General features: G+C 42.8%; 2 protein-coding genes across 3 annotated transcripts; both read right to left on the bottom strand.

Moving 5' to 3' along the window:
- Positions 1–7,467: 7,467 nt before the first annotated feature.
- Positions 7,468–16,373, bottom strand: LOC149436918 (volume-regulated anion channel subunit LRRC8D-like). The gene is made up of 2 exons (XM_089661233.1): positions 14,781–16,373; positions 7,468–12,472 (listed from the first exon to the last, which is right to left on the bottom strand). Exon 2 carries the CDS (start codon positions 12,468–12,470, stop codon positions 10,131–10,133), a length of 2,340 nt encoding a protein of 779 aa, XP_089517359.1. The 5' UTR covers positions 12,471–12,472; positions 14,781–16,373; the 3' UTR covers positions 7,468–10,130.
- Positions 16,374–69,633: 53,260 nt separating this feature from the next.
- LRRC8E (leucine rich repeat containing 8 VRAC subunit E) lies at positions 69,634–131,421 on the bottom strand. Of its 2 annotated transcripts, XM_089661230.1 has the most exons (4): positions 131,246–131,421; positions 89,114–89,191; positions 80,437–80,591; positions 69,634–74,479 (listed from the first exon to the last, which is right to left on the bottom strand). In XM_089661230.1, the coding sequence occupies exons 3-4, from the start codon at positions 80,572–80,574 to the stop codon at positions 72,206–72,208; spliced, it is 2,412 nt and encodes an 803-aa protein (XP_089517356.1). In that variant the 5' UTR covers positions 80,575–80,591; positions 89,114–89,191; positions 131,246–131,421; the 3' UTR covers positions 69,634–72,205. The 2 variants fall into 2 exon arrangements, with proteins under 2 accessions (XP_089517356.1, XP_089517357.1); XM_089661231.1 differs by lacking the exons at positions 89,114–89,191; positions 131,246–131,421 and adding an exon at positions 80,684–80,758.
- Between the last annotated feature and the right edge of the window lie 5,540 nt (positions 131,422–136,961).

The raw sequence follows: 136,961 nt of genomic DNA, 5'->3' as shown, positions 1-136,961 counted from the left end.
AGCAACAATACAGTTCAGTACAAGAGGGTTAGGAGGGCCCAGGGGCGGACTGACCATTTGGAAACTCAGGCACTGTCCGAGGGCCCGGGGTTAGTAGGGGGCCCCATGAGATGCCTCTGGTACCTTTTTCATAGGCTTTTTTGAGTTTCGGCAAGGACACAGTGGCCCCATGACCCCCTATTGCCCGGGGGCCCTATGAGTTGTCAGTCCGCCCCTGGGAGGGCCCTGCTCCTTGGAGCTTACAATCTAAGATATTTGGCACCTTTTGGGGGGGAGCGGATACCTCTTTTTGACAGGTTACCCACTCCCATGTCCGGCTCAGTTCACCGAGGAGAAGTGAGCTGGAAGTTCAGCCCCCTCCTCCCTCCCACAGTCTCCTGGGATTTTTCACAGATCCCATGAGACTGCTGGACCAATTAGTAGGAGTCACGCATGCGCAGTGGGCACCAGGCTGTGAAGCCGCAAGCTGTCACAGCCTGGTGCTCACAGTTGACATGCCGGCGCCATGGAGGGGAGAAGGGACGGCACAGATGAGAACATTGCTGGACTCTGGGATAGGTAACTGTCAAGGTCCTACCTTTTCCCTGAGGTTATGTTACTCCATGTGCTGGCGTCCATCTTGGATTCTGCTGTGCATAATGGGAATCCTTTTATGCCTTCAGGTTTCTGTGGTCCATCCCCCAGAGGGGCGTGGCTGATGACATATAAGCCTGTGGCCCGCACATGCTCTTTGCACTTGTGTCTTGGTGTTACTATTACTCTGTTCTGGCTCTTGTGACTCTCCTGGTATTCTGATTCGGCTTGTGACTTGACTATTCTTTGTATTCTCCTTTGATCTGACCCGCTGTTGCTGAACCCGGCTCGTGACCTGTGATTCTCGTCTGCTGTCCTGTACTGTTTTGTCCTGTTGTTGTTGACCCTGGCCTGTCTGACTACTCTTTTGTTTCTTCCCCCAGCTACACGCCATTGGCGGCGGCGGCCATTACCGCAGCTGAGGTGTCTCGGGGGCCGCGACCTGGTTCCTGGCTGCGCCAAATCCATCCCCACCATCAGGGGCCCTGGTGAAGGGCAGCCTGGGACTTAGACTCCGCGCCCTGAGGGACTTCGGTCTGTGGGTGGTGGTTGTCGTCAGCCAGTGCGTTACATTGTTAGGCCTGCCTGTCCGTTCCTCGGCTCCTGCCCTAACAGTAAGTGTGTGTTTATTAAAAGTCAGTAACTACGGTTTTTGTAGCTGCTGACTTTTAATAAACACAAAAATGACTGGAACTCCGCTTTAAACGATCAGTTCACCTTTAGGAACGTGTTACATGCTTCACCTGTTTTTAGGGTGGAGCATGTTCCCAATGCTAAAACGCATGTTGCTCTGGGAGTAACGCTCTGTAATGACGTAATCTTGCTATCTCAGATTTCTCCAGATGATAATATCTTTCAGTCACTCAAGAGGAAAAAAAGAAGGGAACTTCCATAGCGTAAAAGCATCAACTTCCATAGCGTAAAACCATCCTTCTGCTCCCAGAGGACATCAAGTGACGAAACACGTAGGGCGGGGCTTTGGAGGTGACGTCGACACGCATGGGGGTTGATCTCGCGTCCGGGGCCGGAGACAATTCAACACAGGATTATGCTTGTAAACTTGTGTCTGCCGAAACCTGTAAATGTGATTTTACCTGTTTTTACCTAATAAATCAATTGATGGTTTTACGCTATGGAAGTTCCCCTTTTTTTTTCCTCTGGAGTGACAGAGATATTATCATCTGAAGAAGTCTGAGATAGCAAGATTACGGCACTGCAGAGCGTCACTCCCAGAGCAACATGCGTTTTAGCTGGTTTATGATCTGACCAGCATATCGCTCTGGTGAATTTATTCAATTCATGTTCCCAATGCTGCAGCCACTGCCCAACCCCCTCCCTGTGACAGCAGTATAGGGAGAAGTTCCCTGTACTAGCTGTCACCTTTAAAAAACAGCACAACCATGAGGCCACATCATTCATTGACAAAGTTCTGTGAATGAACTACAAGTCCTGACAGTCTTTGGGGTTGTTGGTTTGTAGTTCTCAGTGAACTACCACAGCACTGTGGAGCGTTGTGGTAATTCATTGATTCTTCCTGTCAGTATATCTGCTTGCCCATACATCTCGTACAGGCAAGCAGATATACTGACAGGTCTGCAGGAGACTTGCATGGCACCAGCAATCCTCTGATCTCTGGTGAAATGCTTTACAGGCTCCTGCAACAACAAAATGCAGGTAAAAAAAGGGCAGTTATTATTTTTTGTTCCCTTTGTTACATTTCTGGATTCGTCTCCCAATTTCAGCAAAATAGCTGCAGGGACATGATGGAATCGCAGTGTACCTAAGCAATAGCATAGCGCCCCTGCTAGGGAAGTGCTCCTCTGGCATTCTGTGCTATTTAATGTGGTTGTAAACCTCAGACATGAAATATGAATAAACATATCCCTCTGTACTGTGTACTTGTCTCAATCCAGAGTAATTTTTGTCTGCTGCTTCCTTCCTCTGCTATCATTTTGAGTCACTTCTGACAAGTTTTCCTGACACCAAGAGAAAGATGGTGACAGGGGAGGGACCTCCAGCAGATTGACAGCTTCAATGCTGTTCCTGTGAGCTCTGGAGGGAGTGTCTCTTCCCTCCAAACAGCTCTCCTCACTGAGCTCTGCAGAATGTAACTTCAGCTCTCTGCTTTCTGAAAGCTCAGACAGGCTTTACAAAATCTGGACTTTGAATGGATGCAAAGAGAGACTGCAGATAAACAGGTACAACTTATGTAGGAGGATTTCTTTCATCTTTGTGTATCATCTGAAGCCAGTCACTTCCCTGTTTATATGTAAGGGTTTACAACCACTTTGGGTGCTTGATATATTACTGCTGGAAAGTGGCTTGTGTATAAATAATGCATTCTTCCTAGGGGCGGACTGACCATTTGGAAACTCGGGCACTGCTCGAGAGCCCGGGGTCAGTAGGGGGCCCCATGAGATGCCCCTGGTACCTTTTTCATAGGCTTTTTTGAGTATGGGCAAGGACACAGGGGCCCCATGATCCCCTATTGCCCGGGGGCCCCATGAGTTGTCAGTCCGCCCCTGATTCTGCCTGTAGAAGTGGATGACCTGCATTACACTTAGTGGCATTGCTAGAAATTGCCTTATTCCTGTGAACATTCAATTTCTACAATATACCAAAGTTTAAAGAGTAACTCCACTTTTGTTGAGAAAAAAAACATTCCCCTCTGGGTGATCTATGTACATTGCAAGGATTTTATCAAACTTTGTTGCAAATTTCTACCTGCTTCTACACTTGCAGAGTTCTAATGAAATATGCAGGGTCTGCATCCCTTTGGACTAGATTAATCCTTTCAGAGTATCTCATGAAGACATTTTTGTTGCAGAGGATGCCTAAAATCTGATTGTATCTTAGTGCAGACTTGTGAGAAAATCAGTGAGCCAATCACACAAACAAGAAATGGAATTACTCGGGAGTGTTCTGTACATTCTTTGTACAGAATACCTCCAGGTTGCCATATTGCAATGTAAATATGTACAGAAAATTGCAGCGCTGCAGGGTGAAAAGGTTATTTTTAACACCATTCAATTACAATATGGCTCGTGGAGTAGTATATGCTATATAAATATTTTCATTGATATTTTGTTTTCCCAGAAAAGTGAAGTTACTCTTTAAGTATCCACATGTGTTTATTTGATTCTCAGGTACACTGGGTAGACCCCACCTGCTCCCTGGTGATCCTGCCATGAAGGTTCTTGTTCAGATACTTCCTGTTATAGGTTGACAATGTTCTGACTACACATTTCAACACAACTATATAGAGGCATGATCCACTGTTGTCACTATCAGAAGACCCACCCTGGGAAATACCATGCAGCCATCACTGGAGTCCATTTAGACAAGAAGTGGCTGCAGGAGATCAGCATATATATGTCAACTGTCCTGGATGTGCTGGGACACATCTTAGCTTCTGTTCCATTGACACAATGAGGTGTATTTACTAAAGCTGGAGAGTGCAAAATCAGGCTCACTTCTGCATATAAACCAATCAGCTTCCAGGTTGTATTGCCAAAGCCTAATTGAACAAGCTGAGGTTAAAAGCTGATTGGGATTTTATTCTGAAGTGAGCCTGATTTTGCACTCTCTAGCTTTAGGAAATAGACCCCTATGTCTTAGGATCACAGTATCAGCATTGTTGGAGGTACTGCACATGAACTGTAACTCAAAAAGGAATTAATTGTGGGGTTCGAGGTGCTAGTGGGTAGTCCCTGCTCACTCACGGGTCTGGATGGTACCAACACATAAAGTTGTGTGATGGGTGGTCGCTGCATATTTAGGGACAGGGTTTGGGCAGGACCAACCTGTAAAGTGAACATGATTTGGGTGCAGGGGCGGACTGACCATTTGGAAACTCGGGCACTGCCCGAGGGCCCGGGGTCAGTAGGGGGCCCCATGAGATGCCTCTGGTACCTTTTTCATAGGCTTTTTTTGAGTTTGGGCAAGGACACAGGGGCCCCATGATCCCCTATTGCCCAGGGGCCCCATGAGTTGTCAGTCCACCCCTGTTTGGGTGCACTCATCAGACAAGAGGGGGGATAAAATACGGGGTTAACAGTGTCCCAGGATTCAGGACCATAATGTTGGTAAGTATGGAGCAGCAGAACAAAAGGTGAAAAATTGTCACCATGGCAGATATTAATATTACATAGTTCTTGAAGCAAATCTCCACCCATTGAATTAAATTCTTCGTTTCTTCCCCCCTCTCTTACACATTTGTAGACAGTTTCCTGTTTTTTTTAATTAAATTATCATTTCTGTAAATACGTTTTTTGTGTAGCCCAAGACCACCCCTTCCCAATTCCTCACCTAGGTGAGGATGACGTAGGATCAGCAAACTGCAGCCTCCTGGGATGTCCATGTCACACCTGCCAGGAGGCAGTGTTGAACAAAGGATCCTCATGCACATATGCAGGATCTAAGAAGTCTAGGAGCATATAAAACCCACATGAAGCAGGTCAAAGGGAGGTCAGCGGAAAGTCAAATGCACCTACGAATAAAATCTGAATGACCGTCTCAAACTGATGCCTTCAACACAAACCCAAAGCCCATTGACACAGGCCCTTAAAAATATGCTTAGCACTCTGCTGGCTTCAGAACTCCAAGGCCAGTGGAGAACCATTAAAATGAGTGCATTACGCAGAAAGAAATCCATGGTACTGTAGGCTCACCACACCAACTTGACTTTAATAAATAGGTCACAGAATGCAGGCCACGGAGTGGAGTAATTTAGTAGTGTAGAACACATAGTGTTATAATTGAGCCCTCAAATGTAATTTCTTTAGGGTATACATCTGTTGTATATTGCCCAAAGTGTCAGCTGCTGGCTCTCAAAGGGTAGATGTTTATTTATTTATCCCCAACATTGTGCCCCTTTTATATACAAGCTGCGAGTGGCCATCATAATGGGCAACGCTGCAATGATTCCAAGTGTGGCACCCTCTAGGGATGCTAGAGTGTCAAATTTAGTTTGGCCCACAGTAGTGACGTAAGCATGTCTGGTTGAGTTACTTTAGGTCAGGCTGGAGAGCTCTACAAGTCAGGACTCTAGTACCTCCCCCTGGTTCTGGTGTCTTCAAGAAGAGTCTAGAAGCTAGTGGACAGAGGGTGTAGACTAAAACCTGTATATTCATGGGAGTCTAAACAATCCCAGGCAGGAGGCCTGGCAGTGTGGAAGACAGGCCCATAAATATGAGAGCCTAGCCAGCAAAAGGAGTCTGGTGATTGGGTGAACGATGGAGTGGTGAGGACCGCGGGCCCTGGGAGGGAATCCAAGGGAAGAGGGGCCCTGCCTCTAGGCTGGAGTTGAGGAGGAGGAGAAGGAAGAAGAGGTTTGACACAGGGAACTGCACCATAAGTCCTATTCCGAGGGTACCCTGTTCAGCATGGAAGACTAGCACAGCTAAAATGCCTGAACAAGCAGTCTTATGCAAAACCGCAGGATACAAGGGACTGAGCAAGTACCTCTACACCCCCAGGGCCTACAAGGGAGAGGGCTGCCAGGTGCAATACCCAGCAAGTTCTCCCTGGGACATTGCTAAGGCCTATTCTGGAATCCCATGCTCTGGGATACTCTTCGAGGCAGCCAGGTGGGTGGGTAGTATACATCTGGAGTCTGAAGGGATTCACTTAGAAGGGACCGAGTGTTCCTTAAGAGACTTTGTAACTAATCTGTTAAGAGACAGAAGCCACTCTGGAGGGAGTAGAGTCCAGGATCCATCGTTTTTTGTACAGAAAATAGTAAGTTTGTCCTCAGAGTTACTGTTTCCAAGTCAGGTTGGGCTTCCCATATACCCCTAGAACAGGGGTGGGAAAACTTTTTGACTTGAGGGCCGCAATGGGTTCATATATTGGACCCGGGGGCCGGACCAAGAGTAGATGAATGATGTGTATGTGTCATCCATAGTAAGTATAGTAATATTCCCCCATAGTAAGCATAGTAATTAATCCCCCATATAGTAATTCATCCCCCATATAGTAATTCATCCCCCATAGTAATTCATCCCCCATATAGTAATTCATCCCCCATAGTAATTCATCCCCCATAGTAATTTATACCCCATAGTAATTAATCCCCCATATAGTAATTCATCCCCCATAGTAATTCATCCCCCATAGTAATTCATCCCCCATAGTAATTCATCCCCCCTATAGTAATTCATCCCCCTTTTTAGTAATTTATTCCCCATATTAATTCATCCCCCATATTAAGTCCCCAAGTCCCCCCTGTGTCAATTTACTTACCTTTGCTCCGCGCGTTCCTCTCGCCGTGTTCCCGCGCCGTTCCGGTCTTCAGGGCGGACTGTGAGAGGAGCCTAGCTCCCCTCACGTTCGTCACGCTGCCCCGCCTACACACATCCTGACAGCCATCCTGACAGTATCACGCTCCGCGGGCCGGATTAAAAGGTCCGCCGGGCCGTAGTTTGCCCATTGCTGCCCTAGACCCTATCCAAGTTTTTTTTACCCCGAATAAAACAAGAAAAACAAGCCCACAGACTGGTTACTGAGTCTAAATGGAAGTTGGAAAATGCATGTTGCCAGGCCATGCAGTTATAAGGGGACCCAAAACTCAATGTCTCCTCAGGGGGTTGCGCTACACAAGTAGTGTCAGAATTTACCTGGTTGTCCTCACTCCTGTACTTATTGGCCTACCACTATGATTGGCAGCCTCATTAGCCAATAGGATTATAGCATTTTGTTGATTGGGAATGTATAAAAGAGAAAGATACTACTCCAAATGATGTACAAATTACATAACGATTAAAAACAATAATATTTTAACCCCAGTGGTTTTTTTTTTTTAAATTGTACCTATTGATAAAAACGCATGTATATATACCACTATACATAAAAAATTATACTCCACACAAATAATATGAATAACAAACACATAAGTGAGCTGTGTGAAAACAACTTTTATTAACAAAAGTGCATCTGGTAATAAACAAATGAATCAATATTTTTTTCATTTCTGTTAGTGTCCATGTACAACAAACATCTGAACATTTATGTATTGGGAGCCAATCTGGCACTCCAGGACATATTTAGGCACTGGAAGCTGCTGGTGAAGGTATTGGACAGGTTAAAGTAGGAGCAAAGCATAGGGAGGACCTCAGCAAGAGGAGGCGAGTGTAGGAAGGGCCTCAGTAGGTGGAAGTCAGAGCAGGCAGGACCTCAGCAGGAGAAGAGCACAGAGAGGACCATGGCAGGAGGAGAAGGAGAGTGCAGGTAGGACTTCAGCAGGAAGACAGCATAGAGAGGGCCCTGGCAGAAGGCGGAGAAGCAGGAAGGACCTCAGCAGGTGAAAGAGAGAGTAGGGAGGACTTTAAGAAGGAGAGCACAAAGAGGGCCTCAGCAGGAGTTGAAGGAGAGTGCAAGAAGGCTTTCCACATGAGGAGGAGAGAGCAGGAAGTACTTTGGTAGGTGGGGAGCATAGACAGGACCCTGGCAAGAGGAGGAGGAGAGTACAGAGTGGGCCCTAGCAGGATGGGGAAGAGAGTGCATGAAGGACCTCAGCTGGAAAAGAGCACAGAGAGGACCTCGGCAGTAGGTGAAGGAGAGTGCAGAAAAGACCTCCAGAGGAGGAGAGCGTAGAAAGGACCTCCGCAGGAGGAGAGTGCAGGAAGGACCTCTGCAGGAGGAGAGTGCAGGAAGGGCCTCCGCAGGAAGAGAGTGCAGGAAGGACCTTCTCAGGAGGAGAGTGCGGGAAGGACCTTCTAAGGAGGAATGTGCAGGAAGGACCTTCTCAGGCGGAGAGTGCAGGAAGGGCCTCCGCAGGAGGAGAGTGCAGAAAGCACCTCTGTAGGAGAAGAGAGCAGGGAGGGCCTCAGCAGGAGGAGAACACAGAGAAGGAGGAGGAAAGTGTGGGAAATTCCTCAGCAAAAGCCCGAGAGAGAGCAACGAGGACCTCAGCAGAGGGAGGAAAGAGCAGGGAGAACCTCAGCAGTAGGAGAGCACAGAAATGGAGAGTGCACAAAGGCCCTTCACAGAAGATAAGGAAGCAGGAAGGACCTCAATAGAATTGAGCAGGAAGAACCTCGACAGGAGGAGAGAGCGGGGTGAACATCAGCAGAAGGAGGAGAGAGCAGGATGAACCTCAGCAGGTGGAAAGCACAGAGGTTCACAAAGCACAGCAAGAGAACTGAGCAAGGAGGAACTGAGCGGAAAGCGGGCACAGAGTGGACCTCAGCAGGAAAAGGTGGAAAATGTAAGGAGGACCTCCACATGAACAAAAGTTCAAGAACCACGATGCTAAAAAATATTGCAATCTGTTCATTTAATTCAGCGAACACATATGATAACCGTAATCTGTATTCAGTATTTTTCTTTTTTCATTTTACATGACTTATATTTATATTTGTCATCACATTTATCTGCAGACCAAGCTATCCAGCAAAAGTGACAGTGATAGGGATATTGACAATCTAGAACATTTCCAGGGTTTCCTACGCTCACCATTTATTCACATGGTTTACATATTTAGAAATTTAAAAAACTGTTGATGTGACTATACCAGTACCCCTGATAGTTGTCCAACAAGTCAGTTGGACTTTTGCTGGACAGCTTGGGCTGCGGGTACATTTTTAGAAATAGTACGACATGCCAAATACCCCCCAAAGATGTAATCAATAAAATATTATAAATGCATGTATTAACCCCTTACAGTTAAGGTAGAATACAATCCTAAATGGATGGCATTTAGTTTGCTAAGGCACTGTGTATCATAAAAAAATGGCTTTTTTCATAAAATACTGTGTTCATCTTTATAGTTTTTGGCATTTCAGCACTGTTGATTTCCCCAAGCCACTCTCTGTTTGAATATCATTTGTTAGAAAAGCATTGTGAATAGTGACAACAGTGGACCGTGGTTGTGCAATTTGTGTCCGCACAGCCAATTGTATTTTTCTTCTGTGTGACAACACAGGAGCACAATGAAGTGACAGCTGTCGCCCTATAACAGGAATTGCCTAAACAAGGACCTTCATGGCAGGATCAGCAGGTATTATTTTAATGAAAGCTGCATATTTAAAAACTTTGAAAGCCACTATAGATATTATATCAACATGTTACAGCCTAATATTAACATTTAATGACTGGGCTGAAATAAACTTTAAAGTACAACTCTGATAAGTTCAAATCGGTCACTAGTAGGACAGGATTTCTCATAGAAAAGAACTGAGCAGCGATATGAGCGCATAGTACAAAGCAGCTGTTTTCAGAAAAAAAGTCTGGGAGGCTACAAGCAGGTCCACACATTGAAAATTGCTTGATTGGGCCTGAAGGTACGTATTTGACACAGTTGTGGGGTAGGGGAATTAAAAATGTTCATTAACAGAATATATTTGCTGTAATAGTGGATAAACAGAAGAAACTTGGTTGTGCCAAAGTGAGCCATATCATAAAATATATTTGGCTAGGAAACCAGATGGGATACCATAGAGCCTAAGTGTGAGATTAAATATATGCAGATCAGTAATATCAAGCGTACATTGTGATATTGACCATCATCAGAATACAAGCAGATTAGACTTTCAAACTGGTCCAATCAGGATAACCATTTACATATACTTGGCCCTCAGTTCCTTAGGTAAGCTTGCCAGCACATGTTCCTCCACATCCAGTCCCCCTTTCTTCATTTGTAAGCAGTCGCAGATCTCCTTTGGTAGGGTTGCTAGATTGTTACCTGTAATATCCAAGCTAGACAGCAAAGGCAGCTGTCCAATCTCAGAAGGTATACTGGACAGTTTGTTAGAACCTGCATATAGAGACTTGAGCCTAGAGCAGCGGAACAACTCATGTGGCAAGTAAGAGATTTGATTAGCTGTAACCGCCAGCGTCTCTAGGCGTGTGAGGTGAACAACTTCTGGAGGGATAACTCTGATAAGGTTATAGCTAAAATCTAAATACCTCAATCTAACCAGGTTAAAGAGAGGAACTGGCAAGTTATCAAGCTTATTATGGGAAATGGAAAGTTCCTCCAAATTGCGCAAAAGTTCAATAGATGGTGGAAGCCGTAATATGGCATTGTGACATAATTTCAATACGGTGAGACTTCGAAGACGTTGAAGAGTACCAAGTTCATCAACATTCTGGATGAGGTTGGATGTCAGATCTATGTGCTGCATACTTGTTAAGCCAGAAACTACACCAGGAATTTTTGAGATCTTGCAATGGAGGAGCCTGAGTGTCACCAAACAGTTCATCTTTCTGAGCTGCCCTAGTGAGCCAAGCTCAGTGTCTCCATTTTGTATACTTAACTTAGACAGCTGGCCAGCCACATCCATTACAGCTGATGGTATGTGGGATAAGTTGCTTGTCAAAGAAAGAGATTGAAGACCACGAAGTCCATGCAGGGAATGCAGACGAATGGTTTTATTGCTAGAACAGTTGAGGTTCCCAGATAGGTACAGTTCCTGTAAGTTCTTTAAACAGTACAACCAAGATGGGAGTTCCTCCAAGTCTGTGAACCTGATATGAAGGGTTTTCACACTCTGCTGAAGAAAACTAAGTGCATCAGGGTCCACTTTTACAGAACAATGGCTGATGTGGAGCTCGGAGAGAGATTTCAGCTGGGACACTGCTCCTAGAAGCCTTGCAGATGAGATCAGTTCCAACTTAAGAACTTCAACCTCATTCAGTTCATAAACAGATTTTGGTATTGCAGGCAACATTGAAAGTTGCAGTTCATACTGTCCTTTGGCATTCTTGCCAATTGTATCTTTCAACTTGTCCCTTGACCATTCAGAGTTCAGTGCAAGCTCTCTGAGCCGTCCTTCACTCACGGCTGACAGAAATACTGAAAATCTTTTGGAGTACAATGAGTCGTAGCGGTCTACCATGTGCAACAAAAAGGCAAAGTCATTTTTGACTTCAGGAATATCTCCAAAACCAGTCCCATCACTGTGTTTTTGAAAAGAGTACGTCCTGAGTGAACTTCTGAAAAGCCAAAATAAGGCATAAAAAGACAAAAATGCATAGAGGCAGAGAAACAGAACATAAGTCAACAGAATTTTTTCAAGTATGAATGCCAAGTTGTGTGTGCAGGTGAACAGAGAATATCCCATAAGATTATGTATTCCAGGTATGCAGGTATGCTGGAAACTGAATGATCCTATTAAGCTAAGTGCATACCCAAGCACCAGCATTACTGTCATAACTTTAAACACAATCTGCCCTACATAAACTTTGTATACAGCATCTGAGTTTTCAGCATGGCAACGGAAATGACGTATCTTCTCAAACAAAGCTTTAGCCTGTTCTTCCTCTTTTTTATCTAATATTGTGGAGACAGGGGCTTGAATGGCAGAAAATCTAACCTCACTGAGCAGTGGTGTTTTAGGTGAATAGTCCATAGAGCGTGTGCTGCTGGATTTCATACGGTTATTCTCTGGTGGAGGTTGGTCACTAGTTTCCTCAAGTGCCTTAGTAGTCCATGGAGATTCAAAGCATTTGGCCAAAATGGAAAGAAAGTGCTCAACTTTAGAAGAGGTTTTGGGGTACTTAAACCAAACATTACTGCTGACAAGCAAAACCAAAGTGTTGATAAGTGCCATATAAGGGAAATATTTGGAATGCCAAGGTACCACCTTGTGGTAACACACAACACTCACATACATGTACTGCTGATAGTCCAAGCTCGTCGGATGGCCAATCTTTCTTGGAGATAATGAAGGAGTAATTCTTGCTTCATTTAACTCATTTGATAAATACTTGTCAGGCTCTTTTGTTTTTGGCATGCACACAACCTTATCCGTTGTTATAAGGAGAGTGGCAGAAAAGAAGGATGCCATAAGCATGAGAACAAGAAGATAATCCATGAGAACATCCCACCATGGTTTCAGGGCCTTGAAATGGGCCTGGGATTCGGACAAGCTGGAGGCCTCGCTCACAGTTATCATTCCTGAAATTAGACACACAGGATTTATCATGGAGAAACACACAAAAAAAAATGAATAGTTTGGTTGTAAGGTGGTTTGTAAAACTGCATATGGAGATATTAAATGGACCAAAAATTGAGTTTGGCCTAGTGGATGGGGAGAGGTAGCATTGCAGTGGAGATGGAGGGAACAGTAACAAATGAGAAACGTTCTCTAACCATTCTGATTCCTAATTTCTTTTGACAGAGGCCAGCCAATAGACTCTACCCACAGTGAGAACAGGTAACCATCATTTCTTGTCCATGAGTAAACATAAGAGCCTTCACACATGTTTGCTTTCCCAAAAACATGTTTCTTATACAGCTACTTTTCTAAAGTTCAAAGGAAAACAGATGCAACTAACATACACTCTTCTCTTCCTGTTCATAACGACTCTCTACAGACTTTGAATTAGAGAGAGAGAGACAGTCGGAAACCATCACTGTATTTTCTTTCTAGAAAAACCCAATGTTGTATTACACCATCCTATATACCTCTGGGGGACATAAAAATGATTGTTCTTGCCTAGGGTACCAGGTTAAATGCTCATTTTTGCCTAGAGTGGCAGTAAAAATCACTTTTTACTTACCTTATACCTTGCGCCTACAAGCTCCTTCTGCCTTGTGAGGGTCCGCTGAAGACTTTTTTTCTTCTGCATTCCATCTGGCAGACTCACATGTGATGTCATCACGTACAACGCAGGACCGACAGTTCTGCATTAAAAGTGAGGACACCAATAACCCACCTACAACCCAAAGCTTTGGCAAGAAAGGAAGTGGGGAATAAGGTAAGTAAAAGTTCTTTTTCCTGGCAGCCTGGGTAAAAAGGAGCATTTAACTATTGCAATCTGGAGGGGAGCCCTACTGCAAGGGTGTTTTTTTTCAGTTCCTCGAACTTTAAACATTTGTTTGTACAATACTGCATTTATGTAAATACTAAAATGAGAAAATATCAGTTTAAAGCTTTACAAAAGAAATTTAAAATTTTAAAAACTGACCACGAACCATTAGTTTCCCCTTAAAATCATGTTGTATCTACGAAGTATCTGTACAGTTTGATTGCTATGTCTCTGGCGTCCATTACCACGAAGACAGAAAGTGAGGGAAAATCCAAACCGACACCATTGCTACCAGAGCTAGAAGTAGAGATAAATCTTCCAATGTAGACACCCCTCACAGTGCAGAATACCCCTCAGTTTGTAGAGATTTCCAATTACTTTTTGTTGTGTTTATAGGGACAGGAAATTAAAGAAAATCCCCCCAACAGATTGCAGACAGGACAAAATAATCTGATGGGTGTTTTACTCTTGCTATCAGTGCCCATCAGTGATGCCTGTCAGTGCCCATTAGCGCCGCATATTGGTGCAGCCTCATCAGTGTCCATTAGTGCAGCCTTCTGGTGCTCATCAATGCAGTATCATCAGCACACAGTGAAGGAGAAATATCACTTATTTCCAAAACTTTAAAACAGAAACTAAGAAAAACTATTTTCAAAATTGTTTTTTTTTTGGTTTGTTTAACAAAAAATAAAAACCCCAGTTGTGATTAACTACCACCAAAAGAAAGCTCTATTTGTCTCGAAATAATGATAAAACATTTAATTTGGGTACAGTGTTGCATGACCGCGCAATTGTCATCCAAAGTGCAACAACACTGTAAGCTTAAAATTGGCCTGGGCAGAAAATAATAAAAGTGCCCAGTTAGCAAGTGGTTAATCAGCATGATAATTCAGAACAACATAGACAAAATTCAGTAAAACAAAGAAATATAATTCCAAATAAACTTAAGTCCCCCTTTACATCATAGTCCCCCTTACATCAAAGTTACCCTTACATAAGTGTCCCAGAAAAAAATCTTGCAGTGGGCTGTATTTGGCCCAGGGCCTTAGTTTGGAGAACCCTGTTATAGATCAAGCTGCTTTCATGCACAGATAGTCATAGTGCTTGCTGGTGCAGCATACTCAGCAGCCAGCAGGTGGCAGAGTTCTGAAATACAGACCTAGATAAGTAGAGCCAATACCTTTGAATTGCCCTCCTATCCCACCCAGATTAGGTCTTTTCCTATTCTCTGTTTCTTGTAGTGGTGTATCTTGTATCATTCAATTAATTATAAAGTACATGTGTGCTTTTTCTTAATAGTCTTGTAAATTTCTAGCGATGATCAGTATCAGTTTTTCTTCCCCATGCTAGTATTTGCTCTGCACATGTGGTTGCCCTCCAATTTCCATAAACTGTGCTGCAGTCAGCATTCCCTATCCTTGGTGTCATTGTATGACTTTTGCAGTCTTGCTTACCTTGGTCGAGTGCTGATGAACTGACAGTCCTTACCTCTTCTGGCGAGCATTTTGTAAACCAGGAAGAAACAGCAGATGTTGATCTTTCTCAATCCAAGACAAGTCTCAGCGTGAATCTTTTGCAATCTCTGTAGAACAGTCAAAAGGATGTGTAGCCCCTTCACCTCGTTCCCCACGGCAAATATTTCTTAAAACATAAGGCACAGTTTTTCAATCTGAAGATACAACTGCAATACTTTCCACAGTGTAACTATGTCTGTGCCTTGGCCTCACCCTGTGAAAGTCTTTAGTTTACACCCACGCCAGTCATATGTAGCCTAACAACTCATACAAGCCAATTAAAGGCTTATTGTGTATTATGCAGAACTCCACTGCAAATATTCTTTGTAAGTTTTGGATAGGATGGGAAGGGTTTGATACCCAGTCGTGTCTTTAGTGATGTTCATGTCCAGGATAAGGAAATGTTCCCCTTCTCCAGATCTACCATGGTAACTGATGCTTAGCTTTGAGCAAAGCATTCTCCTTTCCTCTCTTTGCAGTGCATTCTTTGGAAGACCTCTAAGGTGGCAAGAATAGAGCCAAGAACAGTTTCATGGTGATCACACTGCTGGATAAAACTTTTGCATGGATTGTTCTTTATATTCTTTTAACCCTCTGCACACTGCACCCAAATGTTCTTTTAAGTTTTGGATAGGGTGGGAGAGATTTGATATCCCACCAGGTTTTTAATGATGTCAATGTCCAGAATGAGGAAATGCTTCACATCAGTTGATCTACCATGGTAACTGCTCCCAGCCTTGAGCAGAGTGTCCTGCTTTCCCCTTCTTAACTTTGCATTCTCAATAAATAATAATTCCTAAAACACTATGGAGACACAAGTCTCATGGAAGACCTCCAAGGTGACAGAAACAGAGCCAGATACAGCTTCAGGGACATTACACTGCTGGATTGATCTGTATATTCCCAAAACCTTGTACACACTCCACCCAAATGTTCTTTTTAGTTTTGGATAGGGTGGGAAGGGTTTGCTACACCTTTGGGTCTTTAGTAATGTCCAGGATGATTAAATGTCCCCCATCTCTGAATCTACTATGGTAACTCTCGTGATTCCGATACTCTGCACACCAAAATTTAGTCTGAAAGCATGAATGCCAGCATTTATTGCATCGTATAACACCATTTACTGCTTCACCTTCACTGTACAGTCAGAAGGATGAGGTAGAAATAGGACAGCACGGTATGCTTTAATTGTAAGTAGCGTTATTCATCTGCATGCGTGGTGGGGCTGTTTAAATCCCAGGACTAGATGGACAAAAATACATTGTTATCAGGTAAAAGATTTCCCTTATTATGTGTATTTCACCTGTATTTAGCCATTTGCCAGGAGTTCAGCTAACCCTGTCAGATTCCATTTGTTGGTCCCTACTATAAAAAAGCCTTTCAGACAGCCTAGACCTCCAAATTCCCTCCATGTCAGCAATGTATTCAACTCTTTGGCTATTGACACTTCCAGGAGTGCCAGATGCTGGTGTCTCATTTTCATCCCACAAAATCCTCCATTACCATAGGACTTAGCAGTTTGATGGCATCTACTCATAGTCCAATAAGCAGGTTGATGGTGGCAAGGTGGCATGGAAAGCTGCAGAACTGCAGTTCATCAGGGGGCACCACCCTTGCTACCCCCACCTTCCCTTTTATGAAGTCTTCAGGCTGGTCAGTGTGACTCCACAGGGTCCCCTTCTCCAGGCTGGTAATCTTTACTGAGACAGATGCATACTTCCCAGCTTTCTAAAATGATAAAGAGGGACATCTTTTAGCGCACAGTATGTAGGCAGTGGACACATCCTTGCTAAGGCCCTGGTTACATAGACCACAGAGATTTATCATGCAGAAAATTATTGGCTAAACCACACAAGTGCTTTTTTGACCTCTATTTTCCTTTATATTGTTTTATCTAAATAATAAATGTGGTAATATAGAGGCTGGATAAAAAATGGAGTGCAGTGTAACACATTTTGTAGTAAAATGGTACATTTTGGGGATGATTCATTAAAACTGGAGAGTGCAAAGTCTGGTGAAGCTCTACATAGAAACCAATCAGCCTACTGTTTTGTTTTTTTTTTGTCAAAGCTTAATTGAACAAGCTGAAGGTAGAAGCTGATTGGCTACCATACACAGCTGCACCAGATTTTGCACTCTTGCACAGTATTAGTAAATCAACTCCATTGCATAGAGATGTACACACTGGACTAAATAGAGGGACAACTGAGGCTGCACAGCAGACAGTGGGATTTGGTCACAAAAGAGGGATAGTCCCTCCAAGTAAGTGACAGGAGCTATGCAGATGCCTGATGACCTCAGCACCACTCTCACCCCGAGGGGGTCGGGTCATGACACTCTGGATTTACACAACAGGCCAACTTAGAAGACCGAACAAATCTTGAATTAAATAAAAGTGGTACTGCAGTGTGTTTTACTACTTTTTAAGCCAAATTAGGAAAAAAACCTATTTCATTTTTGTTACATGTTCCCATTGACATAGCATAATTTAAAAAAACGGATATGCTAAGGGGGGAGCTGATGAAATATGATAAGGAGGGGGCTGGGAAGTTATGTGTATTATAAATAACCCTGTCTGTACTGTGCTGGCAGATCCCAATATCAGTTGTATCTAGATTTACACACTGTCCCAACAAGAGGTTGAAGAGGCGTGGGTAGCTCATTGTGTGTTAATGCACTTAAAAAACTGCCCCTACATCTGTTCCCTAAGTGCACATTGTAAGCAATTGTGAACAATTCAAGCTACCTACAGTCAGGTCCATAAATATTGGGACATTGATACAATTCTAACATTTTTGGTTCTATACACCACTACAATGGATTTGAAATGAAACGAACAAGCTGTGCTTTAACTGCAGACTGTCAGCTTTAATTTGAGGGTATTTACATCCACATCAGGTGAACGGTGTAGGAATTACAACAGTTTGCATATGTGCCTCCCACTTGTTAAGGGACAAAAAGTAATGGGTCCAGGTCCAGAGTTCATTTCAAGTGTGCTATTTGCATTTGGAATCTGTTGCTGTCAACTCTCAAGATGAGATCCAAAGAGCTGTCACTATCAGTGAAGCAAGCCATCATTAGGCTGAAAAAACAAACCCATCAGAGAGATAGCAAAAACATTAGGCGTGGCCAAAACAACTGTTTGGAACATTCTTAAAAAGAAGGAATGCACCGGTGAGCTCAGCAACACCAAAAGACCTGGAAGACCACGGAAAATAACTGTGGTGGATGACCGAAGAATTCCTTCCCTGGTGAAGAAAACACCCTTCACAACAGTTGGCCAGATCAAGAACACTCTCCAGGAGGTAGGTGTATGTGTGTTAAAGTCAACAATCAAGAGAAGACTTCACCAGAGTGAATACAGAGGGTTCACCACAAGATGGAAACCATTGGTTAGCCTCAAAAACAGGAAGGCCAGATTAGAGTTTGCCAAATGACATCTAATAAAGCCTTCACAGTTCTGGAACAACATCCTATGGACAGATGAGACTAAGATCAACTTGTACCAGAGTGATGGGAAGAGAAGAGTATGGAGAAGGAAAGGAACTGCTCATGATCCTAAGCATACCACCTCATCAGTGAAGCATGGTGGTGGTAGTGTCATGGCGTGGGCATGTATGGCTACCAATGGAACTGGTTCTCTTGTATTTATTGATGATGTGACTGCTGACAAAAGCAGCAGGATGAATTCTGAAGTGTTTCAGGCAATATTATCTGCTGATATTCAGCCAAATGCTTCAGAACTCATTGGACGCCGCTTCACAGTGCAGATGGACAATGACCCAAAGCATACTGCAAAAGCAACCAAAGAGTTTTTTAAGGGAAAGAAGTGGAATGTTCTGCAATGGCCAAGTGAATCACCTGACCTGAATCCCATTCAGCATGCATTTCACTTGCTGAAGACAAAACTGAAGGGAAAATGCCCCAAGAACAAGCAGGAACTGAAGACAGTTGCAGTAGAGGTCTGGCAGAGCATCCCCAGGGATGAAACCCAGCGTCTGGTGATGTCTATGTGTTCCAGACTTAAGGCTGTAATTGACTGCAAAGGATTTGCAACCAAGTATTAAAAAGTGAGTTTGATTAATGATTATTATTCTGTCCTATTACTTTTGGTCCCTTAACAAGTAGGAGGCACATATGCAAACTGTTGTAATTCCTACACCGTTCACCTGATTTGGATGTAAATACCCTCAAATTAAAGCTGACAGTCTGCAGTTAAAGCACATCTTGTTTGTTTCATTTCAAATCCATTGCAGTGGTGTATAGAGCCAAAAATGTTAGAATTGTGTCCATGTCCCAATATTTATGGACCTGACTGTATATATTCTTATGTGTAAATCTGCTCCAAAGACAGGCTAGAAAGTTAAAACATTTTTTAAAAATGACTTTTTAGTTTTGAAATGAGAACACAAAACAAACATATATTAGGATTCTCAAACATGACGGCAAAAGTGGTAATACACTGTAGCCTCCCTAGCTGTCTGATTATGTCAGTATTTCTGTGCTCAAAGCGGTACATTTTTTTGAATGGAAATATGTATTTTTTTATTGTAGGCCTGTAATTTTTAGGAATAACTCACTGAAATCTGTTTGAACAAGAGTCTAGTAAACATCCCGGGTATGATAAAATTTCAAACACGAAATCATAAATTATAATTTAATAAATAATCATAAAAAATAATAATATAATAATAATACATTTATTTCAATAATATAATCAAACCAAAAACACTGAAATTTGAAATAGAGCGCCAAGTTCGCACATCACTGAGCAAAGTCGCAAAATCGTTTTCAGTTTCTGATGATGAATTTCCCCACAAATCATTATCACTCAATTCTGCAAGTAGTTCTGATTTACTATCGCTGTTCTCTAGCTGGTCTAAAACCGCTTTTGACCTAAAGGGACACTTTTTGGACGCCATGGACATTTCTCAGTTTCCAGGCAGAAAGAACAGTAAAAATGCAGGTAGGGCACAGGAAAAAGCACTCGGGACAAAATGAATGTGAAATGGTTTGATACAGTAATGTTTTACTATGTGATTTTAGTGTATTTACTGAAAGTCACTTTTTGACATTTTTAAATTTCCCGCCAGTTCCGTCCCCGTACGTCCCGACGTCGCAGGGAACAGAATCCGGAAGACGGATGCTGGCATCAGCTGGAGGACATTGCTGGGGACACTGCAGGAGGGACATCGCGGGAGCGCAGGACAAGGTAAGTGAAGAACAGATCCCGGAGCAACGCTGCATGGTATTCCCGAGTGTAGCTCGGGGTTACCGCTTGTGGTGCTGAAACTTTACCCCGAGCTACACTCGGGAATACCTCCAGGGAGGTTAAGGTGAGTATTTAGCCCAGAACTAGGCTTTAAACTGCAATCACCAACATGCCATTGGTTAAAAGTGTAATGATTAACTATCATTAATTTGTTTTTATCTGCGTGGGAGCACAGCCATCACATAGCCCCGTTCCACAGTAAGCTGGGACATCTGTCTCCATTGTGAATGAACAAGCAGCACTTGTGTTTGTACATTCATATGGGTAAAAGATCCTTAGTACTGTGGCTCTGTGCATTGTATCTGCCCGTGTCTTGTGTGTACTGTACAATTAGTTGCAGATACATTCCACAGAGCCACAGCTCTGAATAATCTGTTACTATTATGAATGAACAAGCAATTCTGATCGTTCATTTATAACGGTGACAGATCACCCTGAGAGCTGCGGCACTGTGTGTGTCTATCAGGGTCGCTTGTACACATACACAGCCTGGCCCATGTGAGCATTTAGAAATCAGTAATGTGGGGCTGGTGCCATATATAACACAGCCTGACATTGTTGATTGCCCATTCATAAAACTGACAGCTCACACAGTGCTGTGTCATCCATTGGCCGGGCTGTGTATATGTAAAAGTAGTCCTGATAGGCACACAGCACCACCAAACATTTTTTTTTTCTTTTTTGTGAATGAACAGTCTTCACAGTGACCCCTGCTGCCAAAGACCAGATCTGTCAATAACAAATCTGTCTCCTTTCTAGCAATGTTGTCAGATGGGGGAAGGGGGGTGAATTCGCTGCTGAGGCCTATACACTGCACAAGTGTAAGGCACATACACTTGTGCAGAAGGACTGTCTTCATCCATGCGAGATGCACAGGTGCTCCATGCAGACCTGTGCAGGTAACCTGTTCAGTTCAAGGACAGACGGCCAACTGCACAGACCAGCACAGATGTATGCACAAGCAGTCCCCTGTCACTGATTTGAACAGGCTGTCTGCACAGGTCTGCATGGAGTACCTGTAGGTCAGTGGTCTCTGAATGTGGCCCTTTGCTTTTTTTTTTATCCAGCCCTTAGGCCATAAACAGCAACAGTGGGGCCGCTGACAATGAGGCACTATTCCTCCCCATGACAACAATGATGGGGCACTATTCCTCCCAAAGACTCCAATGATAGGGCACTGTTAACTCCCACTGACACCAAGACATGTCCTACTCCTGCTGCCACAGTCCAGCCTTCCTAAAGTTTGAAGGACAGTAAACTGGCCCTTTGTTTGGAAAGTTTGAAGACCCTGCTGTAGGTGAATATGGCCTTTTCAAGCTGGTATATGAATCAATACTCCTGTGTGAATGAGGCATAGAAAGTAAGGGACACATCTGAATGGGACCAAGTGCTATATGTGTAAGAGTAAAAAAACAATAAAAAATGTGTAATGATAGATTTTCTCTAAAGCTTTCAGAACATAGTAAAAGAGTATCTAACTTTGATTGGGAACAGAAAATATATATCACATTTCTTGTATATACCAAAGCACACACACCAACCATATAAACTGTTTCTCATGAAAACAAAGATACTGTAAATGGTCGCCAGATATCACTGGCATTCCTTCCAAACACATATCCAAGGAAAAATAAATTGCAAGTCTACTTTGTGTCACCAAGGAAACACGTCTGCCAATTTTACTGCCGTATATCACATCCAGTTCTTCAATTATGTTCGCCCTAATATTTCCTCAATATGCTCTTTAAGTTTGGAAAGTTTCCTATCAAAAGAATGTGTGGAGCAACCATTTTCATCTGCATTAATGACGAGTTGACTGGTTTCAGAGGGCAACAACATTTTCCTGTTGGCTTGCTTTCCGTACATGTGGTCACCACCTGGTTGGTATTTTAGTGGCCTGGCTAGTGAAGAGTGGACTTACGGTCAATGTTATTAATAGGAAAGAGATTCTAAGACCCACATTTTTGCTCAAAAAAGATCACCCATGCACCTCTAGCACTTGTCAGACAGATTCGGGTTGACCGCATGAAGCACTACAGGGGTCTTGTACCAATGCATCAATATTTTATATATACGTTTTCTTTATATACAACACAACGAGAGAGAGGTCTTAGCAACAGAATCCCAAATCACCTGCCAACATTTCAAAAAAATTGAGCATTGGAGTTCATCCTCCCATCTCTGCATATAATGGTGAGGATTATCAATAAGAGAACCTTTATTGAGAAGTAGTTTATATAAAGAGGTGATAAGATGTTATTAGGAGGAGCCTTTAATAGCTATTCTCTTGAAATCTGTGGGGCGATCTAGCGTTAAAAAGGAATTCAAAGAATGGAAGAAATGACGGAACTGTAGCTAGGTACAGTATATCTGGCTATTGAGGCTTTCCACACCCTAATCTCCTCAAATGACCTCAAATGACCGAATCCTGTGTGAGACCGGATTGATCAGATGATAGAGTTGAAATATTAATTGCCCAAGGGTTCGTCTGTGGGTAGTACAGACTATCTGGGAGCTCCGGATTATATAAAACATTTAACAACGGAGAGCACACGGATAACTGCTGTGATTTCACAAAAGTTGACTTGTGTCAAACTTTGAGGGTAAATTTCATAGATTGAGCAAAGGGGGAGAGGAGACAGAGGTGATGTATAATGAGAAGGGCGTAGCAATGAACATGTGTGGATCCGATAAACATAGCCTAATTCAATCTCCGCCCATCTATTCTGAGGTTTTTGAGTGAACCATGATAGCGTTTGTCTCAGATGAGTGGCTAAATAGTAATTTAAATTTAATTTAATTTAAATAATAAAACTGCCCTACTAAAACTCACTAATGATCTACTAACTGCTAAAACCAATGACCACTACTCCGTACTGTTACTACTTGACCTCTCTGTGGCTTTTGATACTGTTGACCATCCCCACAACTCCACTCTCTTGACCTCTGAGACTCTGCTCTCTCCTGGTTCTCCTCCTACTTATCGCAGCACTCCTTCAGCGTTGCCTATAACACTGCCTCCTCCTCTTCACTCCCTCTTTCTGTAGGGGTCCCTCAAGGTTCTGTCCTTGGACCCCTTCTCTTCTCCATCTACACTTCCTCACTTGGTTACTTGATAAGTACCATCTCTAAGCTGATGACACACAAATCTATCTTTCTACTCCTCACTTCACCCCTTCAGTCTCCTCTCACATTACTAACCTACTAAGCAACATATCAGTATGGATGTCACTCCACTTCCTCAAACTCAATATTTCCAAAACTGAGCTCTTAGTATTCCCTCCAGACTGTGCCCCCTCCCCCGACTTCTCCATCAAGATCAATAACACAACCATTAGTTCCTCCCCTCATGCCAGGGTACTAGGTGTAATCCTAGACTCCCATCTGTCCTTTCAGCCCCAAATCCAATCACTGTCCAAATCTTGTAGACTTCACCTCCGCAAAATCTCCACGATACGCCCGTTCTTAACCTCGGAAACTACTAAGCAACTTATTCACTCCCTTGTTATCTCTCGCCTTGACTATTGTAACTCCCTTCTCATTAGCCGACCTCATCGCAGGCTATCCCCTCTTCAGTATATTATGAATGCTGCTGCCAGACTCATCCACCTTACTAAACGTTCCATATCTGCCACCCCTCTCTGCCAATCCCTCCACTGGCTTCCATTCAGTGTCCTCCACCCCTCTCTGCCAATCCCTCTACTGGCTTCCCATTGAAAAACAGGTTTAAATTCAAAACATTAACAATAACATATAAAGCCATTTATAACTCTGCCCCAAATTACATCACCAATCGTGTCTCCAAATATCACCCAAACCATACTCTTCGCTCCTCGCACGACCTCCTGCTCTCTAGCTCCCTTGTCTCCTCCTCCCATGCTCGTCTCCAGGACTTCTCCAGAGCTTCCCCCATCCTCTGGAACTCTCTATCCCAATTTATCAGACTATTGCCTACTCTGCTCACTTTTAGGCAATCTCTGAAAACCTATCTCTTCAGGGAAGCCTATCCTGCCGTCAGCTAATAATGGAATTTTCTACTCCTCCTACCAGTCCATCCCCCACAGTTACTACCTTTTGTACCACTAGCCCCTCCCTCCTAGATTGTAAGCTCCAAGGAGAAGGGCCCTCTTAACCCTCTTGTATTGAACTCTATTGTTGCTGTATTGTCTCCCGTTATATTGTAAAGCACTGAGCAAACTGTTGGCGCTATATAAATCCTGTATAATAATAATAATAATTTGTGATATCTGGTACCCCTAAGCCTCCGTTATTTCTAGATGACAAAAGAAACGTTCTCACTATTCTGGGCTTTCTGGCATGCCAAATAAATCTAAGAAATGCTCGCTGTAGAGTTTGCAGTTGAGCATGAGGGATCGCGATTGGTAGAGTCTCAAAAAGGTAAAGTAGCTTTGGCAACACTGACATCTTTAACACATTTACTCTACTCTGCAAAGATATCTTATAAGCATCCCACTGATTTAGGAGAACATAAATTTCCTGAAACAGTGGGGAATATTTAGCCTCAAGCAACTGAGCATAAGTTGGGGTTATATGAGTGCCAAGGTATTTAATAGATGACATACACCAGTGGTATGAGTAATTTTGTTGGAGCAGTGAAAGATCTTGGGATGGGATATTAACCATTAGCCGCCCGGCCAATGGCCGTTTGGCGGCTTGAAAAGCGCTGCAGCCTTCCGGGTGCACGCCATTTGGCGTGCTCCCGCACATGCGCGGTTTGCGCGGTTGCAGAGCGACGCAGCAGTGCGATCTGTCACCGCCCGTGCACCTCGGACACGGCCGATGACAGATCCGAGTACCGGCTCCCGTTGCCGGTACCATGTGACCTGCTGTGACCAATCACAGCAGGTCACATGACAGTTGTATACAATGGATGGCTTCATTCATGATGCCATCCATTGTATACTAGTGCCTAGCTGTGAATGGTCACAGCTAATCACATGCACATGTCATGTGATTAGCTGTGACCAAATCACAGCTAAGCACAAAAAAAAAAAAAAAAGCTGAATGAATCGATTTCATTCAGGTAAATGCTTGCTTATAGCAAAGTAATTCTTTGCTATAAGCAAATTGTGTAAAAAAAAAAAAAAAAAAAAAAATACTGATCACTTCCCCAAAGTAGTACAGTGTTACTATGGTAACATTGTACTATTTTGGTCATAGTGAAATATGAAAAAAAATCTTTAAAAAAATAAAAAAAAATGTAATAAAAAATTAAATATAATTAAAAAAAAAAAAATTAAAAAAAAAAAATATATATATTTTTTTCATACTGTCACCAGTCAGTGTCCTTGATCACCGCCATGCCAGTTATATGATGACACTGTACTGCACTGGTGACAGTATGTAAAAAAAAAATAGTGAAAATAATTTTTTTAATTTTTTCATTTTCCGAAAAATTATGACAAAAAATACAACTTCAAAAAACTCGCCATTCCTCTTATGAAGTACGTCGGACTGCCTACTCTGCAAAAAGGGGTCATTTGGGGGATATCTGTACTGTTCTGACATTCTTGGACCTCAAGAAATTAGATTGGCTGTCAGTACTTCAGGATTGATCAACATTCAGATCTATACCATAGTTTGTGAACTCTATAACTTTCCTACAAACTAAAAAATACATCCTAATTTGGGTTATTTTCACCAAAGACATGTAGCAGAATACATCTCGGCCTAAATTTATGAAGAACAATTATTTATTTGTAAACTTATATAACAGAAACAAAGAAAAATGTGGTTTTTTTTCAAAATTTTTGGTCTTTTTTTGTTAATTTAGCAAAAAATAAAAACCCCAGCGGTGATTAAATACCACCAAAAGAAAGCTCTAGTTGTGTGAAGAAAATGATCAAATTTTAGTTTGGGTACAATGTTGTATGACTGCGCAATTGTCATTCAAAGTGTGAGAGCGCTGAAACCTGAAAACTGGCCTGGGCAGGAAGGTGTAAAATTGCACGGTATTGAAACGGTTAAGGGGCATAGCTTCTGTCTTTGTAGTCTTTATTTCATAGCCAGATAAATCACTAAAGGTTTGTCAAAGTTTATGCAATGCAGGTAATGACAAGTGAGGCTTAGTTATAGTCAACAGAACGTCATCTGCAAAAAGTGAGAGTTTATATTCCTTCCCCGTCACAGTCACTCCCGCCATATCAGGGTGTGCTCTGATCGCTACTGATAATGGTTGAAGACATAACACAAATAGGAGCGGGAACTAATGTCTTTTTTTAAAGAACAGAGAACTGCACACAGTCACTAGGTCTCTGAATTCAGGTTGGTACTCACAATGCCACAGGATCATTGGTTGCTTCCCATGATATCCACCAGGTACTCTTCAGTGAGGGAGAAACAAATTCACAATACCACAGGACAGCTGGACACCCTCCTGCAACTTTTCTTTACTTTTCAGCGAGCTCTCCAGACCAAAATCCCAGACCAGACTTTGAAATAAGCTCTCAGCTATGCTACAGCTTGGACCTTGATGACCCTCTAACAGCATTCCATCAGACTACCCTTAGGGGGCAGAGCCCCTGTAGTCTGGGGTCTCCTCTTACAGGACTGGATGCAGGACTGGACCCAGGACCCCCTCATTCCTGCTCCAGGCCTCCGACTATTTATGAGCTCTCCAGCCACCTACTGGGCACACCTCCACATGGATTGGCCCCATAAATATTCAAACTGCTCTTCTGTCTTTCTCCCAACTATGATTCCAGAACCATCTAGAATGCAGGGGGAAGTAATCAGACCTGTGAAACACTGAGCAGACTAAAGCAATCCACAACTGCTCCACTGGCTACAGAGGAGCTAGACTAAATTTCTCTAGCACCCTTAACTAGGAGGGTGCTACATTATATTTTCGTCCTAGGGTTTAAAAACTAACAACTGCAATCCGTTATTAACCACAAATTATTTTATCTCATGAATTGTTATTTTATCTAAACCTGGAATGCCTCCTCTTCCAGCTTTCATTAACTGGTTCTGCACTGCCCTATAGCAGATATACTGCTACAGGGTGGCACAGGTGCGTAAAATTACTTATATACGTGATTTTGCGGTTCCGGATAGGGGGCCCTACCTGCACCACCATTAGTGGCCTCAGCTGTCAATCACCGGGTCCTGGCTGGTGATTTCTCGCCGGCACCCTGTGATCACGGTGTATCTCCGACGGGGGAAAGACCTGTGTATAAACAACATAGATATCTCCCCTATCAGCTCCTGCACACTGCTTTGTATGGCTCTGCATAGCAGAGCCATACAAAGCAGTGTGCTTACAGTGAAACACAGCACACAGCCTTATATTAAAACAGCACACATTTATCCCTTTGATCGCCCCACGTTAACCCCTTCTTGCCCAGTGCCGTTAGTAAAGTGTCAGTGCTTTTTATTAACACTGATCACTGTATTGGTGTCACTGGGGATGTCAGTTCCTTCCAGTGTTAGAATGCCTGCCCCAGTCCTGCAGTCCCGCAATCACGCTATAAGTCGCTGATTGTCGCCATTACTAGTAGAAAGAAAAAAAAAATTCCAGTATAGATACCGCCATTTGTAAATGCTATAACTTCCACATAAACCAATTAATTTACACGTATTGGGATTTTCTTTTAGCAAAGACATACAAAGACGTAGCAGAATACATTTTGGCCTTAATTTGTGGCGAAATTAGATTTTTTAAATTTTTTTACTGGACATGTTTTATAGCAAAAAGTAAAAAATATAGGTTTTTTTCACAATTGTCAGTCTTTTTTTGTTTATAGCGCTAAAAATAAAATACGCACAGGGAATCAAATACCACCAAAAGAAAGCTCTATTTGTTGGAAAAAAAGGCCATAAATTCTATTTGGGTGCAGCGTTGCATGACCGTGCAATTGTTAGTTAAAGTAACACAGCGGCGTATCGCAAAAAATGGCCTGGTCAGGAAGGGGGGAAAATCCTCAGGAGGGCAAGTGGTTAATAGACTCTTCATAGACCCTCACAGAATGGCTGAAATGAAGACCACTTTGCTAATACTGTCTAATTCGTCTCACCCAACATATAGATGATGGAATCATTAAAATGTTGATATTTAAATGCTGTCAATGTGTTGTGTTGGTGACTGTACAGTTCATGCTCTGGTTTCCCTCCCCTAGGATCTTTACGTGATCCCAGACCATAAAGGTCATACATCTGGGGGCAGCCCCAATGTAAAAGGCTCATACTGTATGTCTTACTGGGCTGGAGAAGGGGGAGTAGGACTCCCAGTGCCATTTCTAATGTTGTAAACCTGGTCATAAACCCAGTCCCCAGGAGGGACATTTTTTCCTAATGGAAAATAAAAATACAAAGGCCGTAAAATGAATAACCAGTCACATATGCTCCGTAATTCACATACCTGCCCCTTCAATGCTGGAACAATGTACACATTGGAGGGTATGGCAGCTACAGTGTGGATGTTTCATTATAAGCTGCATTCTACAGAATGTCCTATAGCCTCATTACTGCCATAAGCGTTTTCAAGGATCAGTCACTCACCGACTCACTAAATAGTAAACCAAGGATTCGGATAATGGACCTGGAGCACCCAGCTACTTGGTAAATGACAATGTCAGCATGCCAATGGCATCTCTAATGTTCATCAATCAGCATGTCCTGCTGATCAAAGATTTAAAATACTCCTACAGCCTACTGTTCTTGTAGAATGGTGGACCTACCACAAGAGGTCATCACCTACTGAGCATGCAGGCATCTACAGTTTTATTTCTTTCCACAAGGTGTCGCTCTATTAATAAAAGAAAAGAATCTACAAGGCAGGGTGCATTGGCTGAATCAGTGTATCTGTCTTTGCCTTTCAACAGTATGATAGATCCATGACCTACTAGAGCAGACAGTAATTACAGACGCTGGAATAGAGAGGTGTGTACCTGTGTAATACTGCAGGCAGGCGAACAGCTCTGGCTGCAAGGATCCACGGTGCCCTAATGCTCCAAATTATACTTTTCCACGACACGGTTATTATTATATGTGTTGTAAGGGGGGACAGGCTCAACTGGTATTGGCAGAGGTAAACCATGCATGAGACCGGGACACCCAGGAACAGTCCAAGCAGGTTTGTTCTGTACTGCTATGCTACAAGGCAGCGAAAACACAGTGCACAGCAAGTTCATAACATAAAACGAACAAAACATCTGCTTGTATAAAAACTATTAACTAAACTCAGGATGGTTCCTGCCCCCTAATAGGTCCCCCCACCCAAATAGGCAGCACTTGTATATCTTTTAGTATTATATCAGCACTCAGTCTTTTCACTCACCAGCAATCTCAGCAGTGAAAGCGAGAGAGAGACCTGAGGATCAGTCAGCTTATATACATATACATACACATACATACACACACACTACATTTTCAAAAGTATTGGTCGGCCTGCCTTTACATGCACATGAACTTTAATGGCATCCCAGTCTTTGTCCATAGGGTTCAATATTGAGTTGGCCCACCCTTTGCCGCTATACATATATATATTTCGCCAAAATCCGCACGTTCCTAACCCCAGAAACCACTAAACAGCTCATCCACTCCCTCATCATATCACGACTCGACTACTGCAACTCCCTCCTCACTGGCCTGCCTCGCCGCTGGCTATCCCCGCTTCAGTTGATCCTGAATATGGCTGACAGACTCATTCACCTTTCCAACCGCTCCATCTCCGCCACCCCCCTCTGCCAATCCCTCCACTGGCTTCCGATTGCGCAACGGATCAAATTCAAAATCCTAACACTGACGTACAAAGCTGTCCACCATACTGCCCCAAACTACATCACTGACCTAATATCCAAGTACCGCCCAACACGCACACTCCGCTCCTCACAAGACCTCCTTCTCTCTAGTTCCCTGGTCTCCTCCTCCCATGCCCGCCTCCAGGACTTCTCCAGGGTGTCACCCATCCTCTGGAACTCCCTGCCCCAACCCATCAGATTATCACCTACTCTCCTCTCCTTTAGGCGCACCCTGAAAACCCATCTCTTCAGGGAAGCCTACCCCACCCCCTGCTAACCTGCCAACCTCCTCCACTCTTCCTACCACTCCATCCCCCACAGCTATCTCCTCCTCTACCACTATCCCCTCCCCCCTAGATTGTAAGCTCAAAAGAGCAGGGCCCTCAATCCCCTCATGTTTTGCATTGTATTGGCATTGTTCTGTCACATGTTCTGTCCCCCTTTGTAATGTACAGCGCTGAGCGAACCATTGGCGCTTTATAAATACTGTATAATAATAATAATAATAACAGCTTCAACTCTTCTGGGAAGGCTGTCCACGAGGTTTAAGAGGGTGTCTATGGGAATGTTTGACCATTCTTCCAGAAACACATTTGTGAGGTCAGGCACTGATGTCGGACGAGAAGGCTTGGCTCTCAGTCTCCGCTCTAATTCATCCCAAAGGTGTTCTATCGGGTTGAGGTCTGGACTCTGTGCAGGCCAGTCAAGATTCGCCATCCCAAACTTGCTCATCCATGTCTTTATGGACCTTTCTTTGTACACTAGTGTGCAGTCATGTTGGAACCGGAAGGGGCCATCCCCAAACTGTTCCCACAAAATTGGGAGCATGAAATTGTCCAAAATATCTTGGTATGCTGACGCCTTAAGAGTTTCCTTCACTGGAACTAAGGGGCCAAGCCCAACCCCTGAAAAACATCCTCACACCATAATCCCCCCTCCACCAAACTTTACCCTTGGCACAATGCAGTCAGGAAAGTACCGTTCTCCTGGCAACTGCCAAACCCAGACATGTCCATCGGATTGCCAGACAGAAGCATAATTTGTCACTCCAGAGAACACGTCTCCACTGCTCTAGAGTCCAGTGGCACTTGGTGCGTTGCACTTGGTGATGTAAGGCTTGGATGCAGCTTGGCCATGGAAACCCATTCCATGAAGCTCTCTATGCACTGTTGTTGTGCTAACACACAAGAAGTTTGGAGATCTTTAGCTATTGACTCTGCAGACAGTTAGCGACTTCTGTGCACCGTGCGCCTGAGCATGTGCTGATCCTGCTCTGTCATTTTACGTGGCCTACCACTTGGTGGCTGAGTTGCTGTTGTTCCCAGTTGCTTCCACTTCATTATAATACCTCTAACAGGTGAGCGTGGAATATTTAGTTGCCAGGAAATGTCACGGATGGACTTATTGCACAGGTGACAACCTATCACGGGACCACGCTTGAATTCACTAAGCTCCTGACAGCGACCCATTCTTTCACAAATGTTTGTAGAAGCAGTCTGCATGCCTAGGTGATTGATTTTATACACCTGTGGCCATGGATCTGATTGGAACACCTGAATCCAATGATTTGGAGGGCTTGCCCAATACTTTTGGCAATATAGTGTATATAATGTCTGGCTACCAAATAAGATATGGACCTGGGAGTGGAGGCTTTATCCAGTCTAAATTTCTACAAAGCCTCCAGGCATCCAGAACAGAACTTAAAATTTAAAAAAAGACTCTGGAGCTCTCTCCATGCATATGTGAGAAACCTAAGTGGTACATATACACATCTTTAATCCTGCCAACCAATTTCTTTGCATTACTTAACAGAACTTCGGGCAATTTTTTTTCCCCATGCATAGGTTAATGGCTTGTTTTTTTTTTGAGCGGATTGGAGAGTGGAGATATACCCACCTAATTCACTGATCCTCCCAGTGCAAGACCGGTCTCTGCTGTTCCTACCCCCTGCGGTCTCCTAACGGGTTTGTGTGGTGGACTGTTCTGGATGTCATCACGCCCTTGGCTGTGTGTTCAACCCTAGATAAAATGAGCAGGAGTGCGGGCACAGCCTCACTGCATGGGGTAAAAAAATTGCCCAGAGTTCTGCTTTAAAGTTTAAGTAAAGGCAAGACTTTTTTTAGTTTTGAGCAGAGAAGTATTAGAACACCTGTCAGGTTTTTATTCCTGTCTGTGTCTCAGGGAGATTCACCCTCTCTATTTTTCCTGTTTGCCATTATCATTGAAAGTGAAAGAAAATACCAAATATTGGGTTGTCCCTAGAAAAGTAATAGCCGGGAACTCTTCCAATAGAGACACTAATTCTGGTGACCTAGGGGGCTCAAGGGATTCCCTTAATGTGCAGGGATATCCTCCCACTTCCTGTTTGGCTTTGGGACAGGAAATGAAGGGAAATCTCCCCATTGGGTCACAGATGGCAAAAAGAAATCTGGCAGGGGATATAACCCTCCCTTATTCTATTCAAAATGAAAAAAGGTTTTGCCTATTGTTCTACTTTAATAATGCACATAACACACACAGTCAGGGTACAGCCAACCTGATTTTCTATTTTTTCTTTCGTGTTTCCAATAAAAAGTTTTCCAATAAACACTATAAAAATACAACATTGAGTGCTAACGAAGAACTTGGCTTCAATGTCTGAATTGCAATATTCCCAAAGAACTTTGCATCTGGCACGATTGGACGGAGGGTGCTGGCACGAAATTGAGTTGCCCTAAACACTGACATTCTTTCAATGTCATGTTTTAGCTAAAGTATAATTTTAGTGTCATTTTTATAATAGGACAAATTATAGAAAAAAATATATACTTCTTATTTACAGTAAAATGACATTTTTAATCAAACACTGGTCAAACTTGAGATGAAAAAAATGAATTCTTGTGGGGGAAAAAACAGGCCCAAAATGGAAATGCTGAAGTGGTTAACCTTGTTAAAGATCTCTATACTTACCTATTCTGAAGCCTCTCCAGTCTGGTCTCCAGCAGTGGCTTCTGTAGATTAGAGATTGCTGTCAATGGCTGGTAAATGAAGAGGAGATGACATCACCTATAGACTAGTGTAGCACCCTCCTAGTTAGGTGCTAGGATCTGTATAGTTAGGTCAGGCATAGCTGTGTTTCTCTGCTCACTAGAGAGGCTGTCAGGGTTATTCAGTGTGGTATTCTGCTTAACAGAGTGCTGTGTTAGGTCTGCTCATGATGCTCTGGCGATTTTGGGTTTGTCTGAGTTCTGCCCACCTTCAGGAAGTGATGAGAGCCTTCCAGAAAAGTGGTGAGGGCTAGGCAAATGACCAGCATAAATATGGATACAGCCCTGGCCAACTGCAGGGGAGGGTGACCCCATTACATGCTGGGAGTGTTATTTATGTTCTGGGAACACATGGGTTCTGGGTCTTTCCCAGGAGTGGATTGCACCAATCCAGGCAGGAGGAAGGCTGCCCCACCTGGTACTTGTTGCCATGCAGCCTTAGGTGGGTCGACCTGAGGGCCTGAAGTTAGAGAGCGTGACCCTGGTTCTACAGTACACTGACTGAGGGGAGCTGTCTGCCAAAGCTCTGTCTGGTATCACTAGAGAGAGAGTTGCTTGGAAGATTGAAAGGAGGCAACCATTCTGTCCTTGGGGTTGTGAGTACAGGCACTGAGAGATCTTGGGGACTCTGTGTGCTTTGCTACCCTTCTGGTGCTTGATAGTCAGTGTGGTCTGAGAAAAGGGAACACTGGTTGGTGTTCTGAAGCCTTTGGGCTGTCATAGTCTGTTATAACTGGCTTGTACCTGAGGAGTTCAGCCCTGCAACTACTACTAACGCTAAAGGGATTTTGCTCACTCCTAAACAGGGGTGGACTGACAACTCATGGGCCCCCGGGCAATAAGAAATCATTGGGCCCGTGTCCTCACCCCCACTCAAACCACACCCAAAAAAGCCTATGAAAGGTACCAGGGGCATCTCATGGGGCCCCCTTATGACCCCAGGACCTCGGGCAGTGCCCGAGTGGCTAAATGGTCAGTCCCCCCCTCCTCCTAAACTACCTGTTGCTACACTTTAACCATTTCAATACCGGGCAATTTTACACCTTCCTGCCCAGGCCAGTTTTCAGGTTTCAGCGCTCTCACACTTTGAATGACAATTGCGCGGTCATACAACATTGTACCCAAACTAAAATTTTATAATTTTCTTCACACAACTAGAGCTTTCTTTTGGTGGTATTTAATCACCGCCAGGGTTTTTATTTTTTGCTAAATTAACAAAAAAAGACCAAACATTTTGAAAAAAAACACGTTTTTCTTTGATTCTGTTATAAACGTTTGCAAATAAATAATTGTTCTTCATAAATTTAGGCCGATATGTATTCTGCTACATGTCTTTGGTGAAAATAACCCAAATTAGGATGTATTTTTTAGTTTGTAGGAAAATTACAGAGTTCACAAACTATGGTATAGATCTGAATATTGATCAATCCTGAAGTACTGACGGACAATCTAATTTGTTGAGGTCCAAGAATGTCAGAACAGTACAGATATCCCCCAAATAACCCCTTTTTGCAGAGTAGACAGTCCGACGTACTTCATAAGAGGCATGGCGAGTTTTTTGAAGTTGTATTTTTTTTGTCATAATTTTTCGGAAAATGAATCAGGGACACTGACTGGTGACAGTATGAAAAAAAAAATATTTTATTTTTAAATTTTTTTATTATTTTTAATTTATTACTTTTTTTTTCTTTTTTTTAAGATTTTTTTTTCATATTTCACTATGTCCAAAGTAGTACAATGTTACCATAGTAACATTGTACTACTTTGGGGAAGTGATCAGTATTTTTTTTTTTTTACACAATTTGCTTATAGCAAAGAATTACTTTGCTATAAGCAAGCACTTACCTGAATGACATCGATTCATTCAGGGTTTTTTTTTGTGCTTAGCTGTGATTTGGCCACTGCTAATCACATGACATGTGCATGTGATTACCTGTGACCATTCACAGCTAGGCAGTAGTATACAATGGATGGCATGAATGAAGCCATCCATTGTATACAACTGTCATGTGACCTGCTGTGATTGGTCACAGCAGGTCACATGATACCAGCAACGGGGCCGATACTCAGATCTGTCATCGGCCGTGTCCGAGGTACACGGCTGGTGACAGATTGCGCCGCTGTGCGGCTCTGGAAGCATGAAAAGTGCGCATGTGCAGGAGGACGCCATTTGTCATCCAACCCGGAAATCCAATGCATTTTTCCGGCCGCCTTTTGGCTATTGGCCGGGCATGTATTGGTTAAAGAGAAGTCTGCTATCTGCTTTCAGTCGGGACTTCAATACTGCTAAGTTCAGATGTCCTCAGTGTGAATAGTTCTAATTTTGGAGTATTCTAATACAATTCCCTATCCCCACTTCTACAATGAAACTCCAAAAACAAACATTCCCTAGACTGGTCATTGAAGTCAACGAGCAATAGTGTGTGTGTGTATTAGGCTGAAGAAATACACTGTGTCTGGCTGCGGGGTGAAGCAAGGGGAAACCAGGGCAGACATGCAAGCGGCCATCACGAGGGTAGCACTACATTTACTATGGGGCATTTGTTGTTGGCTTCCTCTGCTCCACGCAGAAGCTGCCACAGGCCGGAGCGGCTTCCGAATAGGTAAGTATACAGATCTTTTCCTTACAGGGTTTTATAGATTAGGCTTAGAATGGGGCTGAGAGTAGGGTTAGCGTTAGTTCGGTTTTGGGTGGAATCACACTTTAAATATTCCTCTACTCCTCCTCCTTCTTCCACTCTCAGTCTCCTGTCTAAGGTTGACCATTTGCTTTGCCATCTGATTGTACAATCTCCTTTAGATCTTTTATGGATTGTATAGGTATGTCCTCCTCTCACATAGTTTTTGTACAGCTAAAGCAGATTGTAAAAGCCCAGTACCTTATCGCACAAGGACCCTTCCTTTTCTTTGTCTCTTTCACCGAATCTTCTTTGAAAACCTCTACTCTCTTGGATTCATCTCATAGAGCATTCCTCAGGATACTTCCTCCACTAGTCGTCATGGGGCAAATTCCAGTTATCTTCGCGGCTTCCATCATACGACGTCTTCTCCATCCGCTGACACAGACTGTATGGTAGGTCACAGAGCCACTCCTTTCATGTGATTGTTATAAAAATAACTTTATTGAAACAAAGTAATTCATTTACACTTTTCAAACTGGAAAAACAAGTTTATCATATGTCATCCTTCATATTAGCTGCTTTCTCTGCATTTTTTAGATGCCAATATGCAGAACAATGAAATGTAACAATTTTTTTGAAAAAATCTTCAACACATTTTAAATTCATTCCATTCTTCTTAATAGGGATGTTGTGGTGGGATTTCTGGAGACTTCTGAGAACTAAAAAAGGGCATTATTGTTGTGTATTATTTTGATTTTTTTTTACAGTTGACATTATGAGAGATCAGCGCAGGTAGCGCTGACAATAAGGACAAACAGAGTCAGACAAAAAGGTAAAAAGACAAATAAAAAAAACAATATCAGAAAAAGAAGGCTGACACAATGGACCACTTGGTCTTTCTGCCCTCCCCTTCAACATTATGTTTTTATTGTTCAAGTAGTGTGTGTGTAGCGAAGCAAAAGCAATGGCATCTGTGTGTTCACAAGAGATTCAGCCAGGACATCTAATATTCTTTATGTTTCTAATTGTATTAACCTCCTTAGCGGTATTCCCGAGTGTAGCTCGGGGTAAAATTTCAGTACCAAGAGCGGTAACCCCAAGCTACACTCGGGCTTACCATGCGGCGTTGCTCAGGGGGTCCCTGCAGCACTTACCTTGTCCTTCGCTCCCGCGATGTGTCCCCTGCAGCATCCCCGGCCATCTCCTCCGGCCAATGCCGGCATCCGGCTTCCGTATTCCGGTCCCTGTGACGTCGGGACGTACGGGTGCCGGAACCGGCGGCAAATTTGAAATTTTTAAAAAATGTCATTTTTTTTAAAATGATTATTACATAGTAAAACATTGCTGTTTCAATGCATTTCACATACAGCTGCAAGAAAAAGTATGTGAACCCCTTGGGATTACGTGGAGTTTTGCATGAATTGGGCATAAAATGTGTTCTGAACGTCATTTAAGTCACAACAATAGAAGAACACAGTCTGCTGAACATAATACTACACAAACATTAGATGTTGTCATGGTTTAATTGCACATAACATGTAAACACTCACAGTGCAGGGAGGATAAAGTATGTGAACCTTTGGACTTAATAACTGGTTGACCCTCCTTTGGCAGCAATAACCTCAACCAAACATTTCCTGTAGTTGCAGATCAGACCTGCACAATGATCTGGAGTAATTTTGGACCACTCCTCTTCACAAAACTGTTTCAGTGTAGCAATATTCTTGGGATGTCTGGTGTGAATCGCTCTCTTAAGGTCATGCCACAGCATTTTAATCGGGTTGAGGTCAGGACTCTGACTGGGCCACTCCAGAAGGCGTATTCTGTGCTGTTGCAGCCATTGTTTTGTTGAATTACTTGTATGCTTTGGGTCATTGTCCTGTTGCATCACCCATCCTCTGCGGAGCTTCAGTTGGCGGACAGATGGTCGTACGTTTTCCTGCAAAATGTCTTGATAAACTCTGGAATTCATTTTTCCATCAATGACAACAATCCGTCCAGGCCCTGAGGCAGCAAAGCAGCCCCAAACCATGATGCTCCCTCCGCCATGTTTTACAGTGAGGATGAGGTTTTGATGTTGGTGTGCTGTGCCTTTTTTTCTCCACACATAGTGTTGTGTGTTCTTCCCAAACAACTCAATCTTGGTTTCATCTGTCCACAGTATATTTTGCCAGTAGTGCTGTGGAACATCCAAGTGCTCTTTTGCAAACTTCAAACGTTCTGCAATATTCTTTTTGGACAGCAATGGCTTCCTCCGTGGTGTCCTCCCATGTACTCCATTCTTGTTTAATGTTTTTCTTATTGTAGATTTGTCAACAAAAATGTTAGCATGTGCCAGAGATTTCTGTAGGTCTTTAGCTGACACTCTGGGATTCTTCTTTACCTTATGCAGCATTCTGCACTGTGCTTTTGCATTCATTTTTAAAGGACGACTACGCCTAGGGAGAGTAGCAACAGTGCTAAACTTTCTCCATTTGTAGACAGTCTGTCTTACCGTGGACACATGAACATCAAGGCTTTTGGAGATACTTTTGTAACCCTTTCCAGCTTCATGCAAGTCAACAGTTCTTTATCGTAGGTCTTCTGAGAGTTCTTTTCTGCGAGGCATGGTTCACATCAGACAGTGCTTCTTGAAACCAGTAAACCCAAAACAGGTGTGTGTTTTTTAAGGGCAGGACAGCTGTCAGCAACACATCCAATATCATCACACTGATTAGAGTCAAGGTTGGCTCACTCCTGGCTCCAATTAGCTCTGGGAGAAGTCATTAAGCTAGGGCTTCACATACTTTTTCCTCCCTGCACTGTGAATGTTTACATGTTATGTGCAATTAAACCATGGCAACATCTAATGTTTGTGTAGTATTATGTTCAGCAGACTGTGTTCTTCTATTGTTGTGATTTAGATGATGTTCAGAGCACATTTTATGCCCAATTCATGCAAAACTCCACGTAATCCCAAGGGGTTCACATACTTTTTCTTGCAACTGTATATTTTGTCCCGAGTGCTTTGTCCTGTGCCCTGCCTGCATTTTGACTGTTCTTTCTGCCTGGAAACTTAGAAAAGTCCATGGCGTCCAAAAAGCGTCCCTTTATGTCAAAAGCGGTTTTAGACCAGCTAGAGAACAGCGATAGTAAATCAAAACCACTTTCAGAATTGAGTGATAATGATTCGTGGGGAAATTTGTCATCAGACACTGAAAACGATTTTGCGACTTTGCTCAGCGATGTGCGAATTTGCCTCTGTATTTCAAATTTCAGTGTTTTTGGTTTGATTATATTATTGAATTAAATATATTATTATTATATTATTATTTTTTATGATCATTTATTAAATTATAATTTATGATTTCGTGTTTCCAGTTTTATCATATCCGGAATGTTTACTAGACTCTTGTTCGGACAGATTTCAGTGAGTTATTCCTAAAAATTACAGCCTACAATAAAAAACTACATATTTCCATGCAAAAAAATGTACCGCTTTGAGCACAAAAAAATCGGAAATAATCATACCGCCAGGGAGGTTAATTTATTTTATTTCTATACGGCTTTTTTACCTGGGGACTCAAAGAGCTGTATCTGTTGTGGGGCAGAGAGTAAGGCAGGCTTCGTGGGTACGCTCTGCAGAATATCATGCTAGGGATAATTTTAGACAGGAGCCAATAAACCTACCAGCATGTCTTTCGAATACAGAGGTACCTGAAGGAAACCCCCCCAAACTCTGAGTAGATAATGTCACTGTCTGAGATTCAAACCAAGGATTCCAGTGCTGCAAGGCAGAAATGCTACCCACAGAGCAAATTTTATATGCAACTAATTACCAAGCAAAACACTGTCTCAGCAAGGACCAAATTTATAAATTGGGGCAGCACAGTGGCTAAATGGTTAGCACTTGCGCCTGGCAGCACTAGGGCCATTGGTTAAAACCCCAACCAAGGCAGTACCTGCCTTGAGTTTTCATGTTCTCCCTGTGCCTGTGTGGGTTTCCTCCCACACTCCAAAGACATGCTGGTAGGTTAATTGGCTCCTGTCTAAATTGGCCCTAGTATGTGTATGTATGTATGAAAGGGAGTTAAGGACCTTAGAGTTACAGACTGATGTGAATGTACAATATATATGTAAAGTGCTGCGTAAATTGATGGCGCTATATAAGTACCTGTAATAAATAAATAATAAACTTTCAGTAATTTATCACAATGCATTGTATTGTGAAAGATTCATGCCCTTAATGGCATTTAAAGAGCAAACTAAACCCACACTGTGGAGACCCATCATCGATCTACCCCAGGGGAAAAGGTAATATCTATCTACTGCATCATTAAAGTGTTACTAAACCCCGGACCCTGCATTCACTATATCTGCTCTCCCCGGACCCTGCATTCACTATATCTGGTCTCCTAGGACCCTGCATTCACTATATCTGCTCTCCCCGGACCCTGCATTCACTATATCTGCTCTCCCCGGACCCTGCATTCACTATATCTGCTCTCCCCGGACCCTGCATTCACTATATCTGGTCTCCCCGGACCCTGCATTCACTATATCTGGTCCCCCCGGACCCTGCATTCACTATATCTGGTCCCCCCGGACCCTGCATTCACTATATCTGGTCCCCCCGGACCCTGCATTCACTATATCTGGTCCCCCCGGACCCTGCATTCACTATATCTGGTCTCCCCGAACCCTGCATTCACTATATCTGCTCTCCCCGGACCCTGCATTCACTATATCTGGTCTCCCCGGACCCTGCATTCACTATATCTGGTCTCCCCGGACCCTGCATTCACTATATCTGGTCTCCCCGAACCCTGCATTCACTATATCTGGTCTCCCACAGTACACATAACATGGAAATTCAATTATTTTAGTAAATATAAATTGCTAAATAACTTTTCTCATCAGCAGTTAGAGTAGTCTTGTGACTTCAGTAGAGCACTGGTTAAAGATTGTAGGAAGAGTTTTCTTTCTGCTCTAGGAGGATGTGAAAACCCTGACCCTCTGTCTGGACAGTGCTTATTGGCCCTGTACTGATCACATGCACTCTCCCAAGAAAAAAAAAAACCTCTCTAGCAATACACACTAAACTGAGCCTGAGCATGTGCATAAGGGATATGGATTCATTCTGACTTATCAATGTGAACATTTGAACAAGAGGAGGGGCAGAGAAGTCAGGATTAAACAGCCTTTTTACACAATGCAGAGGATTAACCCCTTAGGTTCCACAGTGAGTATAACAAGCATGCTTTACTGCATCTACAGACTGATTTTACTGTTGTGGGTTTAGTAACATTTTACATTTTTAGTAAACCCACAACAGTAAAATCAGTCTGTAGATGCAGTAAAGCATGCTTGTTATACTCACTGTGGAACCTAAGGGGTTAATCCTCAGCATTGTGTAAAAAGGCTGTTTGATCCTGTCTTCTCAAATTCTCCCCTTCTACTGTCCCCAATCCATCTGCTAATAGTACAGAGACTTGGGGGCAAGCTGCACATGGTCATTTTATTGTGTATTGCTAGAGAGGTTTTTTTTTCTTGGGAAAGTGCATGTGACCAGCACAGGGCCAATCAGCACTGTCCAGAGAGAGAGTCAGGGGTTATGCAGCCTCATAGGACAATCAGGGGAGAATGAAAACTCCTCCTACAAGCTTTAACCAGTGCTCTGCTGGACACTGATAGAAGTCACAAGACTGCTGTAACTTCTGATGAGAAAAAGTATGTATGCAGAGTCCTGGGTTTAGTAAAAAGGCTGTGTGATCCTGTCCTCTCTGATCCTCCCCTTCTTTTGCTGTCTCCAAATCATCTGCCATAGTACAGAGCACCAGTGGCAAAATTTTACATGCTCTGTTTGGTGTGTATTGCTTAGAGTTACACAGGATACCTGGCGCCAGAATTATTGCTCTCACTCAGACGTTTGGTATGGTACCTCACATGTTTGGTGCAATCACCGTTTACATATGTATGTGGGACTCATGCATGTATTTACATTTGCACATGAGCATGGGGGACAGGGACACTATTTTTTTTATTTAAATCTTTTTTAAACACTATCCCTTTTTTAAATCAAATTTATTGCTATCAAAAGGGATAAACAATATCCCTTGTGATAGCACGGGCCTTGACAGGTCCTCTTTCTGTAGAGAACTGGGTTCTTTTAGACCCCAGATCTCTTTTCTGGACTCCAAAGCAGGTGGCCATATACAGATCGGTCTGATTGGCCACCTCACTGGCCATTAACAGGCCAGTAAACAAAGAACCGATCACAGAGAAGGAGGAACAACATCAGTTCCTCTCTCTCTCTGTTCACTGCCGGAGATACCACCGGTTGGAGCAGTCCCAGGCTCCTTGATCAGACATGAGAGCCCAGGATAGTCGGCATTGTCATCAAGAAGGAGGGCACCCCTTTCAGCCACCTGTAGAAGTGGCTGTAAAGCGACTCAAATCACTTATACAATAAGGAGCATTGTCCCATGGGTCCACCCCCTACCCTCCTCCGAGCACCGTCCCTTGGTTCCACCCCCTACCCTCCTCAGAGCACCGTTCCTTGGTTCCACCCCGTACCCACCTCCTAGCACCATCCCTTGGTTCCACCCCCTACCCTCCTCTGAGCACCGTCCCTTGGTTCCACCCCCTACCCACATCCAAGCACCATCCCTTGGTTCCACCTCCTACCCACCTCCGAGCACCGTCCTTTGGTTGTACCCCCTACCCATCTCCGAGCACCGTCCCTTGGTTCCACCCCCTACCCACCTCCGAGCACCGTCCCTTGGTTCCACCACCACCTACCTCCGAGCATCGTCCCTTGGTTCCACCCCCACCCACCTCCGAGCACCGTCCCTTGGTTCCACCCCCACCCACCTCCGAGCACCGTCCCTTGGTTCCACCCCCACCCACCTCCGAGCACCGTCCCTTGGTTCCACCCCCACCCACCTCCGAGCACCGTCCCTTGGTTCCACCCCCACCCACCTCTGAGCACCGTCCCTTGATTCCACCTCCTACCCACCTCCCAGTATGGCCCTTTTAGAGAATACAGAGCCAGGTAACATTTTGTGATGCTATGTAAGTTGTATTGAACTTGTTATTGGTAGCAAAAAAAGAAATAAAATAGATCACCTGCAGCCAACAACAGTAGGTCCACCTACAGCAACAATATCCCCCCCCCCAACAAAATACCTCCCAGTAACAATCGATCCACCCCAGAAACACTATATCTCCCAGCAACCATCAGCAATAGACCCCCCCCCCTCAACAGTAGATCTGCCCAGCAACAATAGACCCCCACCAGCAACAATAGACCTTTCTAACAACAATAGGCCCCCTGCAACAATAGATCCCCCATCAACAATAAATTCCCTAGCAGCTAGCTACAACAGAACCTCCAGCATACCCCATCACCCATTGCCATTACATACGTTCAGTGCTGGAGGTGCCAGAACTGCATTCCCCATGCGTTCACGCTGAAAAAAAGCCTTGCCCACAATTATTATTATTATTATACAGTATTTATAAAGCGCCAATAGTTTGCTCAGCGCTGTACATTACAATGGGAGACAATACATGAGACAGTACAATAACAATACAATGCGATACACGGGGGGTTCAAGGGCCCTGCTCCTTAGAGCTTACAATCTAGGAGGGAGGGGATAGTGGTACAGGAGGAAAAGCTGGGGGGGATGGAGTGGTAGGAAGAGTGGAGGAGATCGGCAATTAGCAGGTGGCGGGGTAGGCTTCCCTGAAGAGGTGGGTTTTCAGGGTGCGCCTAAAGAAGAGGAGAGTAGGTGATAGTCTGATGGATTGGGGTAGGGAGTTCCAGAGGATGGGCGATGTCCTGGAGAAGTCCTGGAGGCGGGCATGGGAGGAGGAGACCAGGGAACTAGAGAGAAGGAGGTCTTGTGTGAAGCAGAGATTGCGTTTTGGGTGGTATTTGGATATTAGGTCAGTGATGTCGTTTGGGGCAGTATTATGGACAGCTTTGTACTTCAGTGTAAGCGTTTTGAATTTGATCTGTTGGGCAATCGGAAGCCAGTGGAGGGATTGGCAGAGGGGGGTGGCGGAATTAATCACCACGAACTCCCCCTGGGGACTAATAATATAACAAAAAAATCATTATCCTGATAAACAGGCTGTATCGTTGGAGTGATACTTTTTTTTGGGTTTATTGAGCTATAGGAGGTGATTACTCCAGTATGCGTGTTCACAGCACCATCTAGTGTGTGCAATTGGAAGTGCTGGCTAATAATCAACTTGCACATTCTCTATAACATTCTGTTAGATAATGACTTGGCACTTAGAAATGCCCTAATATTTATCCACATGAAACATAGAAATGTCCCAGTACTTATGCACACGGAACATAGAAATAACGTAATACTTACCACATGGCACATAGAAATGGTCATCAAGCTGCATTGAGTGGCCATAATGAGGTATTTTCCTGATTCTCTCTGTTCTGTATGTAGAATAGCATTTAACCTGGAGCCTGATATTTGTTTTTGTCCCCCGTTCACACTGAACATGCAATTTTACAGGATGAATAGCATTCCAACAGCGCTTGGTGTATTTAATAATTGTACAATTTTTGTCACAACACGAAATGATGGAAAACGCAAAAATATTATGTAGCACCGTCCTAGTGCAGCTAGGGGAAGCTAGACCCTAATGGTTAGTCAGCAGCTGGTTAGCAGCTCAGCTGTGATAGCCAGAGGGCTCAGATTGTGATCAGGGCTAAGAGACTCTGCAGGCCAGCCCCTCTGGAATTTCCCCCTGCTTTGTGGCTTTTGGAGGAGGGCCTTGAAGGCAGTGGGTGGATCTGAGGGGTAGCTGGCTGCACTCTGGAGGGACCTCAACCAATCCCCAACAAAAGGCTTGGAAAGGGACTGGGACTCCCTTAAAAGTGTGACAGCCTGCTCAGTAGCAGGAGTCTGTGGTGGTGGGAGAGGTGTAGAGAAGTAGAGGAAGATGTGAAAACTGGGGGAGGAAGGCTGCCAGGAGGCCTAGTGAGATGGGTCCTGCCTGTGAGCCTGGAGCTGGAAAGGAGGAAAACTCGGGACTCACCGGCCCCCTTTGAGAGGACTACCTGTATGGCAGGGAAGGAGGAGCCCTACTGATAGGCCTGGTAGCAGCAGCCATCCCACAAGCAGGGCTGCTGATAGGGATGGGACCTCCGGTCCTCCTGTAGAGGCCCTGGGCACACAGGGGGCCCAGAGAGGGAGGCAGATCAGTGTGGTGTGGCAATTACTGGAAGGATGCCCTCTGTGTGTTTCTCCTGCTGGGCGCCAGGAGACAACAGGGGGATGTGTCAGGACTGAGAGTGGGCCCCTTCCTAGGGCTGTCTTAAAGCACAGGCAACTCTGGGAACTACCCAGGGGCCCTAAGGGCATGGGGGGGGCTTGCAGTTCCAACAGTTCCTCCTCTTTCAGTTCAGGTCAGTTCTGCTATCTGTGCCTGTCATCTCCAGCCGTTTTCATTGTTCTCTGTCCTGGCATCTTCACCCACCTCAGCCACTATCTGGTCCTGCGCCCTTTCATCTTCTCTCTATCAGATCATTGGTACCCCTCCCGCCCTTCTCTCAGCCTAGCAGTCCTGCTAATTTACAGCCTCATCCCCCAAATGGCTAGAATTCTCTTCCTGGAGTCCCTCCAGTTCACTCCCCCTCCCTCCTCATCTATCTGCTTCTTCGGAGACCCTTCACCTTCACACAGGTGTGTCCCCCCCCTCCATACAGGTGTGTGTCCCCTTCATACAGGTGTGTCCCCCCCCATACACAAACACTGCAAATGGCTGGACTCCCCCCTCCCTGCAAACTTTAACAGTCTGCGCAGCACTTTACAACATGTACTATGCAATGGAGATCACTCCCCAGGCAGCCGATTTGCTTTAATTATACTTCCTCACCAGCTGGCAGTATTCCCCATGTCCATCCCTGAACAACCCTCCTCAGTCCCCTTCACCCCCACCTATTTACCCCTCCTCCCCCTTCCCTCATGCCAGCACAAATCCTCCTCTTTTATTCATATACAGACCAGGATCTCTCAGTTTCACTCCAGATCTTCTCTATTTATCCCTTATCAACGACTCACCCCCCTCCTTCTCCCCCCCCCCAGCCCCATCACCCCCCCCCCCCCATTTTTTGCAGGGGCTAAGGAAGAACCCCAAGGCAGAGCATCTACTGCTGCTGCTGCTTGTGCGGGTGAAATGTGTATGGCTCCAATCCTTGCTGACCCTCCTCTCCTATTCATCCCATGTGATTGGCGCAGTAAACATCACGCTAAGACAAGCAGCAGCTGTAATAAGATGCTCCACCTTGGGGTTCTTCCTTAACCCCTGCAAAGAGCAAGAAACTCTGGAGGGGAAGGTAGAAGGTAAGTTGTCACTCCAGTTGTACATTTAGCCCAGTGACAGGCTGCCAGAATAGGTAAGATCAGTGACAGCAGCTTCCCTGCGCAGTTCTGCTTGAGGAGACCATATCTGTATTATACATTACTACCCCTATGTTGTACCCTCTTGCCCCCTGTACTGTGTCCGCCTTCCTCTCCCATACTGTGGCCCCCTGTCCTGTACTGTGTCCGCCTGCCTCGCCCATACTGTGGCCCCTTGTCCTCCTGTACTGTACCCTCCTAACTGCTGTACTGTACTTTTCCACCCCCCCCCCCCCGCTACTGTGCCCCCTTGTACTGTGCCCTCCTGCCTGCCCCCTGTATTGTACTCTCTTCTCCCCCTATGCTGTGTCCTCCTGTTCCCCCCACAGTTATGCTGTGTTTATGTCCGCTAATAATGATGTTTGTGTATTTGTTGTGAAAATATTGAGTTGATATTTTTTTTGGGGGGGGGGCTGTCAGGTAGGCTGTATGGGGCCCCATGATTTCTAACAGCAGCCCTGCCCACAAGTGGTACAGGAGAGGATCTGAGTGAGTACACCTGCACCCCCTGGGTGGATAGGGGAAAGAGCAGTCTGGTGGGAAACCAGATTAGCCCTCCTTCTAGTGACTGTTCACCTCAATTAAAGGGACAGGAGCCAGATCCCCTGCTCAGGAAAAGTCTCCACATTGCTGGGTGAAGAGGAGTTCATCTAAGGTCTGGGGTGGTACAACAAGGAGATGCTGGCTAGCTGTCCAACAGAGACTATGTTGCTGAAGACGAGAAGCTTGTGAATAGCTCAGGAAGTTGTCCTCAGATTTCTGTTCCCTTGGGCATCCTATAACCCCCTTGCCCTATCCAAGTTCTAATCCCTTCAACAAACAACAAAACAAATGCTAGAGGATGGATTTTTGTCTCCGTAGGAAAACTTGTATGGAGAATGCTAAATGATTGGTCATGGAGGACTATAGGGGGACCCAAATTCATCAGCAATCCCTAAGGGGATAGTGCTACAATTATGATTAGCACCAAAACAGGAGGTGATAGGAAAACATCCAATGGCAACACTTGTTTGAGGGATAACGAACAATGAATTTCTCCACTCTGGGACCTTGTGACAGCAGTTTTAACGATTCCCCACGTTAGCCAAAAGTTTAAAATAATTTTGGCTATATATACTCTTAAGTAAAAAAGATAATGAAGATCTGAACACTAAAATCTTTCATGTGTTAATGTAATTTCAAAAGTTGATTTCAATTTTTTTAAATCTGCGGCTTTCATTAAAAATTAAGTGGGTGCCGGCTGTCTTAATACAATAGCTGGCAGGGGGGATTTTTCTATCCACACCATTTAGCATGGCTGTGGACTGAAATAAAGAATTATAAACCTATATTGATGGCTTTAACTTCAGCTTGCACTACTAAGCCCTATAAACAGGCTTTTTACTTTCAACTGGTAAGTAGACAAAAGGAGTTGAGAGATCCTTGCTGCTCGCTGGATAAAAGACTAAATTATATGTACCGGTAATATAACTTCATATCTGTAAAAATGTAGACAGGCGCTCCTTGAGTATGAATGATATCACATCAATAAGCAGACCATATCCCCTTACTATATTCTCACTGTGCCAAAAAGAAACTTACAAAATAATATCTTATAACAAGTGAAAAACAGATGAAAAACAAAAATCTTCAATATTATCAAATTTGTGTCATGAAGCTATGAAGCTTCCTCTTCTCTTCCTTTCACATGGTATATACATGTATGAGGATTTATCCACAGAGGTTGACAAGCTGTCGGTATTCCTGCAGATCGTTGCTCCCGGAGTCACTGCTCATTAGCTGGTTTATAACATTACCAGCATAAAGCTCTGGTGAGTTCATTTAATTTGGCTGTTGGTGGATTTGTCACAATGGGGTCGTGGTTTGATAAGAAGCACAAATATTTATGAAGATAACAAAACGGAAAAGGATATTTTGCACATTTATGTATGGACGTTTTAAAAAAAGGATTGATAATATAGTATGGACACATTGTTATTCACATATAATAGCGATCACGGATATATGACATGAATTTGATAATATTGAAGATTTTTGTTTTTCATCTGTTTTTCACGTGTTAAAAGATATTATTTCGTAAGTTTCTTTATGGCACAGCAAGGTTATAGTAAGGAGATATGGTCTGCTTATTATTATTATTATACAGGATTTATATAGCGCCAACAGTTTGCTCAGCGCTTTACAATATAACGGGAGACAATACAGCAACAATACAGTTCAATACAAGAGGGTTTGGCGGGCTCTGCTCCTTGGAGTTTACAATCTAAGAGATGTGATATCATTCATACTCTGAGGAGCTCTTGTCTAAATACATTTTTACATTGCTTTTTTTTCTTGGTTTCCAAGGAATTAGATAGCTGTTCCCCCTCCCCCGTTTTTAAATGTTGCTTTTTATTTTATATGTATGTCCATTGGCGCAGTCCATTAATAAGGAAACATATAACTTTATATCTACCTGATTATAAACAATATATACACACACACCAATCAGTCATAACTTTATGACCACCCAGCTAATATGCTGCAGGTTCTTGTTTGCTGCCAAAATGCCCTGATCTGATGATCCATGGGCACCACTCGACCTCTAAAAATATGCTGTGGTATCCGGTACCAAGCTATCACTAGCAGATCCTTTAAGTCCTAATATTTGCGAGGTAGGGCCTCCATGGATCGGACTTGTTTTTCCAGCACATCCCACAGATGCTTGATTGGTTTGAGATCTGGAGAACACCTAAAACTCGTTGTGTTCCTAAAATTATTCTTGAACCATTTTTGCATTGTGGCAGAGTACATTATCCTGCTAAAAGACTGCCATCATTGAATACTGAATAGGTGGTACATGTCAAGTAACATCAATATGAATGGAAGGACTCAAGGTTTCCAAGCAGAACACTGCCAAAAGCATCACACTGCCTACCCTGGATTGCGTTGTTCCCATACTGCATTCTGGTGCCATCTCTTCCCCAAGTAGGCAACGCACACACTCCCGGCCATCCACGATATAACAGATCAGGCCACCTTCTTCCATTGCTCCATGGTCCACTTCTGATGCTAATTGAAGGAACCTTTGGCTGTGGACATGGGTCAGCATGGGCACCTTCACCAGTCTGTGGCTACACAGCCCCATACACAACAAACCGCAATGTACTTTTTTTCTCCACTTTCAACATATCAACTTCGGGGACATCATGTTCACTTGAACATGACAATATACCTCACTAATTTTCAGATGTCATTGTAACAAGATGTTATTCACTTAACCAGACAGTGGTCACACAAACCAGCACACATACTGTATATACAACCACTATACATTCGCTTTACAATATAATCTTACATCTGTTGCAGAATACAGCATCCCCCTACCACCTCCTAAAATTCTGTAAGCAGAGCAGTTTAAGGTTTTGTGTATTGCATAACCAATTAAGCTTGCAAATATCCATTGGGGTTGAGGTTTCCTGAATGTTATGTTTACTTTGTTATGGTTATGGCTCCTACATGCTACAATGATAATCACTAGGTCCCTGTGACTGGCAGTAAACCTTCTGGCTGGGCTCCTTATATCTGAGGCTTATTGATGTAACAGAGCTGCAGTGTTTTTAGCATTTGCGTCCTTTTGAATGTAACTTAATACACCCCAAGATATTGATGTATTAGAAGTTCATTCTGTTTTGGCTAGAGAACAGGGTGGGTACGGAATAGCTCACTAGTTCATAGTTGAAGGAAAATTGTATTTTCAGTGAGTGCATATTATTGAGTACTTGTTGATGATTCTTTGTAGAGTACTGTGCTTTACTCCCATGCAAGGCCATTTTTACACACACATGGGGATGTACAGGTATTCCATGTATCCTCGTGTAGGAATTCCCATTGATGTCGGCTGGGACACAGCCATTGTGTCCCAATATCACATTCTTGTGGGTGCGTGTCCCTGAATTCACCAGCACCAACATTGATGGCATATTGGGACACAGCCGCTGTCTCCCAATTGACATGAATGGGACTGCCTACACAAGGATGCACAGAACACCTATAAATTATTTTTATGACATTTTTGCAAACCCGTATTATTACATTTTTGTTATAAATATAAAGAGACTTGTAAATTAGAAATTAGATGGAGCTCTCAGCACAATTATCCTGCCACTAGCCACATCAATACCCCTCATGTTTCTCCCCCCCTTCCCAATTACCAGGCCATCTTTCAGTGCTATGATACCTTGACTGACACTTACTCGATCATGCAACATTGTACATCATGGAATGTAAACCTTTTTTGAGAAATATAGAGCTTTCTTTTGCTGGTATTTATTCATCGGTGTTTTTACCACAATTATGTGGAAAATGAAAAAAATAAATGAAATTTGTTTTTTTATACAACTGTCTTTTTAATAAGATATTTTTCATACACAGTATAGATACATACTTGAAAAATTACCCAAAATACATTCTGCTACTCCTCCTGAGCATAGTGATACCACGTGTGAAATTTTTTGTAACCTAGCCATCTAGTGGGGCCCAAAAGTCAATGAGCATCTTCAGACTTCCAAGGAGCATATCTGATTTCCTGACTACCGATCACATTTTTGAATACCCTAAATACCAGGACAGTACAAACACCCCCAAAATTACACTTTAAAAAAAAAAAAGTTGACACCTCGAGGTATTTGTTGAGGGGCGAGTCTTTCGAAAAATCCAATTTTTTGCCACAAGTTTTTGGAAAGAAAGAAAATAAAACTTTTTTTGATATACAAGTTGCATTTTCACGGAGACATTTCTCACACAAAGCATGAGTGTATTTAGATCTACAGTCCAAAACACTTTCTGCTACTCCTCCGGACTATGGGTATTCCACGCGTATGAAACATTTTTGCAGCCTATCCACATAGAGGGGCCATAAATCCAATGAGCGCCTTCTGCTTTCATGGGGGCTCATATTTGCAGAGTCTCTATAATGCCAGGACAGTACAAACACCACCAAAAATGACCCCACATGGAAGGTAGACAACCCAAGGTATTTGCTACGAGGCATAGGAAGTCTTTTGAAGATTTATTTGAAGATTTTCCACACGTTTTTGGCAAATGAAAAAAATATGGAAATTTTTTTCTTCTATATAAAAGTTGTTTCGCTACGATATTTCTCACACAAAGTAGGGTGTATACCTAAAATTACACCCAAAAGATCATCTGGTATTCCACTTGTGTATAGGGAAACATTTTCTCAGTCTAGCTGCAGGGAAGGACTTCAAATTCAAGGAGCACTTTCTGAATCAATCTGAATAAGATTCTAAGATTATATAGATTCACATAACAAATCTGACTATGACTGTTAGGTCCTTCCACTGTTCTCGCTGGCAATACTAAGAATTTTAAACATCTCACTAAGTTTTTGTCATTTTGATAGTAACTGTACAGGTACCCGATGACCTAGCTGGCAATCAGGACATTGGTACTGGCTGACACTGGTATTAAAACGCTGGTACTAGTGCCGAGTGGTGATGTGGACACTAGTACTAGAACACTGGTACTAGCTGATGGTCAGAGCATTAATGCTGACTGACACTGGTGAACAGAACACTATACTGGTGCTGGCTGGTGATCAGGGTACGGTTGCTGGTTTGCATTTGTACAAAAACACTGGTATTGACTAGCTTTCCAGACACTAGCACTGGCTGACACTGCTCCTACAAGACTGGGGCTGGCTTAGCCTGGTACCAGAACACCAGTACTTTTTCTGCCTGGCACTGGTATTAGAATACTGGTACTGGTGCTGACTGACACAAATACTAGAATACGGTATGGTGTTGAGTGGTGATCAGGATACTGTTGCTTAATGTGCGCTGCAACACGCAGTGATGCATTGTAATACATAAATGCATGTTTATTTTTCACTCCACTGCACATCAATGCACCACGATGGTGTGAATGTGGCCTATGGGGAACAAAGGATTTAAGTTTGTAATTATGATGGGCCTATGCTAGGCAATGCACCTCAATGCATGTGGTTTAAATTGGCCCTAACTTAAAAAGGAGCTTTTCCATGCCCCCTCTAAGAAGAGAAATTCCCTCAGATCTTGCCCCAACAGGAAGCAAGAGGAAATCATCTAATTCCAGTAAAAAACTCATTCTGTCCCTACCCTACTTTATAAAAAAAAAATGGTTAAAAAAAAGGTTTGGCCAAAGTTGGACTTCAACAGCTACTCAAAGAAGACCCACACAGAACGTTTTTAGTTAGTCAGCTGATTCAGATTATGTCCTTGCAGTACTACACCCTGGTTGTTGTCACTTCTTCTCACAAAGTCGGACTATGTAATGAGCAAATATGGCTGCGCTACATACAGTAAAATGACAATTTACACATAGAAATTTTTTTTTTTTTAATTTTAGCATATTAAAAATACACATTTTGGCTGAGCAGCTGACCAAAGAAAATTCTTCCAAGTTGACCAATGTGCATACTGGAAGGCAGACAAGAGGTTTACTAAGTATTTCCAGTTTCACAAGTTCAGTCTCCTTTACTGCTGCTAAGCCTGGAAACACAAAGATATGTAGCTCCAGGCTTCTTTGTGCGCTGAGGTTTTTATCCAGCATCTGGCCACTTTTGGCTAATTTGCCTTAAATTATTTTAGTAACCTCAGGCAAAAAGAAGAAAAAAAACAAAAACGCTATAACAGCAATATATTGATCCACCAGATGGAGAACACATGACTCTATATAGCTCTAATCCTAATTTCCCTCTACACAGATCTAAGCATTTCCTCAGTTGATGAAAAAGCCAATAGAGGTTCCTCAGAATTGTCCATGGGGATTACAAACACTTGATCAAGATGAAGATGCAGTACTCTATTCTGGATCTTGTTTCAAGAAACCTAAACCAGAAGTCACCTGATATATTAAACATGAAAGTATGAATGATTGTGAAAAATGGGAAGTATTGCTAGTCTGTACCACAACACATTTGGTTCATGAAGTTGTATCGTTAAAGCCTCATATTATTCCTCAGTCTGCTTATCTCAAGCGCAGGTCTAGAAGTAGTAGATGGAGAAGTTAATCCAACCACACCTTCCTCACTAGGTTTCTAGCTTCTGAATTTTCTGTGAACTCATGAAAATAAGCAGTATTGCTGATTGAACACACATTTTCCAACAGACCTATTTTTGAGAAGCTGATCATTATATTGACTTCTCATGAAAAGGAAAGGTCATAGATGGATTGAAATTCTTCCGCTCCCTGCTCTACTGGCCGAATTTCAATCCATCTATGGCCATCTTAACATGGAGGATCCGTTGATATAACTCTCCTGGCTCAGGGAACCCCTGCTAATAACTACTTTTATGTACAGCTCAGTACATTAGGGTGACAGTCAGTGGGAACAACTCTCCTCATTTGAGGTCACTGGGAAGAATCCCCCTTTAAAGATAACTAAATAGATAATTGGTGTCTGGGGTTACTTGTCCAAGAGACGGAAATTGATCACTTCTCAAGGTGCTCCTAGCAACCTCTGGAAGAACCCTGGTTGAGAAGGGCTGGTTCAGAGCAAACAATCTTCCTAGAATTATATCAATGAAAGAGGACTTCAGATTGCACTGCTGGTGCTGTACCATCAATATAGTAACTGATTGTCCATTTGCTCTTTAATGTACTGAGAGGTTAGTAAGGGAAGACAGGGCAACATGGAAAAACATGGGATGAGGGGTCTAAAAGACTATTTTAGCAGATCATAGTGATTAGTGGCAGATAATCCAGCCTGCCAAGTGGGGTTCAGATTTGCATAGCAGTTTGGGTGCAGACTTAAGATGAGTTGAACAAGAGAAATCCAGAGATTCTCCCATCCATGCTAAACAGTACAGATGGAAAAATCTCACCTACCAGGCATGGTATTCTGACAGCCAGCACCCATCAGAATACCCACCCATTAACTGACTCTGTTTGGCTGCAGTCTGTGTCCAGGCGACGTTTTCCCATCAAGTTCCTTTGATTTCCCAATTGAAGCTTGTTGAGGCATGTGATGTCTTCAGGGCCACCAACAGCTCATATTTTGGCTGATTTACAGGAATCGGTGAAATTTGAGCTGTGTATGGCCAGCTTTAGAGAAACAGATCTACGCAGACCATGACTCTTCTCTGTCAATAACAAATTCACCATTTGTGATTATCGGCATAATGAGCCCATAACAACTCTTATCCTAGACCTGCAAGATTCTACAGCCCCCCCTCACCAGGAGTAATACAGTCCTGATAAAGGAGGGGTTAGCAAGAGGATCCTTCTGCAAATCTTACAGCTGCAGCGTTGTGGAAATGATAGTCAGGGATAACAAAGCACTGTATTATATTTCCACATTTATATTGATTGCAATCTGATACTTATGAGAAATGACACACCATGTGTGCTTTCCCATGTAGGGTTATCCTGCATACCGAAAACTGACCCATTCATTTGTGCAGACACCTTTCCAGCCTCTACCGGGAACTCCATTTTGTAAACAGGGTTACACAAACTTTCCTGAACAGAATGTAAAGGGAGAAGACAGCTGGCAACCCACAAAGAACACAGCCAGCTTTTTCACCAGGTAACCAGGTACTACAGATTCCTCCACCCTTGTAAAACGCAGATGTAGCGCTCACCCTTGAGAAGGCCTGCTGATTGCCCCAAGCTCTTTCCCCAAGTTGGTGTAGCACAGCCAAGCACACAGCAACAGTCACACTTTCTGCTCAATGAACAGTCCAGGAGTTTGTCTTTTTCAGATTTATCGCTGAAAAAACTTGGATAGGGTGCAAGATGGCTGAGGAATACTCCAGTAACACCGTACAATAAGAGGACACTCTTCACTTTATCAAAGCGTCACAGTCTCTCTAGTAGCAGCTAAGGGAATGAGCAGCACCAAGACACCATAAGAAATGTCCCAATCCAAATAACTGGCATTGATGCACAAGGAAGAACAGTAGTATACAGGCACTAGGATCCTATACTTAGGTCTGTATTGACAATGTCCCTAGATACTCGGATGACTCCTTTCAATATCAGACAGACATTTCTCTCATGAACTCTCCAGACAAGATCCTCAATGAAATTCCTTGATCAGCTCTAGCTATTTGCAGAAAAGTAGATCCCCGGACAGGGACGGACTGACCATTTGGAAACTGGCACTGCCCGAGGGCCCAGGGGTCAGTAGGGGGCCCCATGAGATGCTCCTGGTACCTTTTTCATAGGCTTTTTTGAGTTTGGGCAAGGACACAAGGGCCCCATGATTCCCTATTGCCCGGGGGCCCCATGAGTTGTCAGTCCGCCCCTGTCCCCGGCTCTAGCATAGCTGAGAACTCAACTCCTGTAAGAACTTCAGCTGCACTACCCAAAAGAGCACCAGCCCTTCAGGCTGGGAACTTCTCCTGGAGTAGAACCCGGCTGCCTCAGCGCCAAACTATTTATGCACTCCTCAGCCACCTACTGGGCAGGGTTCCCCATGGATTGGATGCGATGAGAAATATTCAAACTGCGTATCTGTCTTTCTAACCCACTACATTCTAAAATCCTTTAGGAGTCAGGGGGAAACAGTCAAACCTGCTGCCAGTGAAGCCTAGAACAGCCCAAAGCTATCACAAACTGCTCCACTGATTACAGGGGAGACAAAAAGAACCAAATTTACCTAACATTTCTAGCAACATATCTAGGAGGAAGCTACACAGATATTACCTCGCAAATGTAGTACAACGTCATCGCTGTGCAGTACATAGCCTGTGCAGAGAACAGAGCTGTGGGTGGGACCCATCAGGCTCCACCCACTACAGACTGCCTGCAGAATACGACAGGAGAGGGTGGAGACAAGACCAGTCACCCTGAAGAAGGACAGAGAGCCGCAGCAACCAGTCTATTACAGGAAGCTCTTGTAGTTTCACCCTGGCTTACTACACAGATCTGGAAAAAAATACACAAAGCGTACCAAGACTGCCGTAAGATAATGCATGCCTCTTCATAGATAATATTTGCTTCCCCATAGGTCAGCTTTAACTGACCTCTCATAGTAGAAATGCCCCCCCATCTTTATTCTTCACCAAATTAGGGAATTTTCACACTGAACTCAAGATATAGACTTCAACACCTCCATGGGCAAAGCACAGGGTCACCCTAAAGGGGACTTCACACTTCATGCAAGGTCTGCTTATTCGGCGAGGGTCCACTCCCTCGCTCATGTTAACCCACTTAAAGTGTTACTAAACCCACAACAGTAAAATCAGTCTTTATATGCAATAAAGCATGCTTGTTACACTCACTGTGAAACCCAAGGGGTTAATCCTCTGCATTGTGTAAAAAGGCGGTTTGATCCTGATTTCTCTGATCCACCCCTTCTTCCAGTGCCCCCCTCTTATCTGCTGCCATTGTGTGGCGTCCCTCTGCACATGCTCAGTTTGGTTTGTATTGCTAGGCTTTTTGTTTTTTCTTGGGAGAGTGCATTTGATCAGCACAGGGTCAATTGGAACGGTCCAGACAGAGGGCAGGGGTCCTGCACCTTCCTAGATCAGAATGAAAATGCCTCCTATAAGCTTTAACCACTTAAGAGCCCCTCCATAGCAGATATACTGCTACAGAGTGACTCTGCTGTGCAAAATCATGTAAATATACTTGATTTTGCATTTTCAGTTAGGGGGGAGGTCAATCACTGGGTGGTTGGCAGAGCTGTGAAGGGAGAGATCTGTGTGTAAACAACAAAGATCTCTCTCCTGTCAGCATGGACAAGCTGCCTTGTATCTGTCTGCACAGCATGTCTCCCAAGTAAAACACACAGAGAACACTGTTAAGGCCTTTGATCGCCCCAGATGTTAACCCCTACCTGCCCAGTGTCATTAGTACAGTGTCAGTGCTTTTTATTATAACTGATCACTGTATTAGTGTCACTGGAGATGTCAGTGGCAGTTAGTCAGTTCCCCCCAGTGTCAGAATGGCCGCCACAGTCCCGCTGATCGCTTGCATTACTAGTATAAAAATCCCTGTATATATACCGCCATTTGTAGACGCTATAAAACTTTCACATAAACCAATTAATATACACTTCTTGGGACTTTTTTTAATGTTTTAGCAAAGACATGTAGCAGGATACATTTTGGCCTAAATTTATGAAGAAATTTAGTTTTTTTATTGGATGTTTTATAGCAAAAAGTCAAAAATATTGGGTTTTTTTTTCAAAATTGTCCATCTTTTTTTGTTTATAGTACAAAAAAATTAAAAAAAAAAACCCCAGAGTTGATCAAATAACACTGAAAAAAGCTCTATTTGTGGGGAAAAAAGGACGTAAATGTCATTTGGGTGCAGTGTTGCATGACCATGCAATTGTCAGTTAAAGTAACGCAGCGCTGTATCACAAAAGAATAGCCTGGTCAGGAAGGAGGGGGGGCGTAAATCTTCTGGAGGACAGGTGGTTAACCTGTGCTCTACTGAACACTGATAGAAGTCACAAGACTACTATCTGCTGATGAAAAAAGGTATCAGTTTATATTTACTAAAATAATTGCATTTCCATGTTCTGTGGGAGACCAGATAGTGTGAATGCAGGGTCCTGGGTTTAGCAACATTTTAATTATCAAAAGAATACTTGGGTGGGGGTCGATATACTTCTTTCCTCCAGCTTCCATACTGCAGTGGGTGACATCACCATCCTTCCAATGAGACCCCCAGGAATGCAGAGTACCTTGCAAGATGATGCTATGTTGCAAAGTTCATTCCAGAATTCCCCGAAATCTTGCAGGAAAGTTGGTAATGTCACCCTTGCCTACATACCACAGGTGAAAAGCGGGTAAGTATATTCACTAACCCTTGGTTCACATCTGTGGAGGTGGTGCCGCTGCAGATCCGTACGAAAATCCGAGCAGCCGCACCACCCGCACAGAGGAATGCGGACCCGTGGGCGGGTGCCATTAATTCTAATGGCATGCCGCCCACACTAGAAAACGCAACCGTACTGGGAACCGAGGTTCCTGTGCGGGCTGCATTTTCAAAAGAAGTTCAGAGACTTCTTCCCTGCGTACCATGGGAGTCCATTCAAATGAATGTGTTCTCGTGCCCGTACGGCCGCGTATACTATATATGAACCAGGGCTTATTGCCTCCTCCCCCCCTCCCCTACGGGTGATTTTTGACAGTTTAATTCAGCAAACTAAAATGGGGGAGGGAGGCCTTTACTGAATAAGCAGACAATGGTATTTTGATCCAAGGTCTTTTTAAAATCTCTAAGGGCCAATTCACCCCCGTGCAGTTTAGCAGAGCTGTAAAACGTAGATCAATGGCAGGACATCTTAAGAGCACTGATTTCTAATGTATCCTATTCACACCATAACGTTGCATTGCATTGAGTAAAATTATGTCAACAGACGTCAAAATGTATGTCAACTGCTGTCATCATACGTTAAAACGCCACTAAAATAAATAGAAATTTACATGCATATTAGCACAAGTCAGTGTGAATTGGCCCTAAATATTCCAAACATTTTTTTCCGTGTCTTTCACCACAAGGTGTCCCTCTGTTCACAGACATTGTATAAGGCAGTGCGTCATCGGCTGGCCATCAGTCCTGATCTGCCTCTCCCTGCTAATTATATTGCAGATTAGTGACTCATTAGAGCAGGCGGTAATTACAGATGCTGGTAAAGAGGTGTGTACCTGTGCAATACTGCAGACACACAGCTCCATCTCAAATTGTTACTGATCCACTTTACACTTGCCACACTTACCTTTACCTGTGCCAATAATACACACAATACACTCCTGCCCAAGGCATAGACAACCTGATCATTTATTACAACACACCCAAACATATCAATACATATGTCATGTATGCAACTGTGCAATACCGGAATTAAATATAATATGATTATACAATATTAAACATACAGTTGTGTTCAAAATAATAGCAGTCAGACATCACTAACCTGATCAATCACTGTTTTTGGTAGAAATTATATTTCTACATGGCAAATAATTTACTAGCAGGTGTAGCAGAGGAATAGAAATCCAACAGTCATGACATGCATGCTGCTGATTCTGTGTCATTGAATCACTCATTGAAAGGGGCATGTTCAAAATAATAGCCGTGTGGAGTTCTATTAGTGAGGTTATTCATTCTTTGAAAAACAGGTGGCAATTATTGCCCTTATTTAAGGAAGGAAGGCAGCAAATGTTGTACATGCTGGTTACAGTGTATTTCTCTCTGAAATTATGAGGAAAATGGGTCATTCCAGACATTGTTCAGAAGAACAGCGTACCTTGATTAAAAAGTTGATTGGAGAGGGAAAAACATACAAAGAAGAGCAGAAAATGATAGGCTGCTCAGCTAAAATGATCGCAAATGCTTTAAAATGGCAACCAAAACCTAAAAGACGTGGAAGAAAGCGAAAAACTACCATTCGAATGGATAGAATAGCCAAAATGGCAAGGACTCCGCTAACAATCAGCTCCAGGGAGATCAAAGAAGGTGTAAAGTTCCCTGTGAGTACTGTTACAATTAGAAGACTCCTATGTGAAGCCAAGCTATCTGCAAGAAGCCCCCGCAAAGTCCCACTGTTGAAAAAAAGACGTGCTGAAGAGGTTACAATTTGCCAAAGAGCACATTGACTGGCCTAAAGAGAAATGGCGCAACATTTTGTGGACTGATGAAAGTAAGATTGTTCTTTTTGGGTCTAGTGGCCGGAGACAGTTTGTCAGACGACCCCCAAACACTGAATTCAAGCCACAGTACACTGTGAAGACAGTGAAGCATGGTGGTGCAAGCATCATGATATGGGGATGTTTCTCATACTACGGTGTTGGGCCTATTTATCACATACCAGGGATCATGGATCAGTTTGAATACATCAGAATACTTGAAGAGGTCATGCTGCCTTATGCTGAAGAGGAAATGCCCTTGAAATGGGTCAACAAGACAACGACCCCAAACACACCAGTAAACGTGCAACATCTTGGTTCCAGACCAACAAGATTGACGTTATGAAGTGGCCGGCCCAATCCCCGGATCTTAATCCAATAGAAAACTTGTGGGGTGACATCAAAAATGCAGTTTCTGAGGCAAAACCAAGCAATAGAGAAGAACTGTGGAATGTAGTCCAATCATCCTGGACTGGAATACCTGATCACAGGTGCCAGAAGTTGGGTGACTCCATGCAACACAGATGTACAGCAGTTCTCAGAAACAGTGCTTATACAACTAAATATTCATTAAGTGATTCAAAGGAAAGCAAAATCTTCAAACATTTTTCAGTTTATATAGTGAATGTTTGAGTTTGTAAAGAAGAATATAAACACTGCTATTATTTTTGAACAGTCTAATATTCACTTTTCTTCAATTTTTTTTTAGAGGAACAACACAAATTTGATCTATTTTTCTTCATGTTTTGGTTTGGAATAGAATGTGTAGTGTTCCCAATGCATTTGTCTATGGAAATAAAAGCTATTAGGAGGATTTTGAGCTTTATTCACTTTTTTCAACATACTGCTATTATTTTGAACACAACTGTATGTTATATACAATCCTAGATCTAGGTCACATCTAAAAGTATAAAAATTCCTTGCTGGTAAAATATAAAACAAAGTTATAGAAATGGAGGGAGGTCACTGTATTGCATTGCTGAAAAGCTGCTCAACCTGTTGGCTTTGGACTTCACTGGTGAAAGGATATTCTGCAAGACTTGACCCTGACAGATTTGCCTCCGTATCACCATACAGTTTCCCTCTTGTATAGATACAAACACATTTTTTATGCAGTTTTATGCTTCATTCATATTCATTTGTAGGAGGAAACCGGTTGCTAAACACAAAACCTTACCAAAAATGCATGTACATGTGTTTTTCATGCGCTTCCATTGAAGTCTGTAGGGTCAAATTCGTACCTTCCTGCACCAAAAAAGTGCCTGCACCTCTTCCAAAAACACACTGCAGAAAACTGCATAGATGTCAACAGGACCCATAGAAAACCATGTAAATTGATTGTCTTGCATTCATGCACTTCTGGAAATGCTCTAAAATAAGCACAGATGTGAACCAAGCCTTGCAGTATAGGTATACAATTGGTTTCTAATGAATATTCTGTAAGAGTAGGTTCACACTGTGTGGGCTATGCGTGTGCATTTCCACAAGCCCATCGCAGGCACAGCTGCCCATTCATTTAAAAACGTGGGGAAAGAAGTCCCGATAGAGCTGCCCCATTCCCCTTTGCCTCTTCCTCTTAGAACAGCCTTCACTCCTCTGCAAATGCATTCCACAAAATTTTGGAGTTTGTGGAAATTTGTGCCCATTCAGTCAAAGGAAGTATTTCTGAGGTCAGATATGGAGGTTGGGCCCCCAATCGATGTTCCAATTCATCTTAAAAGGTGCCCAGTAGGGTTAACATAGGGGGTCTGTGTAAGCCTCCCAAATTCCTCTACACCAAACCTATTTGGCCACAATCTTTATGCACATGGCTTGGTGTACAGTTATTATGAAACTGTAAAGGGACTTTCCAAGCCTGTTGCCATGGTTGGGAAAGCACAACTGTCTGAAGTGTCTTTGTATGCTGTAGCATGGACAATGCCCTTGACTGGAGACACCTAAACTTGATTTCGAGGGGTGTCCACATACTTTTGGCCTAATGTTTAGGAGTGACGGCCACCTAGTATATCTCTGTATTCACCAGTCTTGAGGCTTCAGTATTTGCTGGTCATTACTCAGCACTGTAGGCTTAGGACTGCAGTGAACACATGCCCTAATCAGAAAGGCTAAAGTAGACTGCTGGACATTCAGTCCATGCCTTAACACATTAGCCTGTCTGTTCATGCTCTGCATAAAGGTCTGTCAAACTGACCTCTGGCTAATTGATCATGCCCTGGCTTATCATGCCCGAATTTTACTGTGGTTTGTACAGGCACAAGAACAGCAAATGATTCATGGCTAAGACCTGCTGATCAGCTGTGTCCAATCACAGCCCAGAGCCCTGTGTTGGCAAACACATAGGGCTCTGTACTGAGGGAACAATCAGTTTGTTTCTTCTCCCTGCAAAGCAGGGTAGAAGGAACACACCGATATTTAGTAAAAAGCAGCACATATTACACACATTAACACTTGTTAGGCACACACTATGGTGTCCGTTTATGAAACTGAGATCAGCGGCGATCCTGGCATTCAGCAACCAGCATTCAGAGGAGAGCTGTCTCCTCTGAGAATGCCAGACAACTGAGCAGCAGTCATTTACCGCTGCATGATAAAACGGACACCTTGATTACCAAGAGATGTTAACCCCTTCCCAGCCAGTGTCATTAGTACAATGACAGTGCATAGTATTATTACAGATGATGTCAGTGTAACTCCCAGCCAGTATCAGTTAGTGTCAGATTGCCCTCCACACTACCAGACCCACTATAAGTCACTGATCACTGCCATTGCAAGTAAAACAAATAAAAAGTCCAATATATATATATACACCATTATTATTATTATACAGTATTTATATCGCGCCAACAGTTTGCTCAGCGCTGTACATTATAATGGGAGACAGTACACGAGACAGTACAGTAACAATACAATTCAATACACGAGGGGTTCGAGGGCCCTGCTCCTTGGAGCTTACAATCTAGGAGGGAGGGGATAGTGGTGCAGGAGGAAATAGCTGTGGGGGATGGAGTAGTAGGAAGAGTGGAAGAGATCGTCAATTAGCTGAGGGCGGGATAGGCTTGCCTGAAGAGATGAGTTTTCAGGGTGCGCCTAAAGGTGAGGAGAGTAGGTGACAGTCTGATGGATTGGGGTAGTGAGTTCCAGAGGATGGGGGAAGCTCTGGAGAAGTCCTGGAGACAGGCATGGGAGGAGGAGACCAGGGAGCTAGAGAGTAGGTGGTCTTGTGAGGAGCAGAGAGTACGTTTTGGGTGGTAGATGGATATCAGATCGGTGATGTAGTTTGGGCCAGTGTTATGAACAGCTATGTACGTCAATGTTAGCATTTCGAATTTTATCCATTGAGCAATCGGAAGCCAGTGGAGGGATTGGCAGAGGGGGGTGGCAGATACGGAGCGGTTAGCAAGGTGGAGGAGTCTGGCCGCAGAATTCAGGATACACTGAAGCGGGGATAGCCTGTGGTGAGGTAAGCCTGTGAGGAGGGAGTTACAGTAGTCAAGTTGTGATATAATAAGGGAGTGAATGAGTTGCTTAGTGGTTTCCGGGGTTAGGAACGGACGTATTTTGGAGATGTTGCGGAGGTGGAGTCTACATGAGTTTGTCAGCGATTGGACCTGGGGCTGGAAAGATAGATTGGAGTCTAGAATGACACCTAGTACTCTGGCTTGGGGAGTGGGACTGATGGTGCCATTGTTGGTCGTGATGGAGAAGTTGGGGGGGCGCGCAGGCTGGGGGGAAAACTGGGAGCTCGGTTTTGGAAAGGTTTAATTTGAGGAAGTGGAGTGACATCCAATCTGAAATGTCGTTCAGTAGGCTAGTGATTCGGGCGGAGACTGAAGGGGTGAGGCGAGGGATAGAGAGATAGATTTGAGTGTCATCGGTATAGAAATGGTAGTTGAAGCCATGAGAGTGTATCAGTTGGCCAAGGGAGGAGATGTAGATGGAGAAGAGAAGGGGCCCAAGGACAGAACCTTGAGGGACCCCGACAGAGAGGGGGAGTGAGGGGGAGGTGGCAGCGTTATAGGTAACAATGAAGGAGCGCTGTGATAGATAGGAAGAGGGCGGAGTCTCTGAGGCCAAGAGAGTATAGTTTTTTGAGGAGGAGGGGGTGGTCAACCATGTCGAAAGCCGTGAAGAGGTCAAGGAGTAGGAGCACTGAATAGTGGCCATTAGCTTTGGCGGTTAGCAGGTCGTTGGTGAGTTTGAGTAGGGCAGTTTCGGTGGAGTGTAGGGGATCGAGGAGGCTGTTGTTGGTGAGGTGGGAACTCAGGCGATTATAGACTAAGCGCTCAAGCAGTTTGGATGTAAATGGCAGCAGGGAGATGGGTCTAAGGTTGTTCAGGTCAGTGGGATCCAGGGAGGGTTTAAGTATGGGAGTGATGTGCCCGTGCTTCAGAGGGGAGGGGAATGCGCCATAGTTTGTAGACACTATAATTTTCACACAAACCAATATACATTTATTGAGATTTTCTTTACCATAGAAATGGAGGAATCAATGGTGGAGAAGGACCAGAACTTTCTGATCGATCACAACCTTAATAATGGCATGCAATGCCAAGCTACAGTTTCCAAAGTGAGCAAAATCTTCTCTTGTATTAAGAATGGTATAAACTCCAGAGAGAAATACATCATTTTGGCCCTGTACAAATGGTTAGCAAGACCTCATCTGGAATATGCAGTTCCAGTTTTGGGCATCAGTTCACAAAAATGAAATTGGGGTACTAGAGAAAGTGCAGAGAAAGGCAACCAAACTGATGAATAGACAAGCTCAACTATGAAGGGAGTTCTGATCAGCATGTATAAATACATAAGTGGTCCATATAGTGAACTCGGTGTAGAGTTATTCACTTTAAGATCATCACAGAGGACAAGGGGGCACTCTCTACGTCTGGAGGAAAAAAAAAAAAAAAAAAAAAACGACAACCTCCAAATACAGAAAGGCTTCTTCACAGTAAGAGCTGTGAAAATGTGGAATAGACTCCCTCAAGAGCTGGTTCTAAGATATACATAATATAACTGGATACTACACTGAGTGCACAATTATTAGGCAAGTTGTATTTTTGATAATTAATTTCATTATTGAACAAGTACAGTGCTCTCAGTCAATCCAAAATGTTCATAAACCTCAAACCTGAATATTTAACAAAGTAAAAGTGAGGTTTTGGCTTTACTAGAAGAATACCTATGTGTGCACAATTATTGGGCAACTATTAGTGTGCAGAATTATTATGCGACTAAATGAAAAATTAATTTTTCCCATCTCACTTGTTCCTTTTCATCTGCTAAAGTGAGAATAATAAAACATACAACTCAAAATTTACAAAAACAAAAAAAAAAAAAAATCAGTGACCTATACAGCCACCCCTCTTTTCAATAATAGTCATAAGCCTGATGATCAACTTTTTGTGCAGCAGCAACCACAGCCTCCCAGACACTATTCAGAGAGATGTACTGTTTTCCTTCACCGTAAATCTCCTGTTTAAGAAGGGCCCACAAGTTCTCAATAGGGTTTAGGTCAGGTGAGGAAGGGGGCCGTGTCATTATGATTTAATCTTTAAAGGCCTTTACTGGCTAGCCACGCAGTGGAGTACTTTGATGCATGTGATGGAGCATTGTCCTGCATAAATATCATGGTCTTCTTGAAAGATGCAGACTTTTTCCTCTATCACTGCTTGAAGAAAGTGTCTTCTAAAAACTAGCAGTTTTGAGAGTTGATTTTGAGTCCATCTTCAACCCAAAAAAGGTACAAGTAGCTCATCTTTAATAATACCAGCCCATATCAGTACCCCACCTCCACTTTGCTAGCTTCAGAATCGAAGTGAAGCTCTGTGCCGTTACTGATCCAGCCATAGGCCCATCCATCTGGTCCATCAAGTAACTCTCTTGTCCATCAGTCCTTAAAACCTTTGAAAAATCTGTCTTTAGATATTTCTTGGCCCAGTCTTGATGTTTCAACATATGTGTCTTGTTCAGTGGTGGTCATGTGTCCAGACACTGAACACCTTGTACTTCTGGGCATTCCAGGTAGGTTGCAGTTCTGGAATATGATAGCACTGGAGGATAATGGGTTCCTGGTAGCTTCACGTTTGATTCTACTCAAATCTTTGGCAGTTAATTTGCGTCTTTTTTCTTTGGACCCTGTTGACTATTTGCAAACAAACATTTGATGGGTCTGGGAATCTCACTCCAATATCTTCGTATTTTCAAGAGTGCTGTATCCCTCTGAAAGACTTTTTACTATTTTTGACTTTTCAGAGTCATTTAAATCTTTTTTGGCCCATTTTGTCTGAGGAAAAGAAGCTGCTTAATAATTATGCACACCTTGACATAGGGTGTTGATCTTCTTAGGCCACACCCTCCCTCATTACACAAATACACATCATCTGATATGCTTAAATCCAATAAGCATTCATGTTTATACTGCTTGACGTTTGACAATATGCATGGAAATGATGACTTGGTCAAAAATACTCACTTGCCTAATAATTGTGCACAGTTTAATATTTATAGGTAAAGTTGTTCTAGGGAATATCCGATTGCCTCTTGGGTATTGGGAAGGAATGCTTTCCCCTGCTGGAGCAAATTGGTTCATACTTTATTGGGGGTTTTATGCCTTTCTATGGATCAACTGTGGGTAATGGATTGTGTATACACAGTAGGATGTATACCCTTCTATTAGTTGAAGTGGATGGACTTGTTTCTTTTACAACCAGACTATGAAAAATGTAGCAGAATTCATTTTGGCTTAAATGTACGAATACATGCGATTTTTTTGTTTAATAGCAGAGAGTAATGGGTTTTTTTTCATAATTTTCAGTCTTTTTTCATTTATATAATGAAATGATAAAAAAAAGCCAATGGTGATCAAATACTACCAAAAGAAAGTTGTATTTGTGTGAAAAAAAATGATATAAAATTTAATTTGAGTACAGCGTTGCATGACCACACAATTACCAGTTAAAGTAGCATAGTGCCAAATAAAAAAAATTACCTAGTCATACAGGAAGTGGTTAAGCTGGCCATACATGGATTGAAATTCAGCAGGGAATGGTCGAATTTTGATCCATGTATGGGCAGGATGGTTGTACAGAAGTCGATCTACTGATTGACGCCTGTAAAAGCACCCTGTTGGATTTTTGCCACTTAATTAGCACCATTGGATATAGCTGGCAGCTCTGATCACTGTATTGTGATGTATTCAGAATACAAATGCACAGTGGGAAGATTCCCCCATCCACCTCAAATCCAACCGACTGGTTAATGGGGAAAAAAAAACAAAAAAACACACCATCTCTAGACTGCTTTTTGCAGGCCAAATACCATACAGTTTTCTTTCCTGCAACCACAAATTGCAAGAAAGAAAATATTTTCCCCATCAAGTCAGTATTGATGGGGAAATTCCTCATGCAGTGTTATTGTGTTTTGCTGGCAGGGAGCCTTCCCTAGCGGCAGAAAACAATGATCACTGCTAGTGGCTATTGACTTCAGTACAACCAGCCTGCCCATAGGATCAAATCTTGGGCCGGTTCAGCAGGGATATTCGATCCACCTATTGCCAGCTTTACTCCTGTGTATTGTTTGACAATAGCAGAGATAACAGACCAATGATCAGTCTGTCAGATCCTAAACCGAGTCTAGGATCCAGTTTGTCTGTGTCTGATCCAGCTAGCAGCCAACTGACTTTGCCATTGTCTGTTCGATTTGACAGTTGGTATGAAGATGTACACTGTTCTAGCATCTTGCCTGTTCGTTAGCTGTAGCTCTAAGCTCTACCTTGAACCACGGGTTGAAGGAAAGAACATGGCTTGATTCTCCCATCAACATTTAGTGTTGATGAAGGATCCTCTCCTACAGAGCTATTGTATTCTGACAGCGGGAGGTTTCCTCACTGCCAGATGCAATGATCACCGCCGGCAGTGATCGAACCAAGAAACAGGCTGGTTGTACTGAAGTTGGTTGTACTGACGTCAATCTATCAACCAGCCTGCCGATACATGTATCGAAATTTCTCCAGTTCCTGCTGAACTTCAATCCATCTATGGCCTGTTTTAGTGCCAAATGGAAATCTTGCTATTTTCTTTGCCAATCTATGTCCATTTATGTCTATTCTACACGCTGCCACTAGTGAAACAAAACTATCTACTGCTGACCTTGTATAATGGAGCAGCTCATGGATTAAGCCACTACCTATCAATGTGATAGTACTGTAAAGTTAAAAAAAAAAAAGTTTCCCCCTGCAAGGCAAAAGCACAATGTGCTAGTATGTCTTACCGCTTGAATGGCCGAGCCGCGATGACGTCTCTCCAGCACATGCACGCAGCTTTGAAGAAATGCAATGGGTATGCTGTTCCTTCAGAGCGCATTTACTACCTCCAACACCTTCAATAGAAAAATAGATTCTGCCCAGCTGCTGTTCTTAAAGGTTACATTCACATGGACATTTAGTCAAGGTGCAAACGGCTCCCGCAGCTGTCTGTGGCTGTTCACCAGACACAGAAAGTGTGTCAAGCAGCAATACCCAAAGGTAATCACTGGCTGTGCGACAGCTGTAGCTGCCAGCAACCTGTCAAAGTGGCTCAGTGGCTACAGTTAGCTGCACACAGGTGGCAAAAACAGCAACACGCTGCCATTTGCAGTGTGGCCAAACGCCTATGTGAATGCAGCCTTAAGGCGATGTTTAAATATGACCGCTGTCGATGCCGACCCATTTATAAAAATGCTAGCTACCTGGGTATCTGACTTTTTTTTTCTAGTCAGTATTGAAGCCCGGTGCTTGCTTCGATGACCAGGCAGCCGTCTTTTTCAGAAGGAATTCAGCAACGGCCACCCCAGTATTTAACTTCTGATAGGTTGCCTTTAAAATCATTTATGTCTCAGCAAAAACACCTGTGGGAGAATGCAGTAGGAACAGCAGCAACTCAAAGTTCTGAGACAATAGGAGTTATTTACTAAAGCTGGAGAGTGCAAAATCTGGTGCAGTGCCGCTTATAAACCAATCAGTTTCCAGGTTTTATTGCCAAAAGTTTAACTGAACAAGCTGAAGTTAGAAGCGGATTGGCTACCATGCACAGCTGCATCAGATTCTGAGTGAACCAGTTTTAGTAAATCTCCCCCAGTGTACTGGGAATCTACTTCGTTCAGTGACAGTAAAAATCTCCACCCCAAAATGGTTACATAGGCCACAAGGAAGGGAATGGCTATGCTGTTTGCTCACATAGGTGTTTTGCCTCAAGACAGAATGCAAAGCCCAGCTACAGCCAAACGTTAATTTAATAAAAAAAAATATATATATTTTAAAAAAATTTGATTTTTTTACCCTACTTGTCCTGACTCCATCTGTCGAAAATGAGTGGGGGCAAATTTCATGGGAAAACAGATGCTTAGATTTCCAAAAGCACCACAAATCAAAATGTTCCTGCTGAAGATGGGTTTGAATCTAGCCACTCTTTGGTGCAAAGAATTTACTATAATACAAAAGAGAAACAAGTAAGGGCTCATGTACGTGAGTATAAAAAAATATAAGCAATACTCCAAAATTTAGCTCGCTTTCTGTATTTGTCAAAAAAAAGTAAAACCGCATACATTGATGTCTCCACCCAAAATCACCTTCTTGACGTGTTTCACCACTGCTTGCCTTGCTCACAAGGATAGGGGACCTCAAGGAGGGAAGGAAAGGGAGGAATTAAAAACACTCATGGATCAAAGAAGCCATGAGTGTCTTGACAAATTAAATACAGAAAGAATATCCAAGTGTAAATATGCAGCTTATATTTTTTATTCTTTTGACAGAGTGGAGAAAGGCAGTGGTAGCCAGCACCCAGGTTGTCCACGTGGAATGAAAAGAGCAAGTCTGCAGCGGAGCCATGATTTTGGGTAGGTTCATGTATATGGACACATTCTCCAGCACAGCATAAAAACAAGCGTATTTAGGTGTTTGGGAACTTCTGGTGCTGCAAAATGAATGGTTGCAGGCAGCTGTGCACGCACACAGATGTAAAGTCCCGACTGCAGAATATCTGAATACGCCCTTGTGAATGAGTCCTAACCCTAAATACTGCAATACAAGAAAATACACACAATTTAATGAAATGTTTTATTTTTTTTCCTTAAATAACATTTAAAACAAAGTGTACATCCAGACTAAAGGGTCATCAGATGGTGATCAGTCCACTAAAGGATCATCAGATGGTGATCAGTCCATAAAAACATAAGTCATGACAAATTCTCCCTGATAGAAGTACATGGAAAATCTGCATTGAGTGTGGTCACTAGGTGGTGGAATGACTGTACATTTAATGATCGCATTTCATTATTAGGAATGGGTAGCTCATGCTTTATGTAAAATTTACATGGTACTGACCACACTGGAAAAAACACTCAGACCTGTTTTAGTATTTGGCCTTGAGTTGTATGATTATTCCAGATTCTCCAGTTAATAGGCAGGTGAGCCTTGCAATTTAGGCAGCTACACATGGTATCATTGTAGTGTCCAGATAGCATTTGGGAGCATAAAAAATGTTCACAGTGCCTTGGTCAGACATATTGGCTGTAGTAAGATGCCTTAGGTGATCTAAACCTGGCCACACATTACAACCTAATTTTTCTATTTCAATTAGATTCCCCATTAACTATGTAGTTGGAAGCTCTTCCTCAAAAATCCATACCATCAACATACAATCAGGTAGGTCCTCACATTACAGAGGAGTTTTTAGATCTAAATGGAATTGTACAATCAGATGAAAGTGTGTGGCTACAAGGCCAGGTTCTGTTTCAGATCTGATCTGCCTGATCTTCAGAATTAGCCAACAACTAGTGGTGTCAATTTAAACAATTTTTTTTTGCCTCCATATATTATATTGGGCAGACCCTCATACAATGCAGTTATTGGTAAATTAGATTAATCTAAGATAAAATATTAAACAAGATTTGACCGAGTGGCCAGCGTAACTCCCAGACTACTGTATGTCCTATTAGAATGGACAAAATAGAGAGCACCTGGCTCTATGCTGGTAGGATGGGCACTCCAAAGTTCCTACTCAAGGTAAAAAGAAGAATTGGAAAGTCACAGTCATTACACCAAACAGTTACCACACAAGGGTAATGCAGTTTATACTTCCTATTAATAAAACTCAAGCAAAACTAAAAAACATGGTTGTTTTATGGAGTTCAAGTAGGGTTTATATGTCATCCAATACCACTTCTCTTTTGCCAGTTAACCTCATGGTTTCAAAAATAAAACAGGACACAAAATGAGCTTCTGTCCGGTCTGTATTCAGTCAGGTTTTAACAAAAAGCAAGGAAGAACCAGGACAGGAAAAAAAAAAAACCACTTTCAGGGAACCATGGTACACAATCCCACATACAAAAAGGCAGGACAAACACCAGAGCTTTCTATTAGGCCCCATGGCAGTGAAGACAGGAGATCCACTCCTAAATCATGAACTATTGTCCTATGCTTATGTGGCTGTGCAGTATGAAATTTTGTCAGAAACATAATTGAGAAAGACAGGGAGAATTGCCAACATTCATGGGTACATACACATAGCTAGTGTTGAATAAAAACACCAGTTTGTGTTTGAACAAGGATAACCTAAAAAAGGTATAGTCCACCCAAAAAGATTACGGTATTTTAAATTATGGGAATCCGGGGTGGGCAATGTTAACCATAGTCTTTTTATATACTTCTTGACAGCGCTACCAACTGAAAGTCCTCATTATAGCTTATGACACGGTTTGTATCCAACTTAGCATACACCTTCTCCATTATTAAAAAAAAAAATTAAAAAAGTTATAAAATTAATTTTAGGAGACGGCTCCAATTCTTTTAGGAGTTTAATATTTGCTTCTATAATACAAGAAGAGTTATGGGAACATTTAAAAAGTGGGCAGGAACAGAGCCATAACATCAGACTCCTCAATTCCTCAAGAAATACAAGTATCAAGTGGGCAACTTAGCCCACAAGAATGCACTTGCAACAGAAGCATCACTTATAGGTGAACTTAACCATTTGTGTATCTACAGCCAAATTGTTTTGGATAGGAGTAAGGAAGGGTTAGAACTCCTGACAGCAATACAAACCTGTGTGTGCCACCACTGGGGAGATTCACCCCATCTATAAAAATGGTGAACATTACCCCCCAGGACTAAAAGAAAGGGGGAAAAAAATAAAACAAAAATTCTGAGTGGTTACTGGACCTGGAGTAAAGGGGAATAACCCATGAGGGAATTTCCTTCACTTTGAACTGATCTCATTTTGTCTCTACAATACAGGAAGTGAAGGGAGAATTCCCCATTGAGAAACAGAAGGCCAAAAAAAAAAAAAAAAAATCTTGCTTGGGTTTTAACCAGTCCCTACTCAAATAAGGCTTTGGTTGAAATTGTACTAAAGCCATTGTTGAGGTACAAATATGCATTACAGCTACATATAGGAGACAGAAACGTAGAAAAGGATGACAGTCTTCCAACTCTAGGATTCTTTACTCTTCCTGTAACAGAGTGTTCACATGACAACCTCTTTCAATTCGGATTTTATCCCACAGAAACATCTTTTTCACGGCTATCTATTTTGTTCCCTCTCTCTAGTTAATTTCCTGTTACTCCCTGTGGTAAAATCTTGTCATTCCTAAGCTTTCTTCCTAAGCATTCCCTCATCATTCTTCACTTAATCTCTCCCTCACATTAAGTGGTAAAGTGTCCAGTAACGAATGCTCCACAATAAGACCTGTCTTCTTAAGAGCAACACATGCTCCAAGTTCCTGAGGCAAAACATCAATCATATTCCCTTTTAATTCAAGCCTCACTAAGGACACAAGAGACCCAACTTTTGGGGACAAACTTGTCAGCTTATTCTGTGCCAACTTCAATGTCTTAAGCCTTTGGCAGAAGAAAAGCTCATTGGGAAGATCTTCTAAAAAGTTTCCAGTCAAAGACAAAAACTGCAACATCTGTAAGACTCCGACTTCTGGAGGCAACTCACGGATCTCGTTGTGGGAGAGGTCAAGGTGGCGGAGCTTGGTACAGAGGAATAGCGGAGATGGCAAAACAAGAATTTTGTTACGATTTAAGCTCAACTCTTCTAGTATCTTTAGTTTACGGATGTGGTCAGGGATGTAAGCAATCTGATTGTGCCAAAGTCGAAGAACACTTAGTTTCCGACAGTGCTGCAGACTTATGATCTCTTCTATGGTGTGCAAGTTGTTCTCCTTTAGGTCCAGCGCCTGCAAATTGGTAAGGCTGAAGACTGCATGAGGAATGCGTTCTAAATCACATCGAACCAACTCTAGTTCTTTCAACAAAGAAAGTCTTTTTAAAGCATTAAGTGTGAGAAGCTTTGTCCCATCATTGTGGATTCTAAGTTTCTGTAAGTGGCTAGCCACATCTGTAACAGTCTGGGGGACTTTAGAAAGATTGCTCTTCAGAGTAAGAACTTTGAGGCTCTTTAGCTCCCGCAAGCTTTCCAGAGTAGCTGTTTTTGAGAGGTCTTGAGACAAGTATCCAATTAGGTGGAGCTCCTCCAGGGCACGAAGGCTAAACACCCAAAGAGGAATCTCTTTAACATCATCAAACTTTATCTGAAGGACTCTGAGGTGATCTCGCAGGTAAGCCAGGGAAGCATGTTGCACTTTGGCTGGACAGTTGAACAAAGACAATTCTTCCAATCTGACCAACTTTGACACTAGAGGAGGGATCAAAGCTTCAGTCAGCATTTCCAGCTTAAGAGATTCAGTCTCTGTCACCTCAAACACAGTATCTGGCAAGCCTGGAAGCTTAAAGAGATGCAGCTCGAGGCGGCCTTCTGGTGTATGCTGAAGTTTGTGTCTAAGCTTATCAGCTGGCCACTCATGGTTAAGATTAAGCTGCCTCAACCGACTTTCACTGACCTCAGATAAAAAGACAGCAAACCTCTTAGAGTAAAGAGAATCATATTGATCCACTAAATGAAGCACGAATGCAAAGTCATTTTTTACATCGGGGATATCTCCAATCCCAGTTTCCTCACGCACAGATCGGAAGGAGTATTCCTTCAGTGGACGACGGAACAGCCAATACAGAGTATAAAGACAAGTCAAACCATAGACCCCCAAGAAACACAAGTATGAGATAGCCAGTTTAGAGAAGAGGTGAGCTTTGGTGTGGTTGCAGCAAAAGCTGTTGTATCCAGTCATGTCTTCAGTGTGCACACTACAGGGAACAATAAAGTGTATTTTTCCTACCAGTGCAGCATTGTAGATTGTGATAAGGACAAATTTGCAAGTTTTCAGTATTGTCTGGCGCATATACATAGAATAAAGAAGATCTCCCTCTTCTACATGATGTCGAAACTTTTTAACCCTCTCAAAAAGAGCTTTAGCCTGCTCTCCTTCCTTTTTGTCCAAAACACTAGCTGAAGGTGTGTCTGCCACTAGCTTTTCTGGAACTGGAAGTTCAGCAGTTGCGGGGCTATTCTCTTCAAAATTAGGCTTTGAGAGCTCCCTGTCAATGGTCTTCTCTTGGTTAGTTTCTCCAGAAACCTCAGAAAGAGCTCGAGTTGTCCACGGGGAGTCAAAACACTTGCCTAAAATGGAGATGAAGTGTTCTATTTTGGAACTTGTACCAGGAAACTTGAACCAGAAATTGCCAAAAATAATAAAAATAAGGGTATGGATGACTACAAGGTATGGAAAGTATTTTGCATACCAATGCAAGGCTGTTTCATAGCACATTTGGTTTATGAAGCTATATTGTTGAAGGTCTAAGTTGTTCCGTAGTCCACTCATCTCACGTGGAGGTAAAGATGTAGAAATTGGGGTAGGAGTGAATGCAGCCACATCATCTTCACTTGCATTTGTGGCTTCCAAAGTTTGGGTGAACTGTTGACAATGTATTTGAGAAACCCTGTCAGCTGAGGTATGATTGGGAAGACAGATGATTTTGTCCTGAGTTATCTGTTACAAGAGACAAAAAGTAAAAGGTTTATCATACAAAAAGGAAAAGTATATTTTATTCAGAATATAACCAAACTACGAGATATTACTAGAAGATTTTCAGAAGAATTTTAGTAATTTAATTTGAAGCCATTTTCCATAGTGCTTTAATTTCTTATTCTCTGGACTAAGCTAGGCTCTACATTAAAAAGTCATTCCACCAAATAAGATTTCAGATTTTAGTAGATGCTAGCAGGGGTGGACTGACAACTCATGGGGCCCCCGGGCAATAGGGGATCATGGGGCCCGTGTCCTCATCTACACTCAACCCACACCCAAAAAAGCCTATAAAAAAGTACCAGGGGCATCTCATGGGGCCCCCTACTGACCCCAGGCCCTTGGGCAGTGCCCGAGTGGTCGAATGGTCAGTCCGCCCCTGGATGCTAGCTCAGCCAGAGGTGCCATTTGAGTTTGGGTGCCAAATGTGAATTTGAAAGTGAAAAGTCAGGCAAGAGGAGAAGGTGCCCGATTCAGCAAAGTACAGCAATGTTGTATTTTCTAAAAAAAGTATGCTACTTTTAATCCTGACCTGACCAAATTATGTCTGTTGATGGCCACATCTACTTGGTTCCAGGGGGAAGAAAATGAACCGGGTTTCATGTTACAATCCAGTTATGGTTGTAACATGGTCAGAAATATGGACTTCTTTAAAATTCATCTTCACCAAAACATTGCTTTAAGTTTTTAGGAGCATGACAGAAGAGCTAGAAATTCTGGCACGTGTTTACTGCTGTCCGAGGCTTCTTTGGGGTGACTTTTCTGACCTTATCATGGTGACCCAAGGACAAAAAATGACCACTAAAAAGGTGTCATTAGGGCAGAAAGGGACAGCAATAAAACCTTACAGATTTGAAATAGAAAGGTCTCCAGCATACTAAAAAAATAAAACATAAAAAAATGTAAAAAGAAAAAAAAAGGAAATTTCTGCCGCCATTTCTGTCTCCATTGGAGAGAAGTCCATCACTTCCTGTCCCATGCACATCACTTCATAAAAGACAGGAAGTGTGAGGATATGGAGATACAGTGAGCAATAAAAATCTAAATACCAAAATGATCTGGAGGTCTGGATCAAGCCAATTAAAGTGTATGCCAAGACTAAATGAAGATATATTTAGTACATCTCTGCAATACATGCACATTTCCCTAGAATGTATTCTTTTATACAGGGTGCAAGAAATAAAAAAAAAAAAAAACTTTTGATGTGCCAGATGTACGCTACATTATACTCCAACCTTCCTCTTTGACATGACAACGCAGCTCTGAATTCAAGTATGTGGTGTCAAGACTTGCCTACTTAAAGCAGAACTACACTGCATTTGAGCACCGCAAACCAAAAATGCTATTTAATTCATTTTTAATACTCAAAGCTAACTCACCCATCCATAATGCCAATAGTAGATAAGGACTTTCAAATATTCACCTCATGAAGTCATCAAATCAATATAGAATCCATATACATAAAAATAAATATGTTTTATTTACAGTTCATGATAAAATCCCTGTTTCTAGACTGAGGGCCATAGAATGGGTAAAGGATATACCTTGTTATATCATTTTGGCTACTACATACAAGGGTTTGTGTTTTCCTCTATTATATTAGGTGGATTGTTTTTTATCTAAAGCCATCCATACAGCATACATAGCATATTTACACACTGAGTCCATAGTGGTGGTGAAGTGGCATTTTTTATTGTTTTGGTTGATTTTTTTGTTGTATTTGTGTTTGGTGTTTTTGGTCATTTTTTTTTCTTTTGTTTTATTTCTGTTTGTGTTCTGATTTAATGATTGTTGGTTCCTCTGTAATGCTGACTTGTGTCCCCATGGGTGGGGCAGCCAGGGAGCATGTTCAATTTCCTTTGAGTGTTGGGTTTGTGGTCCCAGGTTTGCACTTCCACCTGCGATCCTCCTTGGAACTCATATGGCCAAGATGTTTGACCTCTCTTCCCGTATCAGGTGATGTCACCTCCAGTCTGCGTGCACATTTTCCGGCATCCTCTGAATTAGAGAACGCTGGCGGGTTTCTATCTATTCTCTGGGTTCGGCATACATGGGGAGGGACTGGCCCCCTTCACCCATTGGTGGGTTTCTTTTGCACTGTGGCAGAAAAAAAACTGTGGGTTAATCCTTGAGAGGCAAAGCGGATTTACTGCATATAAGGAAGGTGCATTTCTGGCCCTGGCCATCTTGAATAAGGGCAGATGATTCATGTAGCATTTACTTCCTGGAATCCATCTTCCCTTTGCTCAGGCATGTGGGCAGGAGGGTTTGAAACAAGTAAATTTAGTATACCTTCCTATCTAGTTACTAATGCTAGCAGCATAAGGATTAAAAATAGTCAATGTTGCTTAAGAGAGTGAGGTTCCGCTTTGATCGATTATTAAGAACACAGACTTCTCATCTCCATAACCCTCCCCTCTAATCTTCATAACCCTATTAAGGTTTATCAGAGTTATTATACCTTAGAACAGGAGGGGGAAAAAAAGGGGGTGACATGATTTTCTATGCATTATCATTTGGTTGTGCTGGAGGAGTCAGGCCAAGCTGGAGCATCATTGCCCACAGGCTAGAACACATCACTGAAATAATACCCACAGGAACAGTAATTGATCATTTGCAGACCTCATGCATATCTAAACTAATAAACACAAACAGAAAGGGGCAAACACCTAGTGCATTATCTTTAGCACCTTATTGGGTGTAGCAAATGAAAATATACCCACAAGCTCAATAGGCTGAAAGCATGTAAAGAACACACAGGCACGAAATACAGACTACCGCTGTCCAGCTCCAACTGGTGAATGGATGACCAAGCCAGCTGACACGTTTCGGGGAAATGGCCCCCTTCCTCAGAGCAATGGCTCTGAGTATATTTTCATTTGCTCCACTTAATAAAGTGCTAAAGATAAGGCAATAGGCATCTGCGCCCAGTTTGTGTTTTCGGCATTGAATTTCCCCAATTTGAGGAGGGCTGCACTGCCCACGCTTCCAGTTTGGGTTGCTTGACTTCAGCACGACTCTGTAGCATAGGATGGGGGCCTCCATCACTTTCAAGTGCTGAAGTGTCAAGTTTTTTTTGTATATCTCCATATCTAAAACAGAAGGAGTCAGTAAACCATTGGTGCATGTTTACATGTGTTTGAAGTGCAGACCACACTGCACAGCATAAGACAATAATCTGACCAAAAACCCCAAAACTGCAGTGGAATTTCAGAGTCCTGGGACTCCGTATGCACAGGGAGGGGGGCTCTGCAGCTAACCCCTTCGCATCCAGATGAACCGGACTGTACGGAAGTTGTGTGCACCACACAGAGAACAGCAGCTGCCATAAACACCTTCTGTAGCCTTGGAAGTATGTCTACAACATTTAGTGTTTATTTTATTACAGGTGCTTTTATAGCGCCGTCAATTTACGCAGCGCTTTACATACCGGTATATATTGTACATTCACATCAGTCCCTAATCCTCAAGGGGTGTACAATCTAAGGTCCCTAACTTACATTCATTCATACACATATACTAGGGACAATTTAGACAGGATCCAATTAACCTACCAGTATGTCTTTGGAGTGTGGGAAGAAACTGGAGTAACTGGAAAAAAACCCACACAGGCACAGGGAGAACATGTAAACTCCAGGCAGGTGGTGCCATGGTTGGGCTTCGAACCAACACCCTAGTACTGCCAGGCAGAAGTGTTAACCATTTAGCCACTGTGCTGCACTGTTGTTGCAGGCTGGATGTCAAATACAAAAGGTGCAATGCCCTCCTAAGACAAATCTTAGCACACACTTAGGAGAGGAGAAAAAAAAAAATTAAAGAACAGCCCCATTTTTCATCAAGCAACCGGCACAGAAGGAACAAAAAACAGGTAAGGCTAGAGTTCTGCTTTAAAAAATAAATCTGACACAGAGGGATGGCTTCAAAGTCCAAATTCATTGCTCTAAAGGCTCGTTAACAGACCAGTCTACTTGAATTTGGAAATAAAGGAAAAACACATTTCCTCCTCTAAAATCCTTTAAGCTCCCTATATTGTACATAAAGACAGATTAACAAGGAAACATGGAGCTTTGTACTGGAGGTAATAGATATACTGGAGGTAATATATCATCAGCATGAATGTATATGCATGAAAGCAATGCTAAATTACAGTTTACTGGCAAGGAAAGGAGGAACCTGATCCAATTTATCCAGGAGTAAGAAGACAGAGTAATGGGATTACTGGTCTCCTACTCTCCATATTAATGGACGGAAATGGAGTTTAGTGAACACATTTTCCATTATATGTAAACGTGTTGGTGTGCACGGCATACCTTGAGAGATTAAAAGAACCAGCTCACATATTTTCAGTTATTAAAAGGATCAGTCCACCAAAAACTGCTATTTCATTTGACAATTTCTTATATTTCTCAGATACTCTTTGTGAGATCTCAGTGCCTAGTTCCTGAGTCTACATACCTTCTCTGCCCATGATACAGGATTTTGTGCTACTTTATGGAGATTAGGAGACCACCACCTGCCCCCTCGGCCCTGTCTTCCTCCCAGCCCGGACACCACCCCCCATTGACTTCTCCATCACATCCAACAACGCCACCATCAAACCCACCCTGCAGGCCAGAGTACTTGGTGTCATTCTGGACTCCAACCTATCCTTCCAGCCCCAAGTCCAATCTTTACCAAACTTGTGCAGGCTCCACCTCCGCAACATCGCCAAAATATGCGCGTTCCTAACCCCAGAAACCACTAAACAGCTCATCCACTCCCTCATCATATCACGACTCGATTACTGCAACTCCCTCCCCGCTGGCTATCCCCGCTTCAGTCGATCCTGAATACGGGTGCCAGACTCATTCACCTCACCAACCGCTCTGTTTCCGCCACCCCCCTCTGCCAATCCCTCCGCTGGCTTCCGATTGCGCAATGGATCAAATTCAAAATCCTAACACTGACGTACAAAGCTGTCCACCATACTGCCCCAAACTACATCACTGACCTAATATCCAAGTACCACCCAGCACGCACACTCCGCTCCTCACAAGACCTCCTTCTCTCTAGTTCCCTGGTCTCCTCCTCCCATGCCCGCCTCCAGGACTTCTCCAGGGTGTCACCCATCCTCTGGAACTCCCTGCCCCAACCCATCAGATTATCACCTACTCTCCTCTCCTTTAGGTGCACCCTGAAAACCCATCTCTTCAGGGAAGTCTACCCCACCCCCTGCTAACTTGCCGACCTCCTCCACTCTTCCGATCACTCCATCCCCCACAGCTATCTCCTCCTGTGCCACCATCCCCTCCCTAGATTGTAAACTCGAAAGAGCAGGGCCCTCAATCCCCTCATGTTTTGCATTGTATTGGTATTGTTCTGTCACATGTTATGTCCCCCTTTGTAATGTACAGCACTGAGCAAACTATTGGCGCTTTATAAATACTGTATAATAATAATAATAATAAACTATGAACAATTTAATAGAAGATGGAACACACAAAAGGTGGATAAAAACAACCAAAATGCCCAGCTTGGCAGGAAGAGAGTTGGGCATTGAGGCTATTGGAGCAACCAAGACATAACACACAGAAACGTAGAAAAGTGATGGCAGAAAAAAAAACCAAGCAGTCCATTGAATCTGCTCTATTTTTTAAATAAAAATATAATTTTTTTTGTTGTTTTCACTTTTTCTGTCTGAATATAGATCTAGATTTGTCCCAAGCATGTCTGAACCCACCTACTGTTGATGGACTCGCCAACTTTGCTGGAAGTCTATTCCAACCATCAACTACTCTTTTGGTAAAATAGGATTATAAGATTAGTTTTGAAATGTCTGGTTGTGCAGCTCATTATTTTACCCCTACTGGACAAAACGACAGCTGGCACTTGATTGTTTTTTTTTTTTTTACTACATGTAGCCCTTCATCTGAATCACCTACCTGCAAGGTGCATCCAAAAACCCCAATCATGAGCATTGCGATGGTTATATACTCAGCCAGGACATCCCACCATGGCTTCAGCACCTTGAATGCTGGCTGCTGCTCGGTGAATTGTTTAAATTCAGCCACGGGAATCATTGTGGCAGCAAGCTAACCTGAAAGAACAAAAAGTAAATATTATTAATACAGTTGCTGATTTCTATGAAGCTTTTGTCAGTCATCCCATGTAGCCACCATTACCACGCACCCTGGATCATGTTCGCACGGCTGCCTAGCAGTACGCATGGCCCTGCAACTCCCCCCCCCTATCCACTCTGTCACAAATGGTAAACTTGTTATCAGCATATTGAGCCCATAACTCTTATCTGAGAACTGCAGAATTCCCCACCCATCGCTCACCACCATAGAGTTCTGGTACAGGAGGGGTTAACAAGAGGAAGCTCCTGCAAGTTCTGCAGATGCAGAGTTGTAGCAATGATCTGCAGGGATAACAAAGCACTGTATTACATGTCCACATTTATATTGATTGCAATCTGATATTTATGAGAATTGGCACAAAACACACAGTACTCTGTGACCTCAGCATCCCTTGTAAGGATAGCCGTGTCAGATGGTCCCGCAGCATTCATCATATTGAACACGGATACATTTATTGATGGCAAGCTGTAAACAGGACTCTTGTGTAGATACAGAGCTCAGCGAATGTCCAGCCTCACAAGTGTTCCTGATCACAATGTAATGTGAGGCTGATGGTAAACCACTGACCGCGGCTGGCCTTCTCACCTGCTGCCCTCCGTACTGCAGACATTGCCAACTCTGTAGTGCACAGATCATAAAGAAACCCTGTTATGACACACATACCAGCTATGGCCAGACAAGTACAAGTTTAAAGTGTTACTAAACCCACAACAGTAAAATCAGTCTGGGTGTATCAAGCATGCTTTACTGCATATACACAGTGCAACCTAAGGGGTAAATCCTCTGCACTGTATAAAAATGCTGTTTGATCCTGTCTTCTCTGATCCTCCCCTTCTCCTAGTGTCCCAATCTCATCTCCTGAAAAGACATATTGTGTGGACACATGCTCAGTTTGGTGTGGATTGCTAGAGGGTTTTTTTTTCCCTTGGGAGAGTGCATGTGATCAGCTCAGGGCCAATCAGCACTGTCTAGAGGGTCAGGGGTTCTGCATCCTCCTAGAGCAGGGGTTTCCAAACTATGGCCCTCCAGCTGTTGAAGTACTACACGATCCATCATGCCTCTGCCTCTGGGAGTCTTGCCTGCGGCTGTCAGAGTCTTGCAAGGCCTCATGGGACTTGCAGTTCCTCAACACCTGGAGGGCCATAGTTTGGAGACCCCTGTCCTAGAGCAAAAAAAAAACACCACTCCTCCTAAAAGCTTTAACCAGTGCTCTGCTTGGCACTGATAGAAGTCACAAGACTGTTCTGACTGCTGATGAGAAAAGTTATTTAGCAGGTTATATTTACTAAAATAATTGCATTTCCATGTTTTGTGTACTGTGGGAGACCAGATATAGTGAATGCAGGGTCCGGGGAGACCAGATATAGTGAATGCAGAGTCCGGGGAGACCAGATATAGTGAATGCAGAGTCCGGGCAGACCAGATATAGTGAATGCAGGGTCCGGGCAGACCAGATATAGTGAATGCAGGGTCTGGGGTTTAGAAACACTTTAAGGCAGTGGTCTACAAACTAGAGGTTGGAAGAATGGAAGAAGAAAGTTGATGAAAAACAGAGCTCCACAAGTCTTCACACCACCGAGGAAGGACAGCCTACAAACAGGGAAAGAAACAAGCTCAGCGAAAGGCCTGAAAGCAGTTTACACAAAGACCGCACTGGACACAAGGACAGTGCGAGTACCTCCACACCCCCGGGGCTACAAGAGAGGGCAGCTAGGTGCTATACCCAACCAGTTCTCCCTGGGACAGTGCTACAAGTCTGATGAGTATCCCAGAGCAAGAGATTCTAGAACAAAAGACAGCCAGGTGGATGGGCAGTTTCTAGCTGGGAGGTTCATATAGAGATGGAACCAAGTGCTCCTTACAAAGATTGCATTACTGATCCATCAAGAGACTGATGCCATTCTGAAAGGAGTACAAAGTCCAGGACCCATCCTTTTTGTACAGAATGTAGGAAGTTTGTGCTCAGAGTTATTGAAGTCAAGTTGGGCATCCCATATACCCTTAGACCCTATCCAAGTTGTTTATCCCACCAAAGCAACAAAAACAAGCCCATGGACTGGTTACTGACTCTGAATGGACGTTGGAAAATGTGTTGCCTGGCTATTCAGGAAATAGGGGCCACAAAACCAACGTTTCTCAAGGGGGAGCGCTATATACATACTGCAGTAACATCCACACACATAAGACACCTGACATTAGAGGTGATCGATACTTTCAAAGCAAATATGCTTTTGCTCACTGGTACCAACTAGTATTCCAGCATGTCCTCTCTTTCATTTTCTTTTCCCCACGCAGCTAGGTGTGACCCCATTGCTGACGGGGGGGGGGGGGCAGCTTGATGCCCTCCTTATCAACCAATGACAACAGCGATTGTTAGGATGCTGGCAGCTGACCTGCACGGTGCCCAAAGTTGTAATGTTGTGTAACAAAACCGCTGGCTTGTACATCATTTTTGGACAATTTTTAGGCATTTTGCCAAGGTACCTCTGAAGAACTCAGATGCCACCTCAGGGTGCCTAGGGACCCTGGTTGAAAAAGGCTGCCCTATGTGATGCATTTTTGGTGACAGGTTCTCACCTTCCTTCCAGTTTAAACCAATGGAGTGCAGATTGAACTTTGGGGATGGCAGTAACAGGGGTGTGTGGAATCTGGCGGCTGCAAAGCCACTGGATCATTTCCATCTAGCAGCTAGCTTGTCAGATTTGCACACACCTGAAGCTGCTAGGAGTGTAAAACCCTGCATGAAGCCAATACTATAGTTTCTATAGCAGTGGCAGTAAGTTTTCTGAACCACCAGGAAAAAACAAACAAACACCACCACACCACTGTACCCTTGCACTCCAAGGAGCGCCAACTGCTCATTTTGCTAGGGGAGGATTAATAAAATGTCTGCCTTTGTTCATATGCATTATGTAGTGGGTTGATGGGGTTAGTAGTTCACAGAGGAACGATATGGATGTTTGTGCTTTTTTATTTTCTCACAGGAAGTGACAGGCAATTTCCAGCAACATCAACACTTATTTTCTGTAATTGCTGAAAAAGTTCTTAGCCTGAAAAAAGACAAAACTACAGGTGAAACTCGAAAAATTTGAATATTGTGTAAAAGTTCATTTATTTCAGTTATGCAACTTAAAAGGTGAAACTAATATAGGAGATAGACTCATTACATGCAAAGCAAGATAGTTCAAGCCGCGATTTGTCATAATTGTGACGATTATGGCTTACAGCTCATGAAAACCCCAAATCCACAATCTCAGAAAATTAGAATATTACATGCAATCAATAAAACAAGGATTGTACATAGAACAATATCGGACCTCTGAAAAGTATAAGCATGCATATGTACTCAGTACTTGGTTTGGGCCCCTTTTGCAGCAATTACTGCCTCAATGTGGCGTGGCATGGAAGCTATCAGCCTGTGGCACTGCTGAGGTGTTATGGAAGACCAGGATGCTTCAATAGCGGCCTTCAGCTCTTCTGCATTGTTCGGTCTCATGTCTCTCATCTTTCCCTTGGCATTGCCCCATAGATTCTCTATGGGGTTCAGGTCAGGTGAGTTTGCTGGCCAATCAAGCACAGTAATCTCACGGTCATTGAACCAGGTTTTGGTGCCTTTGGCAGTGTGGGCAGGTGCCAAGTCCTGCTGGAAAATGAAGTCAGCATCCCCATAAAGCTCGTCTGTGGAAGGAAGCATGAAGTGCTCCAAAATCTCCTGGTAGACGGCTGCGCTGACCCTGGACTTAATGAAGCACAGTGGACCAACACCAGCAGATGACATGGCTCCCCAAATCAACACAGACTGTGGAAACTTCACACTGGACTTCAAGCATCTTGCAGTGTGTGCCCCTCCATTCTTCCTCCATACTCTGGGTCCTTGGGTTTCAAATGAGATGCAAAAGTTGCTCTCATCAGAAAAGAGGACTTTGGACCACTGAGCAACAGACCAGGTCTGTTTTTCCTTAGCCCAGGTAAGACACTTCTGACGTTGTTTGTTGTTCAGGAGCGGCTTGACAAGAGGAATACGACATTTGAAGCCCATGTCCAGGATCCGTCTGTGTGTGGTGGCTCTTGATTCACAAGGAGTGGACTGAGGCTGGAGTTAGTGCAAGTCCCCAACACTTTTGAATGGCCTTTTCCTGACAATCCTCTCCAGGCTGTGGTCATCCCTCCTGCTTGTGCACCTTTTTCTTCCACACTTTTCCCTTCCACATAACTTTCTATTAATGTGCTTTGATACAGCACTTTGGGAATATCCAACTTCTTTTGCGATTACCTTTTGAGGCTTTCCCTCCTTATGGAGGGTGTCATTGATGGTTTTCTGCACAACTGTCAGGTCAGCAGTCTTTCCCATGATTGTGATTCCTACTGAACCAGACAGAGACCATTTAAAGGGTCAGGAACCCTTTGCAGGTGTTATGGCTTAATTAGCTGATTAGAGTGGGACACTTTGAGCCGAGAATATTGCACCTTTTCACAATATTCTCATTTTCTGAGATTGTGGATTTGGGGTTTTCATGAGCTGTAAGCCATAATCATCACAATTATGACAAATCACGGCTTGAACTATCTTGCTTTGCATGTAATGAGTATCTCATATATTAGTTTCACCTTTTAAGTTGCATTACTGAAATAAATGAACATTTGCACGACATTCTAATTTTTCGAGTTTCACCTGTAATGCAGCCACCACACTGAAGGATTGCCAAGCTGCAATATATTACAGTATATTTGTGGTTTTCAGTTTAGATACACTATCAAATCCTCTGCGTACTTCCTCACAGATCACCGCTGCACTTCACTTGCCACACAGAAAATGTCATCTCCTCCCTCCATTGTTTTCCAACGGTCAATGTTCTCCTAGGCAGTAAGGAAGCATCTCGGAGTGAGATTCCTATGCACCTGGGGGCTCAGGCACATGGATGTATTAAAGCTGGCCATAGATGGATAGAACTTTGAACGAAAAACTCAAAGGAAAGTTTGTACAAAACAATTCTCAGAACATTTTAATGTCATTCAAAAGATTATTTATCATTTGATTTTGGCACAAATGGACTTTACCAAAACCACATACATTGGAAGTTCACTCGTTCGAAAAAAAATTTTCTCCTGCTCCTTCAAATTTCACTGTGAATTGACCCAACTGATGGTTACAAAAACTAATGAACTTTGTTAGAACATGAAATTCTACCTGTCTATGGGCAGCTTAAAGCGGTTGTAAAGGCTGAAGATTTTTTACCTTCATGTATTCTGCGCATGAAGGTAAAAAACTGTGTGCAGCAGTTCCCACAGCCCACTCAATACTTACCTGAGCCTCATCGCGATCCAGCGATGTGAATGACAGTCTTGGCTGTACTGGGTCTCTGCCTCCTTATTGGCTGAGACAGCAAGTGGGAGCCATTGGCTCCCACTGCTGTCAATCACAGACAGTCAGCCAATGAGAAGAGAGGGCAGGGCCAAGCCGCGGCTGTGTGTGTGAATTGACACACAGAGCAGAGGGTGCCCCCATAGCAAGCTGCTTGCTGTGGGGGCACCTGACAGACAGGAGGAGCCAGGAGAGCCTGCAGGGGACCAGAGAAGAAGAGGATCCAGACTGCTCTGTGCAAAACCACTGCACACAACAGGTAAGCATAGACATGTTTGTCATTTTACAAAAAAATAAAATATATGAACCTTTAGAAGAATTCACTTTAAGTTCTACAATGGAAACTAGATCCTGAGTTTAAGTAGTCCAAACCCTGTAAACTAGAGTTGGGCTTGATGTTCGAGCCAAAACGCAAGTTCGACTCGAACATCAACTGTTCGTGTGTTCAGCGAACACATGAATGCTACGGGTTATTTGCCCACTGCGCCCTGACAGTGCATTGTGATTGGCCAAAGCAATGCACCCGACCACAGATCAGGTGCAATGCTTTAAACAAATAGCGCATGATGATGTCACAAGGGGACGGGCTCTCCTGGTTGATGTTACTGGGTACCCCGCCTCTTAGATATTTAGGAACGGTAAGGCCAGTGCAGCTGTCAGGCAGTGGGAGCCAGCATTGAGAGCAGAGTAGGGTTTGTTTTTTTTTCTTTATTCAGGTCAGCGGACAATTTTTTATTTTTGGTTTTTAATAAAGGACTTGTCAAGGACCGTCTTCTGTCATTTTTTACAATAAACTTTTTTTTGTGAATGAATAGCGGTGTACCGCATACTCATTCATATGGGGGGGCTGGACCAGGATCTGATCAGATTCCGATAAGCCCCCCCCACCCCCACAACCACAGTTGCGCAGAAGATGCCCTTATGCCCTTCAACATGGGGACAAGGTGCTTTGGGGTGAGCCTCCCTGCCCCAAAGAACCCCCCCCCCCCATGTTGAGGGCATGTGGCCTGGTACGGTTCAGGAGGGGGGGAGGGCACTCGCTTGTCCGCCCTTTCCTGACCTGCCGAGCTGCATGCTCGGATAAGGGTCTGGTATAGATTTTGGGGGGCACCCCCTATGCAATTTTAAAAAAAATTTGGTATGATGGTTCCCCTCAAAATCCGCACCAGACCCAAAGATCCACTCAGATGCGGCAAGATACTGCTTAGTGAATTGTCCCGGTTCAATATTCGTGGTCGAACTTTTGTTCGGTTCGAATGTTTGACTGCGAACCAAACGGGTGTGCTTGGCTCATCACTACTGTAAACATATGTTTGTGCAGCAACCATCTAAGGTAAGTCGATCCATCTTAGATGGATGCTTCATTGCTCTGGCCTAACTTACAATCAGCTGATCTACAGGGAGATGGAGGAGTGAGGGGGTTAACTGAACGTTGTACTGGTACAGGGAAGGCCATTATGTAAATACATGGTGTCTTTATTCAAATAAAGTTGTATAGTTTTTTTTTTGTGTTCGCTTTTGGAGCACAGTTAAGCTAGGCTCACATCTGTGCGGCTCTGCAAGCCACGGTTTGCATGGGCACAGTAGCCCGTTCATTTAAAATGGGTTGCTGTGCCTCCTGAAATGCAGGGAAAAGGTCCCTGTAACATTTCAGAAATGGCAGCCCACAAGTGCAGTGCTGTTCCCAGTGATGGAGTGATTTCCAGTGCAGCATGCCATTTGCATTAATGGCACCCACACACAGCGCCTATGTATTTCTGTGCAGGTTGTCACGGCTGCAAGAACAGGTGCGTCACCCATACAGATGTGAACCTAAACGTAAATTTTTTTTAACTTACCATTGCACAGGGCAGCCTTGAACCTCCTCTTCTGGGATCCCAGCAGGCGCTCTAAGCTCCTATTCTCTGTGCACCCCCAAAGGAACCCACTTCTTATGGTGGTGCACCAGCAGGCTTCCTCCCAAGTCAGACTGTGTGTGTCTACTGACACACATAGCATAAGCGCAGCCCCACCCCCTGCTCCCTTCTCACAGCATTTGATGGACAGCAGCAGGAGCAAATGGCTCTCACTAATCTTTCTGAGCCTGTGAGAGGGGAGAGAGAGAACCTGGCCTTAGCCAGTGATCTATGCAGCCCCTTCTAATTAGGTTCCTAAGGGCTTATGCACACAGCCAGATCTGAAGGCATGAGCATGGTTTACTATGATCCCCATACACACAGCTGTATAAAGATCACTAAACTTTCTCTGAATTCAGATCTGTAAAATATAAAAAGAAAAATCTGCATCCATGGTCCTGTGAACTATATTTTACAATTGACGAATGGCAGCTATTCATTCTTCAGCAGTTTTGCTATAAGTTGATAATCACTGAAGTGACCATGAGCTTCTAGCTGAAGGAAAGGCGTCTGTACGGCATGCGAACGTGTGCAGCTGGGAGCGGGTCTGTAGGATAATACGCTGTATGGACATGGCATTGAAAGTTAAACACTGCCTGTTCCATTCAAACACAGCTACTCAAATACATGTGTTGAAAGCAAAATGCAGCTCAATAGGACCCGTTTTGTCCAAAGAAAAGTAACACAAACCAACGTGGGCCAAATACAGCCTCAGCACTGCCATCCACTACAACAGTGAAATAGGAATCTGCTGACCTGTGCAATGTGCAATGTGTGTAATGTGTCATGTGTCAAACACGCTCCCTACTACTGTACACGAGACCTAAAAAAATAATAAGACAAATATCACAAGCACCAACATTTGTCATGCAGCGGCACAATACAATTCCAGTGAATTCCAGAGAATATGGTTTTACATTCATGCACTGTTCACATATCCTTTGCTTTTCCAAATGTGGCCACTTGCCACTGTGCCAACACCTATACAGCATATCTCCAGTAACAAATCCTACTCTTCACATGTACCTACCAAATGTACCAGCTAAACATCTATAGGAGGACACATCAATCTTCACATGAAGGAATCTTGGCGACTTCTAGGATCGGGATATTTTTTGCTGGGTTTTCTAAGCAGTAATTTATCTAAGCTGGCTTTTCCAGCTGTAATTTATTGCCTTTATTTATGAATGTACTGAATAGCTATAGAAAATTCAAACCATACCTGATGTTCTTTCCAAATGGGACTTGGAGAAGCCGGACTTCAAATCTCTGCATGCATCCTGACCCTGAATATGGTGGTCTGTGAACAAAAAGGAAAAGGGGTTTTATTTACTATCAGAGTGCCTGTGTTACCCAGTAACTATCAAAAGTCACATTACGAAACAGTGTTTTCCCCCATGTGGGTGCATGGCCCCACACACAAACAGTGTATGTTCAGGGCAATGCATCTGCAGTAGCTGTCATATTGGGAGTATTGGCTCTTTTTGTGCAGCCGCTGCATCCCAAATAGACATGAATAGGACTGGCTGCACGGGGATGCATGGAACACCTGGGCATCGCTTTCCTGCTTAGTTCTGAAAATTAAATTATCAGACTGGTGACTATGGGCAACAAGAACACTTTCTTCCATTCATGATGAAGCCTGTATAGCATGGATTTATAGAAAGAAAAAAAAAGAAAAAGAAAAAAACCTGGGAGGAAGGTGCATATTCTACACATAATAACCAATCAGAATACGTCCTGTGAAAGTGACAGTATATATAAGGTTATTATGGGCAACAACCACCACTTTCCATGTTCTATAAGTCAGTCTTGCAATGTCTGGGCTACACAAGACAGGAAGTGGGCTGGGAGAGAAAAACAGCTATTTTCGGCTCCTCTGCACAGACTTGGAAACTATTACACACACCACCCTTCTGTATCGTGTTCCAGAAAGCATATTCCTTAAGTGAAGTTTGCTGACGCATCGACTCTATGCTAGATGTAATGGCATAATACTACTGCAGATGTTGTATCCTGTACTCGGGACGGCTCATACATCTTCATTGAGCTGAACTGGAGAACAACTGGAACCCAATCAGGATGCCATGCACTACATACAGTGTGTGTGTGAGATATAGATAGAGCTCTATCTATATACACACACACACAAAATATATACATACACACATTGTATGTCTCTTGTGCATGGAAACCAATCAGTTTCTGTCTTCAGCTTGTTCAGTTAGGCTTTGAAAATGAATGCCATAAGCTGATTGGTTGCTATGCAGAGCTGCTACAGAGTTTGATTGCTTCAATCTGCAAAAAATTCATAGGCAAAAATGTAGAAACTCGCAGGCATTCCGATTTCAGCTTACTGCAGTAACAGATGATTTCTGATTGGCTGTTAAAATGAGTCTAAAAAGATAGCATACAGCCACCTATACAATGAAATATGCAATGCCCGTGGCTTCTGGGTGGCAAAATAAGGGTGTCATTTCTGCTACATGCTCCAATAAGCCAAAATACATGAACCCAGAGACAGGTGTCACAGACAGGAAAATCTAAGCTCTATTCCTGTTCTGGTGGCAACTAAATTTTCAATTCACCCCCCACTTTTATCCCAAATGGCACAGGACAATTCGAGAGAGTGAATCTCCCTGAGGAGGATACAAACAGTAATAAAAACCTGACAGTGGTTCTAACACCGCACTGCTGTAGATAAAAAAAAAAAAAAAAAAAAAAAAAAAAAAAAAGGGCCTTTATTTATACTTTAAAGCAGAGCTCCACCCAAAAGGTGAAGTTCCGCTTTTATATATAGACACACACACACGATTTTGACCACCCGTGCCACCCTCTAGCAGTATTTCTGTAACAGGCCACCTCGGGAAGTAGTTCATCTGAGTTCCTTCCACCCTGCCACCACAACACGTTAACCAGTTGCAGACTCTGGACGCGTTAGGACACACTCCCAAAAAAGTCATCATTATACACAAGGAGTGTGTAACACGTCCAGTCCTTCTGCCCTTCTTCCAGGACCTCCCCTGTCCCAGTACTCAGTAATGCTGTGCTGAATAATCAAAGCTGCATTGCCCAGTACAGAGAAAGGTGTGACAGCTGGAGCTGTCAAAGAAAAGCAGTCTGGCAATGTTTATCAACAACATTACTCAAAAGAAACAATGTTTCATTTTGTATCAGTTTATTCCATCTACTGATCAAAGGGATGACCTTCATCTGAGATGAGGTCAGTTTAACCACTTGCCTACCAGGCACTTTCACTCCCTTTGTGCCCAGGCCAATTTTCTGCTTTCAGAGCTGTTGCACTTTGAATGGCAATTGTGCAGGCATGCAACACTGTACGCATATTAAATTTGTATAATTTTTTTTCATACAAATAGAGCATTATTTTGGTGGTATTTAATTATCACTGGGGTTTTTTTTATTTTTTGCACTATAAACAAAAAAAAAAAAAAAATGTTTTCTTTGTTTCGATTATAACATTTAGCAAACAGGTACATTTTCTCCTTCACCGATGTGCATTGATGGGCACTGATGAGGTGGCACTGGTGGGAATTGATGAGAAGGCACGGATGATGATGATGCACTGAAATGTAGCATTGATAGGCAGCACTGCTGCGCACTTTTGGGGCTGAACTGATAATCAGTGCTGATTCACTGTTCAACAGGTAAAAAGTTTTGGGCATAAAATTAGCTAATCTTACATAATTTTGGGGTGCTGAAAACGAAAATGACCCTAAAAAATGTTGATTGGCTCTAGTTTCCATGATATATTCACCCATCTAATGACGTAAGCCATTCAAAATTATGATGTAACTTCAGCTGCATATTTGCGCAATTGATACTGGTGACCAATAGAAAATTGCATGTATACTGAGATGATGCAATATTAGCCTTTAATTGCATCACTTCACTGCATAAAAGCTGCAGTATCTGTAGCTGATTGTAGTTCGACAGCGTCTTTACATTTCGTTTTATGCTTATATAGGCTACTCAGTAATGCCTCGAACTTGTGTGAATAAAGCAGATAATTACTGCTATATCTGCGGTGAAATAACTTTTACCTCACAAAAAAAGGAGGATAACAGGAATGATTAAGAAAGCCTACAACTTGTATTTTGGCTAGATAGGAGACCAGGACAAGAGCTGGGCACCACATATATGCTGCAATTCTTGTGGGACGGCACTGGAGCAATGGTTGAATGGAAAAAAGGCATCTATGCCTTTCGCTGTGCCAATGATTTGGAGAGAGCCAACAGATCATGTTAGTAATTGTTACTTTTGTATGGTGCCTCCAATTGTAAAAGGGCTAAATAAGAAGAAAACGTTATCTGTGCACTATCCAAATATTCCATCGGCAATACGTCCAGTTCCTCATGGAGAGGGGCTACCAATTCCTAAAGCACCAGAATCCTTCGTGGTTGAGTCAAGTGAGGAAGAACCTGAAGCGTGTAGTCACGTGCAGTTGTAAGAGATAGCCCTTTCCTCGAATACAAGAGAAAAGCCAAGAGAAGCAAAACCGACACAAACTGAAGACAAAACTAGTGAGAATCCTAAGTGTTAAAATGATTCAACTTAGCTTATGGCTATAATTTTTCTTGGTAATCCTATGCAATATATTATGCCATTTAGGCTTTGTTATGTAGTCAATATCACTTGCTTTATATTTGTGGAAAGACATCTATCTATATAATTAATGTGCATTATGTAGTCATTACGCCTATAGTAGAAAACTTTCCGTTTACAGAAAAACTAGAGCCAATTGACAAATTTCATTGTTATATTTGAACTCAGAATGTGAAATTCATTAAGAAATGGATCCTTTTGTTTCCAAAACTGGCAAAAAATAAAAATTTGTTGAACAGTGTTATTAATACAGATGTCCTCTGTGACAGTTGCCAATTATCGGCAGTATTTTCCTCACATTGTGACAGCATGAGGAAAGTGCTGCCGATAACCGGCAATAGTATTTACTTTGCGATCTCCATGATGGACACAGCTGATCACGTGATGTGGTAAAAGGCCAATCACAGAAGCCTTTCACGTGATCAGCAGTGTCCAATGACACGCTGATCACCAGGAAATGCAATTGCCGGATCTCAGCTTCACTTTCCTCATGCTGTCAGCGCGCGAGGAAAGTACTGCCAAGAACCGGCAGTTGTCAGAGCAGGGATCGGCACCGATCATCAGGGCACTGATGATCAGTGCCCTGATGATCGATGCCCAGCAGTGCCACCCACCAGTTCCGCCCACCTGTGCCCAGCAGTGCCACCCACCTGTGCCCAGCAGTGCCACCCACCTGTGCCCAGCAGTGCTCATCAATGCAGTGCCACCAGTCAGTGCCCAGCAGTTGTGCCAGTCAGTGCCCAGCAGTTGTGCCAGTCAACGCATAGCAGTGCCGCCAGTCAGTGCCCAGCAGTGATGCCAGTCAGTGCCACCTATCAGTACCCATCATCAGTGCCGCCTACCAGTGCCGCCTATCCGTGCCACCTCATTAGTGCTGCCTATCAGTGCCCATCAGTGCTGCCTCATCAACACACATCAGAGAAGGAGAAAAGTTACCCGTTTGAAAAATGTTATAATAGAAACAAAGAAAACATTTTTTTTTCAACTTTTTTGCACTTTGTTTATAGAGCAAAAAGTATAGCGCCCAGCGGCAATTAAATACCACCAAAAGAAAGCTCTATTTGGAAGAAAAAAAATTATAAAAATTTCATATGGGTACAATCTTGCATGACCACGCAATTGTCAGAGTGCGACAGCGCTGAAAGCTGAAAATTGGCCTGGTAAAGAAGGGGGTATAAGTGCCCGGTAGGCAAGTGGTTAAAAAAAATGAAATGTTCCTGTTTAACCCCTTAGTAACCCTTAGCCTACTCTATCAGCCCTAATAAACTCCTTATTCTCCTCCATTCAATTATTTTCTTGCTGATTTGTATTTGTTGGTTCATGTTTTATTAGACGAATACATTTTTAAACTTTTTTTCAGTAATATTTGTACACCTTTAACATATATTTACAAATTGCCAAATTTTTAAAGTAACACTGCTAAAAAAAAAAAAAAAGAGAAAAAAAAAAAAGGAATCTTTGTTGCAAGATAATACACACAAAAAAAAGCCTTGTTTGTCCTTAAAAAAGCATACTTATTTATTTCAGGTACTTATATAGTGCCGTCAATTTACGCAGTGCTTTACATATATATTGTACATTTATATCAGTCCCTAACCCTCAAGGGGTGTACAATCTAAGGTCCCTAACTCACATTCATATACACGGGCCAAATTTAGACAGGATCCAATTAACCTACCAGCATGTCTTTGAAGTGTGGAAGGAAACCGGGGTACCCAGAGGAAACCCACACAGGCACAGGGAGAACATGCAAACTCCAGGCAGGAGGTGCTGTGGCTGGGATTCGAACCAACGACCCTAGTACTTCCAGGCGGAAGTGCTAACCATGTAGCCACTGTGCCGCCCATGTATTACATTTTTATCTTAAGTAATGACAAAGTTATCGAATAAACAGATCCATAGCAGAAATGTTAAAAATGTCTCTGGTCCATAGGGGGTGAACAGGTGTGGGAGGTGAAGTGGTTAAAAGCATAAAGAAAAAAAAAAAAAAAAAAAAGGGTTTGATTGAAAAAATTATAAAAAAAAAAAAAAAAACCTACAAAACAGCAACAACTCCCACTTTCTAATCTAAACTAAGTGCAACATCACAGTGCTTCTGATGAGATCCCGGGGACAAGTCACATTCCAAATCTTATGAAAAGACCCTCCAGCATGGTGTAGGAGCACTGGCGTAGTGTCAGGGATCTCAAGGGTCGCCCTTGTAAATCTGCTCCTGTTCCATGGGGCCGGAATGGCTTCCCTGTCATATTAAGATTTTATGCCATGCTTCTTGGCCAGTTGCAGTCCCTCTACTTAGAAGCCACTGCCGCCACTGTCATTCTCTCTCCTCCCTGCAGGAGGCAGGATGGCTCTGCATGGAAGTCAGGGGCTGCCCGTGTTAGCAAGCATGTGATTGGCTGCAGGATGCATGGCAGTCCTAGCAACCAATCACCAGCTTGCACTGCCCAGCCCTCTGTTCAGACTTGCTGTGCCTCCTGCCCTCTGCACAAAGTAAGGTAAGACAGAGGTGGGTTGGGGGAGCTGCGGTCTTTATTGGGGGTGGGGGCTGAGGACAATTATTGAAGGGGGAGGAGGGAGACGGAGATCATTAATATAGGGGGATGATAAGTATATTGAAGTGTTACTAAACCCACAACAGTAAATTCAGTCTCTATATGCAGTAAAGCATCATGGTCCACAGTGTTCCCCTTTACATCAAGGTCAGCAGAGTTCCCACCTTACATTGTAAAGGGGAACTCTGATGTACTGTAAAGGGGACCTCTGATGTAAAGAGGGCCTCCAATGTTAGGGCAGGAAGGGGACCCCTGCAGAACATGTGAAAGGGTCCCACTGTGGGACTGTAATAAAGGATCTCTGGGATCAATGGGAAAGGGCTTGGGTCAGGGGGGCCCTTCATGATTTCTTGCATCAGGGCCCTGAAGATTCCAATTACGTCTCTGTGTAGGAGCATATTCTTGCAAGTTTTAGGATATTCATCATGCGCAGGATCTTGCTAGAAGGATTGTGACATCACTCACCCCTAGGTACCACAGGTGGCAGCGGGGGTAAAGCAGATATATTTACTAGCTTTTTCCCACAGCTGCTTTGTATTGAACATGCAGATATCTATCCATGCAAAGTACTGTGCTTTACTGACTTATATAATAGTACTTTATCTAAAACCTTTATCCATAACGAAGATATAAATGGGCTCTTCAAAAGACTTGTGTAGCCCAACGTCAGACATGCTTTACTATAGAATGTATTTAGTTTGCCATACATCTCTCATTAAGTTGCATTGTTGTTTTTATAATCACTTCCCACCCCAAGAAGGAGCGCACAAAACTTTAAGGTCAAAAATTTTGCCACCAAGCGCCTGGGGTACTGGGAGGTGTATTCTCAGGCAACAACCATGTCATGCAATGATAGTTATGTTGAAGCACAAGTCCCTATGGCCTGTGTAGCAGGGGGAGCGGATACAATCTCTGCCCAGGAAAAACCCGTGCTCACGGCGCCGAGGAATGTGAGCAGTGCGAACCTGTTGGTGCGTACTGTCCTGTGCAGAGGCCAGAGACGCTGAGATCCGGGGTGTATCTGTGTGATCCATCTGCCGGTGCAGCCACTGGGAGGTTGCTATAGTCATCTCACCTACAGTCCAAAAACCTGCTATTCTCCAGATGAGCTGAACTGCATATACACCACTCAGCAGTGAGCATCATCCTGTAAGCGGCCTGCAAAAGGAGGGCCCCTTTCATTGCTACACTACATCATTCCTAGAGGACTTTTTAGGCAGGCTGTTGGCCCATCTCCTTCTAGCACCAGATGTACCCCTGAGGGCAGAGTGTCCATTGATTTCCTCCTGCATAGCCAGTAATTTGTCACTGTGGTGGTTCTCTCTCTGCGGCTTCATTAGATGCCCAAATACACATTGCCATCCATGGGTGCTTTCTTGTACAGTTCACAAAGCACCCTCACTATTGGATAGTTGTTTGCATCACTTAGCAGAAGAAGGACTAAACCTTACACCTTGACCGTCTGCAGAATTTAACCACTGTCCGTAGTGCACCAACAGGGCCCCAACGAGAGCCAGCAGAGATTTACCTTAGAGAATGCCCCTCATTCAACCCAGGTTTTCCCCCTTTTTACTAACGGTTCATTCGGTTTTATTCTGCCGAAGCTATATAACCAGTCTAGGCCTAGCACAGCCACCATTATATCACGCAATTTAGTCCAGTCTTCTGGTTACTTAAATCCTCATATTACCTGCAGGGTACTCATGGTGGGATTGATACCGCCTATGCTCATCTTGGCTAGCTACTTGCAAGTTGCATGTGTTCCATGTTTAGATAATATCCACCCAGAGTGAAGACTGGAATACTAATAACAGATTTGAATCTACTGTTGTCTAAATCTTACCATCTCAAATAATAAGCAACAAGCTTTGTTCTTCCATGCCTTTTGTTTTCCCTCATAATAATTGGATATAGCGTGTTGTGGAATTTATGTGGATGTCCTTACTCCTGATAAAAAGGGAGAAAGGAACTAGAACCCAGGTGTGTCAGTAGGGCAGAGGTCTACAGAGTGAGAGCAGAACAGACAAAAACCCATTTCATCATTAGCTCCTACATGGGTAGTGCTACATTTGTATTAACCTCCAATGGATCACAAAAATAGAAAACTAAAAGCTCAAGTAGTCAAATGACCAAATGTGAATGTTTTTAGTGGAGACTGAAAATCACACCAAACCTATCCTGGCTAAGACATTTGTAGAAATTTAGATGGATAGATGTATATTTCTTGTAGCAGTCCTTCAGAATTCCCATAATTCTGAACTTTGCACATTGGATTGATTACTACGGGTGAAAGGAAAGGTTATATTTATATATAAAAGCAACTTACTGCTATATTTCCTTCCAGCACTTGAGCCCACCATCACAGATCGTTGGCCTCCTCATCATTGCAGGCACCAGCTCACCTCCCTCCAGTGCTAGGAAACATGTAGCATAGTCCCAACCATTGATTGATTGATTCTCTAATAAGGATGGGGATGATTAGGATCATATAGCAGACTTCCTAGAAGTAATTGGAAGTGTTCTGGTATTTCTCAAGCTACAGCACACTACAGCGGTATGTGTCTACAGCTGGGGTCTGTCACCATGTTCTATAAAGCTGTCAACCCAGGAGAAGAATTTTTAGCATAAGGGGATTGTAGCTGTATTAGTGCACTTGCGACAGGAACAATTGAGTACTGTCCATGATACTTTTTTTTATTTGAACTAATATACAATTTTCAGGACAAGCTTTCGGGGTATGTCCCCTTCAAGGTCCAAGAAGTACTACTTCAGAAAGTTTTAGCAGAATGTTAAAAGAAACAAAAATCTCTGAGGGGGGAAAAAAAAAAAAAACCCACACACAAACACAGCAATGGTTATAGAACTAGGATTAGACTAGAGATAAGACAGAGCAAAAGCAAAGACTTGGGGGGTGGAGTTCGAACAACACTCAGAGAGGGGGGTCATAAAACTATTGGATGAGTGTGGAATCCCATGTCCAAATCAAGGTCGTTATCTTTTGTATCGAATAGAAATATTCTTAGTTCAAAAGTTTTCCTTTCCTGGATAGTTTTGAACTTTCCTTTAAGAACTAAGATATTGAAGTTTTCCATAGTGTGGTCCGGTTGTGCGAAATGGTGTCCCACAGGTGTGCAGAAGTCATCTTCTTTATGTTCCTTGATGATATATCTGTGCAAATTCATCCTTGTTTGCAACTTCTGTCCTGTTTCACCAACATAAGATCCTTTGCTGCATTTTCTGCACTGGATAAGGTACACATTACTACTGGAGGTGCAGCTGTATGATCCGGAGATATTGAAAATCCCTTTTGAGTGTGTGACACTTTTGATGGATTAATTTGGTTGCACAGTTTGCAGAGTTTTTTTATTGCAGGGTTTGCTTCCATTATTTGTGACATCATAAACTAGGAACAGTAGGAAACTTCCTTCTGATTATGTCTGAGGTTTGAGGGTTGTCTAAAAGCCAGTATTGGGGGTTGCCGAAATATTTCCATCTTCTGTTATGATGGGTTGTAAATCTTTGATTATTTTTCTTATTCCTTCTAGTGTTGGGTTGTGTGTAGGTACTAGAGGTACACTGTTTTTTTCTCATGTATGAATTCTGAGCAGCGTCTTCAGGTTCAGGTGTGGATTACAGGCTATTGACTTCTATGGGAACAGTTTCTAAACCCATATGTGTGAACAGGATAAGATCCTGAACAGGGGCGGACTGACAACTCATGGGGCCCCTGGGCAATAGGAAATTATGGGGCCCGTGTCCTTGCCCACACTCAAACCACACCCAAAAAAAGTCTATGAAAGGCCAGGGGCATCTCATGGGGCCCCCTACTGACCCCGGGCCCTCGGGCAGTGCCCGAGAGCCTAAATGATCAGTTCGCCCCTGATCCTGAACCAATCCTGTCCTGAACCTGATGTAAAGCTGACATGAACCACTGAACAGCTATGGCATCAATTAGCTGTGAGCTTCAATCCCAAGTGTGAATCAGCTCTTAAAAGCAGAAATGTTTGCTTTTTCAGACTGAACAGAATACACAAAGGTCAAACCTGAAGATGTTTTGAGTTTGAATGCAATCATGCCAAATCCACAAATGTAACATGCATGTACAGTATCCATTCATATCTCTCTGATACAAAGAAAAGTGAACACGTCCCCCATCAGATCTAACTGAAAATAAGGACAAGGCACATATTACAAGGAAAAAAACCCAAAAAAACACAACAGTCATAATCAAGGTATAAACCATTACATAGAATAGCAGTTTGTTTGGCCAGCACTAATGTGCAAAAGGTGCAATTCCAGAGGACGCCATCCCCTAACAGCTGGATTTAAACCTCTTAATCATCAAATAAAATTCATTAGGTCCTATTTAGCTGGTATCATGCTATAAAATGCTCCAGGCACTTGTTCTCACAGCCTCTCCCTTTTCTATGTTTCATAAATACTGTATAATAATAATAAAAGCTGCCTAGCCTCCCAAGAAGCCCAAATTATGGTGGGGTGACAGAGCAGCACTCTGTTAACATGCCTTGCCTTGTTGCAGGGCGAAACATGTCTTGCACAGGACAATGGACATGATTTACGCAAGTGTGATGTGAGATCAAGAGAAGTATACCTGCACTTACATCAAACAACCAATCATGTGGCTAGGTGAATGGAACTGAAATGGTGTGCACTTCATACTCTAGTACATGTAGGCACCAAGCTGTGACAGCTTGCAGCTTCACAGCCGAGTGCCCACTATGCATGCGAGAGTCGCGCTGTGCATTCTCATTGGTCCGACAATCTTCTGGGACCTGTGAAGGTTCCCAGGAGACTGTGGGAGGGAGGAGGGGGCCAAACTTCTGGCTCACTTCGCCACGGCAAACTGAGCCAGAAGTGGGAGCGGGTACCTGTCAAAAACAGGTTTCTGCGCCCCCCTCCACCTCAAAGGTGCCAATTATGGCAGTGGAGGGGGGGGGGGGGCAAATAAGCGGAGCTTCCACCTTTGAGCGGAACTCTACTTTAAGTAACCCCAACAGGTAATGTTTACAGGATTTCCTTCACTTTGTACAGGTGCTTTAACTCAGTGGTTTGGTATTTAATTTGCAACAGCTATTTTATCTATGAGACATTCTCACATGGACTCCTTGAGGACGAAGACTGGGAACCACTGCTCTAGTAAATCAGTACTTCCAAAATGGGATCAAGTAAAGAGATCAACTTGAATCAAGCATGCATGAGAGGTTGAAACTCCTGACCTGAATATTTGTTCAGACCAAAACCAGAGAACAAGATTGGCAGATCAGCAATAGCATACCCTATTCATCTATCATAAAAGTTTATTTTTAGCATTGGCACAAAAAATCTACAATGGTTGGATGTTCTTTAAGCCAACAGTCTAGTTTCGTTAATAGGACAAGTTTATCCAAAGAAATATCTTAAATTATAGATTAAGTCAGTGGCTAGCCATCATTTTCAAGTGGTAGTAAAGTCATTTTTTATATTGTTACCGTTCACCATTTAGGAGATATACTATGGAGCAGCAGCCAGTGGCAATACCATCGCATGTGCACTTAAGGAATGGTATACCCATGATGTTCCTTCAAAGCTGTGTGCCGTAACCAAAACTCCCGTGCACATGCCATTCAAGCAGCCACAGCCTATGAACCCAAAAGGAAGACCGGAAGGGTTGGACTGACAACTGATGGGGCCCCCAGGCAATAGGGGGATCATGGGGCCCCTGTGTCCTTGCCCAAACTCAAAAAAGCATATGAAAAAAGGTACCAGGGGCATCTCATGGGGCCCCCTACTGACCCCGGGCAGTACCCGCGTTTCCAAATGGTCAATCTGCCCCTGAAGACCGGGTAAAGATGGAAGCCTTCTTCAGCGGGCTTCATTCTAAGGCAAGTCTTTCCTAATGTGCTAGTTTGTGATGTATACTAGCACATTATGATATCACCTTGCAGTAGAAACTTTTTTTTGTAAACAAGTTTACCACCACTTTAAAGGTGTCCTTTTATCATGCAGCGGTAAATGACCTCTGCTCAGTTCTCTGGCAGATGATCAGTTCTCCTCTGAATGCCTTTTTATGAAACGGTGTAGAACGCTTCTCCGAATGAAGGGAGAAGCGATCTACAAGAGCTTTGAGCGTTGGAAAATGGCTGCTGTTACTATAATCACATGCATCAGTAAGAGATAAGTCACACAGTTTACTAACCAGTGTAAAAATTACCGCTTCTTTGTTTGCAGTTCCCCCGATTCTCCACCTCTGGGCTGGAGAATCTGGAGGGAGAACAAAGATCGCCAGTGAAGGGTTGACATCGATCCTTCATACGCTGGCAGTCTGTGTGCTGAGATGATCAGTGGAGAACATGTTCTCCGTTGATCATCTCTGTTCCCTAAACCATTAATGATCTGAGATCAGCAACGATCCTCAGGATCGCCGCTGATCTCAATTTCATAAAAGGACACCTAAGTGTGTGATATTCCAGCTGTGGGATCTCGCTGCTATAATTCTCACCTCTGTTCTTGGGTTCTGTTCACATCTAGCATGTTACAGCTACTCCTGTTCAAGATCTCTCCAACATACAAAAAAAATAAGCCCCTCTAAGTAGCCACAGCAGGTGTGTAGATCCAAAAACGGATCAGAAATCTCACCAGAGACCCTGAGAGAAGAAATGGTCAGATGGCTTCTCTCCAGCATCTACCAAACATTGAAATCTTGTTTTTTGGTGGACTGACCTTTTGTATTTCAATGGTTTTTATTAATTTGTAACAGTTAAACACAGGACCAATAAATCATGTCCACGCAGGGGTTATCAATTGCACATAAAAAATTGAAAAATCAGTGCTCTAACACTGACAGAGCAAAAGGTACGCTCACTCAGGGGCAATCAATGGCACTTAAATAACAAAACATTAGTAGAACACTTGATAGTAACTCAAACTAAGGCAGGCCATAGACGGGCCATTTATCGGCCAAATTTTCAGCCGATATAATAAAAAAAAAAAAAAAAAAAAAAAAAAAAAAAAAATCGGTCGGCCCCGTTGCCAATGCTGCCACCAATTTTTCGTGGATTTTCCAGCATGACCGATAAAAATAAATGTGAAGATTCACGAAAAACAGCCGATGGGCTGGCCCCACTAACGGCATGAATATTGGCCAATTTTTCGTGCAAACAAAAATTCGGCAGATAAACGACCTGTCTATGGCCTGCCTAAAGGCAGTTATCTACTGCCACACCAAAAACAAACAAAAAAAAAAAAAAGAAAAAAAAAGAAGAAAGGAGGAGTACAAAAGAAAAAAGATAACAAAACCAAGCGCAGGGGTCCAAGGTGGACTGACCTTTTATTATGTTTTGTCCCGCAGTTACAGCCAGCATAGGCATAGCTGTGAATTTTAGAACATAATTTCTGTGCTGAATAATGTTAGTTTTATATTGTACTACATACAGCAAGTGGAAGTAAAATATGCTTCTCCGTGGTGGGGATCATTCTAACTTGTTGCCCAGGGTGGTATAGGGAGACGAAGGCACCCATCATCTTTCATGCAACAGTGATGCTACATGTGTTTGTATTTGTAGTGTTTCAAAAGCTAGAGAACTAGAGAGAGAAGGGAAGGGATTAAGGTCGTTAAGCCATCAAATGAGTCTCCATTACCATCACTATAGGTATTTTAATTAATTTAATGAATTAGAAAGTTAATTCACCTCTGTCTGCTCTATAACAGTTCCTCAAAGTTCATTCATCTGGAGCAGCAATAGTAAGAAGTATCAGTCATGGGACTCAGATCAGAACACAACAAATCACCTCCCCCCCCCCCTTCCCTGTTAACATTCTCCACTAATTAATGCTTTGTTCTTGTACCCCCAGAGAAGCTTTTATTCTCATTTTATGTTGCAGTCTTCCTCAGGAGGCTCTCTGTCTGGCTCTCCCTGGAGGAGCAGCAGTCTTATTTTTATATACTGTAAGCTTTTGGTCCTGTAGGCCAGGGGTCTCCAAATTTTCTAAACAAAAAGGCCAGTTTATTTTCCTATAGGCGTTGGGGAAGTGGGGTGGACTATGGCCTGCGGGAGTAGAACATGTCCTAGTGTGGGAGCAATCAATGTCTCACCATTGGCATCAGTGGGAGGAATAATGAATGAAATGGTGCCCCTTCACTGGTGTCAGTAATTATGCCACATTGTTGGTGTTAGTGGGAGGAATAGTTCCTTGTATTGTTTGTGTCAGTGACAGTAATTATGGCCAATTGTTTGTGGCAAAGGGAGAAATAGTGCTCCAAGGACCAGATTAAGGCAAACCAACAGCCACATCCAGCCCCCAGGGCACAGTTTGGAAACCACTGCTCTAGGCAAACAAACCTAGTTTTCCAACCAGCTATCTAGGTGGACAAACAGATTTAGAAACGAATCCAAGGAAACAACTTAGCCATAGTAGGCCAAGCAATTACTAAGGGGTCCACCATTGTCTGTAGAATGAACTATACAGACAACAGTGGTATTACTGCATTTTAAAAAAGATGTACAGTTCAGAACATCTACTGGAATAAAATCCATGGGTTTCTGTAGTGTTCCGGAGAGTTCATAGGAGGTTGAAAAGCTTGGGAGCATGCAACCAGATTGACATCTGGTTCTGTTTGGGGAAATCTCTGGATTTAAAGTGAATATTGCAGCAAAATCTGGCTTTTACCTTTTAGTTCATATTTATCTTGTTTATGGCTGTAGTGCTGTTTAGGGCCAGTTCACACCAGAACATGGTGCGGGAAACCTGCATTCTGTGCTCATTTCATGCACCTTGTTCAAAATGCATTGCACTTGCGATCTGCAGCAGGGGGGTCAGTGCAATGCTAATAAGGTCACAAATGCAGTGAATTTGCCTGCACCAGATCGCATTGGCACAGAAGTACTATGCAATCTCATTGCTCTGTGGTTTTGTAAAGTAGTGGATGAACTACTTTTGGTAAGGTCTGACACCACTGAGGGGGCACCATTGCGGTCCAACACCACCGAGGGGGCACCATTCTCACTGACACCACCGAGGAGGCACCATTTTTTCCACTGACAACAATGAGAGGGCACTATTCACAATGACAAAATTATGGGGCACTATTCTCCCCCACTGACACCAACAATAAGACACAATTCTTCTCAACAACGACAATGATAGGGCATTACTCCTTCCAACAACAGCCAAGACATCGATTACCCCCACTGACCACCGACACAGGGGCAAATTTTACTCCTGCTAATCACCGATTCTGGGGTTTTTTTTTTTTTTACTCCCACAAAATACTGTTGCTTTTTTCTTTAAATCATCCTCTGAACACAGACACATGGATAATTTGTACTCCCATTCACCACCAACGCAGGGGTATTTATATTATTCCTACCCCTGATTCAGGGAGATTTCTCTTCTTCAATCCAAACAAATAAAAAGAAACATCTACCAAGATGATTCATATCGGCTGCCTCTCCCTTACGATCCTAATTTGAGTTCTGTTTATAGCAGGCAGCGTTTTACTGAAGTTTTAGGCGTCACTGAAACTTGGGAAACTTGAAAATTCTCCCCTGCAGTGGGGTTGTGCCTGCACTGCAAGGGTTAATTGCCTGTTTAGGTCTAGGGGGACTTGTTAAAATAGATTTACTTACTTGATCCTCCATGCTGCTAGACTGGTATCTGCAGCGTCTTCTCTCTTATGCTCCAGTGGTCTAAAGTCCTGACATCACCAATATCAATGCGGGATCCATAGCCCTGCATTGGACGTGATTACTCTGAGGGACAGTCCACCACTGGAGCATGCAGGCGTGGAGGATTAGGCAAGTAAAAGTGTCTGATCTTTCTCCCCTAGAGCAAACAAGCAATAACCCATGCAGTGTAGGCAGGGGATCATTTTCAAGTTTCCCAGAGTTGGGTTTAGCGGAACTCCAGGAAGACATTAAAAACATTTGAATCTAGTTATGTAATAATTTTGTTTAAAAAAAGCTACACTAACAAAAAGGGGGCAGCATAGACCGGATAGTTTCAGAATACATAAGAACATGATAACAGGAGGGGAGAGCAGAGGGATAACCACATCAATGTGCTACTACTCTTTGGTCATCTAATCAGGGACTAAAGTGGGTTAAGGCCTCGTTCACACCATATGTGCAGGAAAAACGGACGCACAGATTTCACTTGCAGATACATCATTTTTCATACGTGCTTCAATGAGATTTTTACATGCTGCAGATTCTTGTGCAGAAAAAAATGCATGTGATACTAGTGTTGTGGTGTGAACGGGGCACATAGAGAACAATTGACTTTATTGTGCCCTTGCAGAACACGTGCAGAAAAACTGACTTCTCTGCACCATGGTGTGAACAAGTCCTAAAGAGCAGACTGTATTGCTTAGCTGCACTGTAGTCAACAGAGAGCTCCAGGTTCTGTATAGGCTGCCTGGCAGGGATACCTGGATCAAAAGGCTAGCTGAACAGAATTACAAATCATTTGGAATTTAAATCTTTATACATACTGTATATGCACTTCAATTGCTATTCAGCTTTAAAGTGTTACTAAACCCAGGACCCTGCATTCACTATATCTGCTCTCCCCGGACCCTGCATTCACTATATCTGCTCTCCCCGGACCCTGCATTCACTATATCTGCTCTCCCACAGTACACAGAACATGGAAATGCAATTATTTTAGTAAATATAAACCGCTAAATACCTTTTCTCATCAGCGGTTAGCACGGTCTTGTGACTTCTATCAGTGTTCAGCAGAGCACTGTTTAAAGCATGTAGGAGTTTTCTTTCTGCTCTAGGAGGATGCAAAACCCCTGACCTCTGTCTGGACAGTGCTGATTGGACCTGTACTGATCACATGCACTCTCCCAAGGAAAAACAATACCTCTCTAAAACTGAGAGATATGCAGAAAGGACAGACTGAACCGTAGCAAATCAGGAGATAGGACGTGGACATTTGAACATGAGAAGGAGCAGAGAAGTCAGGATAACATGGCCTTTACACAATGCAGAGGATTAACCCCTTAGGTTATTAGAGTATAACAAGCATGCCTTACTGTATATACAGACTGATTTTACTGTTGTGGGTTTAGTAACACTTTAAAGCAATACAACTCATCAGCACAGTATCTAATGAGTTGGGACTCTAAAATGGTCCAGATCTGATGACCTCTTACCATGCAGACAGCTCAGCTCTGTAGGAAATCAAATAATTTCATTGGGCCTTGAGTAAAAGTTCCCAACTACCACAGCAACCTGGCTGCTGCTACTGCCTTTTTGCTAGTGTTGGTCAGAAACAAAAAAGGAACCCAAGTATGAAAGGACAAAAAAGCCACTTATCTTCTGCCTACTTTTAAACATACAAAACCACAGAAGATTAGGATTAGAGGCATAAAGGACTAAAAGAAGCTGTAGAGTATTTCATAAATAATAAAGTCCAGAGTTCAGGCCAAAGCCTTTAAGAACAATGAACCCCTATCTGTGACTTTGTCGCAGATCTTGTAGGACATGGAGATCCTGGTGCACTGCTACTTTTAAAACCTATACAGAACAAGATGCCTCCACCTTTAAGGAAACCTGTTCTGAGAAGTACATTCACTGTTGCAGCCAATTTTGTTCTGAAAGTGCTAGTTACCCGGCTGCCACTGCTTTCAGTTTAAATTCTGGGGTATTTGTATGAATGAAGTAAGTATGTCTGCAAATTATATTTAAGGTGTATATATGGTGGAAGGAATTCCTTTGGCTGATGTTTTGTGACACCTCAGTTGTATGTTAATTGGGTCTTTGTTGGTTGTGAAGCTTTTCATTTATCCAGGTCACCATATACAGTTCCTTAAAAAAGAATTCATACCCCTTGAAATTTTCCACATTGTCAGGTTACAGCCAAAAACGTAAATGTATTTTATTGGGATTTGATATGATCCGCCGACTAAGGGATGGTGCCACCTGGTGATGTTGAGGAATGACCCCACTCCTTGTGACATCAACCCAGCCTGTCCTGGTCAGTGACACAAGACAGTGTGGTCATCTAGTGACGTCATTAGGTGGTTCCCCCCATTAGTTATTTAAGAACTGTCAGGCGGCAGAGCTGTCAGACAGCAGGAGCATTGAGAGTGGAGCCTTTTTTTTTTTTCAGGTCAGCAGTGGCATTGTGATTGATGTTGGGTCTTCACACGGGGACTTTTTTTTTTTAATAAAAGACTTGTCAAAAACTGCCTCCTGTGGTTTTTTTTTTTTTTTTTACACTACACTTTTTTGGTAAATGATTAGGGGTACCATGTACTCCATACTAATTCACATGGGGGTAGGATCTGGGGGCCTCCTTGTTAAAGGTAGCTTCCAGATTCCGATAAGCTGCCTGCCAGGAGACCCCACAACCACTGACCAGAGTTGTGGGGAAGATGCCTTGTCCCCATCAACATTCTCCCAAAGCACTTGTTGATGGAATGTGGCCTGGTACGGTTCGGGGGGGGGGGAATCTCCCTTCCCCGACCTGCCAGGCTGTATATTCAGATATGCGTTTAGTATGGACTTTGGGGGGGACCCCGCACCATTTTTTTTTGGCATCGAGGTTCCCCTCAAAATCTATAGGGGAAGGGCTTGGTATGGATGAGAGGACCCCACACCACTTTTTTTCGTAATTTTTAATTACCAGCATTTTTTTTTTACATTCAGATTTCACCGCTGACATCTGATGACTCATCGGTTGTTAAGGACACGACGGCCAACGGCTCCTTAACAACCATAACAGTTATTGATTGCTAAGGATGCCAGCAGCCGCCTGCTCCTGAACCAGTACATACTGCATGCATATAATTTTTTATCTCCTTCTGTGAATTGACTTTAAAGGTCTATTTATGCAGTATTTACGCCATCTGTTGTAAATACCACATACTAGCAATAGTAAATTGCCATTTTTAATATGGCATGCAATATGTGGTCACCTAACCAATATAATGCATACAATAACCTTTACTGAATTGTCCTCAGAGTCTGTCTAACTTCCGCCTTAACTCCCAATCACTATGCTTACCTCTTCAGCACTTGTTGTTCACCACCTTTTCCACCAAAATAGCCTAGAAGTGGTGAAGTCACCACCGCTAGGGCCAATACTACATCATCGGTGGAGGTATTTTGCATTATTAAAAAAAAAAAAAAAAAAAAAAAAAAAGAAAGAAGGCGGCGGCAAACAAAAAATTGTCAGGGTGGGCTTTACAAAGACACTATCACTGGATGCCCAAGGGACATAATAGATTATGTATTTCAGTTATTAAAATGATAATTACCAAAGTGCTAAAATCTTTTTCTAGAATGAAGTAACTATGGTCCTCAGCAGATATACTGTAATTTGGCCACCTTGAAGATTCCTTGCATTCTATTCGGTCCCAGGTTTACTTTGGGTTTGTCATGCCTGCTGCATATGGATCCCCTGGATGCTACCAATATTAAAAGAAAAACCTGTAGTGAGCAAGTTACAGAAGTAAACATGGCTGATCTCACTCTGAAAATTCTAGGTTCCTGGTTGTCTTGCTGATCCATTGACTTCATTACTTTCATAGTCACTATCAGGAAGCCCGAGTGGATTCAAAACTCCACTTTTCTGTGCGCAGAATACTGGGGTAGTCTGCAGTCATAAAGCATGGCTTGCCAGTCTGAAGAAACCTCAAAAGTTGCTGTGAAATGTAAATTCCCAGCATATAACAGAGCTTGCAAGGTAAAATATGAAGGTACTGGTCACCTTATGGGGCAAATAATCCATTCCAGGGGATGTAGAGAGAAACCTGGAGATCGGCAGGTCTAGAATTACCACCATGAGCTGGCAGTCTTTACAGCAGCCCCAAAATATATCCTTCCAAATCTCTCCATCATCCTCTATAAATCTTCATGACACAGTCACATGTCCCCAGCACTTCCAGCCAATCAGCATGGGTATGAACTATAAAACACATTCTGCATAGCATGGGATACATTCCATAGGAGAGCTTTCTTTGCAGCTCCCTATACAGCTGTCCTGCGAACGGATAGCCCCCCATGAACATTCTTTGCTACTTCTCACACAGACTATTATATTTCTACTACAGCTGCCAACCAAGCAGCAGGCATCAGAATTCTATGTGAAAGGAAGCATGCTATATATTGGACATAATAAGTTTAGCTTTGATCACAGTAACAGTGTCTAATGCACTAGAGGCCTCCAAATGTTCTAAACAAAAAGGGCCAGTTTACTGTCCTTTGGAATTTAGGGGAGGCAGACTGTGGCCAGTGGGAATAGAAAATGCCCCATTGAGCAAAAAATACCTGGCTTGGTGGTCAGTGGGAGTAAAACAAACTACATAGCCACAGCGGATAGTAGGAGGAGGAGGAGTAGGGCCCCATCGGTGGTGTCAGTGGAAGGACGTGTGCCCCATCGGTGGTGTCAGTGGATGGAATAGCCCCTCCATTGGTTGATGTTGCAATTTATTTATTTATTTTTTTTTTTTTAAATATCACATATTTACGCAGCGGTTTTTCAAATCCAAATTTTGGGGGAAATATCCTTTAACCACTTGCCTACTGGACACTTATCTACTTCCTGCCCAAGTCAATTTTCAGCTTTCAGCGCTGTCGCACTTTTGAATAACAATTGCGCGGTTATGCAACTCTGTACCCATATAAAATTTTTATAATTTTTCCCCACACAAATAAAAGCTTTCCTTTGGTGGTATTTAATCACCACTGGGTGTTTTATTTTTTGCACTATGAAAAAAGTTTTTTTTTTTATTTCTTTTATAACATTTTGCAAACAGGTAATTTTTCTCCTTCACTGTTGTGCGTTGAGGCTGCACTGATGGGCACTGATAGGCAGCATTGATGAGGAGGCACTGATGATGCATCACTGATGGGCACTAATAGGTAGCACTGACTGACGGCACTGACTGGCACAGATTGGCAGCACTGTTGGGCACTTTTTGGACTGCACTGATCAGTGCCCTGAATATCAGTATAAATGTCTGATTGGAAGGTTGCGAGTTACCGGCGGTTACTGCCGATAACCAGCAAATGTATTTACATTGTGGTGAGCTGTGATTGGACACAGCAATCATGGATGGGTACACGCCGCTGGAGGCGCATTCTGGGAGGACATCATATGACACCCTCCCAGAACTGGACTACCGTGCTGTAATTCAGCTATAGTGCGGTAGTAAAGTGGTTAATGAATATGCATATATGAAATATACAATACCCAATCATTGGTAAAATATATAAAAAAAAAAAACCCAGGGTAAATAGATACTAAAAATGTTAAGATTTAAAACTGTGCACGCCCATAGAATGGTTACAAACTATGTTACATTAAATTATCCATGGGGACACTTTTAAAGCCTTTACAGTTTACCAGTGTAGAATTACACAGAAGGGCTGGTGGTAGAATTATTGCTCTCGCTTTGACGTTCCCAATGATACCTCACAATCGCTGTTTACATATGCGTAAGAGCATGGAATGGGAGCTTTAAAAATTTTTTAATTTTTTTTAAATATTTTATACATTTTACAACATCCCTTGTGATAGCATGGGCTGTGACAGGTCCTCTTGGAGAGATCTGGGGTCTATTAGACCCCAGATCTGGCCTCCAAAAGCATCTGACCAAACTGAGATCGGTTTGATGAAATGTTTTACAAGCTGGTAATGGCCTGTCAACAAACAAACCACAAGTGATCTTGCCGCTTCCAGCTTCATATGTCACAGAAGAGGGTGAGAACTTCCATTCCCACATGGCTTCCCGCACACTGCAAACAAGACTTCTTATGGCTCTCTTTCAACAATGGCTTTCTTCTTGCCACTCTTCCATAAAGGCCAGATTTCAGATCAGATATTGGCAGGTGACATGTCCGTTTACACCCGCCGCTCCATAGAGGAGGATAGAGGTTCCGATTGGGTCCACCTTAAAAAATGGGCAGGGGGACCTGATTGAAATGTTTGTGTGAAAGGGGCCTAACAAACTTCACAGAACAGTTGCATTTATACTGAGATTAAATTACACACAGATGAACTCCAATAATTAAGTGACTTCTGAAGGCAATTGGCTCCACTAGATTTTAGTTAGGGGTATCAGAGTAAAAGGAGGCTGAATACAAATGCACGGCACACTTTTTAAGATATTTGTAAAAATGTTTAAAACCATTTATCATTTTCCTCCCACTTCACAATTATGTGCCACTTTGTGTTGCTCTATCACATAAAATTCCAATAAAATACATTTACATTTTTGGTTGTAACATGACAAAATGTGGAAAACTTCAGGGGGTATGAATACTTTTTCAAGGCATTGTATACACCAATACCTGGGCTGTCCTACATGCAGAACGCATAGATATGAACCAAGACCTACACTCTATACCAGCCTTTTCAACATGGAGGAACCGTTGAAAAATACTTTCCGGTATCAGGGAACCTCTGCTAAAAAAAAACTACAAACTACAACTGATGATACATTAGTGGGATGGTCACTGGGAAGAATGCTCCTTACACATGTGGTCATTGGGAAGAATTACCCTCTTAAAGAGAGTTAAAAAGATCAATGGTGTCAGTGGAAACTTATCTGAGAGGCAGAAATTGCTCAAGGAACCCCTAGCAATCTCTGAAGGAACTATGGTTCCATGGAACCCTGGTTGACAAACCCTTCTCCATACAAATACTACTGCAAGCTCACCCCCACACATTTTTTTAATCCACTCTGCCAGTGGTTTGCGGAACAGAATAAAGGACGTGTATGGATGTTATGTGCATGGTTGTGCTGAATCGTTGTCTGGGGTTAACAAAACGTATACAGAGCTCATACAAAACTACTTCAGTTTCAGAGCAGTTTATTGTAGGTTGTGTGAGACCAAGCTGTGGGGGTTAGCCTGTGCTGGGGGGGGTTAGCCTGTAACCTGAGAACATTAATTGGTCTCATAACATTTAAAGAAACAATGTGTGCATTGAAAGCATTTAAATGGAAGACAATTACATTTCTCCTAGGAGTCAGACAAGGTGGGGGTTGGGGCACCAACAGGAATGGTTTATAATTACTTATAATAAAAAAAAAAAAAAAAAAAAAAAAGAGCCTACACCAACCATGTATCACCTCCAAATTCCCCTTTTCTTCTTTCCCTTCAATTATAAGGATCTTTAAAGATGGGCCTTCTACCCAGCTACGAAACAACACTGACAAAAATGGACATTATAGCATTGCAAATGACTAAACTCATCAGATGTATCAAAGAAGATCTAAAGCCATTTTTTTTTAAATTTGTAATGCTATAAAATGTCCATTTTTGTAAATAAAAGTATATCTAAAGTCTTTTTTTTTTAAATTCATATAAAGTACATTTATTTCTGACATCTGTGTCCCATTAGCGATTTTCCCTTTTTGTCCTGTCCTGTAGACAACACCATGTCACGACTTCAACTCTCCAAAGTTTAAAGAATTCCCAGTTAGATGGTCACCAATGGAACAAGTGTCCCAATAGCACTCAAAATGTTTTATTTTATTTATTTTTAAACAGAGAAGCCACAAAATAAGAACAGGGCAGCTGGTCAGCACTAGAATTCTATTTTTCTGTGAAAGAATTCCAGGTATGGATATTTTATACATCTTTACAATGATGCAGCTTAGGCCAGCGTAACTATGTACTGTATACAGGGCTTTTTTCCCCCCACTGGGAACGCAGGGGAACTCAGTTTCGGCACTGGCTCTATGTAGTGGCAAGGGGTGCTTGAGTGTGTTGGACGATCTATTGATGCTGGCTGCTGGGGGATCTATTGCTGCTGGCAAAGGGACTATTATTGCACGAAATCGATTGTTGCTGGGGGAATCTGTTGTTGATGGAGGGGTCTTATGTTCCTCAGGGAATCAGTTGTTGCTGGGATGGATATACTGTAGAGGGAGGTGTCTATCATTGCTATCTGCTGGAGGGTCTACTGATGCTGGCTGCTGGGGGATCTATTGTTGTTGGGGTCGATTTATAGCTGCTAGGAATACATTGTTGCTCTGGGGATCTATTGCTGTTGGGGTGGCGGAGCTATTGTTGCCGGCTGCGAGGGATCTATTTTACAGTTTTTGTTGTCATTACTAACCAATTCGATACAAATTACGTAGCACCACAAATGGATACTTGGTTCTGTATACGCTAAAAGGATTGGTACTAGGAGGTGGAACCAAGGGATGATGGATCAGAGGTGGGGAAGAGGTGGAGACAAGGGGTGACCTGAAAGGAAGGGGCGGGGGGACTAGGAGGATTACCTACACATATTCTCTGAGAAAAAAAAAAAAAAAGCAGTGTAATATATATATATATATATATATATATATATACATATACACACACATACATACATACATACATACACACACACACACACACACACAAATCACTGAAGCAGAGATCGCTACCCCAGCGATCCCTACTTGCTTCCATGTCCTGTGTTGAGCAGTCACCCTGATGCACCAGAGAAAGCGTTGCATTTTCTGAATGAATGCAAAGTGTTCTTTAAAGGGACACGGTGGAAAATGTGACATCACCACCCCACCTCAGCAAATCAGAGAACACGGCATCCATTCAGAAATTCAATGATAATTTCTAGTGTAACTATGTATAAAATATCCATGTCAGGAATTCCTCTTTAATGACAGATTAATTTAAGGTGGGCACAAAAATTATACAATGGTTGCATGTTCCTTTGCAAGCCAACCCTTTTTAAAAATTATTTATTTTTACCCTTTCATTGTCAGATCCATTTTTTTTTTTTTTTACATGTTATTCCCCATGAAAAAGGTCTGAAAATTGCAAACCGACAAAAAAAACAAAAAAAAAAAAAAAAAAAAACACACACAAACACAACAACATTGTGCATTTTATGAAAGCAGAGGCCCTGTAAAATAAAAATGGTGGCAGCAGCAATTTTCTCTTTTTTTATGTTGCATGATATTTGCTCAACAATTGATCAAATATACATTTTTAGAAAAAAAAAAACAAACAAAAAAAAAACCAAACAAACAAAAAAAAAAAACCACACAGTTTAGTACATTCGAAACAATATAATCCCCATCTTTTTCTACAAAATGAAGATGAGGTTGGGTCAAGTAAATCAATACCAAGTATGTTTATCCTCAAAACATGTGAAATGGTAGATAACAAAAGTACCCACAATGATCAAAAGACAACAGTTTATATGATTTTGCACTCCATCAATTTAAAGTAAACTGTAAACATGGGACCCTGAATTGTTTCTTTCATTCCAGGTTGCACAGAGATACCCAATTTGTGTTGTACACAAGACACTTTGCATTCGTGTGTACACATAGGTACATGAGGCAGAATGTTTACATTTTTATTTTATTACTTTTTTCTTTTAACTTTGTTACCACTGAGGGACCAACAAGTCCCTTGTGTGCATGCATTGGGCAGGTACTCTTCAAGCAGACAATAGTTGTCCATTAGACCCCTCATGTCTCCCCTGCCCACTGCTCCAGCCAATCGAGCACAGATACAACCACTGTAAAAGTGATCAGATGACTATAAAGCACTCAGATCACTTTTACATTACAGCCCTGAGCATGCCAAGGTACAGTACACATACACACATATCAAAGAACACCAGGGGGAGCTAGCTACGTGCAGTATTATGAAGAACTTTAAATGGCTAAAATACAATTAGCCACTCACATGTAATAGTATACATCAGATCTCAATGGGGAAAAATATGCTGGATATCTATTCTGATATGGACGGGGTAATGTGTTAGGAATGTAAGGATGCCCCATTGTTTGATGGAAATTAAAATTATCAACCTACAGAGGATTGAATTCAAAGACACCCCAAAAGTGAAAAAATTATGCAGCAGGCGAGTCCATTTTGCTGAAATTTCAGTGCAGCAACTCAAAATGGTCCTCAGTTTGTATGGCCCCCATGTGCTAGTATGCATGCCTGACAACATTGGGGCATGCTCCTAATGAGACAACAGATGGTGTCCTGGGGTATTTCCTCCCAGATCTGGACCAGGGTTTCACTGAGTTCCTTGACAGTCTGAGGTGCAACATGGTGGCGTCAGATGGACTGAAACATGATAACCTAGAGGTGTTCTATTGGATTTAGGTCAAGCAAGTATGGGGGCCATTCAATGGTATCAATTCCTTCATCCTCCAGGAACTGCCTGCACACTCTCACCACATGAGGCCGGGCATTGTCGTGCACTAGGAGGAGCCCAGGTCCCACTGCACCAGCGTAGGGTCTGACAATGAGCCCAAGGATTTCATCCCAATACCTAATGGCTGTAAGGGAGCCATTATCTAGTCTGTAGAGGTCTGTGCATCCCTCCATGGATATGCCTCCCCAGACCATCACTGACCCACCACCAAAACGGTCATGCTGAACAATGTTACAGGCAGCATAACATTCTCCACGGCTTCTCCAGACCCTTTCACATGTGCTGAGGATGAACCTGCTCTCATCTGTGAAAAGCACAGGGCGCCAGTGGTGGACCTGCCAATTTTGGTGTTCAATGGCAAAATGTCAATCCAGCTCTATGGTGCCGGGCAGTGAGTATAAGACCCACTAGAGGACATCGGGCCATCAGGACACCCTCATGAAATCTGTTTCTGATTGTTTGGTCAGAGACATTCACACCAGTGGCCTGCTGGAGGTCATTTTGTAGGGCTCTGGCAGTGCTCATCCTGTTCCTCCTTGCACAAAGGAGCAGATACCAGTCCTGCTGATGGGTTAAGGACCTTCTACGGCCCTGTCCAGCTCTCCTAGAGGAACTGCCTGTCTTCTGGAACCTCCTCCATGCTCTTGAGACTGTGCTGGGAGACACAGCAAACCTGACAATGGCGTATTGATGTGACATTGTAGAGGAGCTGTACTGCCTGTGCAACCTCTGTAGGCTCCATGTATCGCCTCATGCTACCAGTAGTGACATTGACCCTAGCCAAATGCAAAACTAGTGAAAAACAGAAAAGATGGAGTAGGGGAAAAAAAAAAAAAAAAAAAAAAAAAAAAAAAAAAAAAAAAGAAGAATGTCAGTGGCCGCCACCTGTAAAACCATTCATGTTTTGGTGGTCGTCTCATTGTTGCCCATCTAGTGCACCTTTTAAGCAGCTATAACTGATTAACAACCCCCTCTGCTACTTAACTGACCTTATCAATATCCCAGGAGCTTAATGGACTTGATGCTATACTCTGATTAGAAAGTGTTGCTTTAATTTGTTTGGAGACATACATACACACATATTATATTATTATTATACATTATTTATAAAGCGCCGATAGTTCGCTCAGCACTGTACATTACAAAGGGGGACAGAACAATACCAATACAATGCAAAACATGAGGGGATCGAGGGCCCTGCTCTTTCGAGCTTACAATCTAGGAGATATATTATATATACACATACACACTTTTTTTTTTAAATATCTCTGTTCCCAGCTGCATAAGGGGCTTGGAGAGTTGGGGGTGGAGTAGGAGGCAGAGAAAGAGCAGTACACCGATCTTCCCAGTGAATGGCTGTGCAGCACAAGTCTAATCATTGGAGGAGAGCAGGAGGAGTTTCCAGCACAGCCAGGAAACTAACCATGCTGTGCTCTCGTGCTTAGCATGGTCAGTCTGAAATAGGAAAGCGGGGGGGGGGGGGGGGGGGTGTCAAGAACACCAGGTATTTCACACAAAAGGAAGCAGTACAAAGAACAGGATACTTTTTCATGTGAGTACATGGTACAGCAGACACTTTTCAGGAAAATGAAATGTTGGAGTAACATACACTTTACTCATTTACAAATATCAGTTAGGGTGGACTGACCCTTTAAGAGATAACTTTGCTGCAGCCAACTGTGGTGCTTTCTTATCTCTGAGAAACAAAAGACTGAGCCCTTTGGGTGCCTAATCTCCTATGGCTTTGTGTTCTGTTTGAAACACAATCTTCTATGAGCATGCGCCTAAACTAGCTGTTGCCGCTACACATTTATATAGGTCAGGAAATTGATATTTTAAGCACTAATCTTATAATGGATGTATGCACATAGTTAACAAACCTATCAGCATACCAGCGTGAGTCAGTGATCACAACCCAACACGGTGTCCTGTATATGGATCAGACTCTTACTAGTGCCGACGGGTGTGTTCCACCAAGCATTAATTATTAATGTGCTTGAATACACAACACTTGTCTATACATAAAAAAGGCCTTTCCACTTAGTGGCCACATTTACTATTATCTTACTGCTGAGTAACACTCTATATCTGCTCTCAAATATTGAACTACATTTATGTACTTAAATGGGAAACTGTAATGGTTTTGAATAAATGTATATTTTATGTACAATATCTTAAGCTAAAGAAAAAGGCATGGCAGAGAAAGTGTGTGTTCATACTAATAAATACCGGAGACTCCGCCATGATTACTCATTGGGATCTATAAACAATGGCCTTTTTCAAAGAACAAATCTATGACGCCCTTGACCTGACCATTTAGGAGTCATTTTTAACAGGTTCAAATCCACACAAATGAGGTGGATCAAGGAATCCTCCTGCCGGAACATTGTATTCTGACAGTGGGACCTGGCACTTTTAGGATACGCTGCTCAGTGGCTGCAGGTGCCGATCAACAAAGGTTTTTCAACTTGTCCATTCAACAGAAGTAAATCTAACTATCCACTTCTATCTAACAGGGACAGCAACACACTGGTCCCTGCTGAACAGCCAAATTTCAATCTATGGCCAGCTTTAGAATAGTAGACACCAGGGGCGGACTGACAACTCATGGGGCCCCCGGGCAATAGGGGATCATATGGCCCCTGTGTCCTTGCCCAAACTCAAAAAAGCCTATGAAAAAGGTACCAGGGGCATCGCATGGGGCCCCTTACTGACCCCGGGCCCTTGGGCAGTGCCCGAGTTTCCAAATGGTCAGTCCGCCCCTGGTAGACACACAGTATGAGGAGATTTACTACAACTAGAACATACAGAATCTGGCGCAGCTGTGCATAGTAACCAATCAGCTTCTAACTTCAACTTGATCAATTAAGCTTTGAATATAAAACCTAGAAGCTGATTGGTTACTATGCACAGCTGCACCAGATTTTGTGTGCACCAGTTTTAGTAAATCCCCCTCACATAGTAGTGCAAATTTGAGGTTTGTAGTCACATTCCATTATAAAGTCCATTTCTGGCCAAAAAAAAATCCCACCATCCTTCCATTCACTTTTTTTTTTTTTTTTTTTAAAGCCTTACAGGGTTCTTTCTTCCGAACCCAACTGTAGATAACCCTTGTTGACATTTTTCCTAATAGATACCAGCAATCCAGCATTGCAGTATAGATTTGTAAAGACCTTACCAATGAAAGGGTCCATGTCACAAGGCAGCAACATGGATGTCTGAAGAAAGACTGAAGAGAGAAGACACTGGGGTTTATTTAGTAAAGCTGGAGAGTGCAAAATCAGGCTCATTTCTGCACAGAAACCAATCAGCTTCCATGTTTTATTGCCAAAGCTTAATTGAACAAGCTGAAGTTAGAAGCCGATCGGTTTCTATGCAGAAATTAGACTGATTTTGCACTCAACAACTTTAATAAAATAAACCCCAGTGTGTCATACGACAATGGATTTAGGCATTTATGGGCACTAAGATTAGGATTTTTTTTAAATTGCTGCAGCACTTAAACTGGGTACATACTATAAGAAAACTGCAAGAAAAATTCTATATGGAGGAACAATTGGTCGATTATCTGATCATTATTATAGTGCATTTGACATCCAAAACTGACTGCATTCACTTTCATGATAAACATTTTCTAGCTTGCACCTTTTGAACAACGTCCTATTTTCACTCAACGTGTACAGTATTCGTATGGAGACAAGTGAATAGAAAATAAATGCACACGATCAGAAGCAAAAAACCTGGAAGAAGGTGGCAACGAACATAGAAATCCTACACTTGTAAGAACGCTTGCCTTTGTCATTCAAGAATTTTCGCACAAGTTACTACCATTGTCGGTTACGTCGTGGAAAATCAGATGGTCATTTGTTTGATTTTCTCATAATGTGTACCCCCACTTCAGACAGAGGAGCGGGAGGTATTGTTTTTGAAGTTGTCCCTAGCCACAGTATTTCCTGAGTCATAGCTCTAGAACCATCAGTCAAATACAAATCAGAACTCCTGACCTGCCTCCATGCTCCAGGTCAGTGACTCAAAAAATACTGAAGCCACTAAATTATAACAGCCAGGCAACCAGGATGTTCAAAATAAGAATTTGGTAAAGGCACCCTACTTATTTTCTCAATACAGATTTCCTTAAATAGTTGAATAATCACATCCGTGCACTTCCCAGGAGAGCTATCCCCGACACAGTTGACACTATGCTGATGTAGGTGAATGACGGGTATTGTTATCAGCCTTTTCAGGATACCCACATTGATTCTCGATCGGAATAAAAGAGCACAAAGCCTACTTTAAGGTGGGGATTTACATAAGGCAGAAGCTAAAAGAACCCCCCCATCCCCCATATATACACACACATCTGTAGCACTACCCCCTTAGGAGTTGCTGAAGTTTTGGGTCCCCCTATAGTCCTACACAGCCAGGCAACACATTTCCACACAGACTTGCATTCAGGAGTCAGTTACCAGTCCTTGAGCTTTTTTTTTTTTTTTTGGATTTTATTAGGTGGGGTTGCCCAATGGAACTGAGAAACCAAGGGCAACTTCTTGAACTATGTACAAGTGGTTTCAGAAAACAAACAGTCTCTTTCAGAGAGCTAGCCAGCGTCTCCTGTAGTACCACACCAGATGCTCCTCTATCTGGCTGCCTGGAGGAATCTCTGAGCAGGGGATCCAGTGCCTGCCACTTTGAAAGAAGACAGTCCTGGATAGTTGCTAAACTGGTTTCCAACCAGAGTGCTCCTTCCCCTATCTGGCCCAGGGGGTGCAGGGTTACTCACCTGGTCCTCCTCCTATGCTGCAGGGAGGTCAGTGGCTGCTACCAGACCTTCTAGCTGCTCCTTCTCTTCTACACAGTTGGTCACCTCTCAGGGGTCCGGTGATGGTCCAAAATTTTCTCCTTCCAAGATCCCTGCCTGAAGGTGAGCCCCTTCCCATCTAGGCCTCCTCCCAGGATTCTGCTCTCCAACCTTTAAATCCTCTTCCGCTCAACATAGCCTCCAACTCTCCTGCTGCTGAGCAGGCTCTGTCACTTTTCCCCCTGTTGGGAATTGGCAAGGATCCCTCAAAAGTTCACATCAGCCACCCCTCAGATCCACTCACTGGTTCTAGATCTTTCTCCAAAGTCCTAGAACAGGGGAAAATTCCACAGGGCTGGTCTGCAGAACCTCTTCGCTCTGACCTGAATTTGACCCTCCGGCTATTTCACAGGCTGCTACTCAGCCTCTTACAATTAGGACTCTAGCTCACCAAGCTGACTAGGAGGGTGCTACACATACAGCTGTCTAAATACCAGGTTCATCTTTGGACAGTAGGAGAAAATAGAAGATCCGCCCAACATCCAACCTATTGACAGGACATTATTCTGGAAGCAGTGTCCTGAGTTCCTGAAGAATCTATCAGCATCCAGCTGAAGAGGCTGCTTATGGAGCAAGACTCCACTCATCTGCCTGGAGTCCCATCTGTAGAACAATGTGATCTCAATGTGTATGGAACTATCATTCACTTTACCCACATGACTTGACCTGAGGGAAAGTCTATACAGATGTTCAAGTCAAAAGAGGAATCAACTTCAATATCATACTGTGTCTATGTGGTGCTTTTGAGTTTCGGTTAATAGTACCCCAATAGTATTGCTCATAGTTGGGCCAAGATTCATTGCCAGCAGAGGAAGAAAACTCATAACGACCAGTTGATGTGGTAAAAAGTGTATTAACATGATAGTACAGAGAAGGTAAAGTTCTTCAAACATGGCCACACTGGACCGGAACACCTACAATGAACCAGGGTAAGGAGGAAGGCTCAGTCCCTATTTTATCCCTCCTCCACAGGAACCTGTCTCTATGCTAATCAATCTGTCAACCAGTTCTGTCCCTGAACTACCCACCCCGAAGGGTACAGAGCCATTTATTAGCACTGCCAACATTAAAGATGGCTGTGAAGGTCAGTCAGGGCACCAGCTACCCTGATGACACTTATGGAGACCTTAGAGGATTATGAGTTCCCCCTTGTCCTCCACCCTCTCTGCAAGGCCACCCTTGAACAGCACCACCCTTGCTGGGAGGCAAAACTACACCAGCCTACAAGCTGACCATTATTTATGCAGATATAAGTACCTGAAATAAAATATTTTATGAACTTTGTAAGGCTTACTGGTCAGGTATGATCAATAATGTCTTCTCTACCAATAGGCTCTGGTACTTCTAAGCACTGGTAATACACTATGCCTTCTGACAGGCTACACACCCAGGATAGATATATGCACTCTACTGGGTCTCCAACCAGTCAGATGGCATCATATATTACTCACACAGTCAAGTGGTAAAAGAGAAAGCAAACAAATGGCTCTGGCTGCTGCACAGAACGCAACCCTTTGCACACACAGATTCAAATGGGCCCTGAAAGGCCAACTCCACTTTTTGGAGCATGTTCTCATATTTAAGCTGGTAGGTAAATAGTCTCCTGTCTAAATTGCCCCATGTATATATGTATGCCCAAGTACTTTACATTATAAACTCCTTGAGGGTCAGTTCACACCAGATTGAGGGGCAGGAAAGGTACTTTTCCTGCACCACGTTCAAAATGCACTGCCTTTGCAATCTGTGGTGCGGTGCAATTTTGAAAACTATTGCATGCACTACTGTTTGTGTTCTGGTGTGATTCGCAGGCCATTCAGATTAATGGGCTGCAAAGGAACATAGACTGCGTTCCTGTGCGATTTAGATGTGAACCAGTCCTCAAGGTAAGGACTGATGTGAATGTAAAGCACTGTGTAAATTGTCAGCAATATATTAATATATCAAGCAAATATGGACAGTTGGAAAGGGTGGCAAGCTGTTTTGTTAAAGCTTTAATTCAGAAAAATTAAACATCAACCCTTGTAGTCCCTATTTTATCCCTTCTCCACAGGAACCTGTACCTACGCTAATCAATCTGTCCTTAACCAGCCCTGACCTACCCACTACCCAACCCCAGAGGTACAGTGCTATTAGCACGGTCTCCATCAAAGATGGCCGTGGAGGTCAGTCATGGCACCAGCTACCCTGATGATACTTATGGAGGCCTCTGATCAGGGGAAGACTGACAACTCATGGGGCCCCCGGGCAAAAGGGGATCATGGGGCCCCTGTGTCCTTGCCCAAACTCAAAAAAGCCTATGAAAAAGGTACCAGGGGCATCTCATGGGGCCCCCTACTGACCCCGGGCCCTCGGGCAGTGCCCGAGTTTCCAAATGGTCAGTCCGCCCCTGCCTCTGATGCACTGCAAGGGTCATTTTCATAGGGATCCCATAACAGCACTTTTACTTGCCTGACACCTCACTCCTACAAGATGTCCCTTTCTTGCAACCCATCCCCCAAAGAAGCACTGTTGGCCATACTATGAAATCATTATGATGCAAGTTAGGACACAGAGGACAAGCCCACAAGCCAGAGCGTCGGGAAGAACAGGAAAGCGCCCACTGCCAGGAATTTCTACGTGTACCCCAGACAAAAAGGAGCCTTTGGCCCCAGCAGTGCAGGGGAAAGCCTGTTACAATGGTAGATTTATATTTTCCAGAGTTTTGCTTTAAAAGTATAACTAAAAGGCAAAAACTTTATTTTTTAGATTTGGATAGAGTGGAAAGGGATTAGAACCAGTCAGGTTTTGTTTCTCGTCGGTGTCCATGCTAAGGAGATTCACCCTCTCTGTCCCGTTTCATTTTTTATGATAAAGGTAAAGTAAAAGGAAAGCACAAATTTTGGGATGAGACATGGATGGCAAAAAAAAAAAAAAAAATAAGGAGCACAAAACAAACCAAACACTTCTGGGTTAGAACTGCCTTCCATCTTCTACCAAAAAAAAAAAAAAATGGGATAACTTTTTTGCAGGTTAGTTCTACTTTAATCTGCAGTAACAAAAGGACAGGTCGACTTTTAGGCTCCATGCACACAGTGCGTTTTGATAATGCTGGTAATGTTAGCTGTGTAAAGTCACGTTAAAAATTTGAGTTTTTCAACTTTTTTTAGCGTTTAGCGGCTTTTCCGGCATTTGCATTTTTTAGTGGTTTTTTACCAAAAAAGAAAAAAAAATATTTTTGCTAGAAAAAAAAAAAAAAAAAAAAAAAACACAAATTCCAAAAAAGCCAGTTTGTGGCATTTTTCCAGCTAAAAAAACTCCACTAGAAACCCACTAGTTTGGGTTTTTTTCCAGCCAAAAAATGCAGACACAGTCTGGGTGTGCATGGACTCATACGATAACATGCTGGAGGGTTTACTGGCTGTAGAAAAAAAAAAAAAAAAAGTCAAAAGCCAAAAACAGCCGCTGTAAAAACATCTAGTGTGCATGAGGCTAAGCAGCTTGCACCCCACCCACAGACTCACACATACAAAGTCTTTTGTTGAATCACAGCTAGTTTATAGGTCAGAGACAGATTATATTTCTCGGTGCCATGTCAGTACACCTGAATATAAGAAAGACTTTCATCACCGTTCTGTTGACAAATCAGGTCATCCCCATTACCGGCAGACTGTCAGAGTGTCTGGTTACACAAAGCATGTACATAGCTCTGCACTTGTAGGAAGGCCTCTGTCGGAGGTGTAACCAGTACCAGCATGTCATGTCTATCACCATTCCGTGATCTATGCAATGTAGCCTGTATGACACAATGCAGGAACAACAAAGAAACACATGGACCATGACTGCCAACCTCCGCCTGAAAAAGCTAGCGGCCTTGCCGTCTCTGACTTCCAATATTCGGAGTCACTGGTCCAGATTATAGTTTGCAAGGCTAACCCTTACCCTAGGTTCACACCTAAGCAGGGGCGGACTGACAACTCATGGGGCCCCCAAGCAATAGGGGGATCATGGGGCCCGTGTCCTTGCCCAAACTCAAAAAAAGCCTATGAAAAAAAGGTACCAGGGGCATCTCATGGGGCTCCCTACTGACCCCGGGCAGTGCCCGAGTTTCCAAATGGTCAGTACGCCCCTGCACCCAAGCATTTTCTGCAGCATTTTGCAGAAACACAGTTCAGTCCATTTAACATAATTTCCTATGGGACATGATCACAGCTGTGCGTTTTCACCCGGTGCGTTTTTTGGAAAGGGTCAGGGACTTTTTTTAATGCAAAAAGTTGCATTTTTGTTTCTATAGACTTCAATGGAAATGCTGCAGAAAAGCATGTGATGCATTTTTGCCGCATTTTGCATTTTAAATATGCCTAGCAACAAGAAAAAAAAAATGCCTGGCACTTGTAAAAGGGTCATCACTTTTACAAGCATTTACAGGCATCAAGTGCTTGGGTGTTAATTCATTTTATTGGCCAGAATAGTTTATAGAAATAAGCACTAAATACGCCTAGCGTTTAGATGGGTTTACAACCGTCAAAGAATTTTTTCTGCCCAAAAGCTGCTGCTCCTGGAAGCACTGGCAGAGGGTTTGTTTCCTGCCTCTAAACGCTGCTAAAAGTCTATGTGCACACGGACACACAGGCTGACATGCAGGGTAGTTTAGGCAGGAAAAAAAAAAAAAAAAAAATATGCCAGACACCCCTAGGAGCAGCTGCAAAAACGTCCATTGTGCAAAAGGCTTAAATGTTGAACACAGATCTTAAAAAGGAGTGCGCTGCTAGCAGGCTCCAGCATTTCCTAACCTCCCTAGAGGTCCGATTGTGTCCATATTTCTGTGCTCAAAGCGGTACATTTTTTTGCATGAAAATATGTCATTTTTTTTATTGTAGGCCTGTCATTTTTAGGAATAACTCACTGAAATCTGTCCGAACAAGAGTCTAGTAAACATCCCGGGTATGTTAAAATTTGAAACACGAAATCATAAATTATAATTTAATAATTATAAATAATAATATACTAATAAAATTCAATAATATAATCAAACCAAAAACACTGATATTTGCATATAGCTCTAAGTTCGCACATCACTGAGCAAAGTCGCAAAATAATTTTCAGTGTCTGATGATGAATTTGCCCCCGAATCATTATCACTCAATTCTGCAAGTGGTTCTGATTTACTATCGCTGTTCTCTAGCTGGTCTAACCGATTTTGACCTAAAGACGCTTTTTGGACGCCATGGACATTTCTCAGTTTCCAGGCAGAAAGAACAGTAAAAATGCAGGCAGGGCACAGGACAAAGCACTCGGGACAAAATGTATGTGAAATGGTTTGATACAGTCAGGTTTTACTATGCGATTTTAGTGTATTTAGTGAATGTCACTTTTTGTCATTTTCAAATTTCCCGCCGTTACGTCCCCCGTACGTCCTGACGTCACAGGGGACGGAGCCCAGATGACAGATGCCGGCAGCGGCCGGAGGACATTACAGGGGACACTGCAGGGGGGACATCGCGGGAGCGCAGGACAAGGTAAGTGAAGGGATCCCGGAGCAGCGCATTCCTGAGTGCAGCTCGGGGTTACCGCTTGTGGTGCTGAAACTTTACCCTGAGCGACACTCGGGAATACCGCCAGGGGGGTTAAAGCTTATTGAAGCCTGACAACAGCTTATTTAACCATTTGCCCGCCTGAAGATTTACCCCCCTTCCTGAACAGGCCATTTTTTGCGTTACAGCGCTGCATTACTTTACATAACAATTGCATGGTCATGCAACGCTGCACCCAAATAAAATTTATGTCCTTTTTCCCCCCAAAATAGAGCTTTCTTCCGGTGGTATTTGATCACCAGTGCGTTACTTTTTGCGCTATAAAAAAAAAGACCGACAATAATAGAAAAATAATAGATTTTTGACTTTTTGCTATTAAACATGTCCAGTAAAAAAAAAAAAAAAAAAAAAAAAAATCTAATTTCGTCATAAAATTTAGGCCAAAATGTATTCTGCTGCATGTCTTTGCTAAGAAAAAATCCCAATATGCGTAAATTAACTGGTTGACGTGAAAGTTATAGCGGCGGTAGAGATAGTGGAATTTTTACTAGTAATGGTGGCGATCAGCGACTTATAGCAGGACTGCGGCGGACATTCTGACACTGGGGGGAAATGACTTGGTGTCACTGACATCCCCAGTGACAAGTGCGGTACATTTTGAAAAGTCCTGCATGATGCATCTTCAGTATTTCAAAAATGCTCCTCCTATTGATTTCTATGTAAAAATTGAAAAACTATAGTGCATTTTTTTTTTCTTTCAGTCACATGTCCATGGATGTCAGGAATGCAGAAAACGTACCAAAAACAAATTGAAAACGCATTAAAAATGTGACATGCATTTTTGCAAAATGCATACTTTATTAAATGCACCAGTGTTAAATGGCCATAAGTGTTGATGTGTTTATATAGGATTAAAAAGAAAAAAAAAAAAATAGCGCACTATTGTTTCTTCACCCCACAACGGGTACACACAATTAAAAAAAAAAAAATAATACACATACATGTGGTATTACTGCAAATGTTAGAGCAATTTATATGGGGTTTTTTGTGGTGGTGGGTCATGATAAATAGTTTTTTTTGTTTTTTTTTTAAACTATTATGGGCCAATATAAATATAATGAATGATATAGAAAAAATAAATAAAATACAGGCATACCTTGGTTTACGAATTTAATTCTTTCTGCGGGACTTTTCGTATTACAAACAATTCGTAAATCGAAACGTGGTTTACAAATTTTTCGCAATACAAATAGAATGCATTGAAAACCAATTAATCCATTCCAGAGAACAGAAAAAAAAGTAAAAAAAAAAAGTTTTATCTGTTCAAAACTCTTTATAAAGTGCACTTTAAAGGCATAGTACTGTACAGGGACATAAAAAAAAAAAAAAAAAAAAATAAATTCATAAAATGCATTGAAAACCAATTAATCCGTTCATATTGCGAAAAAAAAATTGTAAACCAAGCCGTTGTTTTCATTCGTAAACCAAAAATTATGTTAAGCGACACGTTCGTAAACCGAGGTATGCCTGTATTTACCTGGAACTGAAGACCCAAATTTATACTGGGAAAACAAGGCATATTTCACCTAGGTAAAAGAAGCAGTTGCAACAAATTATATATATATATATATATATATATATATATATAGAGTTTTACTAGCCTTAGGTTAGCTCTACATTATACTTTTTTTTTTCCTTTTTTTATTATTTTCTTTAGATTTACCTTCACCTGCCTCATTGCATACAATTTGAAAGGGTTTAGGTTTCAGCTTATATTATATGTTTTTGGTAAATCTACAACAAAATAGAATGTATGGCCTGCCTAAGGCTACGTTCACACTAGCGTTGTGTGCAGGCGGCAGAGAGGCGTTTGTGTAGCGTTTTTACTGCTTCCCAAACGCCTCTGCCAATTCTGCAGATTATAGCACGTGGTGCTGTTCTAACGGACGCCTCTGGTTGAGTCAGGAGGCGTTGAAGCCTCCTATTCTCATCTATGGTGCCGCTCCGCAAACGTACGGTTGCAACACGGTTGCGGGGCGTTTGCTGAGCGGTAACACCACTCAAACTGCATTATAGGCGTTTGTGGGGCGTTATTAATGCTCGGCAAATGCCTAGCAACCACAGCTAAACCGTGCATGCGGCATTTGCCGAACATTAAAAAACGCTCCGCAAACGCCGGACCAACGCTTGCCAAATGCTATAGGGGCGTTTGGCAAGCGTTGGTAAAACAGCTAAGTGTGAACGAGCCCTTACATGTGCTAAAGTTTCAAAACTGCTTTCAGGTGTTGAATTGTTATACCTTCAGGTATTGAGGGAGATTCCCTCCCAGACAGTTATCACCAGAACATGTGTTCTCTTAAAGCACAAATCCATGAAAAAATATTTTGGCCCATGCAGTGGGGCTGTACCAGCACTGCACGGGTAAAGTGCTCGTTTCATTCTAGGGACGAAGACACTGAAGACATCCTCACCTGACCCGCCTATCCTCTTCGCACAAGACCGGTCCTTTCGGTTCCTGCCCCCCTCCGCAGTCCAGTGGTCTTGTAAATGGGCTGTTCCTGATGTCAGTACGCTCTATAGACAAGAACAGTCCACCGCTGGACTGTGGGGGGAGCGCAGTTTTCCATAGGATTGGTCGGTCAGGCGGTATGAGCTTAGCCTTCACCCCTGGAAAAAATGAGCAGCCAATCCATGCAGTGGGGCCAAAGAGGTGGCATTGGTGAAAAAAAAAAAAAAAAATATTACCCCCCTTCATGACTAGGCCATTTCACGTGATACGACACTGTGTTACTTTAACTGACAATTGCGCGGTCATGCAATGCTGCACCCAAATTAAATTGATGTCCTTTTTTTCTTACAAATAGAGCTTTCTTTTGGTGGTATTTAATCACCTATAAGTTTTTTTTATTTTTTTGTGCTATAAACCAAAAAAGACCGACAAGTTTTTGAAAAAAAATATTTTTGACTTTTTGCTATAAAACATCCAGTAAAAATCAAATATCATACATTTAGCCCAACATGTATTCTGCTACATGTCTGTTAAAAAAAAAGATCCCAATACGTGTTAATCAATTGTGAAAGTTATAGTGTCTATAAATGGCGGTATATACACACTGGAATTTTTTTTTTTTTTTTTTTTTATACTAGTAATGGCAGCGATCAACGACTTATTGCAGGACTGCGGTGGGCATTCTGACACTGGGGGGGGGGGGGGGGGGGAACTGACTTGGTGTCACTTCCATCCCCAGTGACACTAATACAGTGATCAGTGCTAATAACAAGCATTGACACTGTGCTGATACTGGGCAAAAAGGGGTTAACATCTGGGGCGATCCAAGGGTTAAATGTGTGCGTGTTTCACTGGGTCAGCACATTGCTTTTTATGACTGTGCTATGCAGAGCCATACAAAGCAATGCGCAGGAGCAGACAGGGGAGAGATCTGTATTGTTTACAGATCTCTCCCAGTCAGGGATACTCGGTGATCTCCGGGTGACGGCAGGGAATCACCGGCCAGGACCCGATGATCGACAGCTGAGGGCACATGCACCCCTTACCCAGAAATGCAAAATCACGTGTATATATACACGATTTTGCGCAGCCCTGCCGCAGTATTTGTGCTATAGGGTGGTGGGAAAGCAGGTAAAGAGGAACTCCAGCAGTATGCAGAAAAATTATAAAAGTCAGCAGCTACAAATATTGGAACAGCAGACTTTTAAAAAACAGGTACTCACCAGGCCAAGGATCCAGCGCTGTCATCATCTGGGCCGATTCTTTGTCAGTCCTCGGGTCCCTGGCACCACCATCTTGAGTGTGGGAAGCTGACTGTAACTCCCTATTGGCTCATAGAGATGCCCATGTGCCCCTGTGGAACCGCTCCCTCTGTAGTCACACACAGCAAGATGTCGCTCTGTCACTAGGCCGAATCTCAATCACTAGCAATAGGAGCGACATCTCGCTGTGTGTGGCTACAGTGGGAGCGATTCCATAAGTTTGATTGATTTTGTCACACTGTCAGCAGCAGAGTCACCGTTGTCATCAGCCATACTGCGCATAATCTTCTACAGCACATAAACCGTTAATAAAATCCAGCAATTGCCATGGTTTAAGCCGGAAGTGTCCAGGATCTTAGATTGGACCAGTGAGACATGTACACAAAGGAACTGCACACTGGGAACACTGGGAGTTGTAGTCCTTGGGGGCCCTACAGTGCATTCTCCTATGAATCCATCACCAGAAATAATAATCCTTATGTATAAAATATTCACAACTCCAAAACAAAACAGCCGAGTGTGCACAAGCTGCAGCATCATCGGGGTTTGCTCTGTAATGCTCCATGAAATATTATGTATAAAAAGAATAAATATTTGATATAACGCTCAGGATCAGTGTCCTATGGAAGAGCCATAAACCCTCATATGGGGGGAAACTACAATCCTTCCACTGACCATCTACCAACTTACATCACACTTTGTTACATTGTACATGCTTCTCCCTGACAGCACATGAACTCCAGATACATAGTATATGGCTCAGGATAAACATTGTATGAAAACAAAGTATATGATTCAACTCTGGATCCATAGGAGTCAACTCAGTACTCATAGCATATATCTCTCAGAAACCCCATCCCAGGAAACATAGAATGCAATCCACAATATATATATCTCAGTATACATAGTATTGGGACCCATAGTGTAGATCTTCCAGAATACATAGAATACTCAGGAGTGTGTGTACATAGCATATAAGGAACCATTGTGTATACCACAGTATACATAGTGTACATCTCAGGGGCCACAGTATAGAATTCCGAATCCAAAGTATATAGCTCAGTAGAGTGTACATTTCAGGAGGCATAACTCAAGATGCAGTACATATCTCAGGATACACAGTAGATATCTTAGTATACATAGCATATACTGTAAATCAGGATTCATATTTTATCTATCTGGATCCATAGTATATATTTTGCATACGCAGCATATAACTCAGGATCCATAGTATATATATCTTAATATACATCTCAGGATCCATTATATGTGTTTTAAATAAAGGATCCATATACACACACACACATACATACACACTCAGTATACATCTCAGGATCTATAGTATATGTCTCAGTATACACAATGTACATCTCAGGATCTATTATATATATATATATATATATATATATATATATATATATATATATATCAGTATCCATCTCATGATCTCAGTCTACACAATGTACATCTCAGGAGGCATAATATATATATAATCTCAGTATACATCTCAGGATCTATAGTACATATGTCTCAGTACACACAATGTACATCTCTGGAGGAATATATATAATGTCTCAGTATACAATTTCAGGAGCTATAGTATATAGATCAGTATACACAATGTACATCTCAGGAGGAATAGTATATATATATATATGTTTCAGTATATATCTCAGTATACACAATGTACATCTCAGGAGCCATAGTCTATATCTCCGGATCACGCAAGGAAGGTGGACGTCTTTCAGGGACATGGCAGACAATGTGGGACTGTCCCTCCCATACATATAGAATGGAGTTGGAGCTGGCAAACAAACTCCTCCAAGTCATGCCGTGTACATGGTAAGTCTTGTAGAGGGGGGACTGCCACCCCATGGTCCTAGGACACTTACCTGTGATCTCAGCCCAGCAGTGAGCACATGTCACCCCCCTGTATAGATCAGGGCCATGCTGGGGGTGCTGGCAGAGTCCGGGAAGAGTCCAGGATCCAGGCAGTGGAGTCCCGGAGTCCTGTGCTGAGCTCGGAGCGGAGAGGAGAGGAGGGAGGAGGATGAATAGGAGGAGGTGAGGAGACCCAGGGAGGAGCACTGCAAACCTATACCCGGTGTAATCAGAGGAGGAGGGGAGGGGGGTGTGTACAACACATGGGTTCACATCCTCTGTCCTCATCACAAATCAGTGTGAGCTCACAATCACATCACAGGCAACAGGGAGATTTAAAGGGGATGTACACCCCAAGACAGAATTGTCAGATATTACAGCTAACCAATCCTTACATGTGTGTGTGTGTGTGTGTGTGTGTGGGGGGGCATTAGTTTTCTTTTTTTCTGTCCTTTTATCAGTTAAAGTAGAACTAAAGTTAAAACGTGTTTTTTTTTTTCATTTTGGATAGAATAAGGGAGGGTTATAACCTATCGCTTGTATTTATTTATTTATATGTGCCCCATTGGGGAGATCTCCCTTCACTTACTGTCCCATAGCCAAAACAGGGCATTGGAGGAAATCCCTGCAAAGTGACTGATTCCCATGTTGTCACCATAACTAGTGTCCCCCATTAGAAGCTCTCCCTTCTACTCCTGTTCTGGTGATTTGGGATTTTCTTTCACTTTCATTGATAATAATCACCATTACAAATAGATTGCTTGATTCTCCCTAAGGCTGCATTCACACTTGAATGTTTTGTAGCTTGAAGCTCGAGGCTCCAAAAAAACTAAAACTCAAAAAAAATCTGTTGCTTTCTATGGTGCCTGTTCACACCTGATCGCATGAACAGGCACCATAGAGAACAATTGATTTTTTAAGTTTGAGCTTTTTTGGAGCGTCAATCAAGCTACAAATCGCTCAAATGTGAATGCAGCCTTAAGAAGACAAGTGCAGCGATTATAACCTGACAGGGGTTCCAGTTCCTCTTCACTCCATCCATAAACTAAAGAAAAACATTTGCTTTCAGTTATATTTTCATTTTTACCTGTAAAGACTAGAGTCACATTGCCGAATAACAGCTGCCAGGGGCGGACAACTGCAAGAACTTGTGCCAAGCAGCTGCTGTTCCAGGGGGGTTGCTCACCATAGGCACCATTCACAGCACACCTTGCACTTTTCTCAATGGATGCAAAGCATTCTCTCATTGGATGAAATGGAGATCACCACCCCATCCACTTCATCCAATCAGAGAATGCAGCCACTCAGCACAGGACCCTGAAGAGAGTGGTGATCTCTGTAGTAGCAGTGACTACTACAGTGATTTCCAGCTTCCACAGCAGTAACATACAAGTATGGCATATCGATACTTACGTTGGTCCAACAATGTAACTAAGCAATAAAATCCATACTAGGAGCTCAGCTTTAAAGCTGAGCTCCAGAAAAAAACAAAAATCCCCCCTTGCAGTGCAGCTGCCTCCACATTTCAAAGGTTCAACACTCATTTAAAGTGAAACTTTAGGTAAAATAATTAAAAAGGGCAAACAGGCAGGAATTTTAATGCAGGAGAGACATGCTGCATTAAAGTTACCTACCTGCCTGTCTGCCCCTGAACAGTGAGCCATGCAGGAGCAGCTCGCTGTACAAATTCATAAATGCCAAATCCAAGTGAACTCTCGCTTATGTGTGGGAGTGATGTCATCCCCACCTGGCCAATAAAAGTGGCCAGCAATCAATCAACGATTTCAGCTCTGGGACGCTGCGTCGCTGGATCCAAGGTAAGTATACAGTGGGGAAAATAATTATTTGACCCCCTGTAGATTTTGTACTTTTTCCCACTTACAAAAAAATGAAGGGTCTATAATTTTTCTCATAGGTATATTTTAAATTATAGACACAGGATATCAATCAAAAATCCAGAAAAAAACACATGATACAAATTTTATAAAGTTGCAGTTCAGTGAGTAAAATAAGTATTTGATCCACAAGCAAAACATGACTCTGCATGTGGTGGAGAAACCCTTGTTAGCAAGCACAGAGGTAAGACATTACTTGTAGTTGGTCACTAGGTTTGCACACATCTCAGGAGGGATTTTGGTCCACTCTTCTGAACAGATCTTCTCTAAATCCTTAAGGTTACGTGGCTGTCACTTGGCAACTCCAAGTTTCAGCTCTCTCCATAAATGTTCTATAGGATTAAGGTCTGAAGACTAGCTAGGCCACTCCATGACCTTAATGTGCTTCTTCTTGAGCCACTCCTTTGTTGGCTTGGCGGTATGTTTTGGGTCATTGTCGTGCTGAAAGACCCATCCAAAACCCATCTTCAGTGTTCTTGCTAAGTGAAGAAGGGTCTCATCCAAGATTTTACAATACATGGCCCCATCTATTGGCCCCTCAATGTGGCAAAGTTGGCTTATACCTTTAGCCAAGAAACAGCCCCAAAGTATAATGTTTCCACCTTCGTGCTTGACTGCAGGGATGGTGTTCTTAGGGTCATAGTCAGCATTTTTCTTCCTCCAAACACAGCGAGTCGAGTTAATACCAAAGAGCTCAATTTGGTCTCATCTGACCACAGCACTTTCTCCCAATCCTTCTCTGAATCATTTAGATGTTCATTGGCAAACTTCAGACAGGCCTGTACATGTTTCTTCACTTTTCTCATGATAATCCTTACCCCATGAGGGGAAATCTTGCATGGAGCTCCAGACTGAGGGCGATTGACAGTTATTTTGTGTGTCTTCCATTTGCGAATAATCACTCCAACAGTTATCTCCTCCCCAGGCTTCTTGCTGATGGTCTTGTAGCACATTCCAGCTTTGTGCAGGACTACAATCTTGTCCCTGACATCCTTTGACAGCTCTTTGGTCTCTCTTGCCCATGATGGTGAGGTTTGACTGGAAGAAAGAGATTCTGTGGACAGGTGTCTTTTTTTACACATAACACACATAGCAGCACCTTCTTAAATTGACTAATCTGTGTACCACATGAGCAAATAGGCAAACTGTGGGATCCAGAATTATTGTTAGTTGGTAGGAGATCAAATACTCATTTTATTAATTTTGTAAAGCGCTGCGCAAACTTTTGGCGCTACATAGATCCTGTATAATAATAATACTCACTGAAATGCAATTCAATTTATAACATTTGTGTTTTTTTTTTTATTTTTGGTTGATATTCTGTCTCTATCATTTAAAATACAGCTATGATAAAAATTATAGACCCTTCATTTCTTTGTAAGTGAGTAAACATACAAAATCTGCAGGTGATCAAATAATTATTTTCCCCAGTTTAGTTCTGCTTTAGGTCTAAGGGACTAAAAAAGGCACTTTTTCTTACCTGATCCTCTGCTCCTGCAGTCCCCATTTATGCCACTAGGCCAGTTTCTGTAGTCTCTTATCTCTTCCTAAATCCAAAAAAGCATTGAAAATGCACATTGATGTGCTTCAAAGTGCATGGCAACACAAAGAAAATATGCATTGACCACTTGTCAACTCACCTGTCAACGAAATAACGTTCCTCATGATCTAGACTCTTATTGAACATTTAATTTAATGTTTAAGCTATCGTTGGCTGAAATTGGTGGGTTTACTTCTGCTTTTAGTAAACTTTTATTATAAATACCCGTTAAAAACCTCTGTAAATACTTACCTTTCCTGGCACTGAATGCAGGGAAACCAACACTAATGGGAATGCCGTTCTCTGGTGTCCACCACATTTATAAATAACCAGAACAATTATCTGAAGGATGGCTGACAGGTCAGTGCAATACAAACAACTTTGGTAGTTAAAGCCCAAAGTCAGGCTAAAAATATGGGAAAAAATAAAAAATATAGCCAGTGGTGGCCAAGGAGAGGAGCAAAGGGACATGTTTCGGGTGGCAGGACAGAGGTCAGAATTGGCCCTAAAGCCACGTAAAGCATATTTTCCTATTTTAGCAGACTTGCCTGCTTAAAGTGCAACCAACCCCTTGCATTGATATGAAAGCTCCAATCTCCCTCGTTGCAAGTTTCTACTGACTGACATTTTTGGATATTTGTCTTCTGGATTCAGCATCTTTGACCATCTTGGTTGGCCGAGTCAGAATGTTTTAACTTCTTTGCACACACACACAGGACTTACTCCATCCCGGCATCAAAGGCCTGACAAAAATATATACTGACCTACACATGCAGAAAAACATTACTGGCAGGTAAGGCAGCAGGGGAAACATAGCAAGTCTCTTCTGCATCAACTTCTGTTTGTTGTTTTGCTTTTTTTCCATTTGTTCCACTTTAAGCCCTCCAAAATTCTATGCAAATGCCTATTTCCAAAATTAGATAGTTGCATTGGACAACACACACCCTGCATCCTCCACATGATAATGATCGGCTCCAGCAATTGGCTGCCTAAAGTGTTACTAAACCCACAACAGTAAAATCAGTCTGCAGTAAAGCATGCTTGTTATACTCACTATGGAACCTAAGGGGATAATCCTCTGCATTGTGTAAAAAGGCTGTTTGATCCTGTCTTCTCTGATCATCCCATTTTTTTACTGTCCGCAATCCATCTGCTGATAGTACAGAGCAGCAGCGGCAAGTCTGCACATGCTCTGTTTGGTGTGTATTGCTAGAGAGTTTTTTTGGGGGGGGAGGTGCATGTGGTCATCACAGGCAGGGCCATGGATAAAGGGGTACCACCAGCCACTCTGCACATGCTCAGTTTGGTGTCTATTGCTAGAGAGGTTTCTTCTTTTTTTTTTGTGTGAGCGTGCATGTGATCGGTACAGGGCCAATCAGTGCTGTCTGGACTGAGGGTCAGGGGTCCTGCAGCTTCATAGGACTGTCAGAGGAGAATGAAAACTCCCCCTACAAGATTAACCAGTGCTCAGCCGGACACTGATAGAAGTTAGAAGACTGCTATATACTGCTGATGAGAAAAGATATTTAGCAGTTTATATTTACTAATATAATTACGTTTCCATGTTCTGTGTACTGTGTGAGACCGGGTATACAGCCCTGGCTAAAAGTTTTGAGAATTACATAAATATTTACCTGAAAGGAAACACATGCAGTCATCGTTGCTTTGCACAAAAAGGGATTTATAGGCAAGGACATTGCTGCCATTAAGATTGCACATAAATCAACCATTTATTGGATCATCAAGAACTTCAAGGAGAGAGATTCAGTTGTTGTGGAGAAGGCTTCCAGGCGCCCCAGAAAGTCCAGCAAAAGCCAGGACTGTCTCCTAAAGTTGATTCAGCTGTGGGATTGGGGCACCACCAGTGCAGAGCTTGCTCAGGAATGACAGCAGGCAGGTGTAAGTAAATCTGCACACACAGTGAGGCGAAGACTTTTGGAGGATGGTCTGGTGTCAAGGGCAGCAAAGAAGCCACTTCTCTCCAGGAAGAACATCAGGGACAGACTGATATTCTGCAAAAAGTACAGGGATTGGACTGCTGAGGACTGGGGTAAAATCATTTTCTCTGATGAATCCCCTTTCCAATTGTTTGAAGCATCCAGAAATATCTTGTCTGGAGAAGAAAAGGTGAAATCTACCATCAGTCCTGTATTATGCCAACAGTAGGCATCCTGAGACCATTCATGTGTGGGGTTGCTTCTCAGCCAAGGTAGTGGGCTCACTCATCATTTTCCCTAAGAACACAGCCATGAATAAAGAATAGTACAAAACCATCCTCCGAGAGCAACTTCT

The sequence above is a fragment of the Staurois parvus genome, unplaced genomic scaffold (assembly GCF_062004578.1).
Source record: "Staurois parvus isolate SC_StPar_1 unplaced genomic scaffold, SC_StPar_1.0 ptg001328l, whole genome shotgun sequence".
Classification (NCBI taxonomy): Eukaryota; Metazoa; Chordata; class Amphibia; order Anura; family Ranidae; genus Staurois; species Staurois parvus.
The sequence above is the reverse complement of the archived record's forward strand: the minus strand, read 5'-3'. Positions and strand labels throughout refer to the sequence as shown.

Bases quoted from the DNA above. Each gene is read 5' to 3' on its own strand.
- LOC149436918 (XM_089661233.1), bottom strand. From the start codon at position 12,470: ATGATAACTGTGAGCGAGGCCTCCAGCTTGTCCGAATCCCAGGCCCAT.
- LRRC8E (XM_089661230.1), bottom strand. From the start codon at position 80,574: ATGATTCCCGTGGCTGAATTTAAACAATTCACCGAGCAGCAGCCAGCA. The intron at 74,480-80,436 runs GTAGGTGATTCA...CTCTTGTAACAG, and splicing joins TTTTTGGATGCACCTTGCAG to ATAACTCAGGACAAAATCAT.